The 144,179-nt window shown below is 43.3% G+C and overlaps 4 protein-coding genes across 7 annotated transcripts; all 4 read right to left on the bottom strand.

The window, feature by feature from the left end:
* Positions 1–42,997: 42,997 nt before the first annotated feature.
* Positions 42,998–74,062, bottom strand: LOC129831933 (mediator of RNA polymerase II transcription subunit 13-like). The gene is made up of 30 exons (XM_055895560.1): positions 73,360–74,062; positions 71,718–71,952; positions 70,819–70,987; positions 66,167–66,312; positions 65,707–65,904; positions 65,385–65,570; positions 63,225–63,384; positions 63,015–63,125; positions 57,339–58,037; positions 56,929–57,145; positions 56,514–56,544; positions 56,239–56,360; positions 54,488–54,575; positions 54,165–54,373; positions 51,844–52,043; positions 50,853–51,745; positions 50,518–50,685; positions 49,443–49,666; positions 49,140–49,335; positions 48,567–48,939; positions 48,128–48,338; positions 47,783–47,974; positions 47,281–47,504; positions 47,031–47,173; positions 45,240–45,398; positions 44,919–45,104; positions 44,609–44,754; positions 44,337–44,501; positions 44,028–44,128; positions 42,998–43,894 (listed from the first exon to the last, which is right to left on the bottom strand). Exons 1-30 carry the CDS (start codon positions 73,423–73,425, stop codon positions 43,762–43,764), a joined length of 6,351 nt encoding a protein of 2,116 aa, XP_055751535.1. The 5' UTR covers positions 73,426–74,062; the 3' UTR covers positions 42,998–43,761.
* Positions 74,063–77,672: 3,610 nt separating this feature from the next.
* Positions 77,673–92,214, bottom strand: LOC129831929 (ribosomal protein S6 kinase beta-1-like). The gene is made up of 15 exons (XM_055895555.1): positions 92,023–92,214; positions 90,899–90,942; positions 90,645–90,765; positions 90,436–90,504; positions 89,744–89,891; positions 89,165–89,222; positions 87,574–87,674; positions 87,238–87,328; positions 86,996–87,086; positions 80,065–80,172; positions 79,919–79,981; positions 79,592–79,669; positions 79,389–79,496; positions 78,832–78,944; positions 77,673–78,727 (listed from the first exon to the last, which is right to left on the bottom strand). The coding sequence occupies exons 1-15, from the start codon at positions 92,089–92,091 to the stop codon at positions 78,472–78,474; spliced, it is 1,518 nt and encodes a 505-aa protein (XP_055751530.1). The 5' UTR covers positions 92,092–92,214; the 3' UTR covers positions 77,673–78,471.
* A 6,879-nt stretch (positions 92,215–99,093) lies between these two features.
* LOC129831930 (vacuole membrane protein 1-like) lies at positions 99,094–122,529 on the bottom strand. Of its 4 annotated transcripts, none has more exons than XM_055895556.1 (12): positions 121,700–122,529; positions 121,012–121,095; positions 120,452–120,584; positions 120,219–120,309; positions 118,400–118,510; positions 108,200–108,367; positions 107,713–107,844; positions 104,450–104,530; positions 102,926–103,042; positions 102,321–102,382; positions 100,076–100,178; positions 99,094–99,939 (listed from the first exon to the last, which is right to left on the bottom strand). In XM_055895556.1, exons 1-12 carry the CDS (start codon positions 121,788–121,790, stop codon positions 99,787–99,789), a joined length of 1,326 nt encoding a protein of 441 aa, XP_055751531.1. In that variant the 5' UTR covers positions 121,791–122,529; the 3' UTR covers positions 99,094–99,786. The 4 variants fall into 4 exon arrangements, with proteins under 4 accessions (XP_055751531.1, XP_055751533.1, XP_055751532.1 ...); XM_055895558.1 differs by having other exon boundaries at positions 121,012–121,171; positions 121,700–121,768; XM_055895557.1 differs by lacking the exon at positions 121,700–122,529 and having other exon boundaries at positions 121,012–121,693.
* Positions 122,530–122,618: 89 nt separating this feature from the next.
* LOC129831928 (uncharacterized) lies at positions 122,619–141,410 on the bottom strand. Its single transcript, XM_055895554.1, has 12 exons — positions 140,879–141,410; positions 139,309–139,449; positions 138,816–139,190; positions 138,559–138,696; positions 128,309–128,665; positions 127,877–128,079; positions 124,790–124,894; positions 124,591–124,686; positions 124,389–124,499; positions 124,103–124,223; positions 123,660–123,956; positions 122,619–123,564 (listed from the first exon to the last, which is right to left on the bottom strand). Exons 1-12 carry the CDS (start codon positions 141,282–141,284, stop codon positions 122,705–122,707), a joined length of 3,210 nt encoding a protein of 1,069 aa, XP_055751529.1. The 5' UTR covers positions 141,285–141,410; the 3' UTR covers positions 122,619–122,704.
* Between the last annotated feature and the right edge of the window lie 2,769 nt (positions 141,411–144,179).

Genomic DNA, 144,179 nt, shown 5'->3' with positions numbered 1-144,179 from the left:
CTGAGAAATGGAAGGACGGACAGACAGAAAAATAGCTTCAGGTATAATGTTTGGTTTGGATACAGATAATATGTATTGGGTTTCATACACATTTTAGTGGATGTTCAACACGTTTTCATACCTTCACTCTCAGCTTATGGTGGTGGATCTGCCATGCAATGCGGACATGCATTGTATTCCACCTTCCTGGTCTCTGAGAGAACAACCAATTCAATAGGTCAGAATAGAAACAACTCAAAACACTTTCCAAATGAGAATATTTTTGCAATATATGTAGATATTAAATTGCAAATAATCAAAAGGATATTCACTCTTGGATCCTTCTGTAGCAGCTTGTGTGACCCAGTCCTAGGTCTAGGTGCCATGGCTAGAACGTTTGATGTCTGACAAAGACAAGGAAATGTAGACTGTTGATCACACACTAGTAACTCATGACACAGTGGAGGCTCCTCAGAGGAGGAAGGGGAAGATCGTCCTTAGTGAATATCAGAATAAAACTAATTTAAAAGGTGAAACATTAAAAAAGTTATCCCCTTTAGATTTACAAAATATATTCAAGTCACCAAATAATTGATTAAAACACACTGTTTTGCAATGAAGGTCTACAGTAGCCTCAGCAGCACTCTGTAGGGTAGCACCATGGTGTAGCCGGAGGACAGCTAGCTTCTGTCTTCCTCTGGGTACATTGACTTCAATACCAAACCTAGGAGTCTCATGGTTCTCACCCCCTTCCATACACTTACACCACAGGAGGCTGCTGAGGGGAGAATGGCTCATAATAATGGCTGGAATGGAGCAAATGGAATGACATCAAACACCTGCAAACCATGCATTTGATTTTTTTGATACCATTCCACCTACTCCGCTCCAGTCATTACCACACGCCCGTGCATCCTAATTACGAAGCCATCAACCTGTGACTTACAGTAATTATGACAACTTCCGGAAGACGTCCTCCAACCTATCAGAGCTCTTGCAGCATGAACTGACATGTTGTCCACCCAACAAGCAACAATTTCTATGATTTTACTGAGTTACAGTTCATATAAGGAAATCAGTCAATTTAAATAAATTCATTAGGCCCTAATCTATGCATTTCACATGATCGGGCATGGGAGCAGCCATGGGGGGGCCTAGGAGGGCGGGGGCCTAGGAGGGCATAGGCCAACCCACTTAGGAGCCAGGCCTACCCACTGGGGAGCCAAGCCCAGACAATCCAGAATTAGTTTTTCCCCACCAAAGGGCTTATTACAGACATAAATATTCATCATTTTCATCAGCTGTCATGGTGGCTGGTCTCAAACAATCCTGTAGGTGAAGTAGCTGGATGTGGAGCACCTGGGCTGGCGTGGTTACACGTGGTCTGCGGTTGGGAGGCCAGTTGAAAGTTTTGTCCAATTCCTCTAAAATGACGTTGATGGTGGCTTATGGTAGAGAAACTAACATTAAATTCTCTGGCAACAGCTCTGGTGGACATTCCAGCAGTCATCATGCCAATTGCACTCTGCAGTCAGCATGCCAATTGCACATTTTAGAGTGGCCTTTAACTGTCCCCAGCACAAGATGCACCTGTGTAATGGGCATGCTGTTTAATCAGCTTCTTCATATGCCTCACCAGTCAGGTGGATGGATTATCTTGGCAAAGGAGAAATGCTCACTAACATGGATGAAACAAATTTGTGCACACACTGTTTGAGAAATATGCTTTTTGTGCGTGTAGAACATTTCTGGGATCTTTTATTTCAGCTCATGAAACCCACACTACATGTTGCGTTTATATTTTTGTTAAGTAAACATTTCGTAGTATATATACAGTATCAGTCAAAGGTTTGGGCACACCTGCTCATTCAAGGGTTTTTCTTTATTTTGACTATTTTCTACATTGTAGAATTATAGTGAAGACGTCAACACTATGAATAAAACATGGAATCATGTAGTAACCAAAAAAGTGTGAAACAAATCTAAATATTTTATATTTGAGATTCTTCAAAGTAATCACCCTTTGCCTTGAAGACAGCTTTGCACACTCTTGACATTCTCTCAACCAGCTTCATGAGGTAGTCAGCTGGAATGCATTTCAATTAACCTGTTTGGCGTGCAAGCCCGACGTCGGTACATTTATGACAACAGCCAGCTCAAAGTGCAGGGCGCGAAATTCAAAATATATATTTTTTGAATATTTAACTTTCACACATTAACAAATCCAATACAGCATATGAAAGGTACACATCTTGTGAATCCAGCCAACATGTCCGATTTTTAAAATGTTTTACAGGGAAGACAAAATATGTAAATCTATTAGCTAACCACGTTAGCAAAAGACACCACTTTTTTTTACTATAACAGTTTATTACTCCATCAGTAGCTATCACAAATTCGACCAAATAAAGATATAAATAGCCACTAACCAAGAAACAACTTCATCAGATGACTGTCTGATAACATATTTATTGTATAGCATATGTTTTGTTAGAAAGATTTGCATATTTCAGGTATAAATCATAGTTTACATTTCAGCTACAATCAGAAATTGCACCAAAAGCAGCCATAATATTTACAGACACCAACGTCAAATACCTAATTACTCATCATAAAACATTTCTGAAAAATACATAGTGTACAGCAATTGAAAGACAGGCATCTTGTGATTCCAGACAATATTTCCGATTTATTAAATGTTTTACAGCGAAAACAAAATGTAGCGTTATATTAGCGTAGCCACAATAGCCAGAAACACTTGGGCGCCGACGACCAGTTCACATGCGCGACAGATATTAGAAATAGCATCATAAAATGTTTCTTACTTTTGGTGATCTTCCGTCAGAATGTTGGACAAGGTGTCCTTTGTCCAGAACAGTCGTTGTTGGGATCTGGAACGGCAAATTTCCCTCTTCATTTAGCATGGGCACTTGCCAAGTGGCACGGATCTCTCCAACGTCAACAAAGTCAGAGAACGGAACACGGCAAAACTCCCCCAAAAAATCCAATAATCTGATTAAACTATATTGAAAAAACATACTTTACGATGATATGGTCACATGTATCAAATAAAATCTAAACCGGAGATGTTAGTCGTCCATAACGACAGCTAAACAGAAGGCAAATCCATGTCCCCTTTCGTACGCTCCAGAAACAGGAAATGGACGGTCACGTCATACAAAGAGCTTTAATTCCACCTCAGACCAAGATGAACACAAAATTTCTTCTCTCACAGCCTCTTGACAACCAGGGGAAGGTCTATGAAGTGTACGCAGACTCTTACGTTTTATGCCCATGTATAGGCAGGAAGTTGAACAGAGCATCGATTTCTGACATTCCACTTCCTGGTCAGGAGATGTGCTGCAGAATGAGTTCTGTTTCACTCAGAGAAATAATTCAAACGGTTTTAGAAACTAGAGAGTGTTTTCTATCCAATAGTAATAATAATATGCATATTGTACGAGCAAGAATTGAGTACGAGGCCGTTTGAAATGGGCATCTTTTATCTGGCTACTCAATACTGCCCCTTGCAGCCATAAGAAGTTTTAACAGGTGTTTCTTTCCTTCTTAATGCATTTGAGCCAATCAGTTGTGTTGTGACAAGGTAGGGTTGTATACAGAATATAGCCCTATTTGGTAAAAGACCAAATCCATATTAGGGCAAGAAAGACGCAGATAAGCAAAGAGAAGTGACGGAACATGCGGAACATTTCAAGAACTTTGAAAGTTTCTTCAAGTGCATTTGCAAAAACAATCAAGCACTATGATGAAACTGGCTCTCATGACGACCGCCACAGGAAAGGGAGACCCAGAGTTACCTCTGCTGAGGAAGATAAATTTGTTAGTTACCAGCCTCAGAAATCGACAATTAACTGCACCTCAGATTGCATCCCAAATAAATGTGTCAGAGTTCAAGTAACAGACACATCTCAACATCAACTGTTAAGAGGAGACTACGTGTATCAGGCCTTCATGGTCAAATTGCTGCAAAGAAACCACTACTGAAGGACACCAATAAGAAGAGACTTGCTTGGGCCAAGAAACACGAGCAATGGACATTAGACGGGTGGAAATCTGTCCTTTGGTCTGATGTGTCCAAATTTTTAGATTTTTCGTTCCAACCGCCGTGTCTTTGTGAGACACAGAGTAGGTGAACAGATGACCTCCGCATGTGTGGTTCCCAGCATTTAGCATTGAGGTGGTGTGCTGGTGCTGGTGACACTGTCAGTGATTTCTTTTAGAATTCAAGGCACACTTAACCAGCATGTCTACCACAGCATTCTGCAGCGTTACACCATCCCATCTGGTTTGCGCTTACTGGTACGCGTGTATTTCAACACGAAAAGGACCCAAAACACACCTCCAGGCTGTGTAAGGGATATTTGACCAAGAAGGAGAGTGATGGAGTGCTGCATCAGATGACCTGGCCTCCTCAATCACCCGACCTCAACCCAATTGAGATGGTTGGGGATGAGTTGGACAGCAGAGTGAAGGAAAAGCAGCCAAGTGCTCAGCATATGTAGGAACTCCTTCAAGACTGTTGGAAGAGCATTCCAGGTGACTACCTCATGAAGCTGGTTGAGAGAATGCCAAGAGTGTGCAAAGCTGTCATCAAGGAAAAGGGTGACTACTTTGAAGAATCTCAAATATATTTTGATTTGTTAACTTTTTTGGTTACTACATGATTCCATGTTATTGCATAGTTTTGATGTCTTCACTATTACTCTACAATTTAGAAAAATAGTACTAATAATTATTATGTAACAACCTTATTCTAAATATTTGTATTGTTTTTTCCCATCAATCTATTCACAATACCACATAACGACAAAGCAATTAGGTTTGTAGAAATTGTTGCCAATTTATAAAAAATAAACTGAAATATCACATGTACATAAGTATTCAGACCCAGTACTTTGTGAAGCGCCTTTGGCAGCGATCACAGCCTCGAGTCTTCTTGGGTATGACCCTACAAGCTTGGCACACCTGTATTTAGGGAGTTTCTCCTATTCTTCTCTGCAGATCCTCTCAAGCTCTGTCAGGTTGGATGGGGAGCGTCGCTGCACAGCTATTTTCAGGTCTCTCAAGAGGTGTTCAATCGGGTTCAAGTCGGGCTCTGGTTGGGCCACTCAAGTACATTCAGAGACTTGTCCCAAAGCCACACCTGCATTGTCTTGGCTGTGTAGGGTCGTTGTCCTGCTGGAAGGTGAACCGTTGCCCCGGTCTACAGTCCTAAGAGCTCTGGAGCAGGTTTTCATCAAGGATCTTTGTGCTTTGCTCTGCTCATCTTTCACTCGATCCTGACAAGTCACCCAGTCCCTGTCGCTGAAAAACATCCCCACAGCAGGATGCTGCCACCCCCATGCTTCACCATAGGGATGGTGCCTGGTTTACTCCAGACATGACGCTTGGCATTCAGGCCAAAGAGTTCAATCTTGGTTTCATCAGTCCATAGAATCTTGTTTTTCATTGCCTTTTGGCAAACTCCAAGCGGGCTGTCATGTTTCTTTTACTGAGGAGTGGCTTCCGTCCGGCCAATCTACCACAAGGACCTGATTGGTGGAGTGCTGCAGAGATGGTAGAACTTTCCAGAAGGACAGCAATCTCCACAGAGGAACTCTGGAGCTCTGTCAGAGTGACCAAAGCAGTTCTGCCCCGATTGCTCAGTTTGGCCGGGCAGTGGTTCCAAACTTCTTCCATTTAAGAACGATGGAGGCCACTGTGTTCTTGGGGACCTTCAATGCTGCAGACACTTTTTGGTACCTTTCCTCAGATCTGTGCCTCAACACAATCCTGTCCCTGAGCTCTACGGACAATTCCTTCGACCTCATGCTTGTTTTTTTGATCTGACATGTACTGTCAACTGTGGGACCTTATATAGACAGGTGTATGCCTTTCCAAATCATGTCCAATCAATTGAATTGTTGTAGAAATGTTGTAGAAATGTTTTAAGGATGATCAATGGAAACAGGATGCACCTGAGCTCAATTTCAAGTCCCATTGCAAAGGTTCTGAATATTTATGTAAATAAGGTATGTGTTTTTTATTTTTAGCACATTTGCAAAAAAAAATAAAAACCTGTTTTTGCTTTGTCATGGGGTATTGTGTGTAGATTGATGAAAAAAAAGATTTCAATAATTTTAGAATAAGCCTGTAACGTAACAAAATGTGGAAAAGGAGAAGGGGTCTGAATGCTTTCCGAATGCACTGTATATACGAACGGGCAATCTGACAACGCTTTGAATTTACGAACGCCCGGAGGGCACTCCGAGTGCTAACAATTTACGAATACACCCTATGTGGCTGCTAGTTCTATTTGCCTGTGATCAGGGGTGTATTCATTCCGCCGTTTCTGTTGAAAAACGTTTCTTAAACGGAAGCAAACGGAATGAAGCGAGGATAAACACCTGAATTTATCCAATAGAAACTCTCGTTTGCAAACTAAGGATTGGACTAATGATTAAAACCTAGATCAGTTAGATGCAGGCAAAAGTGTGCAAGGCGGTATTGAATGTGTCACTATCTGTCACCTTGATTACTTTAATTTCTCTCAACCTACATTGCAAACAGGGTTGGGCAGTAACGGATTACATGCAATCATGTTACCAAAAAAACTAACTGTAATCCATTACGTTACTAGCAAAAATATTGTAATCAGATACTTTTGAAAAACTAGATGATTACTTCGAGGATAACTTTTAAATTCAAGGATGTTTGCGGAAACAAATATGACACTTCTCTGTTTTCTCAATGACATTCAAATCAGCATTGAAAAAAGGCACACGTTTGAGTTTGTTCCACCTGAGCAAGTCTGACCACAAGTCAGAGACGACTATGATGACACACCAAATGGGTTTGATGGATCGCGGGAAAAGAGCAGGAATAGGCTTTTGTAGGGTCCAGTCCAAGCTATGTCTTCCAATGGTGCGACTGCTGTCGCCATCCAAAAATGATCAAATTTGAATATATGTCACTCCCTGATCTGTTTCACCTGTCCGTGTGCTTGTCTCCACCCCCTCCAGGTGTCACCCACCTTCCCCACTTATTCCCTGGTATTTATACCTGTGTTTTCTGTCTCTCTGGGCCAGTTCGTCTTGTTTGTTCAAGTCAATCAGCGGCTTGGCTCAGCTCCTGGTTTCCCCCAGTCCCTCTCTGCTCGGCCTCCTGGTTTTTGATCCTTGCCTGTCCTGACCCTGTACCCGCCCGACCACTCTACCTGTCCCTGACCTTGAGTCTGCCTGCCGTCCTGTACCTTTGCTCCACCTCTGGATTACCGACCTCTGCCTGACCTAACTCTGAGCCTGCCTGCCATCCTGTACCTTGGCCCCACAACTCTGGATTATCAACCCCTGCCTGCCTTGACCTGTTGTTAGCCTACCCTTGTTACAATAAACAATGTTATTTCAGCACAGTCTGCACTTGGGTCTTACCTTAATCCATGATAATAAACGCTTGGAGATAAGGTTGACAGCAGTGGTGTAGTCTACGGATATCACTTATGATTGATATCTACATAGCGCATTAGATAGCGTAGCAGTGCATACGTGTTTTGTTCGTCCTCTCGTGTACTTTTGTATTTTTTTGTCCTTTTTTGTATATATTTCAATTTTATTTTCAATCTCTTTTCCATTTTAAATCAATTATACCTTCCGGTAACCTGCCTCACCCAATGTGATACGGAACCGCTATTAGTTTTTATTTTTAGACCTTATAGCCAGAACCACCTAGCCATCAGAAGCTAACCAGCTAATTAGCTTCAAGCTATTTAGTCATTGTTAGCCACTGCTAGCGGCCTTTACCTTCTGCACAGATACCAGCCCTTTTTTAGCCTGGATAATACTCGCCAGCCTACCAGTATCGGACTGTTTCTCCACTACAACGCCGGATTCCTGCCGTAAACCCTGGACCGTTACTCATGATCTTCACAGCTAGCTAGCTGCCACTGAGTGACCCAGTACCGAAGCTATCCCTGAGCCAGGCCAGGCCCACCTCCCGGCCTACTCAGTTGTTTACCCGGACTCCACCCAAACACGGCTAGAATCCACTACTCCACCGGATCCTTGCAGTAAGCTCTGGACCTTGGCACCGGATCACCGCTGCTACCGAGTGGCTATAGTGGCTAATGTCCCCGCCCCGAAGCTAGCACCAGTTAGCTGTGAGCCAGGCGCATCTCCCGGCTAGCAAACTAAATTACTACAACTACAATACCTCTTTCGCCATCTGGCTTGGATCCTTTGTCGACACGGCGCCCCGCCGCACCACCACGACTGGTCTGCCGACGAATACTCCATCCGCTGTGCCTTCAACCGGCCTCTGTTGGACGTCGGAGCAGACGCTTCTACTAGCCCCGGGCTGCTAACTTTAAACGCCGTGTCGCCCGCGTGCTAGCGTAGTAACGACTACTCCGCAGCTTCCCTGTTCTATCTATTGCTGTCCCCTGGACCCTATGATCTCTTGGCTATATAGCTGATGCCTACTGGACTGTCCATTAATCATGGTACTCCATTCTGTTTATTTTTGTTTATCTGTCGGCTGACTGCCCTTGACCAGCACAAAAACATCCTGTGGCGGACTGCAATAGCATCGAATAGTCCCCACGATATGCAACTGTTCAGGGAAGTCAGGAACCAATACACGCAGTCAGTCAGGAAAGCAAAGGCTAGCTTTTTCAAACATAAATTTGCATCCTGTAGCTCAAACTCCAAAAACATTTTGGGGCACTGTAAAGTTCATGGAGAACAAGAGCACCTCCTCCCAGCTGTCCACTGCATTGAGGCTAGATAACACGGTCACCACCGATAAATCCATGATAATCAAAAATGTCAATAAGCATTCCTCTACGGCTGGCCATGACTTCCTCCTGGCTACTCCAAAACCGGCCAACAGCTCCGCCCCCCCCCCCCCCCCTGCAGCAACTCGCCCGAGCCTCCCCAGCTTCTCCTTCACCCAAATCCAGATAGCAGATGTTCTGAAAGAGCTGCAAAACATGGACCCATACAAAACAGCTGGGCTAGACAATCTGGACCCTCTCTTTCCAAAACTATCCGCTGCCATTGTTGCAACCCCTATTACCAGTCTGTTCAACCTCTCTTCCGTATTGTCCGAGATCACTAAAGATTGGAAAGCTGCCACGGTCATCCCCCTCTTGAAAGAGGGTGACACTCTAGACCCAAACTGCTGTAGACCTATATCTATCCTGCCATGCCTCTCTAAAGTCTTCGAAAGCCAAGTTAATAAACAGATCACTGACCATTTCGAATCCCACCGTACCATCTCCGCTGTGCAATCCGGTTTCCCGAGCAGGTCACGGGTGCACCTCAGCCACGCTCATGGTACTAAATGATATCATAACCTCCATCGATAAAAGACAGTACTGCGCAGCCGTCTTCATCAACCTGGCCAAGGCTTTCGACTCTGTCAATCACCGTATTCTTATCGGCAGACTCAACAGCCTTGGTTTCTCTAATGACTGCCTCGCCTGGTTCACCAACTACTTTGCAGACAGAGTTCAGTGTGTCAAATTGGAGGGCCTGTTGTCCGGACCTCTGGCAGTCTCTATGGGGGTACCACAGGGTTCAATTCTCGGGCCGACTCTTTTCTCTGTATATATCAATGATGTCGCAATTGCTGCGGGTGATTCCCTGATCCACCACTACGCAGATGACACCATTCTGTGTACTTCTGGCCCTTTGGACACTGTGCTAACTAACCTCCAAACAATCTTCAATGCCATACAACACTCCTTCCGTGGCCTCCAACTGCTCTTAAACGCTAGTAAAACCAAATGCATGCTTTTCAACCGTTCACCTCCCGCACCCGCCTTCCCGACTAGCATCACCACCCTGGACGGTTCTGACCTAGAATATGTGGACAACTATAAATACCTAGATGTCTGGCTAGACTGTAAACTCTCCTTCCAGACTCACATTAAGCATCTCCAATCCAAAATCAAATCTAGAATTGGCTTTCTATTTTGCAACAAAGCCTCCTTCACTCACGTCGCCAAACTTACCCTAGTAAAACTGACTATCCTACCGATCCTCGACTTCGGCGATGTCATCTACAAAATAGCTTCCAATACTCTACTCAGCAAACTGGATACAGTCTATCACAGTGCCATTCATTTTGTTACCAAATCACCTTATACCACCCACCACTGCAACCTGTATGCTCTAGTCGGCTGGCCCTCGCTACATATTCGTCGCCAGACCCACTGGCTCCAGGTCATCTATAAGTCTATGCTAGGTAAAGCTCTGCCTTATCTCAGTTCACTGGTCACAATAACAACACCCACCCGTAGCACACGTTCCAGCAGGTATATTTCACTGATCATCCCCAAAGCCAACACCTCATTTGGAAGGCCAATCCTTCCAGTTCTCTGCTGCCAGTGACTGGAACGAATTGCAAAAATCGCTGAAGCTGGAGACTTATATTTCCCTGACCAACTTTAAACATCAGTTATCTGAGCAGCTAACCGATCGCTTCAGCTGTACGTAGTCCATCTGTAAATAGCCCATCCAATCTACCTACCTCATCCCCATACTGTTTTTATTTACTTTTCTGCTCTTTTGCACACCAGTATCTCTACTTGCACATCATCATCTGCTCATTTATCACTCCACTGTTAATCTGCTAAATTGTAATTCTTCGCTACTATGGCCTATTTATTGCCTACCTCCTCATGCCATTTGCACACACTGTTTATAGACTTTCTTTTTTTCTACTGTGTTATTGGCTTGTTTATTGTTTTTTCCATGTTATTCCATGTGTAACTCTGTGTTGTTGTCTGTGTCACACTGCTTTGCTTTATCTTGGCCAGGTCGCAGTTGTAAATGAGAACTTGTTCTCAACTAGCCTTCCTGGTTAAATAAAGGTGAAATAAAAAATGTGAATCCCACTACTGCTCTCTCATTTAGCTATTTGCGCCTTACGGATTGTAATTGATGGAGATGGCTTTTCACGAATCTAAATGTGTATTTGAACCCAATAATGGTTGAATTTAAGAAGTTTAAGCTGCCTATCAATCATTGTTTTTGAAACCAGTGGACAGCCAGTGGAAAATGTGCTCTTGCAACAGCTGCATATTGCGGATCTCAGCCTATGGAATAAAACTGGGGCTTTTATTACTCAATCTAATTCATGCTGATGAAAAATTATTTTTTAAATCCATAGGCCTCATGGACACATGCTTAAACTCACACACGTTTGATAGACTTAAAGGCGCAATATGTAGTTGCTACATCCATTTTTGGACTTATAAATTATATATATATATACAGTGAAGTCGGAAGTTTACATACACCTTAGCCAAATACATTTAAACTCACTATTTCACAATTCCTGACATTTAATCCTCGTAAAATTCCCTGTTTTAGGTCACTTAGGATCACCACTTTACTTTAAGAATGTGAAATGTCAGAATAATAGTAGATAGAATGATTTATTTCAGCTTTTATTTCTTTCGTCATATTCCCAGTGGGTCAGAAGTTTACATACACTCAATTAGTATTTGGTAGCATTGCCTTTAAATTGTTTAACTTGGGTCAAACGTTTTGGGTAGCCTTCCACAAGCTTCCCACAATAAGTTGGGAGACTTTTAGCCCATTTCTCCTGACAGAGCTGGTGTAACTGAGTCAGGTTTTTAGGCCTCCTTGTTCACACACGCTTTTTCAGCTCTGCCCACACATTTTCTATGGGATTGAGGTCAGGGCTTTGTGATGGCCACTCAAAATCCTTGGCTTTGTTGTCTTTAAGCCATTTTGCCACAACTTTGGAAGTGTGCTTGGGGTGATTGTCCATTTGGAAGACCCATTTGCGACCAAGTTTAACTTCTTGACTGATGTCTTGAGATGTTGCTTCAATATATCCACATAATCTTCCTGCCTCATGATGCCATCTATTTCATGAAGTGCACCAGTCCCTCCTGCAGCAAAGCACCCCCACAACATGATGCTGCCACCCCCGTGCTTCACGGTTGGGATGGTGTTCTTCGGCTTGCAAGCCTCCCCCTTTTTCCAGCAAACATAACGATGGTCATTATGGCCAAACAGTTCTATTTTTGTTTCATCAGACCAAAAGAGATTTCTCCAAAACGTACAATCTTTATCCCCATGTGCAGTTGCAAACCGTAGTCTGGCTTTTCTATGACGGTTTTGGAGCAGTGGCTTCTTCCTTGCTGAGCGGCCTTTCAGGTTATGTCGATATAGAACTAATTTTACTGTGGATATAGATACTTTTGTACCTGTATCCTGCAGCATCTTCACAAGGTCCTTTGCTGTTGTTCTGGGATTGATTTGCACTTTTCACATCAAAGTACGTTCATCTCTAGGAGACAGAACGGGTCTCCTTCCTGAGTGGTATAATGGCTGTGTGGTCCCATGGTGTTTATACTTGCGTGCTATTGTTTATACAAATGAACGTGGTACCTTCAGGTGTTTGGAAATTGCTCCCAAGGATGAACCAGACTTGTGGAAGTCAACAAAAAATGTTTTAGGTCTTGTTTGATTTCTTTTGATTTTCCCATGATGTCAAGCAAAGAGGCACTGAGTTTGAAGGCACTCCTTGAAATACATCCACAGGTACACCTGCAATTGACTCAAATTATGTCAATTAGCCTATCAGAGAGCTTCTAAAGTCATGACATAATTTTCTGGGATTTTTCCAAGCTGTTTAAAGGCACAGTCAACTTAGTGTATGTAAACTTCTGACCCACTGGGATTGTGAAACAGTGAATTATAAGTGAAATAATCTGTCTGTAAACAATTGTTGGAAAATTACTTGTGTCATGCACAAAGAAAATGTCCTAACCGACTTACCAAAATACCGTTTGTTAACAAGAAATGTGTGGAGTGGTTGAAAAACGAGTTTTAATGACTCCAACCTAAGTGTACGTAAACTTCTGACTTCAACTGTATATTACACAATGCCAGTCTCAACGTCAACATTGAAGAGGCGACTGCAGGATGCTGGCCTTCTAGGCAGAGTTCCTCTGTCCAGTGTCTGTGTTCTTTTGCCCATCTTAATCTTTTCTTTTTATTGGCCAGTCTGAGATATGGCTTTTTCTTTGCAACTCTGTCTAGAAAGCCAGCACCCCGGAGTTGCCTCTTCACTGTTGACGTTGAGACTGGTGTTTTGCGGGTGCTATTTTATGAAGCTGCCAGTTGAGGACTTGTGAGGCGTCTGTTTCTCAAACTAGACATGTACTTGTCCTCTTGCTCAGTTGTGCACCGGGGCCTCCCACTCCTCTTTTTGTTTTGGTTAGAGACAGTTTGCACTGTTCTGTGAAGGGAGTAGTACACAGCGTTGTACGAGATCTTCAGTTTCTTGGCAATTTCTCGCATGGAATAGCCTTCATTTCTCCGAACAAGAATAGACTGACGAGTTTCAGAAGAAAGGTACTTGCTTCTGACCATTTTGAGCCTGTAATTGAACCCACAAATGCTCATGCTCCAGATACACAACTTGTCTAAAGAAGGCCAGTTTTATTGCTTCTTTAATCAGAACTACAGTTTTCAGCTGTGCTAACATAAATGCAAAAGGGTTTTCTAATGATCAATTAGCCTTTTAAAATTATAAACTTGGATTAGCTAACACAACGTGCCATTGGAACACAGGAGTCATGGTTGCTGATAATGGGCCGTTGTACGCATATGTAAATATTCCATTAAAAATCAGCCGTTTCCAGCTACAATAGTCATTTACAACATTAACAATGTTTACACTGTATTTCTGATCAATTTTATGTTATTTTAATGGACGAAAAATTTGCTTTTCTTTCAAGGACATTTCTAAGTGACCCCCAACTTTTGAACGGTAGTGTGTATATATATTTATATATCCATTGATTCTTGAAGAATATATAAATGCCTCATGAGCTTAGTTCAACTGTCAAACTTCATGAGAACCCAAAATATGAGCTTGTTTTTCTCCAATGTTTGTAAACATTGTAAATGTAAACAAACGCTGTATAGCCTCATAACATGGTTAAAACAGTCATTTTGATATCATAGATGGTCAGTCCTTGCATCCATAGATGTCTATTAATCTGAGTGGTTACATTTCTCCATGTCACACCCTGATCTGTTTCACCTGTCTTTGTGCTTGTCTCCACCCCCCACCAGGTGTCTCATCTACCCCCATTATCCCCTGTGTATTTATACCTGCATTTTCTGTTTGTCTGTTGCCAGTTCGTCTCATCAAGCGTACCAGTGTGCTTTTCCGTACTACTGTTTTCTCTAGTCCCTGTTTTCTAGTCCTCCCGGTTCTGAACTTTTCTGCCTGCCCTGACCCTGCCTGCCATTCTGCCTGCCCTGACCCCAAGCTGCCTGCCGTCCTGTACCTTTCTGACTCTGGCCTGGTTATGAACCTCTGCCTGTCCTCGACCTACCAATTACCTGCCATCCTGTACCTGCCTGACTCAGATTTGGATTGCGACTCTTTGCCTGCTTTGACTTACCTTTCGCCTGCCCCTTGTACTTGAATAAATTCTGAGACTCGTACTATCCACCTCCTTTGTCTTCATCTGGGTCTTAGCCTGAGCCTTGATAGTATGAACTGGCCCTGACTGACACAGCAGACTTGGACCAGCTCCGCAACGCTGTCTCCTCACCAAGGAGCCACCATTGGAAGACACAAGGAGTTACTTCAAAACCTCATGGAAGTACTCCAGAACTTGGCAGAACACTACGGCCGCGCTTTCAATGCATTGCTGGAGCAATTCCGCGGATATTCTACTAGGCAGCAAGCCTCTATGGTAACCCCCAGACTTTTAGTAACCCCGCTACCAGAGGCGCTTCTCCCCAGCCTATCCCAGCTTCCCGAGAACCCTGCTTTACCTCCTCCGGAGCGATAAGCTGGAGATCCAGGAACCTGCTGAGCATTTCTCTACCAGTGCTCCCTCATCTTCGAGCTGCAGCCCTCTTCGTTTCCCTCGGATCACTCGAAGATAGAGTATCTTATAACGCTGAAGACCGGGAGGGTTCTCGCCTCTGCGACAGCAGTGTGTGAGCAACAGCCCACCATTAGCTTCAGTCTGGAGGAGTTCGTGGCGGAGAGTAGGAAGGTGTTTAATTCTCTGTCCGGGAAAGAGTCTGCTCTGAAGCTACTCCAACTGTGTCAACTCCCGTAGTGTGGTATATTTTCGCACATTGGCCGCTGAAAGTGCCTGGAACCCGGAATCTCTTTTCGACACGTTCATTCACTAAGTATTGTCGGAGGTTAAAGACTAGCTTGCAGCCCGGGAGCTTCCTCGAACTCCCTCATCGCCTTGACTTTATGGATCGATGGGCGGCTATGGGAACATAGGAGGGAGAAGTCTGTTCCCGGTCACACTCGCCCACTGCTCCCACCTTGCAACCGAGGAATCCCGGAAGTTCCCAACATCCACCTTACTGAGAGAATCCAATGTCAACCGAGTTCCCACGAGAATCACCAAGGGCGGTCGACTCACCTCCTCCAGAGCCCAAGCTACTAGGAAGTGCTAGATTGCCTCCGGATGAACATTCACGCAGATTGTGCACCAGGAGCTGTCTGTATTGCAGGACTACAGGACATTATATTTCTACCTGTCCAATAAAAAGACCAGGCTCATTAGTAGATACGAGAACTCTGAGCCGTACGGGATTTTCCAATCTTCCATTACTCGTACCCCTCTTCATGTCACCCTCTTGTGGGGTGACCAGGGCAAAACTCTCCGGGTGCTCATTGACTCTGGGGCCGACGAGAGCTTTATCGACGCTACCTTGGTGTCGGAGCTCGTTATCTCCACTCAACCCTTCTCCATTCCCATTGACGTCAGAGCGCTGGATGGGCGCTCTATTGGCCGAGTCACCCGCAATACGGTTCCTATCAACTACACCACCCCGGGGGTGGCTTTTTTTTCATCTTCTCAAAGTTGGACCTTTGGAACGCCTACTATATGCTTCGGATATGGGAAGGAGACGAGTGGAAGACAGCCTTTAACTCGGCTAGTGGGCACTATGAGTATTTGGTTATGCCATTCGGACTGACTAACTGTGTTCCAGGCCCAGGTCAACGATGTGCTCCGGGACATGCTGAATTGGTTCATCTTTGTTTACCTTTCCCGTTCAGCTCAAGAGCATGTCCTACACATCCGATAGGTCCTTCAGCATCTTCTGGAGAACCAGCTTTTCGTTAAAGCGGAGAAGTATGAATTCCATCGCTCCACCATCTCCTTCCTAGGATACATCATCGATGCAGGACATATACAGACAGATCCAGACAAGGTGAGAGCGATGGTGGATTGGCCTCAACTCTCAAATCCAATGTTTCCTGGGATTTGCTAGCTTTTACCGCTGCTTCATCCAGGGTTACAGCACCCTGGCTTTCCCCTCTCAGCACTCACCTCTAACAAAGTTCCATTCATGTGGTCTCCAGCAGCTGACCAGGTGTTCTCAGATCTCAAACATCTATTCACTACAGCCCCCATCTTAATCTATCTGACCCGTCCCGTCAGTTTGTGGTGGAGGTCAACACCTCGGATGTCAGTGGGGGCCGCCCTGTCCCAGCATTCTGCCCAGGACAAAAAGCTTCACCCCTGCACTTCTCTCCCATCGTCTTACCCCTGCTGAGAGGAACTATGATGTGGGAAATTGAGAACTCCTCGCCATCAAGATGGCATTGGAAGAGTGGAGGCACTGGTTGGAGGAGGTGGAACACTCACTCTTTGTGTGCACTGACCATAAGAACCTGGAATATCTCTGCACCGCCAAGCGCCTCAACTCTAGGCAGGCTCGTCGGGCCCTGTTATTCACCCATTTCACCTTTACCTGCTCGGCCACTGGTCTCTAGCCCTTTGAGTGTTCCTTGGGATATCAGTCCGTGCTCTTCCCTGAGCAAGAGGAAGAAGTCAGCATACCCTCTGCCAGATGTTCGTCCGCTGCTGTCGCCGTAGCTGGAAGAGAGGCTGGGCCGCTCATCTGAAGACCACATCAAGGTATCAGTGACCGGCGGATTGCCCCGGTATCGGCTCGGGCAGAGGGTATGGCTTTCCACTCAGGACCTGCCCCTCCGGGTGGAGTCCCGTAACTTTCCCCCGTTTCATCGTCCCTTTCCCCATCTAAAAAATCCTTAGCCTCTCTGCTGTTCGTCTTCTGTTGCCCCACACGCTTTGTGTACATCGCACTTTTCATGTATCAGGCATTTAACCTGTCTCACAGCTCTTTGTCTCCTGTTTCTCCTGTAATCATATTATTATACGTAGTAGAAAGCGATGGGTAAGAAGAAGCCTACATAACCAACCCATAAAATAACATTTAACATCCATTTACAGTGGGGAGAACAAGTATTTGATACACTGCCGAATTTGCAGGTTTTCCTACTTACAAAGCATGTAGAGGTCTGTAATTTTTATCCATTATAGTTGTTACTATGTATTGTTACTATGTATTTTTCCTCAGCCCCAACTTCCTAGTCCCATCACTCCCTTTTTCCCCTGGTACCTGGGGAGGGCATGTCTTTGGCTGGAAGGCCCCATGGAGGGAGCCGAAGGGTCCTAGGAGGGGGACAACGGTGGCTGCCATAGGGGACAACCTCAGCATCACATGGGGATGGGGCAGCTGTAGAGTAAAAAACAAAGGTGTTCATTAAATTTGTATCTTGGCCTCCTGGGTGGCGCAGTGGTCTAAGGCCATCAGAGACTCTGGGTTCGAGCCCAGGCTCTGTCCTCCGGCTGCGACTGGGAGGTCCACAATTGGCCTAGCGTTGTCCGAGTTAGGGAGGGTTTGGCCGGTAGGGATATCCTTGTCTCATCGCGCACTAGCGACTCCTGTGGCGGGCCGGGCGCAGTGCGTGCTAACCGAGGGGGGCGGGTGCACGGTGTTTCCTCCGACACATTGGTGCGGCTGGCTTCCGGGTTGGATGCGCGCTGTGTTAAGAAGCAGTGCGGCTTGGTTGAGTTGTGTTTCGGAAGACGCATGGCTCTCGACCTTCGTCTCTCCCGAGCCCGTACGGGAGTTGTAGCGATGAGACAAGACAGTAACTACTAACAATTGGATACCACGAAATTGGGGAGAAAAATAAATGAATAAAATAATAATTGTATCTTGGCTTAAACAGGCATCATCGATATAATTGATATAAAACACTGATAAAACAGTAGTACTTCTCCATACATTTCTGTCTGGTGTCGCCAGCATTGGTAGAACAGGTATGGGTAGTATGCCAGGGGGCTGATGTTGGAAGAGGGTAGAGGTGTGCTGGTGTTGGTGGACCTCCGTGGACAGGTAGAGGGCGGCCGGCCAGAAGCCTGAACTCACCTCTTGATGCAGCACACAGGGCTCTGAAGAGGAAGAGCAGAGCAGACATAACAAACACATTCCATGTAACTGTAATAATTTCTGCTATATTGTGTCTGAAGATATTACCTTATATATGTAAACAGAACCACATCAAAAGGCTCTATAAGGAGAATAGCAGTTAAGCAGGTGAAGATGTACCTGAGTAGGAACTACTCGCCGGTTGCTGGGCAGCAGATGGCAAAGCGCTTACTGAGAGCAGTGGGGTAGGAGCAGAAGTGTAATAGGTTTATTTATACACTCTTATAAAAAATGGTTCCAAAAGGTTTCTTTGGCAGTCCTCATACATTTTAAACTGTTTTAGTTCCCGGTAGAAATCTTCATTTAGAACCCTCTGTGGAAAGGGTTCTTCAACGGATTCTCCTATGGCAACAGCTGAAGAACCCTTTTAGGTTCTAGATAGCACCATTTATTTTCTAAGAGTGTAGACAAATAAACAGACTCATGACATTGAAGTTATAATGGATAATCTCTGCCCAATGATGTCAGACAATGTGACATTTACACTTACACAATGTGTCACCTCCCTCTAGGAAAAGCCCCAGTCATTTAGGAAATCCCAACAGTTACATAGCCAACTTGCCTGATATTTGCACAAGCGCAAAGTTTTACTATGGAGCTATATATCAAATCAAAGTTTATTGGTCGTGTACACAGATATGCAGATGTTATTGTAGGTGCAGCGAAAAGCTTGTTTCTAGCAACAATGCAGAAACATAAGCATTTCGCTGCACCTGCAAATCTGTGTACGCGACCAATAAACTTTAATTTGATATATAGCTCCATAGTAACATATCAAATCATCCGAAAGGGAACTTGATGACAGCTTGAAAACCAGGGGCTCTATTCAGTCACATCGGCTTGAACCGACATCCGCATAGCAGTTGTTTTGGTTGCGTCGGAGGTGGAACTATGCGCTCTCAAATATACCAGTGGCTCCTGGCATTGTACCACCTGCTCCTCATTAGTATAGTGGTGAGTATCCCCGCTTGTCACGTGGGAGACGGGTTCAATTCCCCGACCAGGAGGAAGGACTGCTTTGGAGCGGCAGGTAGCCGAGTGGTTAGAGAGTTGGTCCAGTAACCGAAAGGTTGCTAGATCAAATCCCCGAGCTGACAAGGTAAAAATCTGTCGTCCTGCCCCTGAACAAGGCATTTAACCCACTGTTCCTAGATTGTCATTGTAAATAAGAATGTGTTCTTAACTGGCATGCCTAGTTAAATAAAGGTAAAAAAATATTATAATAATGTAATATATGGAGCTATACACCTTTAATGATAGTCCATAACTCCCTTGTTTTTAACAGCCAATCAGTATTTTTTATTTATTTATTTTATTTTACCAGGTAAGTTGACTGAGAACTTGACTGAGTATCACTCGAGGTTGAAGGTTAAGGGGATATGTAAATGAGCTGTTTGAAGTGTGCCTATGTAACAGTGTAATTAAATTGTTAAAATGGGTTTGCATAAAATGGGTATTATGCCACCTCCTGGTAGATTAGTGTGTTTACATTGTCTAATACACTCAGTGATATAAGTATGGGATTCTGGGTAATCCACAGCAGATTTATGTAGAATTGCTGTGGGTGAGTTGAAAATTGAATGGTCCCAGGATATAAATGTATAAAATCCACCTTTTGCATCGTACATTAGCAATTATGCTATAAGTAACTATTGTTATTGGTTTGGCGTCAAATAAGCCACTCTTTATATGTTATTTGCCGAATCTCAGTTTTCCATGTGGGTTTTATGCTACTAGCTAAAGTTCCCTCTTTGAAGTTAGTAGCGTAACACCCCGTATTATCGGCATATTCAACTGCATTTAAGAAATATATTACCTTCAACAGTGTTACTTGTGATCAAACATCAATATTTTGTGATTATTGGTGTCGTAAAAATATTAGATAACGAATTAGCAATTAGCATGTTTGACATTTCAGTGGAAATATTACTACTGTCAGCTTTTTGATAAACGGTTTAGCAAAAAGAAGATGTCCGTATTATCTGCTTACGGTCCCCAGTTACTGGCCACCTTACTATTTTGTTTAATTACAAGATATATATCTGTTTAATTTTGTTCAAAAAAGAGACATCAACCTCGTATCTGAAGTGTTTACTAGATAGTTGACTAGTTGGCTAGCTTTCCAGTAAAAAAAAAAAAAAATGACTTGCCTGTCAACTTTTCATTGCATAGGCCAATGCGCCCTCCTGTAGACTCTTAAAAATGGTTCTTCAACAATATCTTCTTCAGTGTTGTAACCAAATATTGTCTAATTGTTTGTTTTACAGATTAATCTTGTGTTTTGAGAAAGTAGATAACGGTTTAATACTAACATATAAATGAGTATGAATAATTTAGGTCAAAAGTTGTGTGGTCTGTTGCGCAGTTGAATTTTACAATATACTGCGTGTCACCCAAAGTGTGTGTCAATGTGTGTGTGTATATATAAACTCAGAAAAAAAAGAAACGTCCTCTCACTGTCAACTGCGTTTATTTTCAAACTTAACGTGTAAATATTTGTATGAACATGATTCAACAACTGAGACATAAACTGAACAAGTTCCACAGACATGTGACTAACATAAATGGAATAATGTGTCCCTGAACAAAGGGGGGGTCAAAATCAAAAGTAACAGTCAGTATCTGGTATGGCCACCAGCTGCATTACACTGACATTCCTGTCTTGCAGCAAATCACGCACAGAATGAGCAGTATGGCTGCTGGCATTGTCATGCTGGAGGGTCATGTCAGGATGAGCCTGCAGGAAGGGGACCACATGAGGGAGGAGGAAGTCTTCCCTGTAAAGCACAGCTTTGAGATTTCCTGCAATGACAACAAGCTCATACCGATGATGCTGTGACACACTGCCCCAGAACATGACGGACCCTCCACCTCCAAATCGATACCGCTCCAGAGTACAGGCCTCGGTGTAACGCTCATTCCTTAGACGATTAACGCAAATCTGACCATCACCCCTGGTGAGAAAAAAACCGCGGCTCGTCAGTGAAGAGCACTTTCTGCCAGCCCATTCTGGTCCAGCGACGGTGGGTTTGTGCCCATAGGCGACGTTGTTGATGGTGATGTCTGGTGAAGACCTGACTTACAACAGGCCTGCAAGCCCTCAGTCCAGCCGTTCTCAGCCTATTGTGGACAGTCTGAGCACTGATGGAGGGTTTGTTTGTTCCTGGTGTAACTCAGGCAGTTGTTGTTGCCATCCTGTACCCGTCCCGCAGGTGTGATGTTCGGATGTACCGATCCTGTGCAGGTGTTGTTACACGTGGTCTGCCACTGTGAGGATGATCAGCTGTCCGTTCTGTCTCCCTGTAGCGCTGTCTTAGACGTCTCACAGTACGGACATTGCAATTTATTGCCCTGGCCACATCTGCAGTCCTCATGCCTCCTTGCAGCATGCCTAAGGCACGTTCACGCAGATGAGCAGGGACCCTGGGTATCTTTCTTTTGGTGTTTTTCAGAGTCAGTAGAAAGGCCTCTTTAGTGTCCTAAGTTTTCATAACTATGACCTTAATTGCCTCTGTCTGTAAGCTGTTAGTATCTTTACAACCGTTCCACAGGTGCATGTTCATTAATTATTCATGGTTCATTGAACATGCATGGGAAACAGTGTTTAAACCCTTTACAATGAAGATCTGTGAAGTTATTTGGATTTTTACTAATTATCTTTGAAAGACAGGGTCCTGAAAAAGGTACGTTTCTTTTTTTGCTGAGTTTATATACAGTGGGGAGAACAAGTATTTGATACACTGCCGATTTTGCAGGTTTTCCTACTTACAAAGCATGTAGAGGTCTGTTTATTTATTTATTTTTTTTATTTTTTTTATTTCACCTTTATTTAACCAGGTAGGCAAATTGAGAACACGTTCTCATTTACAATTGCGACCTGGCCAAGATAAAGCAAAGCAGTTCGACACATACAACAACACATGTCATTTGTATCATAGGTACACTTCAACTGTGAGAGACGGAATCTAAAACCAAAATGCAGAAAATCACATTGTATGATTTTCAAGTAATTAATTTGCATTTTATTGCATGACATAAGTATTTGATCACCTACAAACCAGTAAGAACTCCGGCTCCCACAGACCTGTTAGTTTTTCTTTAAGAAGCCCTCCTGTTCTCCACTCATTACCTGTATTAACTGCACCTGTTTGAACTCGTTACCTGTATAAAAGACACCTGTCCACACACTCAATCAAACAGACTCCAACCTCTCCACAATGGCCAAGACCAGAGAGCTGTGTAAGGACATCAGGGATAAAATTGTAGACCTGCACAAGGCTGGGATGGGCTACAGGACAATAGGCAAGCAGTTGTTGCCTTGGTGAGAAGGCAACAACTGTTGGTGCAATTATTTGAAAATGGAAGAAGTTCAAGATGACGGTCAATCACCCTCGGTCTGGGGCTCCATGCAAGATCTCACCTCGTGGGGTATCAATGAAGGTGAGGGATCAGCCCAGAACTACACGGCAGGACCTGGTCAATGACCTGAAGAGAGCTGGGACCACAGTCTCAAAGAAAACCATTAGTAAAACACTATGCCGTCATGGATTAAAATCCTGCAGCGCACGCAATTTCCCTCTGCTCAAGCCAGCGCATGTCCAGGCCCGTCTGAAGTTTGCCAATGACCATCTGGATGATCCAGAGGAGGAATGGGATAAGGTCATGTGGTCTGATGAGACAAAAATATAGCTTTTTGGTCTAAACTCCACTCGCCGTGTTTGGAGGAAGAAGAAGGATGAGTACAACACCAAGAACAACAGTGAAGCATGGAGGTGGAAACATCATTCTTTGGCGATGCTTTTCTGCAAAGGGGACAGGACGACTGCACCGTATTGAGGGGAGGATGGATGGGGCCATGTATCGTGAGATCTTGGCCAACAACCTCCTTCCCTCAGTAAGAGCATTGGAGATGGGTCGTGGCTGGGTCTTCCAGCATGACAACGATCCGAAACACTCAGCCAGGGCAACTAAGGAGTGGCTCCGTAAGAAGCATCTCAAGGTCCTGGAGTGGCCTAGCCAGTCTCCAGACCTGAACCCAATAGAAAATCTTGGAGGGAGCTGAAAGTCCGTATTGCCCAGCGACAGCCCCGAAACCTGAAGGATCTGGAGAAGATCTGTATGGAGGAGTGGGCCAAAATCCCTGCTGCAATGTGTGCAAACCTGGTCAAGAACTACAGGAAACGTATGATCTCTGTAATTGCAAACAAAGGATTCTGTACCAAATATTAAGTTCTGCTTTTCTGATGTATCAAATACTTATGTCATGCAATAAAATGCAAATTAATTACTTAAAAATCATACAATGTGATTTTCTGGATTTTTGTTTTAGATTCCGTCTCTCACAATTGAAGTGTACCTATGATAAAAATTACAAACCTGCAAAATCGGCAGTGTATCCAATACTTGTTCTCCCCGCTGTGTGTATATATATATATATATATATATATATACACAGCTGAAGTTTAAATACACCTTAGCCAAAAAGATTTAATCTGTTTTTCACAATTCCTGACATTTAATCCTAGTAAAATGTCCCTGTTTTAGGTCAGTTAGGATCACCACTTTTATTTTAAGAACGTAAAATGTCAGAATAATAGTAGAGAGAATGATTTACTTCAGCTTTTATTTCTTTCATCACATTCCCAGTGGGTCAGAAGTTTACATACACTCAATTAGTATTTGGTAGCATTGCCTTTTAAATTGTTTATCTTGGGTCAAACTTTACAGGTAGCAATCCACAAGCTTCAAATCAAATAATCAAATCAAATTTTATTTGTCACATACACATGGTTAGCAGATGTTAATGCAAGTGTAGCGAAATGCTTGTGCTTCTAGTTCGGACAATGCAGTAATAACCAACAAGTAATCTAACCTAAATTCCACAACTACTACCGTATACACACAAGTGTAAAGGGATAAAGAATATGTACATAAAGATATATGAATGAGTGATGGTACAGAACGGCATAGGCAAGATGCAGTAGATGGTATAGAGTACAGTATATACATATGAGATGAGTAATGTAGGGTATATAAACATTATATTAGGTGGCATTGTTTAAAGTGGCTAGTGATACATGTATTACATAAAGATGGCAAGATGCAGTAGATGATATAGAGTACAGTATATACATATGAGATGAGTAATATAGGGTATGTAAACATTATATTAAGTGGCATTGTTTAAAGTGGCTAGTGATACATTTTTACATAATTTCCATCAATTCCCATTATTAAAGTGGCTGGAGTTGAGTCAGTATGTTGGCAGCGGCCACTAAATGTTAGTGGGGGCTGTTTAACAGTCTGATGGCCTTGAGATAGAAGCTGTTTTTCAGTCTCTCGGTCCCTGCTTTGATGCACCTGTACTGACCTCGCCTTCTGGATGATAGTGGGGTGAACAGGCAGTGGCTCGGGTGGTTGTTGTCCTTAATGATCTTTATGGCCTTCCTGTGACATCGGGTGGTGTAGGTGTCCTGGAGGGCAGGTAGTTTGCACCCGGTGATGCGTTGTGCAGACCGCACTACCCTCTGGAGAGCCTTACGGTTGTGGGCGGAGCAGTTGCCGTACCAGGCGGTGATACAGCCCGACAGGATGCTGTCGATTGTGCATCTGTAGAAGTTTGTGAGTGCTTTTGGTGACAAGCCGAATTTCTTCAGCCTCCTGAGGTTGAAGAGGCGCTGCTGCGCCTTCTTCACAACGCTGTCTGTGTGGGTGGACCAATTCAGTTTGTCCGTGATGTGTACACCGAGGAACTTAAAACTTTCCACCTTCTCCACTACTGTCCCGTCGATGTGGATAGGGGGGTGCTCCCTCTGCTGTTTCCTGAAGTCCACAATCATCTCCTTTGTTTTGTTGACGTTGAGTGTGAGGTTATTTTCCTGACACCACACTCCGAGGGCCCTCACCTCCTCCCTGTAGGCTGTCTCGTCGTTGTTGGTAATCAATCCTACCACTTTAGTGTCGTCCGCAAACTTGATGATTGAGTTGGAGGCCTGCATGGCCACGCAGTCGTGGGTGAACACGGAGTACAGGAGAGGGCTCAGAAAACACCCTTGTGGGGCCTCAGTGTTGAGGATCAGCGGGAAGGAGATGTTGTTACCTACCCTCACCACCTGGGGGCGGCCCGTCAGGAAGTCCAGGACCCAGTTGCACAGGGCGGGGTCGAGACCCAGGGTCTCGAGCTTGATGACGAGTTTGGAGAGTACTATGGTGTTAAATGCTGAGCTGTAGTCGATGAACAGCATTCTCACATAGGTATTCCTCTTGTCCAGATGGGTTAGGGCAGTGTGCAGTGTGGTTGCGATTGCGTCGTCTGTGGACCTATTGGGTCGGTAAGCAAATTGGAGTGGGTCTAGAGTGTCAGGTAGGGTGGAGGTGATATGGTCCTTAACTAGTCTCTCAAAGCACTTCATGATGACGGAAGTGAGTGCTACGAGGCGGTAGTCGTTTAGCTCAGTTACCTTAGCATTCTTGGGAACAGAAACAATGGTGGCCCTCTTGAAGCATGTGGGAACAGCAGACTGGGATAAGTCTGCTGTTCCCGTGCTTCTACACCTGCATTACTAGCTGTTTGGGGTTTTAGGCTGGGTTTCTGTACAGCACTTCGAGATATTAGCTGATGTACGAAGGGCTATATAAAATAAACTTGATTGATTGATTGATTGAATATGTCCTTAAACACACCAGCCAGCTGGTCTGCACATGCTCTGAGGACGCGGCTTCCCACAATAAGTTGGGTGAATTTTGGCCCATTCCTCCTGACAGAGCTGATGTAACGGAGTCAGGATTGTAGGCCTCCTTGCTCGCACACGCTTTTTCAGTTCTGTCCACAAATGTTCTATAGGATTGAGGTCAGGGCTTTGTGATGGCCACTCCAATACCTTGACTGTGTCCTTAAGCCATTTTGCCACAACTTTGGAAGTATGCTTGGGGTCATTGTCCATTTGGAAGACCCCTTTGCGACCAAGCTCTAACTTCCTGAATGATGTCTTGAGATGTTGCTTACAATTTTTTGTGCTTCTACACCTGCATTGCTTGCTGTTTGGGGTTTTAGGCTGGGTTTCAGAACAGCACTTTGAGATATCAGCTGATGTAAGAATGGCTATGTAAATACATTTGATTTGATTTGCTTCACTATATCCACATAATTTTCCAACCTCATGATGCCATCTATTTTGTGAAGTGCACCAGGCCGTCCCGCAGCAAAGCACCCCCACAACATGATGCCCGTGCTTCACAGTTGGGATGGTGTTCTTCAGCTTGCAAGCATCCCCCGTTTTCCTCCAAACATAACGATGGTCGTTATGGCCAAACAGTTCTATTTTTGTTTCATCAGACCAGCGGACATTTCTCCAAAAAGTACGACCTTTGTCCTCATGTGCAGTTGCAGATTAACGTGGTACCTTCAGGCATTTGGAAATTGCTCCCAAGGATGAACCAGACTTGTGGAGGTCTACAATTTTTTTTCTGAGGTCTTGGTTGATTTCTTTTGATTTTCCCATGATGTCAAGCAAAGAGGCACTGAGTTTGAAGGTAGGCCTTGAAATACATCCACAGGTACACCTCCAATTGACTCAAATAATGTTAGTTTGCCTATCAAAAGCTTCTAAAGCCATGACATCATTTTCTGGAATTTTCCAAGCTGTGTAAAGGCACAGTCAACTTAGTGTATGTAAAATTCTGACCCACTGGAATTGTGATACAGTGAATTATAAGTGAAATAATCTGTCTGTAAACAATCTTTTTAAATTACTTGTCATGCACAAAGTAGATATCCTAACCGACTTGCGAAAACTATAGTTTGTTATCAATAAATTTGTGGAGTGGTGGAAAAACTAGTTTTAATGACTCCAACCTAAGTGTATATAAACTTCCGACTTCAACTGTATATATATGTGTGTGTGTATATACACTGCTCAAAAAAATAAAGGGAACACTAAAATAACACATCCTAGATCTGAACGAATGAAATATTCTTATTAAATACTTTTTTCTTTACATAGTTGAATGTGCTGACAACAAAATCACACAAATTATCAATGGAAATCAAATTTATCAAACCATGGAGGTCTGGATTTGGAGTCACACTCAAAATTAAAGTGGAAAACCACACTACAGGCTGATCCAACGTTGATGTAATGTCCTTAAAACAAGTCAAAATGAGGCTCTGTAGTGTGTGTGGCCTCCACGTGCCTGTATGACCTCCCTACAACTCCTGGGCATGCTCCTGATGAGGTGGCGGATGGTCTCCTGAGGGATCTCCTTCCAGACCTGGACTAAAGCATCCGCCAACTCCTGGACAGTCTGTGGTGCAACGTGGCATTGGTGGATGGAGCGAGACATGATGTCCCAGATGTGCTCAATTGGATTCAGGTCTGGGGAACGGGCGGGCCAGTCCATAGCATCAATGCCTTCCTCTTGCAGGAACAGCTGACACACTCCAGCCACATGAGGTCTAGCATTGTCTTGCATTAGGAGGAACCCAGGGCCAACCGCACCAGCATATGGTCTCACAAGGGGTCTGAGGATCTCATCTCGGTACCTAATGGCAGTCAGGCTACCTCTGGCGAGCACATGGAGAGCTGTGCGGCACCCCAAAGAAATGCCACCCCACACCATGACTGACCCACCGCCAAACCGGTCATGCTGGAGGATGTTGCAGGCAGCAGAACGTTCTCCACGGCGTCTCCAGACTCTGTCACGTGCTCAGTGTGAACCTGCTTTCATCTGTGAAGAGCACAGGGCGCCAGTGGCGAATTTGCCAATCTTTGTGTTCTCTGGCAAATGCCAAACGTCCTGCACGGTGTTGGGCTGTAAGCACAACCCCCACCTGTGGACGTCGGGCCCTCATACCACCCTCATGGAGTCTGTTTCTGACCATTTGAGCAGACACATGCACATTTGTGGCCTGCTGGAGGTCATTTTGCAGGGCTTTTGCAGTGCTCCCCTCCTGCTCCTCCTTGCACAAAGGCGGAGGTAGCGGTCCTGCTGCTGGGTTGTTGCCCTCCTACGGCCTCCACCACGTCTGCTGATGTACTGGCCTGTCTCCTGGTAGCGCCTCCATGCTCTGGACACTACGCTGACAGACACAGCAAACCTTCTTGCCACAGCTCGCATTGATGTGCCATCCTGGCTGAGCTGCACTACCTGAGCCACTTGTGTGGGTTGTAGAATCCGTCTCATGCTACCACTAGAGTGAAAGCACTGCCAGCATTCAAAATTGATCAAAACATCAGCCAGGAAGCATAGGAACTGAGAAGTGGTCTGTGGTCACCACCTGCAGAACCACTCCTTTATTGGGGGTGTCTTGCTAATTGCCTATAATTTCCACCTGTTGTCTATTCCATTTGCACAACAGCATGTGAAATGTATTGTCAATCAGTGTTGTTTCCTAAGTGGACAGTTTGATTTCACAGAAGTGTGATTGACTTGGAGTTACATTGTGTTGTTTAAGTGTTCCCTTTATTTTTTTGAGCAGTGTATATATATATGCAGTGCATTGCAAAAGTGATTGTCCCCCTTGGCGTTTTTCCTATTTTGCATTACAACCTGTAATTTACTTTTATTTGGATTTCATGTAATGGACATACAAAAAATAGTCCAAACAGCTTTGGAAATAAATGAACTATCCATCCATTGCTCTTTCCTGTGTTGACTTACTGACTTGAGGGACGGGAACAGGAAGGTCACACCTGTGTGCACAGTGTTAATCGTTACCATGCTTCAGATATAAAGTACTTCAGTCTCCATTGTCAAGTTAATTATATTGTGCCATCTAGAGCACGACATGGCAGAAGATTAAACAAAAAAACAGAGGAAAATTTCCAGTGCTAGTTGAATGAGTGAGAATGCGGACTTCACCAGCAGACTACTAAAACTAGTGGCTAGTTAGCAGGCTAACGCTAACTTGGGTGAAACAACGGTATTGTTGGCTATCAAGCTTGGGATTAGCAGCAATGCAGTCGTTTACAACACCATCTCCGTTGTCATTGACTGGAAACCACTCAGAAAATTGGCGGAAATGGTAACAAAGTCAGAGGCTAGGAAAAGAGCAGTTTTGCTACACTGCACTGGAGATATACAACACAATGGAGATCACATACGCCACCCGGAAAACAAGAAACTGGGAAAACAAAAAACTGTCCGAGGTGATGAAAGCATTTGAAAATTACTGCTCACCACGCAGGAATCCTGTGTTCAAGAGACATCAGTTTTGGGCACACAAGTTCAATGAACAGGCAGGTATTGACTAAGAGCACGCAGCTGTGAGTTCAAAGACACAGAGGATAGGGATGTACCGATATTACATTTTGGGCCAATACCGATATCAAATATTTTCCTTGACAAAAAAAACTATACCGATAACCGATATTTACAATTTTAGCAGCCTTTTAAGCATTATAGTACAGTTAAATAGTTAACACACACACACTGACCAAAATGTTATTTTGTTGGCATTTACGTATGTCCCCATTACCAGTAAAACATAATCAAAACCTATATCTTTCACTTACTTGCTGTGCTGTTTCATTGTTCATTTGTTCAGTCTCAACCAGGATTTCATCATACATGTCAAGCAGTGAAGTTTCAGCTCTGTCTGTCCGTGGCCTCTCTTCCTCGGTGCGCACTGTCACTGTGTCCGTTTTCATCTTGTTCAGCTGTGTCTGTAACATTTCAGGTAAACCCTGTTTCTTGTCTGCATCGAAGTAGCAGTCCTTGTACCTAGCATTGAGCATGGTGGCGACACAGTAATGGCTCAGAGAGAAAAAGCCACCAAATCGCTTGTTCACAGCCTCTAGTAGAGTACTTTTCCAATTTGCCCAACGGTCTGTGTTGGCATTTATGTTGAGCAGGTGTTTCAATGCCATGACAGTGTATCACGTTTGCTGCAGATGCAGTTGAGCTTATTTCTCAAGTCAGTTGTTCGAATGAAGCTTACTAGTGTGTTCATGTTTCCAAGTTTCAAACATGTTCTCAAATGCCATTGAAATGGCAGCAGCGATATGAGAACCAGCACATTCTTGAGCATGCAATACGGCTTTCCTCAATACGAAATCCTCATTGACCTACTGTGCTGTCAGACTCGTAATGCTCATGGGGCTGATATCGCTGGTCCAATTGTCTATCGTGACGCCACGCCCATAGCAAGTAGCTCATGGATGTGAGTTTCAACAATGCTGTGTTACTCCGGTAGGGCAACATCTGAAAAATAGCGCCTACTTGGTAGTGTGTACCGGTGCTCGATCAGTCTGCGAAAGCCAACATCATCCACGATGGAGAACGGTTGATTGTCAAGGGCCATGAATTCTTTGAGTTCTCTCTCTGAAATTTTCTTACTTTTTCAAATGACTGCTCGACTTGTTGACTGCTCGATCCACACAGCAGACATTGTGGGCTAGGTTAGGAATGCTATGTTGCACGTGTGCGCTATATTTTTTGTGGCGTCATTACGTCATGTACCTACGTTATATAGGTATGCACGGTAGCTTTGACATCGGTTTTGCACATCGCCGTTAAACTAGACATCGGGCCGATGTTGGCATTTGTAGCTAATATCGTCCGATTCCAATATGCACACCGATATATCGTGCATCCCTAACAGAGGATCTAATGCTAAATGACAAAATTGTGTTTAGCATCACAGATAGTGGACTAAGAGAGAAACTACTCTCCATTTCAGATTTAACCCTAGCTAAGGCCATAGATGTTTGCCGTGGAAAATTGGTTGCATCAGCTCAGGCTAAAGCTATGTCAGCTAGCAATAACATAGAACAGTTTGTGCATGCTATGGGAAAAAAGGGCCTCCGTGTTAAGCAATCACGAGCACAGTCAGAACAAAGACAGGCCGCTCGCTCGCTCAACCAGCGAGCAGCAGACAAAGACTTGTGGAAAAACACACAAACCATAGAGGTGCCCTGCATTTAATGTTGAGTGTAAAAAGTGTGGCAAGAGAAATCACTTTGCAGCTGTGTGTAGGTCAGGGACAGATGTAGCTCCTGTTGAAACAGAGGTTAGGGAAGTGGACATGTTGTTCATAGGTGCAGTGACACAAGCACACAAAAAAAGATGCTGGCTGGCTGGCACACAAACTTGCGTATAGGGGAACAGACGGTCAACTTTAAGTTAGACACAGGAGCTGAAGCTAATGTCCTCACAAGCAATAGCAGACAAATTGTCCAAGCAATTCAAAGTGAAAGAGACTGACACTGTACTCGTAGCCTATGAAGGCACCCGCATCAAACCAAAGGGCATCATGACATTGCAAGTGCACATGCGGCACAAACAAGCCCATCTACAGTTCTATGTTACAGATGCATCTGACACACCACTGCTAGGCAGAGAGGCATGTGTGCAGCTTGACCATATATGAAAAGTTGCAACAGTTGCATGCCATGCTCCAAGGAAGAGCTGCTCAAGCTCTATGCATCTGTGTTTAAAGGACTATGTGAGTTTCCATGCCAACACCACATCTACATTGATCCAAAAGTCCATCCTGTTGTTCATGGATGTAGGAAAATTGGACATTCAAGAGCAGATGGGTGTGGTCAGCAAAGTAACCAAACCATCAGTGTGGGGCAGCAGCCTATTCCTAACAGAAAATAAAAATGTCTCTCTTAGGGTGTGTCTGGATCCTAAGGACCGGAACAAGGCCATACAGCACCAACACTTCTCCATTCCCACCTCAGAGGATGTGCAATGCAAGAAGGTCTTCACTATCACATATGAAAAGGAGGGGTATTGGCAAATAAAGCTGGATGAGGAATCAGATGATCTCTGCACATTCAATACCACATGGGGTAGGTACCGGTTTAATCGCTTACCTTTTTTGCATAAAAAGGTATTTCAGCAGATTAACTCAGAGTTTTGGTGACATTGATGGTGTCTATGTAATTGCAGATGACACGATAATTGCAGCAGCCGCCAAAGAAGAGCATGGCCGCATTCTACAGCAGGTGATGGACAGAGCTATCCATCTGAATTTGAAGTTAAATGCTGAGAAGATATAATACATGATGAGTGAAGAGAAGTACATGGGGCCCATCATCAGCGCAGAAAGGGTTAAAGCAGACATCTCCAAGGTGACAGCAATCACACAGATTCCCCTACCAAAAGACCGAAAAGATCTACAGAGGTTACTGGATATGAAACGTTTCCTAACCCAGTAATAACCAAGATAATAACCAAGATGAAGCAACGCTCACTGCACTACTCAGAATGCTCCTCAGGAAGGACATGGCATGGCAGTGGCACCCAGAACTACAAGCAGTACTGGAGAGACTGAAAAAAGCCATCTCCACTACGGCGCTGCTGAAATTCTTCCAATTCACAGGAAGATATTGAAATACAAGCTGATGCATCCAAAGATGGAGTTGGAGCTGTTCTGATGCAAAGTAAACAGCCTTTGCATCCAGAGCTCTGTCTGGGGCAGAACAAAATTATGCCCAGATAAAAAAAGAACTCCTGGCAATTGTGTTCGCACTGAAGAGGTTTCACCAGTATGTCTATAGTGTCCCGGTCAGTTCAATCTGACCACAAACCACTTGAGGCTATAACCACCAGGCCTATTGGAAAGGCGCCTGCCTGTCTTCAAAGGATGCTCCTTCAAATACAGAAATATGATATTCACATCGTCTACACCCCAGGTAAAGACATGTTAATAGCAGACACGCTATCCAGGGATGGACCCCAGACTGCCACACATGAAGTGTGACCTCAGTGACGAGAGGTAACACTTCTCCACACATCAGCCACTGGAGGGTGCTGTTATGCAACAGCTGAGAGCAGTCACAGATGCAGACAGTGAGATGTAGCTGCTGAGGAACCTACACAGAGATGGATGGCCACACAAGAAGAAAAGTGCACCACTGAAAGTGGAAACCTATTGGCACATCAGACTCTCTTTACATTGAAGATGGACTGCTCATGGTAAACAAACGTATTATCATTCCCAAAGACTTTTTAGAACTGAGGTACTTAAGAGGCTCCACATTGCACATCAGGGCAGTGTCACAACCTGACCTTAGAGAGCCTTTTTGTTTCTCTATTTGGTTAGGTCAGGGTGTGATTAGGGTGGGCATTTTAGTTTTTCGTTTTCTATGTTGGCCTGGTATGGTTCCCAATCAGAGGAAACTCTATCGTTGTCTCTGATTGGGGATCATATTTAGGCAGCCTTTTTCCCACCTGTTGTTTGTGGGATCTTGTTTTTGTGTAACTTCCTGTGAGCAGCCCAGAACGTCACGTTTAGTTTTTCTTCTGTTTTGTTTGGTGAGTTTATTATTTATTAAACATGTGGAATTCTACGCACGCTGCGCCTTGGTCCAATCATTATAACGATCGTGACAGGCAGTCAACGCTTCTTAGCGCATGCCAGAGCTCTCATGTATTGGCCAGGCCTCACTGAAGATGTCCGAATGACGGTTGAATCGTGCACTTCCTGTCAAAAAAAGCAACCGAAAGGAACCACTCCTACCCCACACAGTGCCTGACATGGCAAAAAATCGCTGTTGATATCTTTGAGTTCCAAGGGCGCTCATTCCTTCTGATAGTGTACTACTACTCCAAACATCCAGAGGTGCTGTCGGACAAGACGTCAGGTACTGTCATAGCAAAGTTTAAAGCTGTGTTTACTAGACATGGTATTGCAGCTGAACTGATTGCAGATCATGTACCCTTTTCAAGTGCTGAGATGGATCATGTTTGCAAAAGAGTGGGGTTTCAAAATCATTCATTCTAGTCCAGGGTTTCCCCAGTCAAAGAGAATGGCTGAGAGGACCATTAAGTCAGTGAAAAACATGCTCACGTCGACAGCACAGACAGGTGTTGACCCTCACGCAGCTCTACTGAACCTGAGAAACACACCTGTCATGGGTCTGCAGTACTCTTCTGCTCAGCTACTCATGGGGCATGTCCTACGCTCCAACCTACCTACAAGTAAAGCAGCCCTTCAGCCAGTGACTCCCAAAAATGTCCAGCATGGCTTGAAACGCAGATAGCTGCAGCAGAAGACAATCTATGACAAAACGGCATCACCACTTCCTTCATTTCGGGAGGGAGAGAGCGTGCATGGAGAGGTACAAAAGGATGTCAGCCAGGAACAGCGGTGAGAATCAGAGATAAACCGTGATCATATGATATCATCACACCCGCAGGAGCTCGCTACCGCTGAAACAGGAAGCATCTCAGACCTGACAGAACAGCCAGGTTAACAAAGAAGTCACAATCACTGACTCTGATTCAGACCAGGAGGTCGAAGAGGAAACACAAAGACACAAACTAACACAGATAGAACATGACAAATGACAGAGCACCAGAACCCTCTAATAGAGAATCACACCAGTCAATGCACCAGAGTAGGCAGGTGCTCTAAATGATCAGTGAGGCTACATGACTATGTGCTTGAGTGAGTCAGGGGTAAAACCTGGTATTGTAAGTCAAACTAGACCACCACCTACCTTTGACTCTACAGTAGTATTAAAAATACTATATTCTTCTTAAAAGCTTATGTTTACTTGCAAGCTCTAGCTAAGGGGGGGATGTAATATTTTTTTAACCTTCATTTAACTAAGTAAGTCGGTAAGAACTAATTCTTATTTACAATGACAGCCTAGGAACATTGGGTTAATTGCCTTGTTCAGGGGCAGAACAACAGATTTTTACCCTGTCAGCTCAGGGATTCGATCTAGCAACCTTTCAGCTACTGGCCCCACGCTCTAACCACTAGGCTACCTGCCATCCCTGCATCTTTAATGATAGTCCATAACTCCCTTGCGTTTAACAGACAATCAGTATCAGTTGAAGGTCAAGGAGATATGTATATTAGCTGTCTTGCAGTTTGATGTTTGTCTGCGTGAACAGTGTTAGTCGTTACCATGCTTCAGATATAAAGCTAAAAGTAACAGTACTTCAGTCTCCATTGTCAAGTTCATTCGACTGTGCCATCTAGAGCACGACAAGCTCTACTTAGGCTGATTAGAAATCCTCGTGATTTTGTTGAATGATTTTCAATTTGAGCGTCATTTCTATATAGTCTACACTTTCTCGTTCTGAACTTGTAACTTGTTGTGGCTTTGTGACAATGATCAAGAGCAGCTGCTCACCGATTTGACAGCTCCAACACAGTTACACCTCCTGAGTCATGACACTGCTAAAACGTTAGCTATGCAGGTGTCGGCTATTGTCGGTTAATGCTTGATCTGATTGAATCTAGGCCAAGGTGTGTTTCACAGGACAGACTAGTTCCAATGACTACACAGTCTAAAAAACACAAATGATGCATGTTATGGGTTACATCATTAGAATAATCCAATTGAGGACTTTGGCTTTACAAATCCATTTAATTCATTTGGGAGGCATTCTTCCCAAGGACGCATGACCGGTAATGCTGTTAGTGAATGCTGATACACTAAACAGTTACATACATCAGGTTAGGTGCTCACCTTTACTGCAAGGTAGAGGACAGACTACTCATGTATTCTACTACATTAAATGTGTACTGTCTGTGGGTGTGTGCCAGTGGGACAGATTTCTGTCCACATTATGAGACAAAAGTCCATAGAGAATCACCAGCGCATATAACCTGCCGTTAACTCACTTTGCTGAAAACCTCCTGTGAACATAAAAAGCAACAAATCCCCCTTGGATTATGCTTCTTCCCCATGCATGGTGTTTCTATAGTGAAAGAAGCTTTGGGAGTCTCATAATGGATTGTTAGAATCTCTTTAGGGTGATGCCCTCCCTATGGGATGAATGGAGGACAGATGAGAGAGAACTGATCCCTCCCTCTGCATGGTGTAAATCCCTTGGTGAAAGATGGGGTTTGTATGGGGCAGAGTTGATGCAATACTATGGGGAGGTGGCAGTATCGAGCCTGAGGCAGTAGAGAGAGAAAACATTAGCCCTCCGGGACTACACCCCTTGATGACCACTGATGAAAGTCCTTCACTGTTGTGTAGCGTGTTTACACTGAGACAAATCCATGTCACATATCCTTGAATATAGCCCATTACAGGTTGTGAGTCACATATACCACAAAACAAATTGTGGTTGTTGAATGACATAATCCAGCTCTGAGACACTGTGTATTTTGTTTACCTTTAATTAACCAGGCAAGTCGGCTGAGAACAAATTCTTTTTTATTTTTTTATTTTATTTTAAATTTTATCCCCCTTTCTCCCCAATTTTCGTGGTATCCAATCGCTAGTAATTACTATCTTGTCTCATCGCTACAATTCCCGTACGGGCTCGGGAGAGAGGAAGGTCGAAAGCTATGCGTCCTCCGAAGCACAACCCAACCAAGCTGCACTGCTTCTTTTAACACAGTGCGCCTCCAACCCGGAAGCCAGCCGCACCAATGTGTCGGAGGAAACACCGTGCACAAGGAAATCCCTACCGGCCAAACCCTCCCTAACCCGGACGACGCTGGCCCAATTGTGCGTCGCCCCACGGACCTCCCGGTCGCGGCCGGCTGCGACAGAGCCTGGGGGCGAACCCAGAGACTCTGGTGGCGCAGTTAGCACTGCGATGCAGTGCCCTAGACCACTGCGCCACCCGGGAGGCGCTAAGAACAAGTTCTTATTTACAATGACGGCCTACCCCAGGCCAACCCAGACAAAGCTGGGCCCTTTGTGCACCGCCCTATGGGACTCTCAATCACAGCCAGTTGTGATACAGCCTGGAATTTAACCAGGGTCTGTTGTGATGCCTCCAGCACTGAGATGCAGTACCGTAGACCACTGCGCCACTCAGGAGCTAGTCTACTTGGACAAGACCTTACATGCTGGCTGCTGTTTATGTTCCTTCCCTCACAGAGCAGTGGTGGTATATTTGGAATGGGGTCTTGGGTCAATGATGTATATAAACCCTGGATTGCTGATGCTATGTATTGGCCACTAAGAGGCTTTGAAGCCCCAGGTCGGCCATATTGGCACTCCCCAGTAGGCGCAGTCCTCGATAGGAACGGATGGAATTCCACAGTATTTCAATTAAATGTTTCAAGGACAAAATAACATGTATTTCATCAAAGGTAAGTGATTATCATCAAAGGTAAGTGAATATTTATAATGCTATTTCTGAGTTTTGTGACACCTCTGCTTGGTTGAAAAATGGCTATGTTTTTCTGTTGCTAGGCGCTGACCTAACATAATTGCATGGTGTGCGTTTACCGTAAAGTATTTTTGAAATCTGACACAGCGGATGCATTAAGGAGAAGTTTATCTATAATCGTATGTATACTACTTGTATCTTAGATCAATGTTAATGAGTATTTCTGTAATTTGATGTGGCTCTCTGCACTTTCACCGGATGTTTGTTTGAGACAATGCATTTCTGAACATAACGCACCAATTTCAAATGAGGTTTTTGGACATAAAGATGATCTTTATTGAACAAAACACACATATATTGTCTAGCATGGAGTACCATCCGGTGAAGATCATCAAAGGTTAGTGATTCATTTTAACTCTATTTCTATCTTTTGTGACACCTCTCCTTCTTTGGAAAATGGCTGTATGGTTTTCTGTGACTAGGCGCTGACCTAACATAATCGCAAAGTGTCCTTTCGCCGTAAAGCCTTTTTTGAAATCAGACACTGTGGCTGGATTAACAAGAAGTTTATCTTTAAAATGGTGTATACTACTTGTATGTTTGAGGAATTTCAATTGAGATTTCTGTTGTTTGAATTTGGCGCCCTGCAATTTCACTGGCTGTTGGCGAGGTGGAACGCTAGCGTCCCACATATCCCAGAGAGGTTAAGAAAATATTGTGACTAAACTAAATAGAAAGAAAAAGAAACTACACTATGAAACAAAGATACATTATAAAAAGAATGATAGTAAAAAGCTTTGGGGCACCTTAAATTACATTTAAAAAAAAGCCCACTCGGCTCCTTCATTTATTGAATCAGATGGCTTATTCATCACAAAGCCCACTGATATTGCAAAGCACTTTAATGACTTTTTCATTGGCAAGATAAGCAAACTTAGGGATGACATGCCAGAAACAAACGTTGACACTACACATCCAAGTATATCGGACCAAATTATAAAAGACAAGAATTGTACTTTTGATTTGCGTAAAGTCAGTGTGGAAGAGGTGAAAAAATGATTGTTGTCTATCAACAATGACAAGCCACCGGGGTCTGACAATCTGGATGGAAAATTACTGAGGATAATAGCAGACAATATTGCGACTCCTTTTTGCCACGTCTTCAATTTAAGCCTACTAGAGAGTGTGTGCCCTCAGGCCTGGAGGGAAGCTAAAGTCATTCCGCTACCCAAGAATAGTCCCCTTACCTGGCTCAAATAGCCGACCAATCAGCCTGTTACCAACCCTTAGTAAACTTCTGGGAAAAATTGCGTTTAACCAGATGCAATGCTATTTCACAGTAAACAAATTGACAACAGAATTTCAGCATGCTTATAGGGAAGGACACTCAACAAGCACAGCACTTACACAAATGACTGATGATTGGCTGAGAGAAATTGATGATAAAATGATTGTGGCGGCTGTCTTGTTAAACTTCAGTGCAGCTTTTTACATTATCGATCATAGTCTGCTGCTGGAAAAACTTGTGTTATGGCTTTACACCCCCTGCTATAATGTGGATAAAGAGTTACTTGTCTAACAGAACACAAAGGGTGTTCTTTAATGGAAGCCTTTCAAATAGAATCCAGTTAGAATCAGGAATTCTCCAGGGTAGCTGTTTAGGCCCCTTGCTTTTTTTCAATTTTTACTAACGACATGCCACTGACTTTGAGTAAAGCCAGAGTGTCTATGTATGTGGATGACTCAACACTATACACGTCAGCTACTACAGCGACTGAAATGACTGCAACACTCAACAAAGAGCTGCAGTTAGTTTCAGAGTGGGTGGCAAGGAATGTTAGCCCTAAATATTTCTAAAACTAAAGAATTGTATTTGGAACTAAACATTCACTAAACCCTAAACCTCAACTAAATCTTGTAATAAATAATGTGGAAACTGAGCACGTTGAGATGACTAAACTGCTTGGACTAACCCTAGACTGTAAACTGTCATGGTCAAAACATATTGATGCAGTAGTAGCTAAGATGGGGAGAAGTCTGTCTATAATAAATGGGTACTCTGCCTTCTTAACAACACTATCAATAAGGCAGGTCCTACAGGCCCTAGTTTTGTCGCACCTTGACTACTTTTCAGTCGTCACAAAAAAGGACTTAGGAATATTGCAATTGGCTCAGAACAGGGCAGCACGGCTGGCCCTTGGATGTACACAGAGAGCTAATATTAATAATATGCATGCCAATCGCTCTGAACTGAAAGTGGAGGAGAGATTGACTTCATCACTACTTTTATTTATGAGAGGCATGTTGAGTGCACCGAGCTATCTGTCTAAACTACTGGTACACAGCTCGGACACGCATGCATACCCAACAAGACATGCCACAAGAGGTCTCTTCACAGTCCTCAGTCCTCACAGTCCTTCACAGTCATAGTAAAGAACTGGTTGAGCTGATAACTCAAACACACTCACACAGTTGTCTTTACTTGCTGACAGATTCCAACATGGTTCTCAGCTCTCTGACTGAAACAGTCTCCAAACATCTTCTCCATTCAAAATAGTGTCAATGACACAACTGATAAAATCAGCTAATAAATACATTGTGCAGAAGCTCATACCATATTATGGATACCAGATCATGTTTATTTGTACCTATGTTACAAATCATTAACAATGAGTAAATCTGGACAAACATTTTTTACATTTTGAAACTTTCAAAGATCATGCTTTTTAAACAGGCAGACATAAAGACAAACACACATATACATACCTATCTATTGCTCCATCTGCCAATGCATGTCAACCAACCTTAGCAGCAAATCAAAAAGGCAGGCAAGTGGCTTACTCCAAGGAAAACACCCTTATCAGACTTTGGAAGTGATTCAATATCCACCCTCTCCAGCATGAAAGACTCCTTTGGCTCTGAGACAACCTGCTGTGTCTGTCTGTGGGGTCTGTAGTGCCAGGTAACACTCAGCTTATGCAAATACTTCCTCTACCTCGCTCTGTCTCACTCACCCTCCCTCTCTCACTTTCTAGCACTCTCCTCCTCACCTACTCTCTATCATGCACACTGTCACTCATACAGCCCAAGAAATGGTCATTGGGAATACATGGGGATGTCGATTCTCTAAAGGGGGATTTTAGAGAACATTTAACCCATTTTATAACCCAAATAATCACAACTACTATGCGTTAGACCAGAAACCTGTGCTGCCCTAGGAATGCCCAACTTAATACCCATTACACATGATACATTATGACTGCTATGTATGAATACTGGCTATAGGGGTTTAAAACATTAGGGAATTATTGGAAGAGGACATACTACATTGCATATACTATGACCTGCCATACAGGTCAATTAAATGGCCAAGCTTAACTTTCCATTTAGAATACAGAGAATTCATTAAGCACTGTCTAATCTTCCACTACTTAAGTGAGTAACCTTTATCTAAATTCCATTAAACCAGCTTAAGGTTTTATCAGCTCTTCTTGGCATTGGTTGCTCTGTGCTGTACACAAACATTCGATTCTGAGCATGTACAGTACAGAGAAGTGACATGAATTGGCTGAACCTCTCTTTTCATTGGTCTGAACACAGTCACCTTACTGTGTTTACATCCTTTTTAAAGCTGCTTTATTAGGCTGACCAACATAGTGGACAGCTGCTTCTCTACTGAATGACAAACAGGCAATTTAATATTTGTATATCTTTGTCTTCCTATTAGAGCTCATTGTACAATTTAATTGTAGGCTTCTAGAAAACAAAGATACACTGTCTTCAGACCTACTGCCCTCGAGTTTATGTCCTCTGGCTCCAGTCATCACTGTTACTTACCAACAGAGGAAAATACCATTAACTATCACTAGTGACTAATGGTAATCTCATTAGGACTCCTAAGCTCCTGATTTGATCTTTCACTTAACGGGCACACCGGAGTGTGAACAACAGGTGGAATTATAGGTTGTAGTGTAGCCAGAGTTTCTCATTCAGCTGTTATATAGAGTGACATAAGTCAGAGGGATAAACCACTATTAAAATCATCTCACTGTGATGGAGCAGCAGTGAGCAGGAAAAGAGACTCCAGGGCTTTTCTGTTTCAAGAAGCTCAAGTAATATATTAAACCCAACCATACACATGTCCTCAAAGCTAGGGACTGCAAACACAGTTGCACGTCTACAATAATGGCATCTCTCCGCTCCTGGAGGACTTGTGTTCATAAGTGGGAAAATCGGAAAATAGTACTACTTGTAAAGTGGGAGCAATGAGTGTGCATTTACATGCCTTCAACTCATTGAGAACACCAATTGGCTGATGGCAAACAAGCTGTTAGCTGTACTTTCAGTTTATGGTTATCATGCGTGTAAACAAAATTAGTTAACATGTTAGATGGCTTTTTCTAAATGTTTCCTTGCCTTTTTCTAAATGTTTCGTTGCCTTTAACTGCAGAAAATGCTGTTATCGAGGTAATTTCCTTAGTACTGTATGTGACGTCAGCATGTGGGAGAAGTCGGAGCTCAGATGGTAGACAGGTTTTCCACTAGTAATTAGCAGTTGGAGGGGTGTCCAAGTGGACTTTTCCCAGTCGTATGCTGGTATTTGAGAACTCTATTTGAAAAGTCGCCTAAAGCGTGAGAGGAAGACTGATGCTGAGGGTTCATAATGAGGATGACTGGCTACTATTCTGAACTGTGTGGTGAGCTTTCTGGCACCCAGAGCTGCCGAGGCATCACCCAAGTGGTGTTCCAGAGTGGAAGAGAAGTCCAGTGGTTAGAAGAATCAGGCTGGTACCCAGACTTGCCCTCTACAAGCAGACTCCATCTACCATCCTCTGACCAGCTCTTTCCGCTCAAGCCATGAACTGACCCCCTCCATCTTCAGAGGATACAGTTTTTAAAGACTTGGCCTCTATTGGCTGACCTGTCATGATTGCTTGTTTGTTTAAAGCGCTTTGAGATTCTATGAAAAGCGATTAACTAGATGTTACGAACACAGAATTATATTTGAGAGTCCTGGAGAACATGCTCACACTGTCACAGATCAGCTCTCTGATCTCGCATCCCCTCAGCCTTGCGTTTACCCATATTGGCCCAAACTCTAAATACACACTTAATTTGTCCATACTGTACGTTGCTTGGTCCGCAGATGATTTCAGTGTGACTGGAATAGTTGTGTTGCACTATAATTGCCCTCAAATGACAGCTTTGGCACACTGTCCCTAATGCCCACTAACGAATAAGGCAACTAGCTACCCTTCCAATGGGATCCCATTAGACTGAACATAAGGCGGTTATTGGATGAGGCTTTGGGATGAGCTGTTCTCCTCAGTTAGCCAATTCCACTCTTACCAACCTGCCAAATCCATTTAGCTGGGGTAGGGGTTAAATGGGGGTAACCCTAAACCCGTGGTCCATTAAGGACCCATCTGGACCCCAGCCATGGCCCTGTCAACCCCTAAAACAACATCTCATTAATGTGCCAATCCAACCCTCACCCAGCAGTGAGGTTGTGGCTAACAAGGACAGAGGTAACATTTGCATTCTGAGTTAGATTTTAACAAGCAAGGGCTAGAACTTCGTACCGGAAGAAATTGCTCCATTCCTCAACACTGCAATGTTTCCATAAGAGACAAAACAATTGGGTAGGTAGACGCACTTTATTCCTAAAACAGAAGCTGCACCATCTGTAGCGGCACACATTTATATGTACACACATATACACACAATTCTCTAAATCTGTCATATAAAATATATAATCTGACAACCTGTACCTCATATCCCATTTATCTGAATGCATTGAATTACTGTGCAACAGACTCCGCCACTTTGGCTGAGCTGTAAATCATGTCCACTCAAAAGGAGAGGATATAAATGCCCAGCCTACTTAAATCTGTACATCAGGGCAATACCCTTTGAAAAAATAATACTCTAAAAGCGGCCTACAGCAAATTCACTTGAGCGGGTTTTGGTTTTGTAATTGAGAAAATTACTTTACATTTTAAACCAATTCCCTTTAAAGTGAAATGGCAATACACAACCTTTAGATGTTTTATATATAAAAGATAAAGAAATACAAATGACACATTTAAAAACGTACAATAAATAATATATATATATATATATATATGCAGGCATTTCATTAAGATAAAATTATCAGAAGATTGAAATCTAAGATTATTAAAAAGACTATTCTCCTTTATGAAAAGTCCCTCATCATCCAAAATGGACACTTGGCATTTGATTGATAGGCTAGGACACCTCCAGTGCTGCCATGGAGCAGCTGGCTGGGGGCGAGATTCCTTATGGCCATGCCCCCAACCTGCAGTCTTGAGGGTCCATCCACTTAAGGGAATCCCCTACCATTTGTTTCATGATGAGGTCCATAGATCCCCCTTGATATCCTTGTTCAGAGCATGTTCATGATAAAGTTGTACATCTGGTTGAGCACCACAAAGTGAACAGGCAGACAGGAGCGCCGGTCCTGAGTGGCAGGGTCACACGTCAGCCAGGAGAGGGCGTTGTACTGCTCCAGCACAAACCTTTCAGGGGAAGAGAGCACATCACTAGGTATAACTAAATATACATTAAATTCACCCCTTTTTTCTGCCTATCAAATCAATGTATTGTCCATTTGTTATTTCATTTGGCTTCCATTCCATTTGAGCAGTGTACCTGAGCACATCTGAGGTGTGGTTGGAGTCCAGAGGGTGGGAGTGTTTGCTGTGGAGGAGCTCGTCTGATTGGACCGAGGACACGTGGAGGTGCAGGGAGGCCTGGGGAGGGACGACAGACAAGAGGTCAGCTAGAAGAACACCTGAACATCGCACCAGTTACATTAGAAAAGGGAAACATTCAAATGACAGGACTCCTGATCAAGTACACATTTAAGTAACGCATAAATGTGCTGCTGAGTTTTAGGACCCGAGAAGAACAAAAGCCATTGCGAGCAGTTTAACTGTCAGAGGAGCGGTAGATAGATACCTTGAGGAACAGTGGGCACTGGTTCTGTGCCTGGGGGCAGGCTGACCAGAACCAGTCAGGCAGGGGGCCAGCCTTGGCTGTGGAGATGAAGTAGCCCAGAGCCATAGGCTGCTGTAGGATGTTCAGGGCCTCTTCATGGGACTCCATACGGTCTGTGCTTTGGCCCTGGAACACACAGGGACACCACCAATCCTTATTCAACCTTCATTTACCAGTAGTCAGGTAAGCATACTCCTGCTGGTAGTGTTGTGTAGGGGCAGAGAGGGGCTTACCTTGCTGCCATCTCCCCCCTGGTGATAGTGTCCACCCGGGGAGTGAACAGGGGAGGTGGTGGGGGAGTTAGGCAGGATGTTGATGAGGTCAGGGTCCACCATGTCGTTATCAAACAGGTCAAAGATGCCCATCCCATCTGAACCATCTATGGAGAGCGATAAACACAAAGGGTCATTCAAGACTATATCCCAGTAGCTTAGACAGAGCTGCTCTGTCTCCCTGTTTCGGGTAACGTCGCCCTGTGTAGAGCCAGACTACAGCCAGAGCCTAGAAATGCATCAACATCTACAGTGTGTGTGTGTTACTGACCAGGGTTTATGGGGTTGAAGGCGATGTCTAGGTTCTGTTCGGTGGTGCCGTTGTTCACCTGCACCATGGCCGAGGTGGGGAACACCAGGATGTGGGTGCAGGACGTATCCTGAGGAGTGCTCAGCTGGGACGTCTGCATGTTCAGAGTGGTGCTGCGGCCGAACACTGAGCCTGTCGACACAGAGTCTACACAGCAGAGAGAGGGGTTAACACGATACAGACATTACAAAAACATTTCAGGAAACTCAGTGGACTCAGACGGGGGAAGCATGGCCGCATTGTGCTGCCATCACTCAAGGTTCAACTTTTGTTAGTTTTTACCTGGCATGATGACAAAGGAGCCTTGAGGCTCCATGGCGACCAGGCAGGCGCTGAGGATGCTGGGAGTGTCTGCGGCAGAGATGCCACACATCCTGCAGGTCTCCTTGAGGCGCTTGCTGAGAGACTGCAGGTTCCTTCTGCTCAGCAGAATACTCCAATCTGGAAAACAGAGGGAGATAGGTGTCGTCAGTCAGGGCACAACAATATATATATATTGAACAAAAATATAAATGCAACACGTGACAATTTCAAAGATTTTGAGTCACAGTTCATATGAGGAAATCAGTCAATTGGATTACACATGACTGGGGATACAGATATGAATCTGTTGGTCACAGATACCTTGAGAAAACCACTTCAATGGCTGTGCGAAGTTGCTGGATATTGGCGGGAACTCGAACTCGTTTTACACGTCGATACAGAGCATACCAAACATGCTCAAAGGGTGACATGTCTGGTGATTATGCAGGGAATGGAAGAACTGGGCCATTTTCTGCTTCAAGGAAGTGTGTACAGATACTTGCGAACATGGGGCCGTGCATTATCACACTGAACAATGAGGTGATGGTGGAGGATGAATGACACGACAAATGGGCCTCACGATCTTGTCCCTGTATATCTGTGCATTGAAATTGCAATCGATAAAATGCAATTGTGCTCGTTGTCCACAGCTTATGCCTGCCCATACCATAACCCCACCATGGGGCACTCTGTTCACAAAGTTGACATCAGCAAACCACTCGCCCACACAACGCTGTCATCTGTCATCTGCCAGGTACGGTTGAAACAGAATCATCTGTGAAGAGCACACTTCTTCTCAAGCGTGCCAGTGGCCATCGAAGGTGAGCATTTGCCCACTAAAGTCGGTTACAACGCAGTCCGGTCAAGACCCTGGTGAGGACTAAGAGCAATCAGATGAGCTTCCCTGAAATGTTTTCTGAGTTTGTGCAGAAATTCTTTGGTTGTGCAGACCCAGTTTTATCAGCTGTCCGGATGGCTGGTCTCAGATGATGTCGCAGGTGAAAAAGTAGGATGTAGAGGTCCTTGGCTGGCGTGTTACATGTGGTCTGCGGTTCTGAGGCTGGCTGAAAGTACTGCCAATTCTCGAAAATGACGAGGCGGCTTATGGTAGAAAAATTAACATTCAATTCTTTGGCAACAACTCTGGAGGACATTCCTACAGTCAACATGCCAATTGCAGACTCCCTCAACTTGAGACATCTGTGGCATTGTGTTGTGTGACAAGCTGAACATTTTAGAGTGGCCTTTTATTGTCCCCAGCAGGGGTCTCTTGGATCATCAAGATATAAGCAAGGACTAGCCAAATCTTACCTCATTTGCACACACTGTATATAGACTTTTCTATTGTGTTATTGACTGTACGTTTGCTTATCCCATGTGTAACTGTGTTTGTGCTGTACTGCTTTGCTTTATCTTGGCACGGTCGCAGCTGTAAATGAGAACTTGTTCTCAACTGGCCTACCTGGTTAAATAAAGGTGAAATAAAATAAGTGCACCTGTGTAATTATTATGCTGTTTAAATCAGTTCTTGATTTGCCACACCTGTCAGGTGGATGGATTATCATGGCAAAGGAGAAATGCTCACTAACAGGTGAGACAAACTTGTGTAATTTCTTTTAGAGAAATAAGCTTTTTGTGCATGTGAATTTTTTTGGAGATCTTTTATTTCAACTCATGAAACATGGGACCAACACTTTACATGTTGCGCTTATATTTTTTGTTCAGTGTATATCTCCCCTGTCTGGTGGAGTTTGGACTAGTGTGGCATACCTCGTAACTCTCCGTGGCCCATTCTGCCCAGGCGGCCAATCACCACCCTCCAGGGCAGTGATGTCACTTGCACCAAGCCTAGACACCACTCCCACAGCTTCTGCAGGCCCAGTCGTCTGGCTGAACCCTTTTTCCTCCGAGCCCTGGACAGAGGACACAACAGTCACGAAAGAGAAAGATTCCTGAATTTAATTTGTTTGCATGTCAAGTGTCTACCATTTGGCAGGTTGTGTGTGTGTGTGTCACTGACCTGTTAGGCACGTCGATGCTGATGATGCATGTCTCCAGAAGCTCTCCTGATTGGTCAGTACAGGAGGCTAGGAGCCAGCGTTGGTCATGCGACAGGCAGTAGCCCACAAACAGCACATTGTACTTCTGAGAGGCCTCACCGAACGTCTCCCCTAGCTCTGTCTGCTTGTCCTTGATGGGTGCCAGGATGAACGGTGGTGTGTACAGACGCAGACATTCTGGCCTCTGCACAGGTGTAAAAGTCAAAAGGTCATGGGTCAGACCAATGGTTCCTTATGTTTCACTTAGCAAGCTGTATTTAGTAAGCCATTGTCTTTATTCAACAGAGCAGTGGTCTCTTGGATCATCAAGGTATATGCAAGGACTAGCCAAAGACCAGGATGTTATATTAAACAGACCATTCACATTGTGACAGTTTCTAAAACCGATCAGCAGTCTAAATCAATCCAGGGATAATATTTGTGAGATTTTGTGCAGTTTCCTATGTGTGGTGTGTTGTTTACCTCTGTGCTCCTCAGTGCCATGTCGATGGCCAGGCCTGGGCCGAAGCCCGTCAGAGCCTTGATGTTGGTGTTGCCGGGGAGGGGTCGTCTGCACTGGGTGAACACCGAGAAGGCCAGGGACTTGAGGTGCTGACCGTACAGATGGCGCTCCTCAATGCGCACAGGCTGCAACAGGTACTGACAGGGAATGATCTGACCAACACAACATAGCATATTGTTAGAAACAGCCTTTTTAAACACACCAACCCCCACAGGAGTTTGAGATAACTTGTCTGTAGAGCCAATGTGCTGAACATAAATGTGAATGGTCTGCAGTCTGGCTACATGTATCAAGTCCTCCATTACCTGCACAGACACAGAGTTTCTGATGTGAGGCGGCAGGAACTGGAGCATCTCCACATAGCAGCGCAGCAGACCCAGCGTCCACACACTGGAGTGGGTGTCCATCTCCCCGTAGCTGAAGGGGTCCACAATGTAAACCACAATGGACGGGGGAAACGTCACAGCGTGGGACTCTCCGTCTGTAGGGACGCCCACCTTGTCTCTCTCTAATGTGCTGTAGAGAGAGCAGCAGTTGCGTCAAAGGTCCAACAGCCAACTAGCTTTAAGTATTAAAGACATTTAGCAGGCCAAATGTTATTTTCCAGACAAGTCTGGTGCATAAAAATGGGAGAGATGGGTAAGGTTATGCAGTCGTAATTCAGACTATTCCAAGTGCGAGTCAATTACAAATTTAGGGCTACAAGTGGTGCTACAGAAAATAATTTAAACTCAGTGTACATACGTCTCTACGGGCTCAGTGCTGGCCTGGGGCTGGTTGGCAGTGGGGCCATTCTCCCCTGCAGTCTGAGCACCCGACTGGGGCCCATTCTGGGAGACGCTGCCCTGCAGGCCTGATGTCCCATATGGTGTGTAGGAGCTGGGCTTGGCCGACGGCATTCCTACCCCCCCTATCCCTCCCATTGCCTGGGGGCCTGTGGAGGAGGGTGGGGTGCTGTTGGTGTTGGCAGGCTGGGCAGTGCTGCTGCTGGTGGCGCTCTGGGGACCTGAGAAGGGGGTCGTGGGGGACTGGGAGGAGGAGAACTGGGGGGAGGCCACAGTGGGGCCACGCTGGTTCAACAGAGAGCTATCCAGAGACTGTCCAGCCAGGTATGGAGCTGAGGAGAGTAACAAATAAGTAAAGAAAAAGATAGCCAATGTCAAATATTAAACTTAACTCAGAAAATAACCAATAAAATACATCTGAATATTTGCTTCTTTTACAAGCCACATCAAAAATTATAAACCCAAAAGAGATCCCATCTCTTATTCAGTACAATCTCCTGAAATAGAAGACGGCAATCTAATGAAGACGTACCCAGGTCATGCCGGCACACTTGAGCGTACAGTTTGAGTTTGCTGAAGGCTTCGCTGTTCCCGTTACTGCTGGCCATCTTGAGGAACCAGTCACTGAGAGGCTGCTCTGCCCGGTTCCTGCCCTCTGCTGTACCAACCCGCAATATTCCATCTGCATGAGTCTTACAGATTGGTCTGTGCTGACCCAGTCGACAGGCCTGCAAAGAGGAAAAACATGGGTAAATGTACCAATTTTCTCAAACATTTATGTTTTATTAGACTATCGAGGTTGTCTATGTGCGTGAGAGTGTGTGTGTCTCCTTACCTCGTACGTGGCCGTAAGGTCCTTGAAGAAGCTCTTAGCCCCACGGAGCAGAGCCTCATTCTCAGGACAGATGACAACATATCCCACGTCCCTGTGGGAGCCGAAGGGGTCCAGCAGCAACTTTTCCCAGTAAGGCAGGCCGAAGGGCGACAGCACCACAAAGTCATACTCATAGCCCACCAGGAAGGTAGGGATGGGGAGGGGCTCTGGAGACTCGTCAGTGCCTAATGGTTCAGAGAGCAGGGACAGTCAGACTCTTTGTAGAAGGAGTTGATGGCGGCAGGTAACCTAGCGGATAGTACCACTGGGCCAGTAACTGAAAAGTTGGCTGTTTGGAATCGACTAGGTGAAAAAAATATATTGATGTGCCCTTGAGCAAGGTACTTAGACCTATTTGCTCCTGTAAGTCGCTCTGGATTAGAGCGTCTGCTAAATTACAACAACAAAAAAGTTAAACAATTATAATAAATGTAGGTTGTCACATTACAAACACTTGTTTCTGACCAAAAAAATCCTGATAAATCTATATGATCTTTACATATTTAGAGCGCATGTTATACCAGGGATGGAAAATGCTTTGTGTAAACTTAAACCAGATATAAAGTATGTAGAAAAGATAATGGACCTATATATTTTTATATATTATATTTGAGAACTACAATCACCAAAATAAAAGCTAGACAATCAGGGTGAACTAAATTTAGTAGTATGGATTCTGTCATTATGTTTAAGCAAAAGAACACAGCATTAGCAAAGTCAAAATTCATGGATGGCAGGAAATTATATTTCAAATGGCAAAGTTTTGTCAGCTCCATGACAAAATGTAAAATTTAAGGAAATTTGTATTAAACTGCAAAATTCTCTCAGCTCCACGACAAAACGGAGTGGAATAGCACGACATCTGCATTTCTTTTTCAGTTCTCAGCTCCATGGAGACATTTATAGAATTGCAAGAATTCTATTCAATTCAGCCGCACCGACAGGCCACCACCTAAGCCTGTTATTGATCCAGAAAAAACCCTGGATCTTTATGTATTATTATTATTGCTTCATTTTTTTAAGTCCTTGTGTTTACCGTAGGATCCCCTGCCGGCCATCTTGTGAAACTGCTGCCAGGTGAGAGGTCCCTGAACGCCCCAGGAACGTACGCTTCTCTTCTTCTGGATGGCATCTTGGAGTACAGGCTGGAGGGAGAGCAGCACCCGCAGTATATCCTGAGAGAACAGCCTGCTCACTTCTGCAGCTGGAGGGAGAAACAAGAGGGTGGGAAGGCTCGGCATCATACAAACATACATCTAACCAAGAAGACTGTGTTTCACATAAGAGGAGTAGGAAGAGAGAGGAAAATAAGTAAAAAGTAGGAGGGGAAACAAGTTTGTGCATTATCAATGAGTGAAGGAGCAGACTCACTTTTGCGTTTAGGCCAGTTGTGTAGACACGTGCTCTTAACCAGCGCCTCGTCCACCTTGCCTCCTGACATGTTGTCCATGAACTGCCGGCCATGCTCCAGAGCCATGTAGCAGTCGTTATAGCAGTCCCTCTCCTCTACCCGTAGAGAAGAGTGAGAGGGACCGGAGGACAACGCTTTGGGGTACTCCACCCCAGCCATGCGGGAGAATGGGTTGGTGCACTGGTCCTGCAGCAACAGGATGAGCTCGTCTGGGGGCCTCTCTGTGGGGTTGCCGATCCTGTGAAGGGAGGCAGCGCGCAGCTCCTGGAAACGCCTCTCAGAGTCCCGGCCGGCGTCCGAGCCACGCCCCACCACGTCCAGCTCATCCTCCAGGAAGAGACCGGCCGAGCTGCCGTAGCGACGGTTGACCACGGCGCTGAAACCACAAGTGCAGGGGTACTGGGCCTCGCCGTTGTCGTTAAGATACACGCCCACATCAGCGCCACGAATGTTCATGTTGCACACACACACGCAGCAGCTGTCAAAGTTACAGTCCTTGAAGAGGTTCATGACGGACTCAGAGAGGATGAGGGTGACGTAGAGGCTGTGGGCCTCAGGGATGGAGGGCACAGTGGCTGGCTCCACTGAGCTGAGAGGTCGGCAAGTGGAAGGGGTGGAGGCGGGCGAGTAGAGGTCAGAGTTGTCGTATTTGAGCGATCCCTGGACACTGGCAGGACCTCTTGGGGTGCGCGGGGTACGGGGAGTGCGTGGGGTGGGGGCGGAGAAGCGGGGTGTGGCCGGGGAGGGCAGGATGCCCGTGCCGCTGTTGCTGGGTGGGGCACTGTTGGACATGAAGGGAGTGTGGGTCTGCGGTGTGTAACTCTGGTAGTCTGGCTCCACACTGGGGATGTTACTGAAATAAGGAGACAACACCACACACATTAAAACCCCTGACACACATTTGGGTGCATGAGACTTGCATAATTCAAGTGGACCAGTCTGATTGGTTACCCGTCTTTGGTGAGGAGGCCCATGGTTGGCACAGGGGGTATGAGCTCCAGTTTGCCCATGTTCCAGCTGGGTGTGTAAACACAGTCCTCTGGCAGCTTGATGGGCATCATACACTGACTGGGCAGCATCTTCAGCGGAGCAAACATGGAGCAGCCCGTGAATGCCTTGCACGCCTCTGACTTATAAACAAATGAGAAGTCCTGGAGGTATATGTGGGAAGAGAAGGAAAATAAGCCACTAACACTTCAGCAAGTCTTAGCTAAGAAAAACTATTGAAGCAGAGACCAGCATGAATAGACAGTGCGTCAGTCTTATCCCCCCCCTAAAAAAAACCTTGCACTTGTATTTTCCTACAAGCACCGGCTTGGATAACCTCGGAGGGAAAAATGTACTTAACTGCAAGTCATCCTGGATAAGGGTACCTGCTAAATGACTAAAATGTAGAACTTCCACGCTAGGCTGAAGTGTTCAAAGGCCAGTTAAAGGCCCAGTGCAGTTAAAAATGAGATTTTACTGTGCTTAAATATTTCCACACGAGGTTAAAATAATACTGTGAAAATGATAATGTAAGAGCTGTTTGAAAAGACCACCTGGAAATTCTGCCCGTTTTGGTGGGATGAAGTTTTGGCATGCCTGGCGACATCAAGTTAATAGACCGATAACAAAGAGCATTTCAAACCTCTGCTAATAAAGGCTATTTTTCAGGTTACATATCCCTCCCATTATGCTCATCCAATTAGGCCCCACACACCAACCACTCCCAGACAGTCCTAACAAAATTCTTGCTTGAGAAATTGCTCTTTGCTTAGAAGCCATGAAGTGCTTTGAAAGGCTGGTCATGGCTCACAACACCATTATCCCAGAAATATTAGACCCACTCCAATTTGCATACCGCCCTAACAGATCCACAGATGATGCAATCTCTATTGCACTCCACACTGCCCTTTCCCACCTGGACAAAAGGAACACCTATGTGAGAATGCTATTCATTGACTACAACTCAGTGTTCAACACCATAGTGCCCTTAAAGCTCATCAATAAGCTAAGGACCTTGGGACTAAACACCTCCCTCTGCAACTGGATCCTGGACTTCCATGACGGGCCACCCCCGGGTGGTAAGGATACATATCTGCCGCCCTGATCCTCAACACAGGGGCCCCTCAAGGGTGCGTGCTCAGTCCCCTTCTGTTCTCCCTGTTCACTCATGACTGCACGGCCAGGCACGACTCCAACACCAACATTAAGTTGGCCAATGACAAGTGGCCTGATCACCGACAATGATGAGACAGCCTATAGGGAGGTCAGAGACCTGACCGTGTGGTGCAAGGACAACAACCTCTCCCTCAACGTGATCAAGACAAAAGGAGACGATTGTGGACTACAGGAAAAGGAAGAAAGAGCACACCCCCATTCACATTGACAGGGCTGTAGTGGAGCAGGTTGAGAGCTTCAAGTTCTCAACTTGTTCTCACATCAACAAACTAACAAGGTCCAAACACACCAAGACAGTCGTGAAGAGGGCACAACAAAACCTATTCCCCCTCAGGAGACTGAAAAGATTTGGCATGGGTCCTCAGATCCTCAAAAGGTTTTACAGCTGCACCATCGAGAACATCCTGACTGGTTGCATCACTGCCTGGGTATGGCAACTGCTCAGCTTCCGACCGCAAGGCACTACAGAGGATAGTGCATACGGCCCAGTACACCACTGGGGCCAAGCTTCCTGCCATCCAGGACCTCTATACCAGGCAGTGTCAGAGGAAGGACCTAAAAATTGTCAGACTCCAGCCACCTTAGCCATAGACTGTTCTCTCTGCTACCGCACAGCAAGCAGTACCGGAGCACCAAGTCTAGGTCCAAAGGTCTTCTAAACAGATTCTACCCCCAAGCCATAAGACTCCTGAACATCTAATCAAATGGATACCAAGACTATTTGCATTGCTCCCCCCTCTTCTACACTGCAGCTACTCTGTTATTATCTATGCATAGTCACTTTAATAACTCTACATGTACATATTACCTCGCCACTGGTGCCCCTGCACATTGACCTTGTACCGGTACCCACTGTATATAGCGCCGCTATTGTTCATTTACTGCTGCTCTTCATACATGTTATTTTTAATCTTACTTTTTAAAGTTATTTTCTTAAAACTGCATTTCACTGTCATGTCTACAGCTGTTGTATTCGGCACGTGACAAACAAAAATTTGATTAGATTTTTGACCATTTTAATTGAAAACAATAACAGTAAGGTACTTAATTATCACCCTGAAATGATTTGATATCGAGATGAAAATGGCTGCATTGGGCCTTTAAGTTACCTTGATCTCAGAAGGCTTGGGGCTGCAAAAGCCTTCCTCCACCTCCATCTTGTAGTGGCTGCTAAACTGGCTCCCATCCAGCAGAGTGAGGCCCACCCCAGCCTCCAGGCCACCGTAGTCCTTCCCCCCAGTGTTCATGGGGGAGTAGCCCATGATGTGCTGCTCCAGGGAGGGAGGGGTGGGGAACATCTTGTGCAGGTCAGCTGAGCCTGGGGACAGGAAGGTGAACGGAATAATCACCCCATTGTTTGGTAAATTAATGTAGGATACAGTGATGACCTAAAGAGGAACTTTAAGGAAGGAATTGGAGAAAGGGAACATACTTATGCAGGACAGAGGGTCCAGATTTGATGTTTTGTGTTCCTTACTGCCAAACTTGTCTCCATTAACTCCTGCTCTCCTGGATCCAGGCTGTTGGGGACAGAACATTTAGAATGTTTTAAACAGGCTTTGATCAAAACATGTAGAGATATTTTTTAAGACTTTACACAATGTTCTGTTAGCAAAGTATCAACGGGGGATATGGAAACAGACAAAAGGATATGTAATCCAAACGATGTCCCCCCCCGTGTAGATGATAACTACAATGCCTTCAGTAAGTATTCATACCTCTTAACTTATTTCAAATTGTTTTTACAGCCCGAATTCAAAGATTGATAAAATATTTTTTCCCCCACCCATCTACATACAATTTCCCATGATAAAGTGAATAAATGTTGAGGAATTTTTGTAAATCTCATTTAAATAAGTATTCACACCCCAGAGTCAATACTTTGTAGAAGCACCTTTGGCGGCGATTACAGATTTGAGTCGTCATGGGTATGTCTGTATCCTCTTTGCACACCTGGATTGGGGGATTTTCTCAAGCTCTGTTAAGTTAGATGGGGAGCAGCAGTGGACAGCAATCTTCAAGTCATTCCACAGATTTTCAATGAGATTCAAGTCTGGGCTTTGGCTGGGCAACTCAAGGACTTTCACATTCTTGTTCTGAAGCCAATCCAGCCTTACTTTGGCTGTATGCTTGGAGTTGTTGTCCCATTGGAAGGTAAATCTTTGCCACAGTCTGTTGTTTGCACAATAAAGCGGGTTCTTATCAAGGATTTACCTGTATTTGGCTCCATTCATTTCCCCCATCTATCCTTAGTCTTGCAGTCCCTGCCGCTGAAAAGCATCCCCATAGCATGATGCTGACACCACCATGCTTCACAGTAGGGATGGTGTTAGATGTGCGATGAGCTGTGCTTGGTTCTCCAGACATAGCGCTTTGCATTCAGGCAAAATAGTAAATGTTTTACTTCATCGGACCACATTATATTTTGCCTTATGCTCAGTCTTTCACCTGCCTTTTTACAAATTCCAGTTGTGCTGTGATGTGCCTTTTTCCTCAGGAGTGGCTTCTGTCTGGCCACTCTTCCATAAAGCCCAGATTGCTGAAAGGCTGTATAGACTGTAGAGACCGATGTCCTTCTGGCAGGTTCTCCCATCTCAGCCAAGGAACTCCGTAGTTCTGTCAGAGTGTTCATTGGGTTCTTGGCCACCTCCCTGACCAAGGTACTTCTTGCCAGGTTGCTCAGTTTGGTCAGACAGCCAACTCTATCCAGAGTCTGGGTAGTTCCAATTTTTCAACACTCTAGAAATGATTTTATACCTTGCCTAATCACAATTCTGTCTCCGACATCTACTGACAGTTGGTTCAACTTAATTGTGTAGTATCGGTTCTTACATGCACTGTCAACTGTGGGACCTTATATAGACAGGTGTGTTTCTTTCTAAAATCAACTGAATTGGCCATTGGTGGACTCCAATCAAGTTGTAGTAACATCAAGGATGATCAAAGGAAATTTGATGCGCCTGAGCTCAATTTGGACTGTCATAGCAAAGGAGTGCATTTCATTATCAATAAATTTGCTAAAATCTCTAAAAACATGTTTTAACTTTGTCAGTATGGGGTAGTGTGTGTAGATGGGCGAGAATTTGTATTGCATCTATTTTGAATTCCGGCTGTAGCACAACAAAATGTGGATTACATCAAAGGGAATGAATACTTTCTAGAGGCACTGTATACTCTACTGACCGCTAGCTCATCTTCGTCTGAGTTGAAGAGGTTGTCCAGGTCGTTGATGGACACAGCCAGGTCTGTCTCATGGATGAGGCTGGTGGAGGGTACAGGCTTTCCACCAGCTGCACCCTGACCATCTGCACGCACACACACACAGGGAGAGAGAAGACAGACAACAAAGGAAGCCCCCTCAGTAACCACTCTGGATGACCATTTTATTGACATTCCAATCTTTTATAGTTTTACAAAAGTGATTGAAACAAAGTCTTCAACAAGAAGGAAATGCTCACCATCTGCTGAGGTCCCACTGCCATCGTCACCCTAAGAGAAACAAACACCAGCATAAAACGTGTTATTCTCTTGGCATCTGCTACATCAGTGGTTCCCAACCAGGGGTACTAAGACCCCTGGGGGGTACTTGTCTATCCACAAGGGGTACTTTGAGAAGACTCATGAGGCCATAAGCTTACTGGTAAAATGCACGAGGGAGTACTTCAGGGGTACTACGGGCAAAGCAAAATTCAGTTGGTGGTACAGTAAGCAAAAAAGGTTGGGAACCACTGTGCTACATCATCCCATAAGCAAAGGCGTAGTATACACATCAGTCAACTGAACTAACAAATCCTACCACATTAGGTAAGATTAGGAAAAGTGTATAGGGATAACTATGGAATTAATTATTAGAAACTCATGTTTGATACTCACCTTGTGTCTCTTGCTGGTCTCTCTGTCTGAACCAGGTTTGTCCTTCTTGTCAGTGAAAGTGAACTCCTCGTCTCCCTCCACGAAGGCGTAGGGGTCTGGTTCCTCCTCCTGGTCCTCGTCAGCCATGGCAGCCGCCAGGTGGCTGTTCCTCCTCTGGGTGTAGGTCCTCACCAGGTCTTCAGACACCTTCAGAGGCCTGCCAGAGCCAGACATCAATCTGAGAGGAGACAATGTTACATAGATGATCAGAGAATCATGTGAAAGGAGGGGAAACTGCATATATAATGCTCCAAGTGGATGTACACAGAGAGTGGGAGAAACCAAATATCTATCATAGCCACTCATCACCTTAGTGCTTATAGTAAGGTTTAACATTACATGTTGAAAGAGAGGAGGGGTAGTGTACTCACTCTGTGACAGAGACAATGTTCTCCTGCCCTCCTCCTTCCCCGGAGTCATCCTGTAGTTTGTCCACAGGCAACAGTGGTGTGAAGAAGTCTGAGGTCTTCTTCCGTGGCAGGTTGAAGTACTTCCAGGGGTTGTGGGCCGAGTCTTCGTTGGGGTTGATGGCTGATCCCACATAGACAGTGGGTTCCAGGGAATCAGGGTAGGCAGGGGGGAAAGGCAGAGGCAGGGGCTCCAGGTGGGGCTCGTCAGACGAGGTCTTTTGGGGCAGCAGGCAGGGCTCGGAGGAGGGGGGGTAAAAGTGTTGGTGGATGGGTGTGGAGGAGCTCTTCATGGCCCCAGGGTCTTCCTCCCCGCGCTCGCAGGGGTGGGGGCTGAGAGGAGGGGGCTGGGGGGAGCCGGCCAGGTCTTGGAGGGGCCTGTGGGGGTGCAACATGGGGGCTTTGGAAGGGGCCGTGTCCACGTGGTGCAGGCTGGGGTAGGGGCCCTCATCCTGGGTTCTCATACACAGCCTCTGGGGCTCCATGGCCTGCTCCTCAAACACATAGCTGCGGTGGTGGAAGGGTGTCTGGGGCCTCTTCTGCTGCTTCTCCCCCTTCTCCAGCTTCTCGCCCAGCTTGTGTTTGGGCAGCGGCTGTGAGGGCTGGCCCACCGACGGGGGGTTTCCTGAGGTGCTGCCTGATCGTTGCTTCTGGTTTTTATGCCTGGGGTAAAGAGAGACAAATTATTTGAATAGCAATTTACTGAATGTTCACTTCCAAGGTGTCTGTGATTAAATCAGATCCCCTAAAGCATGCATTCCCAAACTGGGGTATGCCAAATAAAAGTGATATTTTTTTTTTTACATTTTCAAACATATTTTCCAACGGGGCTATACATTTGGGTGAGTTTTTTTCCTTGCTTGAGTAGCCTCGTTTTACTGCCAAAAATAAAATTAAACCATCTAGTGTTCAGCGAAATAACACCACAATGTCAAATACAGGTAGCCTAGTCAAATAATTAACATCCAAACACATTAAACATTACTCTCTCGCGGGAATTCTACTAACGGTCCGTATGTAGCCAAACGTAGCTGCTGCTCATTCCGTTTGCTCGAAAGTGAGTGAATGGTAAAAAAGAAAAAACAAGGCCCGCATCCATAGGCACACATACCAGCTCTACTGGTAGTACTGCTACTACCAGCAGTACGACACCTGCACCTGTCGATGACAAGTTGTTCTGCTTCCACGAGCACATCAGCTAGCATTAGTAATTCTACATTTGTTGTTAGCCCAGCTAGCATGGACACTGACAGTTGTGATCTGATGCAGCCGAAGAGCTACTGCCCCCTTACCCGGGAAAGCACCTTACAGACAGGGACGTTGGACCATCGGAGAGGCGCAAATACGATGAGAACTACATCGATTTGGGGTTCACTTATATTGGGAGTAGTGCCTTTCCTCAGTCAGTGTGTTATAGGTGCAAAGGTACTATCTCACAACTCGATGAAACCTTCACTCTTGCGCAGACATTTAGAAACAAAAACATGCCCATTTAAAATAATAAGCCACGGGAGTTTGAGAGAATTAAGATGACTTTCAAGTAGTAAGACATGTATAAAAGCAACAGATACTATTAATAAGGAGCTTGCAGCGTCTTATATGGTGAGCTACCGAGTGGCTAGGACAGGCAAGCCCCATACTAATGTGAGGGACTTAATTCTTCCTGCTGCCGCAGATATGGCTGGGGGAAAAAGCCCTAAAACTATACTAACAATGCCTTCATCAAACACTGTTTCACAATGCATCAGCGACATGGCAGGAGATGTTTTGAAACAATTACTGCGCCGCATACAAGCCAGTGAATTCTATGCTTTACAGCTGGATGAGTCAACAAACGTGGCTGGATGAGTCAACAAACGTGGCAGGCCTGGCACAGCTCCTGGTATATGGCCGTTACGTTTATGGGTGGGTCAATTAAGGAAGACCTCTTCTGCAAACCACTGGAAATTATTTTTTAAAGTACTGGAGAGCTTTGTGACATCAAATGGACTTTGTTGGTCAAGATGAGTTGGTATCTGTACTACTGATGGCGCAAAAGCCATAACAGGGAGACATAGTGGAGTGGTAACGTGCGTGTAAGCAGTTGCTACTGACGCCACTTGGGTACACTACAGCATCCACCGAGAGGCTCTTACTGCCAAAGGAATGCATGACAGCTTAAGATATGTTTAGTGAAAATTGAGGCTATGATTCAGAAGTTGGAGTTCGTCTCTATCCGCATAAACAAGGACAACAGACAGGTCTTTCCATCATTTTATGATTTGTGTAAATGAACTCAAGCTTACGGGCAATGTCAAATGTGATATACAGTGGCTTGCAAAAATATTCACCCCCGTTGGCATTTTTCCTATTTTGTTGCCTTACAACCTGGAATTAAAATATATTTTTTGGGGGGGAGGGTTGTATCATTTGATTTACACAACATGCCTACCAATTTTTTTAAATTGTGAAACAAGAAATAAGACAGAAAATAGAACTTGAGCATGCATAACTATTCACCCCCCCAAAGTCAATACTTTGTAGAGCCACCTTTGCAGCAATTATGTCCATTTTTGTGGTCCCGTGTGGCTCAGTTGGTAGAGCATGGCACTTGCAACGCCAGGGTTGTGGGTTCAATTCCCACGGGGGGGCCAGGATGAATATGTATGAACTTTCCAATTTGTAAGTCGCTCTGGATAAGAGCGTCTGCTAAATGACTTAAATGTAAATGTAATTACAGCTGCAAGTCTCTTGGGGTATGTGTCTCTATAAGCTTGGTACATCTAGCCACTGGGATTTTTGCCCATTCTTCAAGGTAAAACTGCTCCAGCGCCTTCAAGTTGGTGGGTTCCGCTGGTGTACAGCAATCTTTAAGTCATACCACAGATTCTCAATTGGATTGAGGTCTGGGCTTTGACTAGGCCATTCCAAGACATTTAAATGTTTTCCCTTATACCACTCAAGTGTTGCTTTAGCAGTATGCTTAGGGTTATTGTCCTGCTGGAAGGTGAATCTCCATCCCAGTCTCAAATCTCTGGAAGACTGAAACAGGTTTCCCTAAAGAATTTCCCTGTATTTAGCGCCATCCATCATTCCTTCAAAATCTGACCAGTTTCCCAGTCCCTGCCGATTGAAAAACATCCCCAGCATGATGCTGCCACCATAATGTTCTCGGGGTGATGAGGTGTTGGGTTTGCGCCAGACATAGTGTTTTCCTTGATGGCCAAAAAGCTCAATTTTTTTTTATGGAAGAGTACCTTCTTCCATATGTTTGGGGAGTCTCCCACATGCCTTTTGGCAAACACCAAAATGTGTTTGCTCATTTTTGTCTTTAAGCAATGGCTTTTTCTGGCCACTCCTCCGTAAAGCCCAGCTCCGTGGATTGTACGGCTTAAAGTGGTCCTATGGATAGATACTCCAATCTCCACTGTGGAGCTTTGCAGCTCCTTCATGGTTATTTTTCATCTCTTTGTTGCCCCTCTGATTAATGCCCTCCTTGCCTGGTCCGTGAGTTTTGGTGGGCGGCCCTCTTGGCATGTTTGTTGTGGTGTCATATTCTTTCCATATTTTAATATTTTAATGGATTTAATGGTGCTCCATGGGATGTTCAAAGTTTATTCTGATATTTTTTTATAACCCAACCCTGATCTGTACTTCTTCACAACTTCGTCCCTGCCCTGTTTGTAGAGCTCCTTGGTGTTCATAGTGCCGCTTGCTTGGTGGTGCCCCTTGCTTAGTGGTGTTGCAGACTCTGGGGCCTTTCAGAACAGGTGTATTTTTACTCAGATCATGTGACACTCAAAGTCAACCTGTGTGCAATCTAACTAATTGTGTGACTTCTGAAGGTAATTGGTTGCACCAGATCTTATTTAGGGTCTTCATAGCAAAGGGGGCGAATACATATGCATGCACCACTTTTCCGTTTTTTAAAACTTTTTTAAATAAGTAACTTCTTTCATTTCCCTTACCAATTTTGACTAGTTTGTTTATGTTCATTACATGAAATCAAAATCATTTAAAATTACAGCTTGTAATGCAACAAAATTGGAAAAACACCAAGGGGGATGAATACTTTCGCATGGTACTGTAGCGACGCACCTGAGTGAGTTGGGTGTGCAATTACACGGGTACTTTCCCGAAAAAGATGACACAAACAACTGGATTCGTTATCCTTTTCATGCCCTGCCTTCAGTCCACTTACCGATATCTGAACAAGAAAGCCTCGTCGAAATTGCAACAAGCGGTTCTGTGAAAATTTAATTTAAATCAGAAGCTACTACCAGATTTCTGGATAGGGCTGCGCTCAGAGTAACTTGCCTTGGCAAAACGCACTGTTAAGACACTGATTCCCTTTGCAACCACGTACCTATATGTGTGGATTCCCGGCCCTCACTAGTATGAAAACTAAATACAGGCACAGACTGTGTGTGGAAAATGATTTAAGACTGAGACTCTCTCTAATAACCCAACATTGCAGAGTTATGTGCATCCTTTCAAGCACACCCTTCTCATTAACCTGTGTTGAGTTATTCACAATTTTTGATGAACAAATAAAGTTTTATATGTAAGATGGCTAAATAAAGAGCAAAATTATATTTAAAATATTATTATTTGTGCCCTGGTCCTAATAAGAGCTCTTTGTCACTTCGCACAAGCCAGGTTGTGAAAAACTCACACTCATTCTTATGTTTAATAAATGTATCGTATAGTGTGTGTGTGTGTGGCAGGCTTACAATGATGGCAAAAAAAACAGCATTTGAGAGTGCGCTGACCCTGGTGCTAGAGGGGGTACGCAGCTGCAGGTTGAATGTTTGAAGGGGTACGGGACTATAAAAGATTTGGGAACCACTGCCCTAAAGGACTCTGGTGAGTTATGGCCCATGACACAATTTAATCCGGCTTTCACAATGATTAGGGTTGCCAATTCATTTTGGCCCGCTTCCATACCGCACACGACGCGCTGCACTACAAGTCCCAGCAAGCACTGCCAACTTGTTGAGCGTCAAAGGCAGTGCATTGCCACACACACCTCCTCCCAGACTCAGGAGCCAGCCAGACATCTTCGTGTCAAAAATCTATTAGATAAAGGATTCACACAGAGTATAAATTACTACTAAAGGACACACACGCAAGTATAAATTAGTTAACAGTTGAGTCATCTACTTGATGAAATTACAGCCCGATGTGCTTGCACATCAACTCAACATCAATTGCGCTGTCCCGTTTTGAGCACGTAGCAGAGGGAAAGTACACAGGCAGTCCTCCCAGGCTACTAAAATGTTGCAGTCTGGCTTCGGTTTTTAAAGCTTGACAATGAATAACCCACCCAAAAAACAAAACTTAAATGTTTTACTAGGGTCGCAGCATATTAGCCAACGCACATCCGCAAGCATAGGATGGACAAATATTATTTATCTTGTTTCATGTTAAATTGCTATATAAAGCACCCCATGGTCAATTTCAACATTTTTAAAGGCGCATATTTTTTCAATAAAACAAATGCCAATGTGGGTCGCAGTTGTATGCACGTTATATTCTAAAAAACAAACATACTATTTCTGGCCTGTAAATTATTTTTATTCAATATGGCCCGTGTGGTGATTGAGTTAGACAATCCTGGCCTACAACAACCCCCACCGTTATAAACATGATCCACAGTACCTTGAGCAGTTGCAGTGTGCCCTATGCGAGAACTCCACAAAATCCCACACTCCTGTTTTGTCCCCCTCCTCCTCCTCACAGGTACCGTTGGTCAATGTAGCAAACTTCCTCCTGACAAAGAACCAGACAAACAGAGCTCAGCAGACAGACTCCTTCAATAGACCAGTAGTATACGAATCAGTAGGGTGAGGTGACGGGTAGTGTACGTACTTGTTCTGGGCCCGGTTGGTAGTACACTCCTGCCACACGCTCTCCACCACCTGGGCAGCCAGCCTGCGGGGGATCTTGCTGCCGTGGATACCGCTGCTGTTGGAGCTGAAACCATCCACTGTCGAGCAGAGCTTCAACCACCTCTGTGCTGCCTGAGAATCTACAGGGGAAAAGAAAGTAACTTACGTGATAATGCCCGAGAAGCCGGTGTTTGGAAGATATATAGGCACAGGTGTTAGTACCGCGAAGAAGTCGAGGGCCGGCAAACCGTGAGAATATAGTCACCAAACACTGGCTTCGAGGGCATTATCACTTATTCAACGGGTTACCAACATATTTAAATAACGATTGACATTTTCCTTCATAAACATTCTGGGGCCTCCCGAGTGGTGCAGCGGTCTAAGGCACTGATCAGTGCACAAGGCGTCACTACAGATCCGGGTTCGATCCAGGGCTGTGTCGCAGCCAGCCGCGATCATGAGACAGCTTCGTCCAGGTTAGGGGAGGGTTTGGCCAACCCCTCACCCGAAGCCATGCACACTGTACGGTGTTTCCTCCGACACAAATGCTGCGGGTGGCTTCCAGGTTAAGCGAGCAGTGTCAAGAAGCAGTGCAGCTTGGCTGGGTCATTTTTTTGTAGGACGCATGGCTCTCAACCTTCGCCTCTCTTGAGTTCACACGGGAGTTGCAACAACAGGACAAGACTAACTACCAATTGGATATAACGAAATTGGGGAGGAGTAGCAAAAAAACAAACAAAAAAAGCCCCTTTGTTTTGATGTATTTAGTCATACTATTTCATCTTTCCACAAGATGTAGTCCTGACACAAATCTAGGCTTGCTACCCAAGCCGGCGGGTCATTCGTTCTATCGGTTCGGTTGCCAGAGACATAACCCAGTCGTTAAGTATTTTTGTTCTAAATCTATGGACGCGACTCGGGCGTTCGTTCTAAATGTTCCGTTGCTATTATAACAGTATAGCTTCCGTCCCTCTCTTCGCCCCAACCTGCGCTCAAACCAAGGACCCTCCGCACACATCAACTGCCTCCTACGAAGCATCGTTACCCATTGCTCCACAAAAGCCGCAGCCCTTGTAGAGCAAGGGGAACAACTACTTCAAGGTCTCAGAGCGAGTGACGTCACCGATTGAAACGCTATTAGCGCGCACCCCGCTAACTAGCTAGCCATCTCACATCGGTTACACCATGATGGCTGGCAACGTTCTTATCCCTTGCTTGCTAGCCAGCCAACTTCAACTAACAGTCACATCAAACAGTTTTTTGGGGGATACATTCATAACAATGAGCTAATGATGCACGATTTCACCTGGCATTGGCTCTCTCGCCAGGCCACTGTTGAGAAGAGATAGCCAACTACACAGCGAACACAATCACTTCAAACTGAAGCAGGAATGACAACAAACTAGCTGCATTATGTATTTTTCGATTGACATATCTTTGTGTGTATATAACACATATACATAAACACACAAATTATGCTGATTCATGATTTCGACTGACTGAGAAAAGCTGCCAATATGTCTGTCTAGTCCCAACTCCAGAAACGCTCATTACTATGGGACAGCAGGTGTTCGAATTTCAATATTGAAACAATGTTGCAAATGTCAGAGATAGACAGCAAGGTTAATACAAATCTCCGCAGTTGAAAACCAAATGTTAGTCTAAAAGAAATGGGAGATAATGTCTAGATGGTTTTTAGTGTAGATCTAGTATATAAATTGTCTGGCTGGGCTGATGAGACTGGATTGCACAGTCAGATGGAACAGAGTAAATAGGCATTTCAACGTCAGATTTAGACAGCGGTAACTTGTGGAATAGACACCGGCTGAAAAGCTGTTTTAACCAAATCAGCATCCAGGATTAGGCCTAACCGTAGTATAAATTAATATAATACTCAGTATTAGTGTACACTACTCACTTATCAAAATAATCAGTTAGCCATTGTGCTTCTACATCTGCATTGCTTGCTCTTGGGGGTTTTAGGTGGAGTATCTGTATAAGCACTTTGTGACACGTGTTGAAATATGATTGATTGAACGCATCAGTGTTAAATAATTCAAAAGATGGACACTGAACCCAGACAGCTACACTTGCAGAGTTTGTGGTCCTAATAGACTAATTAGTAAAATGTTAAGGCTACCTGTTTGGGCCTCCTCCGGTGATGTGGGAGGGGTAAGGGTGACAGAGGACATGGCAGGGTCTCTGTGGGCCCCCTGGCCCTCACACAGGACGGGTGAGGGGTTGGCTGATCCCTGTGGGGCCAGGGCAGGTAGGTCTGACTGGGGAACCAGTACTAGACAGGCAGGGTACACCATCCTCACTCCAGCTGGAACAGATCAGCATAACACATTTAGTCAGCGAGTCTCCATCAGAAAAACACACAACTGCAATACCACATACTAACCATTAGAATAACATCCACACTGGACAACACACAACTGTAGCAACAACCCCCATCTTACCAACAAGGACCTCCACGGCTGCTAGTGAGTCGTCCTCCCAGTCTGCATCCTCCATCTTGTCCTCGGGGCGGTCCTTGGCGCTGGGGCTAATGGGATAGAACTGCCTCCACTCCTCAATAAGTTTCTGGGTGGGGTGGTCAGACATTTTGAAGGACTGGCCCGTGACCGTCCCGTTCAGACCGTATGGACTCAAGATGACTGTGGAAGGGAGAGAGGGGACATGAAGTGTGAGGTCAGCACAGGTCAGAATAGAGTCTTGACTAAAGATAAATTAATTATGACAGCAGAGAGCAAGACTATGCTTTAATTATAAATACTACTGCATTGCCTTTGACATAAAAAAACCTATGGACATTCTAGTATCTAACCAATGGCAGGTAGATCAACTGTTGTCTCAATAGGATATGACTGGGTGACCAGGATATAGCTGGGTGACCAGGCCATGACTGGTTAGACCCACCTTGCAGGGGGCTGGCATTTTGTTGTGCCAGGCTCAGATGTTCTTCACCTAGCCTCTGAACAGGCTGGTGCTGGGCAATCTCCACGCTGGTGCACACGTTACTGTCCCCATGCAGGAAAAAGGTGAACGCACACGACAAGTGCTCACTGCAGAGGGGATGGAGAAACAGTAATTCTCAGATCAATCTGGAAATATAATGGTTGGTACGATATTCCTTATAGAAGCAATCAGAGTGAAACATCAAAAGATTCAATGTCTTATGAGATACAGAAAAATAACAGAAAGCTAAATAATTTATTGTCAATTGGATTAACTGGTACCAGGACAAATGACAGGTTACATAAATGCAAAAGAATGTGCAATTAAACAGGGTTAAACAGTGAGGTGACAGGATACTACAGCCAAATTAAAACTACATCAAACAAATCTACAGTCCTATGAGGATGTTAGCAGGGCTGGGGCTTGAAATTAAAAGGTAAACAAAGCTCTGCTGCTGTATGCCGAGTAAAGTCCCATATTCATGATTTCTTGACAGACCAAGCAAGTCAAGATAGACTGGTTTATTACAAATCCGTGCATTCTTCCCTTCTCCCTGAGGCTCACTCATGTTATACGTGCACTGAACAGCTAACAGTAAACGTAGTGATAAAAAACAAAAACTATTCCCATTTGTTTTTCCTCAATCGAAAAGGAGCTTAGGTGGTGGGTGTGGCAGGGGGTATGGCAATGGGCTTGGTCGGCGCTGAAATTCTCTACACAATTTCCTGCAATTCTACCATTTTGTCCATGGAGCAATGATCATTTTTTGAAGTTTAAAAGCTAATTTCGTGCTATTCTACATATTCTGCAATGGAGCGAAGAGAAAATGTTATAGTTTTAAAGCTAATTTACTGCAGTTATATGCATTTTGCTATGGCTAATGCGATGTTCTTATGCTCAAAACAAAATCAATACTGCTAATTTCATTGTTTTTGGAATGATCAATTTTCCCTGATTGACAAGCTTTTATTTTGGTGATTGTAGTACTCAAAGCTTATTATAAAAAATATATATATACACAGCGCTTTGTAAAGTATTCTGACCCTTGAAGGTCCCCAAGAACACAGTGGCCTCCATTCTTAAATGGAAGACGTTTGGAACCAACAAGACTCTTCGAAGAGCTGGCCGCCCAGCCAAACTGAGCAATCGGGTGAGAATGGCCTTGGTCGGTGAGGTGACCAACAACCCGATGTTCACTCTGACAGAGCTCCAGAGTTCCTCTGTGGAGATGGGAGAAACTTCCAGAAAGACAAACATCTCTGCAGCACCCCACCAATCCGGCCTTTATGGTAAAGTGACCAGGCGGAAGCCACTCCTCAGTAAAAGGCACATGACAGCCCACTTGGAGTTTGCCACAAGGCACCTAAAAACTCTCAGACCATGAGAACCAAGATTGAACTCCTTGGCCTGAATGCCAAGCGTCACGTCTGGAGGAAAACTGGCACCATCCCTATGGTGAAGCATGGCGGCAGCATCATGCTGTGGGAATGTTTTTCAGCGGCAGGGACTGGAATACTAGTCAGGATCGAGTGAAAGATGAACGGATCCAAGTTCAGAGAGATCCTCAATGTAAACCTGCTCCAGAGCGCTCAGGACCTCAGACTATTGTGAAGGTTCACCTTCCAACAGGACAACAACCCTGAGCACATAGCCAAGACAACGCAGGAGTGGCTTCGGGACAAGTCTCAATGTCCTTGAGTGGGCCTGCCAGAGCCTGGACTTGAACCCGATCGAACATCTCTGGAGAGACCTGAAAATAGCTGTGCAGCAACGCTCCCCATCCAACCAGACAGAGCTTGAGAGGATCTGCAGAGAAGAATGGAAGAAACTCCCCAAATACAGGTGTGCCAAGCTTGTAGTGTCATACTCAAGAAGATTCTAGGCTGTAATCGTTGCCAACGGTGCTTCAACAAAGTACTGAGTAAAGGGTCTGAATACTTTTGTAAATGTTTTTTATTATTGTTATTAAATTAGCGAAAATGTCTAAAAACCTGTTTTTAATTTGTCATTATGGGGTAGTGTGTAGATTGAAGAGGAATGGCTTTTATTTAATCAATTTTAGAATAAGGCTGTAACCAAACAAAATGTTGAACAAGTCAAGGAGTCCTTTCCGAAGGCACTGTAGGTCTATTATCTTTCTACATACCTTCTCTCTGTTTTTAGTTGCTGAAGTATACACAAAGCGGTTTTCATCTAAACATTTAGTTAATCTACTTTGGACATAGGCAGCAAGGATTATAACGGTAGAAATCTTTCCAGTCAAGTCATTAAACAAACTTTGATTTGCTATAAGGTTGAATCAAAGATGGGAATGTTGGCACGAGAAGGCACCTGACAGGGTTACCATTTTCAAACAAATCTTTACAATCAAAACTTTTACAGTCTGTGTCACATAGATAGCAGCTACATTACTTTGCTGAAAGGATAATAGTCTCAACATACCAGAAATACACAAGTCACATATAAACTGAAACACAAATAAAATATGACAGGGTATTGGTCTGTTCCTAGAGCGACAGGACCATGTCTGCACCACAGAAAAAGCTCATTGTCCATGAATGGGTCAGAGGATGGGTGTGAGGGTTGAGAGAAAAGGAGAGCAGGGAAGGGAGTGAGGACCAGAGTGGCAACAACATTCCTCACATATTTGTTGTGCACTTCTATGTCATTAAAATCCACCTCCAGGTGCCAATGCCTGCTCACTGTGAGGAAAATTATCAGTGAGGCCTGAGCCCTGGCCTTCAACCAGCATGGACAAGACAAAAGATTATTTTAGTTTCAGTTAAAAGTGATCCTCCAAAACACCAACATTCCTTAAATAGGCCTAGTTAAAAATAGACTATTATGGAATTTAAATGTTAAACAACAAGGCTTTATTTCCTCACGAGTGCTGCACAGCCAAGCGGCTAAACATACCAAAACAGTTCCTGTTGACATGGTTAGTGTAAAACCACAGTGCAAACTCAGCATGTTCCAAAGACAGCCCTGTTTACCAGACAGAGAGTACAGGCGACAGTGAGACCACTGGATCTCACTCACACCCCCACCCACTCTCATTTTCACCAAGTCCAAGCAGGCACTGCTTCAACACCCACTTGTAGACGTCTTCATCCAGAACATTGGAGGCCAAGGGGCCAATTCTCAAACACTTCACACCCGTAAACACATCGTGACACCTTAACCCCCCAGTGAACATGCATTGCAATCACCTCAATTCTATCTCATTCTACCGTGTGTGTGGGGTGGGGGCTCTGAAATTAACAGAGCAAAACGGAAATGCTTGAATTACTTGGACAGGCAAAACAGACAGGGCTCAAATTAGCTCCTCAAGACACTCCAGGATTCCCCCAGGCCCCATTCAAGTGCAGGGGGAAGCCAAAACTGTGATGTCATTCCCCTTAAAGAACCATTCGGGCACACATTTTTTTCTCGAGGCAAGCCTAAGTCAGTAGCCGAAGTCTATGCCCCTTCATCTGTGATTAGTCAAGAGTAGCGATTCTTCAATAATTTATGTTGCCATTCAATGAGAGACTACTCATTTTTATGCACATTTTTACATTGACAAATACTGCACCAAACATCTTTGATGTAAAATTGGGTGACCAAAATTATCTCTGCAAAATCGTCAAAATTAATGACGGATTTATTGAGTTCTTAGATTAATTCGGACAATTTTGAATAAGTGTATACTGGCTACGTCGTCTCAAAATGGACAAACAGTACCATTGACGTTTTTCCCCCCTAGATTTTCAAGCGAAGGTCTTTAAGGGAGTGTGCGAGCACACCTGTTAGGTTGGCCTAGCCGAACTGAAGCATGCTCACGCATAACAGGGCAAGAATTAATACAGTATGCATGTCTACTCTCAGCAGCAGAACAAAACAATCTGCTGCTTGTTCAGCCTGAGACAGGCATAGATTCCCTAATCTTTCCAAATTAATTTAATGGCAGTATAGTAGTTATTTTGGAAATCAGTCAGATAATCTGTGCAGGCTGACTCACGTGAACAAGTATACATTCACTTGTACTGACAAATACTCTACGGACAACAAGAACAGGAAACTCTAGACATCCAAGTAATCCAGCTGGGCTATTAACAGAAAAGAATACCGAAGCGGACATGAACTAAACATATGCTACCTTTGAAGAGCAAAGTGTCCTAGGTCGATTTCAATGAATCCATCTATACAATTTACCCCAGGGTTTGTTTCAAGAATAAATCATAAGGGACAAAAGTGTCAGATAGGGAGTAAATGACAAAGTGTCTACATTTCTATGGCCTGTGTTAGAAAGCATATGCCCAAACATCAAGAGGAAAACTATCACACTAAGAAACGGCTGAATTTCACACTAGACACCAATGCATGTCATTAACAACTTTGATTGGCATCCACTCAATTTACTGAATGCCTACATTTGTATCCAACCAATTTACTTGGCAGACATTTTAATCCAGCGCAATGCATTTCTAAAATCAATAAGGAAGTACAATGATCAGGATGACTAGTTGACCTGCTGTATACATTTACTAGAAACAGTCAACAGAGCACTCTGCAATACTGATGAAGACATCAATGCACTGGTTACAGAAGAGGGTTATTAAGGGGACTCTTACCTCTTATTGATGGGCTTCTCATCCTTCTCGTAGGGCTTGACAAACCACTTGCCAATACGGACAAAGCTGCGATTCATGAGGCAACGCTCCAACAGGTTATGGACAGCTTTGAACAGGAGTGTGCGGCACTCATAGGACAAGCCACTCTCCCACTCGCCGTCCTCCTCACCTGAGCCAGGAAGAGAGAAAAGACAGTCAGATTCCTGCTGAATGTTCCATCAACATCACAACTGTAAACAAGAACTCAAGAATTGGTGGTGTCACTTTTTACCATGGGTTCAAACACTTCAGATAAAGATAGGATGGGAATGTTTGACCATCTGCCAATGTTTACAATAAAACTCAACACATTATGCAACCATGTACATAATATGTTAAAGGGAACTCCACTCAAAAACAAGTCAAGCGGTCTCGCCTTCAAGATTTGACATTCAAGAACCAAAGTGTCACCACCCACATCATGAAGATATATATATTTTTTGCTTTGTCAGTGGCAAGGCCTATAAGATCTAGCCACCAGGCAGCCCCTTAGCTCCCTACAGGGTAAAGCTAACTACTTTAAAAGGAGCTGCGACCCCAATGAAAAAGCTGATGGGAGATATAATTTATGCGTTCATATGATTGGTATCGTGATGTGCAAACCCACTCCCAACAACAGGCAGAACTCAAAACTGTAGGCCCAACATGTAAACTACTTGCATCTTTTGTTAATGAAAGATGCAGGCAGTCATTGAAGTGTGTCAGCCTGTGGACTACTGTGGGTCCTCAACTGAGCAGTGTCTCTCCCCATTTGCATGACACTTGCAGCCCCTCTCCCAAATGTCAACTGAGAGTTCATCCTAACTCCAATGCCATGTGAGCAACAAGCAACCCTTCCTGTGGCAGAGGCTAGCCCTTACTTGACAGCTCGTGGTGGATGAGCTCGGCGAAGCTGGGGTCATCCCCCCACCAGAAGAGCCAGAGCTCGCGGCGACCCGGGGTGTGGTGCCTTCGCCACACGCTTAGCACATCGGCCGCCAGGCACCGACTGAAGCTGCACAGGATGGGGTCCTCCTCCGTCACGGGGAACAGGATGGGCGAGGAAGTGGGCCCCTGCCACACAAAACGTCGCCATTTTATCCCAGTCAGGTCAGCCTGGGGGACAGGGTGAGAAAAGAGAGCTGAGACAGAGGCCCAATCCAAAAAATGAACACTACACCATGTGCACTTGTAGAGATTTGGGAGGATTTGACAGGTGCAAAGAATATGGTACTAGCTCCACCTTGCCATCTGATAGGCTAGGTGGAAGTTTCACCATATTGCTTATACCAACCAAATCCTTTCAGATCTCCAAAAGTGCATAGGGTCCATTTGGGATTGGCCCAGAGAGAGGCTTCAAGCCCGCTGAATGCAAAGCAGTGCAGTAGTAGCCTGACAACTTTAACAGCTGCACTATCCAATCAATGTGAAGCACCTCCAAATACAAAATGTAAAGGAATGCACCTGTTCCTTCTGTGCAACCTAACCTTCCAACTCATTAGTCTTCAAAGGGTGGGAAATCCCTTTCTATCAAAGTATTTAGTGCCAATGGATATTACCTGGAATACCTTTGAATGCTATGCAACACATTTGCCAGAAAAAATAATATAGTACCAATTCAAAATATGACAAGATATTTCTTATATCCTAGTTTCAATAAAATATACAGTTTCAGAATTACTAAAACTATTTGTTGTTTTTGTCACAATGCGTTGCTTATCTTGGCCAGGCTGCAGTTGTAAATGAGAACTTGTTCTCAACTGTCCTACCTGGTAAAATAAAGGTGAAATAAAAAAATAAAAAATAACTAGTAGCCTATAGTTCATATTATGTACACTTATCTGGGTACCCTGCTTAAAGTTCTATCCATAGGGGAGTACCACATAATACTACAATGAGGAAGTGTGCAACTCAGTAGATTCTTGAGTTGTAGTTGACAGCATTGGCAATAGGAATGCTCACTGAAGAAAACAATACTGTAGACATAATCATAGGCTGACTCATGATATTGTTGGCCTAAAAAGTTAGCCATAACTAGCTAGCTACCTAGCCAAGCATCAAGTTGTAAACAAACAAGGAACACCATGACTAGTTGCTAACTAGTTGGATATATGCAATTGCAGTCAAAATACATTGCTAATGGTGCTGATGTGAAGAATAATAAACAAATCTCACAATGACAGACATCACAAAACAAACTGAACCTAGCAAGCCAGTTAGCCAACATTAGCTAAATTAGCTAGCTAGTGAGCGACATGATATAGGTAACTAAGTATTTTTGTAGTTGAATCTGGTGAACTTCAATTGCTATAAACTAACATGTCAACCAATACTAATGTTAGCTAGCTAACGTTAGCGCACTTGCAAAATTGTATTAGCCAGCAATCTAGAACAGGCCTTGACGCCTCCACAGTCAGCTGTAGTCAAGCGGTTTAGCTTGCTGACTGGCTAGCCAAAATGGCTTTCTGGCCTCAGTTTGAGCTAGCTAACGTTAGCATGCTAATAGCGAGTTTAATCACTTACCAGGCAAAATAGGTTGGAGTGGCAGTCCTCCAAACTGGCCCCGTTTGGTACAAAACATGAACTCATCCTCACAGAGTGGTTGAACAATCCATCGTCTCAGTTACGGAGAAGAGCAATATTCAGCTAAGTTTTAAGCTATTTAATCTGGATAGAGTATTTCGTCAAATACCCCATAAAACTAAGATGCTAACTGGCTAGTTATTTATACAACCGGTTGATGATGGCTAGCCACTACGCTAGCTAAACAATATCGCTGTCTTGATAGCCAGCTAACACAACTAGTTAGCTTTCTACGCTAACAAATTCATCAACCCCACTTCGAGTCCGTTTTCTTACTTTACTACACAATACGTTTAATAAAATATATACACGAACCATACCACAACCTCACCATAAAGTAATCTACTAGTAATCTTAAACAATTTCAGAGCAAAGAAACTCTCCCCTCCTCTTGAGTTTCGCTAGCTAACATAGCCAAGTCAGACTAAATAAAACAGTTAGCTAACACCACCCTTCTATTCCCCATAGTCGCCGGAATCCGATGAAACTATAAAAACTTTCACTCAAATACTGAAATCATGATGTAAATGTCCAGTATGGTTAAGCATTTGCGTTCACTGATTCTCGGGTCCTGCAGGTTTCCATTTGAATTCATGGATTGAATTCTTTAATGGCGGCCAGGAGGACAACTCTGCCTCCCAACTCCCATTGGCCAATATGTGGTAACGGGAAAGGGGGGGGGGGGGGGGGGGGGGGGTCAAACTATAACTGATGGCTCGTAGCTGAGTTTACTGATCAAACCAGTGAGATCAAACCTTTGTATCAGGCAAATCTCAGCCTATAATGATCAACACGCTTTCAGGCTCCAGTCAGCTATAATCTATAACAACTGCATTGTATTATTAGCTGCTATTATAGCAAGCCTTTTTTTAAATATATATATATTATATGAAACATTTCTAGGTGTACCCTTGTACTGTATACCTAGAAGGGATAGATATATAGATACAATATAAATCTGTTTTTATAAATAACACCTACTACTATCAATAACATACAGTGGCTATTTCTATATCACTTTTGTGTGCATCCTAGATATGGGTGCTGTTGCCTACTAGAATATATGGGAAATATATGGGAAGGTGAGATAAGGAATACCTGGGAGAATGCGATGAGAATGCTGACCTTGAGTTTGTCTGTCCATCAGGGAAACACTAATGCTCTGTGCTTAATGGAAATAGTAAAAACATAACCTCTCATCCTGGCCCAAGGCAGTCCTGAGGCTGCACCTGAACATCGCAGGTAACCCTCAAGACACATAGGTCTCCTGCAAAAAAGCCCAACATGTCACCAAAACTGGGCACATATGTACTAAATGTTTGAATTTGTGAAAGGTTTCTCATGTTATTTTTCAGAAGGTAACATGACATAAGGTAGATTCAAAAGGTAAATAGAGCTTAATGAAGGGGAATCATACCTCAAACATACACATAACTGCATGGGGGAGCTCTGACAGAATTTTGCCTTGATGCGTGAAAAACACTAAAATCGTTCCTATGACTTGAATGGGATTTATGCCACAAATGCTAAAACGTTATCATGGAATCAAGCCAGGGAAACAAAAAAAAAAAAAAATGAATTGCTCTCATATCTTGTCCATAGACTACTTACAGGGTAAGAACACCAATGTGCCATTTTGTAGTTTGGATGAACTATCCCTTTACATTTAAGTCATTTATCAGATGCTCTTATCCAGTGGTGTAAAGTACTTTAAAGTGCTACTTAAGTAGTTTTTTTGGTATCTGTACTTTACTATTTATATTTTGACAACTTTTACTTTTACTTCACTACATTCCTAAAAAGAATATTGTACTTTTTACTCCATACATTTTCCCTGACAACCCAAAGTACTCATTACATTTTGAATGCTTAGCAGGACAGGGAAATTGTGAAATTGACACACTTATCAAGAGAACACGTGGTCATCGCTACTGCCTATTGTCTGGCGGACTCACTAAACACAAATGCATCTTTTGTAAATAATGTCTGAGTGTTGGAGTGTGACCCTGTCTATCTGTACATTTTCTAAACAAGAAAATGGTACTGTCTGCTTTGCTTAATTTGAGGAATTTGAAATGATTTATACTTTTGACACAAGTATATTTGAGAAATTACATTTACTTTTGATACCTAAGTATATTTGAGCAATTACATTTACTTTTGATACTTAAGTGTATTTAAAACCAAATAAATACTATTTTAAAGTACTATTTTACTGGGTGACTTTCACTTTTACTTGAGTAACTTTCTATTAGGGTATCTATATTTTTACTCAAGTATGACAATTGGGTACTTTTTCCACTACTGCTCTTATCCAGAGCGACTTACCGCTGTAATTAGGGTTGCTCAAGTGCTCAGACAATAGTTTTTCACCTAGTCGGCATGGGAATTCAAATTCCAACCAGAATATCAATACATCCACTTTTCATCTAATAAAATCTCATAAAATCTTAAATAGGTTTGAAAAAGCAAAAGATACAATTGATTAATTTCACAAAATATATGGTTCATTATGAGTCTCAAATAAAAAGTGTCTATCACTGTTTTTATCTGGCAAAATCCAAACAAGTGCACCGTGTCATGCAGTACCACTTATCACCATGTGGCAGTAGCACCAGTAAGATACATTTATTTTTACGGAAATTGTCAGCAGCCACCCCGTCTGACTCTCAGACTGGCTACTGCTGGTTTAGAGGGGATAGTAGCATAGAAGACATCCTCTTCCATAGCGAAGAGGACGTCAAATAATTCATACATGAGGTTGTTGACACTGGCAAATATTATTCAAGGAGAGCTGGTACAACAGTCTGGAATGCTGAGTTACTTGAACTGGCCATATTTACTTTATGCCAAGGTTGGCCACGCAGCAAAATTTAATCTAGGCAGTATACAAACCAGATGAGGTTTAACACTTTTTAAAGTCTACACTACCGGTCAAAAGTTTTAGAACACCTACTCATTCAAGTAAAAAAAAAAGGGTATACTGAAGATAGCCCTATTTTGTAAAAGACCAAGTCCATATTATGGCAAGAACAGCTCAAATAAGCAAAGAGAAATGACAGTCCATTACTTTAAGACATGAAGGTCAGTCAATATGGAGCATTACAAGAACTGTAAGTTTCTTTAAGTACAGTCTCAAAAACCATCAAGCGTTATGATGAAACTTGCTCTCATGTGGGCCGCCACAGGAATGGAAGACCCAGAGTTACCTCTGCTCCAGAGGATAAGTTCATTAGAGTTACCAGCCTCAGAAATTGCAGCCTAAATAAATGCTTCAGAGTTCAAGTACCAGACGTCTCAACATCAACTGTTCAGAGAAGACTGTGTGAATCAGGCCTTCATGGTCAAATTGCTGCAAAGAAACCACTACTAAAGGACACCAATAACAAGAAGAGACTTACTTGGGCCAAGAAACACGAGCAATGGACATTAAACTGGTGGAAATTTGTCCTTTGGTCTGGAGTCCAAACATTTTTGGTTCCAGCCGCCATGTCTGTGAGACAAGGTGTGGGTGAACAGATGACCTCTGCATGTGTATTTCCCACCGTAAAGCATGGAGGTGGTGGTGTTACAGTGTGGGGGAGATTTGTTGGTGACACTGTCAATGATTTCTTTAGAATTCAAGGCACACTTAACCAGCATGGCTACCAGAGCATTCTGCAGCGATTACGCCATCCCATCTGGTTCGGGCTTAGTGGGACGATCATTTGTTTTTCAACAGGACAATGACCCAACACACCCCCAGGCTGTGTAAGGGCTATTTTACCAAGGAGAGTGATGGAGTGCTTCATCAGATGACCTGGCCTCCACAATCACCCGACCTCAACCAAATTTAGATGGTTTGGGATGTGTCGGACCACAGAGTGAAGGAAAAGCAGCCAACAAGTGCTCAGCATGTGGGAATTCATTCAAGACAGTTGGAAAAGCATTCCAGGTGAAGCTGGTTAACAGAATGCCAAGAGTGTGCAAAGCTATCAAGGTAAAGGGTGGCTACTTTGAAGAATCTAAATAGTTAGATTTGTTTAACACTTTCTTGGTTACATGATTCCATGTGTTATTTCATAGTTTATGTCTTCACTATTATTCTACAAAGTAGAAAATAGTAAAAATAAAGAATAACCCTTGAATGAGTAGGTCCTAAAACTTTTGACCGGTAGTGTAGGTCATAGTCCTTGGACTTTGTCACAGTAATTCTAGTCCCACTAAGCAAATGGTACCTTCCCAACAATTAAAAATACACTCTGACAGAGCTATTCATTTTAGTGTGGTGCATATTGTTTAATATTAGAGAATGTGCATGTACTCATTTAGTTCTTACCCAACAACATTCTCCTCTCTATCAGTACAATATTACAAATGTAATAACCAAAAGTCCACATTTAGCTAGTAATTCAAAATGTAAAAAGTAAACATGTATTTTTATTGAGGCCCTCATGAATTGATCCATCATTGATATAGCACAGTAGATGCATCCCTTTTGTAAAATACTTAAGACATAAAGCTATGTTCAGAACCTCAGCTTATTGATAACCCTCCCAATCATTTGTTTTCAATTAACAATAATTTGTATGATTTCATCCTGAGCCAGGAAGCAACCTTCAAGAAATACTGTCAAATCTCCCAAGTGTTCAGTGGAAGCAATTCATTCATCATCAGCAGTCAATCATCTAACATGAAGGACTTTGGATGATGTTTTATATACTGCACGTTGGTGTGAATTGTGATGGGTCACATTTGATACGTTTTATCTCATTCCTTTTTTTGTGGTAGGATGGAGTAATAAAATGAGTTAAATATCCATAGTGATGCCCCGTCCCGCTGGTCCAGTCCTGTTAGGGGTCAGGCTGCAGAGGTCAAGGGGACCTGAGGGAGTGGCCTCGTCTGCCGAGCTCAGCTACAGCACACTGGAGGTTACAGCCTTGGGGAGACTTCAGGTAGTGATTGTGTGTGTAGAAGTGAAATTTATATTTTCATTGTCTCTAGTGTCCTTATCTTAAAAAATAAAGAATAATTATAAACAAAGAAAAAAAGTCCTCTAAGATGAGCTGCTGGTCATAGGTTCATGCGTAAATGCTCGGGCCTCTTGGCCATGACGGGGTAGGCCTGTTGTTTGAACTGGGACAGGTTGGCCCCCGTAGGCTGGCGGATGGGTAGGGGGGCTGAGGCCTCAGAGCTGGACTGCACATCCATCTGTTCTGGGGTTGACACATACATGACCTGCTCCTGTGGCGACTGGAGACATAGAGAGGATCCGCCGGGCATCAATGGGCCCCGGGGCCACACGTCACCGGCAGAGAACTTGAGAGGGCTGAAAAGGAATAGGGGACATACCTTGACTATGTGGTGATGTGGCATACTCAATGTTGTACAAGATATTTAGGAACAGCTGAAGAGGCTGAAACGACAGAATACCTGACTGGTGTTCTTGGGCTCCCCAAATACCGTCGGGGTGAGCGGATTTTTGGCTCGAATGAGAACTTTTCCTTTACATTTTCCAGTACTGATGGAGCAACATACGTAAAGCCCTGCAGGAGCAATAACAGAGGGGTTACTGTCACCAGTACTGCCTACCAAGGTATAAGGAGAAATGAAGGTGAATTCTGTCATATCATGCTTTTGTCTTATGAGCAAAATTAACACAAACACATGTACTACGCGATTTAGACAGGTTCCGAATTTATGTTAAACAGCACAGCTGAAAAATATATGGCATATGGAAATCATAAGAGGGTGGTTTACGGAGACAGGTGGGATGGACAGAGTAGCCGAGGGGTGGGTTTAAAAGCTCATGTTCTATAATAGTTATGACTGAAAACATGATGTATAAGTACTGTCTAGATGTAATGTATATCAAATTACTTTATTCTTGCTATGTAAAAAAAAAAAAAAGTGTAATGTGTATGTTACAAAATAAAAAGCTGTAAAAAATAAAAACATGTAATCTCTAACAAGATATGTAGCAGTCTTACCAGAAAGGCTTGGTTGGCGCTTTCACTAAGCGTAGAGTCGTCTGGGCTGTCTACTGGTGTCTGGCTGGTGAACTTGGAGTCAAACTGGCTCACATCTTCAGCAGATTGCTATGGATACAAGAGATCAGGTATGTTACAGAGTCTAATGCCTTTGAGAGCTGGAAAGGTTGTCTAATACAAACGGAAGCTCTTCTTCTGCTTACCAGGAAAGGCTTGAATGGAGCCTCCACTTTCCTGGCCAGGAGCTCTTCCCAGTTAATGTGTCGGAAGAAGGCATGAGCCTAAGGGAAGATTAGCAAGCAAAATATTATAATAATAGCATTTTAATTTTAATACTTCCCTGTCCCCTCTCACTTTTGAACACTTCTATTTAGGGTCATCTTTTTTGTTGTATTGTGATCAGAGGCTTGAGACAAAGTGTTGCTTGTCAGAATGGGGTAGAATGTCAAACTCAAGGTTGAGGTTACATTTGTCTTGTCAGCATCAAGTCACTCCATCAAAAAATGTTCCACTCCTTCTCTTGTTCTCACCTGCACCTCTGTAGCATCTCCAGACCCTGCTCCAAGTCTTGACGAGGCATTTCTCTTCAGAAGCTGAAAAACAAGAACAAGTAATAATACATATGCGATAACCAAAATGAAAATAAAAAGGTCAAATATGTTAAACAAATAGTCACCCTTTTCAGGAGATCTCTGGCTTCTTGTGTGAGGTAGGGTGGGAGGTTCAGCTTGCATTTTAAGATTTTGTCAATGGTCTTCTTCCTGTTTTCACCAGTGAAGGGTGGCTACATTTGAAAAATAAAATAACCTTGGGTCAGCACTAGTCTAATAATACCATGTAATACCTTCACAAAAAAAAACATCTATTTTAAACAACTCTAAAACAGCATGACATGAAGAAAATGTCTATTTCAGAAAAGAATAACATACTCTGAGTTGTTCTCCGGCGCCATCTTGTCAACGTATGGACAACGCTGACATTTTACATATTCCTAACCAAGTGTGTTTTTTTGATAGTTTCTTTGCGTTGTTTAACTTATTTGTACACAATGTTGCTGCTACCGTCTCTTATGACCGAAAAAAAACTTCTGGACATCAGAACTGCGATTACTCACCACGGACTGGCACAATCCTTTTTTCCTTTAACAATTCCGACGTGAATGACAGATTGCTTTCCTGGGAACAGGCCCACTTTCAAGGAGCGGGACTCTAACTCAGAAGCTTAGAAAAAAATCCTTTCTATGCCCTCAAGCATCAATACAGGACTAAGATCGAATTGTATTACGCCGGCTCTGACGCTCGTCGGATGTGGCAGGGCTTGCCAACCATTAGACTACAAAGGGAAGCACAGCCGAGAGCTTCCTAGTGACACGAGCCTACCAGACGAGCTGAACTACTTCTTTGCTTGCTTCGAGGTAAATAACACTGAAACATGCATGAGAGCACCAGCTGTTCAGGAAAACTGATCACGCTCTCCGCAGCCCATGTGAGTAAGACCTTTAAACAGGTCAACATTCACAAGGCCACATGGCCAGACGGATTACCAGGACGTGTACTTTTAGCATGTGCTGACCAACTGGCAAGTGTCTTCACTGACATTTTCAACTTCCCCCTGTCCAAGTCTGTAATACCAACATATTTTAAGCAGACCACTATAGTCCCTATGCCCAAGAACACTAAGGTAACCTGCCAAAATGATAACCGACCCGTAGCACTCACATCTGTAGCCATGAAGAGTTTGAAAGGCTGGTCATGTCTCACAACAACACCATCATCCCAGAAACCCTAGACCCACTCCAATTTGGATACTGCCCCAACAGATCCACAGATGATGCAATCTCTATTGCACTTCCCACCTGGACAAAAGGAACACCTATGTGAGAATGCTATTCGTTGACTACAGCTAAGCGTTCAACATAATAGTGCCCTCAAAGCTCATCAATAAGCTAAGGACCCTGGGACAAAACACATCCCTATGCAACTGGATCCTAGACTTTCTGATGGGCCACCCCCAGGTGGTAAGGGTAGGTAACAACACATCCGCCATGCTGATCCTCAACACAGGGGCCCCTCAGGGGTGCGTGCTCAGTCCCCTGCTGTACTCCCTGTTCACTCATGACTGCAGGGCCAGACATGGCTCCAACCTCATCATTAAGGCACAGAGGTAGGCCTGATCACCCACAACGACGAGACAGCCTATAGGGAGGTGGTCAGAGACCTGGCCTCCCTCAACGTGATCAAGACAAAGGAGATGATTGTGGAATACAGGAAAAGGAGGACCGAGCACGCCCCCATTCTCTTTGACTGGGCTGTAGTGGAGCAGGTTCAGAGCGTCAAGTTCCTTGGTGTCCACATCACCAACAAACATGGTCCAAGCACACCAAGACAGTCGTGAAGAGGGCACGACAAAACCTATTACTCCCCAGGAGACAAAAGATTTGGCTTGGGTCCTCAGATCCTCAAAAAGATTCTACAGCTGCACCATCGAGAGCATCCTGACTGGTTGCATCACTGCCTGGTATGGCAACTCCTCGGCCTCCGACCGCAAGGCACGACAGAGGGCAGTGCGTACGGCCCAGTACATCACTGGCTTCCTGCCATCCAGGACCTCTATATCAGGCGGTGTCAGAGGAATGCCCTAGAAATTGTCAAAGACTCCAGCCACCCTCGTCATAGACCGTTCCCTCTTCTACTGCACGGCGGTAGAAAAGGTCCAAGAGGCTTCTAAACAGCTTCTACCCCCAAGACATAAGACTCCTGAACATGTAATCAAATGGCTACCCAAACAATTTACATTGCACCCCCCCCCCCCCCCTTTACGCCGCTGCAACTCTCTGTTATCTATAGACAGTCACTTTAATAACTCTACCTACAGCGCCTTGAAAAAGTATTCATCCCCCTTGACGTTTTTCCTATTTTGTTGCATTACAACCTGTCATTTAAACAGATTTTTATTTGGACTTTATGTAATGGACATACACAAAATAGTCCAAATCGGTGAAGTGAATTGAAAAAAATTAAATAATTAAAAGCAAAAGTGGTGCGTGCATATGTATTCACCCCCTTTGCTATGAAGCCCCTAAATAAGATCTGGTGCAACCAATTACCTTCAGAAGTCACATGATTAGTTAAATAAAGTCCACTTGTATGCAATCTAAGTGTCACATGATCCATCACATGATCTCAGTACATATACACCCATTCTGAAATGCCCCAGTCTTCAACACCACTAAGCAAGGGGCACCACCAAGCAAGTGGCACCATGAAAACCAAGGAGCTCTCCAAACAAGTCAGGGACAAAGTTGTGGAAAAGTTCAGATCAGGGTTGGGTTATAAAAAAATATCAGAAACTTTGAACATCCCACGGAGCACCATTAAATCCATTACTAAAAAATGGAAAGAATACGGCACCACAACAAACCTGCCAAGAGAGGACCCCCCCCCCACCAAAACTCACGGACCAGGCAAGGAGGGCATTAATCAGAGAGGCAACAAAGAGACCAAAGATAACGCTGAAGGAGCTGCAAAGCTCCACAGCGGAGATTGGAGTATCTGTCCATAGGACCACTTTAAGCCATACACTCCCCTGAGCTGGGCTCTACGGAAAAGTGTAGCCAGAAAAAAAGCCATTGCTTAATGAAAAAAAATGTGGAAGCCTCCCCAAACATATGAAAGTAGGTACTCTGGTCAGATGACAGAAATTTTGCTTTTTGGCCATCAAGGAAAATGCTATGTCTGGTGCAAACCCAACACCTCTCATCACCCGAGAACATTATGGTGGCAGCATCATGCTGTGGGGATGTTTTTCCATCGGCAGGTACTGGGAAACTGGTCAGAATTGAAGGAATGGAGGATGGCACTAAATACAGGGAAATTCTTGAGGGAAACCTGTTTCAGTCTTCCAGAGATTTGAGACTGGGACCTTCCAGCAGGACAATAACCCTAAGCATACTGCTAAAGCAACACTTGAGTGGTTTAAAGGGAAACATTTAAATGTCATGGAATGGCCTTGTCAAAGCCCAGACCTCAATCCAATTGAGAATCTGTGGTATGACTTAACTTCTCTAGGGTAGGGGGCAGCATTCTGAATTTTGGATGAAATGCATGCCCAAATTAAACTGCCTGCTTCTCGGGCCCAGAAGATAAGATATGCATTTAACTGGTAGATTTGGATAGAAAACACTCTAAAGTTTCCAAAACTGTTAAAATACTGTCTGAGTATAACATAACTGATTTGGCAGGTGAAAACCTGAGAAATTTATTCAGGAAGTAGTTTTCTATTCAATGCCATTACAGTATCCATTGACTTAGGACTCAAATTGCAGTTTCTATGCCTTCCACTAGATGTCAACAGTCTTTAGAAATTGTTTCAGGCTTGTACCCTGAAAAACTAGGAAGTAAGAGCAGTCTGAATGAGTGGACCCTAAAGTGTCACGGAGCTTTTTCATGCGCAAAACCGAGAGTGCCTTTCTTGTTTACATTTTATATTGACAACGTTATTGTCCGGTTGAAATATTATCGATTATTTAGGCTAAAAACAACCTGAGGATTGAATATAAACATCGTTTGACATGTTTCTATGAACTTTACGGATGTAATTTGGATTTTTTGTCTTCATGTTTTGACTGCGTTTGAGCCTGTGGATTACTGAAGAAAATGCGAACAAAACAGAGGTTTTTGGGTATAAAGAGACTTTATCGAACAAAAGGAACATTTATTGAGTAAATGAATGTCTGCTGAGTGCAACCATATGAAGATCATCAAAGGTAAGGGATTAATTTTATCTCTATTTCTAAATTGTGTAACTGTTCTACCTGGCTGGTTACTGTTTGTAATGATTTGTCGAGTGGGCTATGTTCTCAAATAATCGTACGGTATGCTTTCGCCGTAAAGCATTTTCTAAATCTGACACCATGGTTGGATTCACAAGACGTTAATCTTTAAATCTATGTAAAATATGTTTTGTTTTCTGAATTTTTACAGTGAGTATTTCTGTATTTGAATTTGGCACCCAGCAGTTTCACTGGCTGTTGAAGGTGGGACGCTAACGTCTCACGTGCCCAAGAGAGGTTAAAGATTGCTGTACACCAGCGGAACCCATCCAAATTGACAGAGCTGGAGCAGTTTTGCCTTCAAGAATGGGCAAAAATCCCAGTGGCTAGATGTGCCAAGCTTATTGAGACATACCCCAGGAGACTTGCAGCTATAATTGCTGCAAAGGTGGCTCTACAAAGTATTGACTTTGTGAATAGTTATGGGGTGAATAGTTATGCATGCTCAAGTTCTGTTTATTTGTCTTATTTCTTGTTTGTTTCACCAAAAAAAATTATTTTGCATCTTCAAAGTGGTAGGCATGTTGTGTAAATCAAATGATACAAACCCCCCCAAAATCCATTTTAATTCCAGGTTGTAAGGCAACAAAATAGGAAAAATGCCAACGGGGGTGAATACTTTTGCAAGCCACTGTACATATTACCTCAACTAACCGATGTGCCCCTGCACATTGACTCTGTACCGTACACCCCTGAATATAGTCTCGCTATTGTTATTTTACTGCTGCTCTTTAATTACTTGTTACTTTTATTTCAAATTTTTTTTTTTTACTGCATTGTTGGTTATGGGCTCGTAAGTAAGCATTTCACTGTAAGGTTGTTTTCAGTAAAACCTGTTGTTTTCAGCGCATGTGACAAATAAAATTTGATTTGATGTTAGGTCCTGATGTGGCTATGGGCTACACTTGTTCATTCAGTAAACAAGATTTGCTTAGAATTCTGTGGCATTATTTTATAGTATGAACAAAGCTGAATAAAATAAATATTTTATCCAAAAGATTTGCACATGCAGCTATTCTGTGTTGAGCAGTTAACAAATAAATATGTACTCCTATTTGCTTAATTTAGAGTTATTAATGTAACTTTAGTTGTTCTACAAACATTGGGCTATAAGTTTTGATTTTTAATATATTGTAAGGCTGCATGATGAGACTAGTAATGATGATTTTTTTAAAGAAAGGCATGAGCTCAGCTTTGTTTTTTGCACAGGCTGTACACACTCCAATAGTCTCTCATTCACAATTTGACAAGCACTTGATAATGACTCGAATTTCACGGCGGCATCCCCTTTGTGGCTGTAATGCACCCCCAACAATTCCATGCCTTTTGCGGCCCGGAGCGCTGCCTTGTTCCCTTCTACCTTAGTGCTGCGCAATCGGAAGCGCCTCTCACTCACATGGCTCTCCATCACGTGATTGGGTCGTTCTCACAGGCTACAAGGGAAGACAGACACCAGGGACGCAACTGCACGCGTCCTTATCCAATTCAGAAATGTATATTGAAGACAATGGAAGAACTTTATACATTTACTTTGTCAGCTAACAAGATGAGTAGGCCTAACAAACAGCAAAAGCACTAGCCTATGTCAATCTACTATCCCCCATAGTACAAAAATGTACCTATGCTATTGGTCAACTTGACCTTCTGCATAAGAAAGAAATATTCCAAACAGTCTGGGACAGTTGTGGGATGGGATAGATCCCAAATTTATACAACCACTAGCATAAAAAAAAAACTTTTTTCACATTGTGACTGACTAACAGAACATTTAGCTTAAAATGTTGATAATCTATAAGGCTATTTCTTCACATTATAAGCGCAGCAATGCGCACATGGCAGTAGGATATAAGCGCGAATGTTCCATTAGCGGGAAAACACCATTATCAAAAACTGACCACAAATGCGATTATACATGTAATGCTTTTATTAAAAAGGACCATTTATATGGTGAAAATGATCTTCCCCAAACTTGAAACTCACGTGCTGCTTATGTATGTCAGTTAGGCTCTAAACGCCTTGTAAAACTGATTAATGTGCTTCATTTTAAGAAGTTATTTGGCCACTTCAGTTGTGATACACACCTTATCAAAACATATAGGCCTTTGGGGTAGGCTACATGAGGTATGCGACTATGATTAGAAAAAGTTGCAAAAATATATATATATATATATCATTCACAAGTGACATGCTAATATTATCACCCATCAGACTATTCTGATTTCAACTTGTCTTTACATATTCTAAATAGTATATGTGACATTTGTTTTGATTTAGAATGGACCATTATCATGCACCTGTCTCAAAACTTAGGCAGCAGGAAAAAATACATGTCATCTATGCACTTAAATAGCCAGGTAGACTATACTCCTGTGGTAAAGATAAACAAAGTGCTTAATATTAGGAAAGTTGAGAAATAAATATAGTAGGACTAGTCTATAGAAAGCTGATGTGATCCTCCTCTTTTTGATAGAGGCCATCACTCTGTTTCCTCAAGCAATCAAGAGTGATTAGAGGGACAATAGAGTGCTGAGTACCAGGCAGTTAGCAAGTTTGGTAAGCTACTAATGACCATCAGCAGCATCAGAGCTTGGAGAAGCCTAATTATCTTGACTAAACGATCACGTGGAATTTGACTGCCTTCATGACTCTGGACCGCCATTGTGGCAGTAATACAGTCACTGCAACACCCCTAGTCAACACCGATTGATTGTAACAGAAGTTGTTGTATTACTACGTCATTATAAACAGAAGTCTATGAAAGAAGATTTGCACTAACCGCTCCAGTCAGCATGTCGTACATAAGCGCTCCAAGACTCCACCAGTCCACTGCTCTGTTGTGTCCACTTCTCATCAGGATCTCTGGAGCCCTGACACAACAAGTTTTTTTTTTTTTTTTTTTTTTTTTTTTTAACACATCTTTTCATGATAAACCGAGGCAGTAAATAGATAAAAATGGCACAGCTTTCAACAGATTTACATGAACAACAGGTGGTGTGTATTTTACAAAGTATGACTTACATGTACTCTATGGTGCCACAGAAAGTATGGGTGACTGTGCCGCCGTGAATGGACTCTTTACACAGCCCAAAGTCAGTCAGTTTCACATGGCCTGGAAAAATACATTAATCAACGTTTCAGTAAAAGTGCCGGTTTTAGCCAGCCGGCAAATTTTCAACCACAGTCCCTGGGCAGGTTATGTCTGCTCAGGGACTAGCTCTAATGTCTAACATTTGTGCATATGCATGCACGAATGTGGATGCGTTTACAGCTAATGTAGCATCAAACATTGTCTGACTTGCAGTGCACATGATTGCAACTCAGGACATCTGTTGTGACATCCTTGCCCAGCATTACCTTGGTTGTTAAGCATGATGTTTTCAGGCTTCAGGTCTCTATAGATGATGCCTTTCTGGTGCAGATGGCCCAGAGCCATGGAAATTTCTGCCAGGTAAAAGCTGCAGATAAGAAACCACATTTACATTGTATGTATACACCAGTGGTGGGCCGTCAGGGCCAGCAAGGCCTTCTCTGCTGGCCTAAACATCATCAGAATATATATATATATATTTTTTAAAATATATTTTCCCACAAATATGTATTAAATTATTCCCCAGAGTAAGAGTTATACTCTTCATTTCATAGCTTTCCTCTTGGTTGCACTGCTTCCAGCCCCAGGTTGAGATTTGGAGGGCTGGTTTTTATGTTAGATCTTTTATCCAATCATATTCAGCCATCATGTGTTGCCAGGGGTCTAAAATCTGCCCTCAGGCCTTCAGAATCAACAGTGCGGGCGCTTGTAGCTTAAAGTGAATGGAAATGAAAATTTAGTGTCAACCAATCAGCTTTAGAGTTGGCTATTGTACGCCTGCTGGCTGGCTCCAGTGTTACACAGGAGCCAGCTAGCAGGCGTAGTGCGTGCACGTCTTTTGATTCGATTACCAATATTGAGAGGCAGGTCCTATGGGCAGGTCTATGCAGAACCTCAGAACTAGGAAACTGAATTTGATAAATTAATTCGCGTACTACTAAGCTGTTTTTTCAACCCACAATGGCGGAAGGAGGAGAAGATATCGATTTGGTCGAGGATATAATTATAACGCCATTCTCAAGACGAACTTTTCAAGAAAAGTTAGACATTGTAAGGAGGTCGCCCGACGCCACAAAGCCTGTCACAGGCGGGAAAGGGGTTCGTTCGCCACTTTCAAAGTTCCAACTACGAGCGCTATCAATGGCTCACAGGCTCCGAGAAGCACTGCAAACTGTACTGCCGGGAATGCCTATCATTTGCAAGTGATTGATTTGGTGTTTGGAGCCACACTGGCTTTGCAAACTTGAGTTGTCTAACCAAGGCAGCAACGAGACACCAAAGTACGGCTGGGCACTTACAAGCAATGGTGCTTTTGAAAACTTTTGGGGACACCCGAGTGGATCTACAGCTCAACGAACAAGCGCGCAGGGAAACGGAGCTGCACAATGAAAAGGTGAAGAAAAATAGGGAAATATTGAAAAGACTCATTGATTGTGTCATGTTTTTGGGTAAACACTGTTTACCCCAAAATGTCAATTTTTGTCACTTTCAAGGTGACGCAACGCCTGGTTATACTGCGTTTCTGTCTAAATGTATAGTGTCTAGAGCCATGGCATCATAATGATGGTAATAAAAGGTCGATTAATTCGGGTGGGACTGTGTAGGACCTCACTGAAGGCCCCGGCCCACGGCACGCCACTGGTATACACACACACACTGATTTTTACAAAATTATTTTCTGTGCCAGACACAGCCAACACCTGGTAACCTCTTAAGTTTACTGCTTTTGTAAATAGCTTTTTCCCTTTCACCAACTAACATACTGGTGTAGGTTATTCCAAATAGATGTCTTAGTACAGTGGATGTAAGAAAACTTAGACTGGTATGACTACATTGCCATTTGTCATCTCTACTCACCAGGCTGTGTCTTCCATAAAAATCCCTTCTCTTTCCAGTTGCATAAACAGCTCTCCACCTGAAAAGTACAACAAAATGAATTAAAACTGAAACAGACATAAAAAATAATAATAATAATTGTAGTGTTGCACAAAATAGTTGTGGGGAGACTACACCAACTTAACTCTTTCACCCATTTCATTTTGAATTCTGACTCTCACATACCATAGTGTGCATTCTTCTCTGTAACTCTAGAGCACAGACAGGAAGGGATAGTGGACAGGATGTAGGCACTATTACATACATTATGGTTAGATGCAATGAGCAGAGGAGGCCCATTAAGTGTTCATGTAAATCATGCAAAGGCCAACGTCCTGTGTGAAACAACACATTCAGATGATTTGAATCATATTTTTTGTGAAACCATCCCTTGGTCTCAGAATAAGAGAAACCATCTGCATGACTGGGACTGCTAATGTGTAAAGAGATTCAGTCGGACTCCCCAGCAACAGGAAGAGTGTGGAGAGAATGGATGGTTGATTATCTTTGGGTGAATAGGATGTTTGATGTAACTGCCTGTGTGACCCCTGATTTACTGACCACTGAGGTACTCCAGGATGAGGTACAGCTTGCCCCCTGTCTGGAAGGCGTAGATGAGATCCACGATGAAAGGATGCTTCACTTCCTCCAGGATGTTCCTCTCTGCCTTGGTGTGGGCCGTGTCCTTAGCATTGCGTACAATCATAGCCTGCAAGGCCCCAAAACATTTATGACCATTAGTCATGCTAATACCGCTAGTATGCCATTTAAATAGCCACATGATAAAATACATTTCATTATCAGTTCTAGACAAGCCACCACTGTCAAGAATGTGCTAACATTGAATTCAGTGTTGCTTAGAACATTGGAACAACATTGGCTTTTCTGGGATTTTTTGCAGCATAGCTTAGGGGACAAATCTTGATGAAGTGGTATGTGACTGCATCTGTCACGCAGTCACATCTGTCAAGTCCATTTCACTGATCAAGCAAAAGCACGATCTATTGTGCAACATCGAATGGACTGAAACAGCTTCTGAAATGCCAAGACTGCAGCAGCGAAGATGGCAAACTACCAAAAATACCAACAGGCTTCAAGGAAAGCCAATATTTTCACAGAAGCAACATAAAACTATGTTTATTTGTCATATTTACTAAGTTTGAGACAAAAATTGAGAGACCTGATGAATATGCCTGCTGCCAATTATGAACTAATTGTAAATAAATGTGTCTTTGAATATTATTTTTAGGTACCTTCTTTAAAACCTTCATGGCAAATATCTTCCCCGATGCCGCTCCAGCAACTTTTCGAACTTGAAAAACCTAAAAAAGAAGAAGGGAAGAACCAGTTCAACACAATGGGCCAGGACAAATAATGACAAGTTTGACATGGAATTTGAATAAAACTTAATAAAAGCCAGTGGAAAAGCATTTTAATGGCTCTCACGGGAACAGCACCATACCTTTCCATAACCGCCCTTTCCCAGCACCCGCAGCAGCTCAAAACACTCTGGCCTGATGTTCTCTTTTCCTTGGTTGACGTTGTCCTCAGATATCTCAATCTTCTCACAGTCGTCCATATTGCTGGGGAAATTAGCAATGTAAAACTAAATTCTCACTTACAATACACTGACCGAAGCACGCTACAATTACTGTGACTACTCAACATAATTATTTAATCTACCAGGTATTCAAAATGCTAAGGGTCAACACTTACAATTCAAAGCCACTGCACTGGTCCATGAAATCGTTGATCTGAGCCTATGACAGAAAATGTAAATTAGAACATTGTAAAAATAAATCTGCTTTATAACTGAAATCACTGCAGAGCCATAGAACAGCAGTAGCACCTCATTAGATTCAACAGGAATGTTGATTATATTACTTTTTTAAAGTGTTAAATCTTAGACGCAAGGACATCAACTGAAATCAATGCAATGTTAGCTAAAGCATTAACTCAACATAGACCAACATGAGAGAGTATAACATCGTGTGACAGAACGTTAAATTCAAATCTGTTTAGTTCGCATTTATTTCAGAACCATGGATAGAGTATCTTGAGCTGTAGACTGCTTTTTTTGTTTCTCGACAGCCTTGGAATTGACCCCAAACTTATATTTATTTTGTTATGTTTACAAATCTTTATGGAGGTAAACATTTTACACCCCAAAAACATGTAACGTGATATTTAGTGTAGCCCAAAATCCTTGCCAATGGGCACTGAACATGAGATGTTCAATAGAGTACGAACTGTTTATGATAAAATTGTAATTCTTGGTAGCTAACTGTCAGAGGATGAATACAGTTCGTTCATACCATGTAAACTGTAAACATGGCCATATTTGGCCAATTTACTAGCTATCACAAATAGTTCATAGATAGGTCTATCAGAACGGCGCATGTCCACTATAACCCATCATTAAATCTTGTCCAAATTGGGATTTCCAAGTGTCCACATAAGGACCTCCAGTCCATATTGTTCCAAACTGCAGAAGTACCAAAATAAACTGTTGCACGACAGCAACCAAAGCACGCTTGCCTTTGCTGCACATTGACTGTCTAGCAAGCTTGAAAATATTACATTCAATATTCGTATAAAGTATGCAAATATATGAATTGTATAACAACTATCTCCCAATAGCTGAGAACAAGTGACAGCTCATGAGTGTTAACTGGCTGATCTGTGGCTAGCTAATGTTAGAAGGCTAGCTTGGAGCGTTGTCAAAATTGGGCCTAAAGCATTGGAAACAATCCAAGACGACAGGCCTATAGCTAGCTAGCATGGCTATCAGCAATTACATCGAACACTCGTGCAACACCCGACAGAATCGACTAAATTACCTCCTCGAGCTCATCGTCGGAGACATTTTCCTCTGGCTGATCCAAATCGATGTCGAATACACCCGCCATCAATGCTTTCGTTCAAGTTCAGTCGGTGAGAATAGCTCGCGCTCATCCGCCTCATGGACAAACACACATCGCCGCCGCCATAACCGGCTACTAAACAGAGCATGCGCACCACACAACCAACCAAGTGAAGCGCGGATATGACAACACTGTGTTTTAATTTCTTTGCGTGGAGATACTGTGTCCATGGACCACGTCATGAGGAGGTGGTGGTGGACATCGTGAGGAGAGAGGTGGAGCGCTATGACCGTATGGCAGGAATCATGACCATGATGAGTGTGGCCGGGCACAGGGTCAGGGGTGGGCACATACGCCACTCGGTGTCTCCGGGACACCTACCCAAACTCCTTCATCCTCAACCACCTGACATGGCCCTGTGGCACTGGAAAGGCAAGAGGCTTGCTTCAGCACCTGGAAAACATCACAGATCTGGCAGATAAAGGCCTACTATTTACGTTTTACAATAGAGACATATTTCCTATTGTCTAAGAAAGTAATATTTCAAAGCATTTTATTTTTTACATTTTAGTCATTTAACGTTTAGCAGACATTCTTATCCAGAGCGACTTACAATTAGTGCATTCCTCTTAAGATAGCTAGGTGACAAAGAAATGACACGGTTACAGTAATATAATTTCTGAAGCCAGAAACAACATCATCATCAGTACTCTTTGGATGACCAGTTTTCACTAACTGCTGTTTTGGGTTTTCCTTTGAAGGTGATTGTCCAGAACTACAACTCTGTGCTCACGCTGTCACACCTCTGATGCCATCCTCGTTCACGAAAATGACACAGTGCACAATATCTGTACCCAAGTCATGATCAAACACATATCATTCAGTGACGTCAACAAAGTAATCGCCCACCAGCTAGGGAGTGTTCTGCAGCCTGCACTCACTGATGACTTCCACGGTGTCTACAATAGAAACCCCATAGGTGAGCACTGAGCATCAACACTACTGCAACAAATAAACCAGTGTCAAAGTATTGAAGTTGCATATCACACACTGTGCACTGTGTTTCCATTTGAACTGATGAGCGGCCTGGTGTTTCACCCAGAGTACAAGCTGCTCAGCTTCTGCAACATTCCCCAGGTGTCCAGCTCCTCCATGGCTTACAGTGTGTTCACCTGGCCAGGCTTGCGCCAACACCTACATCAGATGCTTACTGCGTTTTGCATGTTACTGTTTAATAAAAATAAAATGTGCTGTGTAGCCATAGTGCATTGGTCAGAAGTGAGTGCTGTACTAGTTTTGAACACCATGGGGAAGCATTGGAATGAAATTCATAAGTGTGAAATTACAAAACAATTGATGTCACCATGCAACTCAAAATGGGTCTATTTACAGTACCAGTCAAAAGTTTGGACACATCTACTCATTCAAGGGTTTTTCTTTATTTTTACTATTTTCTATGTTGTAGAATAGTGAATACATTCAAACTATGAAATAACACATGGAATCATGTAGTAACCAAAAAAGTGTTAAACAAATGAAAATATATTTTATATTTGAGATTCTTCAAAGTAGCCACCCTTTGCACACTTGGCATTCTCTCTGCCAGCTTCATGAGGTAGTCACCTGGAATGTATTTCAATGTACAGGAGTGCCTTGTTAAAAGTTACAGTGGCTTACGAAAGTATTCACCCCCTTGGCATTTTTCCTATTTTGTTGCCTTACAACCTGGAATTAAAATGGATTTTGGGGGGGTTTGTATCATTTGATTTACACAACATGCCTACCACTTTGAAGATGCAAAATCATTTTTATTGTGAAACAAACAACAAATAAGACAAAAAACAGAACTTGAGCATGCATAACTATTCACCCCATAACTATTCACAAAGTCAATACTTTGTAGAGCCACCTTTGCAGCAATTACAGCTGCAAGTCTCCTGGGGTATGTCTCTATAAGCTTGGCACATCTAGCCACTGGGATTTTTGCCCATTCTTGAAGGCAAAACTGCTCCAGCTCCTTCAAGTTGGATGGGTTCCGCTGGTGTACAGCAATCTTTAAGTCATACCACAGATTCTCAATTGGATTGAGGTCTGGGCTTTGACTAGGCCATTCCAAGACATTTAGATGTTTCCCCTTAAACCACTTGAGTGTTGCTTTAGCAATATGCTTAGGGTCATTGTACTGCTGGAAGGTGAACCTCTGTCCCAGTCTCAAAACTCTGGAAGACTGCAACAGGTTTCCCTCAAGAATTTCCCTGTATTTAGCGCCATCCATCATTCCTTCAATTCTGACCAGTTTCCCAGTCCCTGACAATAAAAAACATCCCTACAGCAAAGTGGAAGACACGCTAGAGCCAAAGTGTTATAGACCTAAAGTTGAAGTCGGAAGTTTACATACACCTTAGCCAAATACATTTCAACTCAGTTTTTCACAATTCCTGACATTTAATCCTAGTAAACATTCACTGTCTTAGGTCAGTTAAGATCACCACTTTATTTTAAGAATGTGAAATGTCAGAATAATAGTAGAGAGAATGATTTATTTCAGCTTTCCTTTCTTTCATCACATTCCCAGTGGGTCAGAAGTTTACATCCACTCATTTCCTATTTGATAGCATTGCCTTTAAATTGTTTAACTTGGTTCAAACGTTTCAGGTAGCCTTCCACAAGATTCCCACAATAAGTTGGGTGAATTTTGGCCCATTCGCCTGACAGAGCTGGTGTAACTGAGTCAGGGTTGTAGGCCTCCTTGCTCGCACACACTTTTTCAGTTCTGCACACACATTTTCTATAGGATTGAGGTCAGGGCTTTGTGATGGCCACTCCAATACGTTGACTTTGTTGTCCTGAAGCCATTTTTCCACAACTTTGGAAGTATGTTTGGGGTCATTGTCGATTTGGAAGACCCATTTCTTAAAGTTATTTCACCATTATTTAACCAGGTAGGCTAGTTGAGAACAAGTTCTCATTTACAACTGCAACCTGGCCAAGATAAAGCAAAGCAGTGTGACACAAACAACAACACAGAGTTACACATGGAATAAACAAACATACAGTCAATAACACAAGAGAAAAAAGTATATATACAGTGTGTGCAAATGAGGTAAGATTAGGGAGGTAAGGCAATAAATAGGCCATAGTGGCGAAATAATTACAATTTAGCAATCAAACACTGGAGTGATAGATGTGCAGAAGATGAATGTGCAAGTAGAGATACTGGGGTGCAAAGGAGCAAAAAATAATAACAGTATGGGGATGAGGTAGTTGGATGGGCTATGTACAGGTACAGTGATCTGTGAGCTGCTCTGACAGCTGGTGCTTAAAGTTAGTGAGGGCGATATGGGTCTCCAGCTTCAGTGATTTTTGCCAATTCGTTCCAGTCATTGGCAGCAGAGAACTTGAAGTAAAGGCGGCCAAAGGAGGAATTGGCTTTGGGGGTGACCAGTGAAATATACCTGCTGGGGCGCATGCTACGGGTGTGTGCTGCTATGGTGACCAGAAATATACTGAGATCATGTGACAGATCATGTGACACTTAAATAAAGTCCACCTGTGTGTAATCTAACTCATGTTGTGACTTCTGAAGGTAATTGGTTGCACCAGATCTGATTTAGGGGCTTCATAGCAAAGGGGGTAAACACATATGAATGCACCACTTTTCCATTGTTTTTTTTAATTTTTTTAATTATTTTTTTTAAACACGTCCTTTTTAAAATTTCACTTCACCAATTTGGACTTTTTTGTGTATGTCAATTACATGAAATCCAAATAAAAATCAATTTAAATTACAGGTTGTAATGCAACAAAAAAGGAAAAACGCCAGGGGGATGAATACTTTTGCAAGGCACTGTAATTTGTGGAATTTCTTTCCTTCATGCATTTGAGCCAATCAGTTGTGTCGTGACAAGGTAGGGGTGGTGTACAGAAGATAGCTCTATTTGGGTTTGGGCTATCTGCGTGAATCAAGCCTTCATGGTCAAATTGCTGCAAAGAAATCACCACTAAAGGACATCAATAAGTAGAAGATACTTTCTTGGGCCAAGAAACACAAGCAATGGACATTAGACCAGTGGAAATCTGTGCTTTGGTCTGATGAGTCCTAATTTGAGATTTATGGGTCCACCCGCCGTGTCTTTGTGAGACGCAGAGTAAGTGAACGGATGATCTCCGCATGTGTGGTTCCCACTGTGACGCATAGAGGTGTGATGGTGCTTTGCTGCTGAGACTGTCAGTGATTTATATCGAATTCAAGGCACACTTAACCAGCATGGCTACCACAGCATTCTTCAGCAATACGCCATCCCATCTGATTTGCGTTTAGTGGCACTATCATTTGTTTTTCAACAGGAGAATGACCCAAAGCACACCTCCAGGCTGTGTGGGGGCTATTTGACCAAGGAGAGTGATGGTACTGCATCATAACCTGGCCTCCACAATCACCCGACCTCAACCCAGTTGAGTTGGTTTGGGATGAATTGGACAGCAGAGTGAAGGAAAAGCAGCCAACAAGTGCTCAGCATATGTGGGAACTCCTTCAAGACTGTTGGAAAAGCATTCTTCGTGAAGCTGGTTGAGAGAATGCCAAGAGTTTGCAAAGCTGTCATCAATGCAAAGGGTGGCTACTTTGAAGAATTTCAAATATAAAATATATTTTGATTTGTTTTACACTTTTTTGGTTACTACATGGTTCCATGTGTTTTTTCATAGTTTTGATGTCTTCACTATTATTCGACAACGTAGAAAATAGTAAAAATAAAAAACCCTTGAATGAGTAGGTGTCCAAACTTTTGACTGGTACTGTATATTGATTCTGTTTAAACATAAATACACTGTATTCTGTTTTTTTGTGTGTAGCCATGTTTGTACAATATAGTTAGTATAAGCTAGCTTCTCCATCGTGTTTACTGTTCCATGTCCAGATATTCATGTTAATGCTCTGAGGATTGTTATTTTTCAGGCATCGACTGGCAGGTGCGAGCACCCTCTCTCCAGCCTGAAGGGGTAGAGAGGACCAGGAGTCACAGACAACCTGGCTTCAAGACGTCCCCAACCTGCTCATACTGCGGGGGAAGGATGTGAACAGAGCAGAGATAGGTAAGAGACCAGTACATAGGTGTCTAACTATTAAGGGACAATAGACATTAATACAGATACTGGTTTATTCATTCTAGAATCCAACACTCCATTCGAATGTTTTTATATCTATAGGTGGATTTCATGATCCAACCCTATATACCCCCTGGCTTTCAGCGTGTGGAAAACCCCAGTTCCCTTAAACAAGTATCAATCAATCAATCAAGTTTATTTTATATAGCCCTTCGTACATCAGCTAATATCTCAAAGTGCTGTACAGAGACCCAGCCTAAAACCCCAAACAGCTAGAATGCAGGTGTAGAAGCACGGTGGCTAGGAAAAACTCCCTAGAAAGGCCAAAACCTAGGAAGAAACCTAGAGAGGAACCAGGCTATGAGGGGTGGCCAGTCCTCTTCTGGCTGTGCCGGGTGGAGATTATAACAGAACTATGCCAAGATGTTCAAAAATGTTCATAAGTGACAAGCATGGTCAAATAATAATCATGAATAATTTTCAGTTGGCTTTTCATAGCCGATCATTAAGAGTTGAAAAACAACAGGTATAAGTATAAGTATCCTACACTGGTCAGCAACAGCCAGGCTCTGCTGAGGCCTCTGGACAACATGGGGTGGAAAGCCTAGAATATGTTTGCTTCCAGGTAAGGTTAGGCACATCATGTACAAATAATTTTTAAAAAGGCATGCATGCTCACTTATATTGATGTTTTCCAACAGCATGAGTCATTGTCAATCATTGCAAAAAGATTGGTAATGGCATTTTAATGTTCTAAACTGCCTCATTCCCAGGTTATTGAGTTTCCACATATTGATGTGGTGTCTCTGCTTCCACAGGGCCTACATTCATCTGTACACTAAGTTTGGGAACTCAGAGGAAGATTTCCTGAACAGGTAATCCCTAGCTACAGTCAACTTTGGACAAGTAAGATACTGTTTGGGATTCAATACGACCGCAGATTTGGACAATGCACTTTGAAAGTAATTTCCGAGAGCCATCATATGCAGCGTTTACTGCGAATGTGTTCTCTGAATATTGCCTTTAAACCATGCATTGCAGACAAAGTGCAATCATATTGTATTCCTGCCTAAGCCAATTAACTTGCACAGAGGTAATACTATATTGGCATTTTAAGAACAGGAGATTGGTACAAGTAGAGTATGTGTGTCTGATGGTCAAAGGAGTCATGTTGAATGAATGACATGTACATTTGAGGGGTATAAAAAAACATTTTATATGAACAAGGCGATTTATTGAAGACAGCATGATTTCTCAGATAAGACAACCGATTACCTACAAATGCACACAACAGCCATGACGCCCTACAAATGTCTGTTGGGAAGTTGTTTGGTAGCTAACGGACCAAATCAAATGTACTGAAATTAACACATGCTTGAAAGTTTGACTATGGTAAAAAGACTGCACTCTTCAGATGGTTAATACCCAGAACTTCAGACAGCTTACAGACCGTTGTCGCCATGTGATTCAAACAGTCAACACCAGTCTGATAAGCTATCTGACAGGATGGGAGATGGAGTACAATACCTGCAACAACCAGGACCAAGTCTATACAAACCAGCTTCAGGAAACTCATTGCCACAGGACAATAAGCATTGCTTTCTTTAAAATAATAAGCCATGATATATATCTAGTTTCTAATTACAACTTATCAACTCCATATTTTCCATAAGATTGTTTTAAATACATTTTACCAAATTTCAAAAAGCATCCGGATTGCTATTGGAGATTCTTGACACTTACCTTTTGGATGTTAGTTCTCTGAGAGGTTCAAACATTTTTTCTATCCTGGTGGTCTGATTGCCTAAGCATCCTTAACTCAACAGCAGAAGATGCTTTATACAATAACATGGGGCAAGCTTACAATGGGAGCAATTGTTTACATAGTTAGACCTACAAAGAGTAAAATAGATGGAAAAACTCAGACTTGGAAACAAGAAAAATGATTTAGGCATTTTATATATTCTGATCAAAGACTCAGTAAATGTACAGAATAAAAATGACACCAAGTTAGCCGAGTGTAATGTAAGTTCTGTTTTGGTTCAAGTTAGTTTGTCCAGATCATTCTAAATGCTTGTTCATACATACCGCGCAAAAAAATATTTCCAAGATGTGCAAACTATCAATAACATGTTGAGACGACTTGATATTGCTATTTCCAATTGCAAACTTAAATTTCAAACAAATCCAAGAAACGCGAATGACAGGTGGCCTATTTCTGATCAACGGGACAAAAACGCAAGAAAAAGGTAACCCTGAAAACATCCTTAGCATCATATCAGCACAGAGTCCATCCGTACAGTGAGAAATTTACAAATCAAGTCATGATTAAGAACTGTGTTCAATGGAAGTAGGACCCTCCACCTTGCATTAGGCATCGCAGCTGGTATAGCTGCCAGCAAAACAGTTAACATCCAACTGCTGCTTCACTGCTCATATCCTATCATTATATTATTAAATCACACACTAAACACAAATGAGGGGAAACTATAAAACCATAAGAGGGACAAACAAACAGCACATACATCCGTAAGGAAACACAGGAAAGTGCCAGTTCAGCCTCTTAAGAATGGAAGGGCGAGGTTAGTTTGAAACAGAGCTGAGGGACTCAGCACGGTCTGTTGGTGAGTCTCGTCACTTGGTTTTCTCCTCAGAGTATCGCTGCTGCCGACTCTGTTGTCGTCGCTTGGCGTAGCTCTGAGCCATGGAGTTGATGATAGAGAAGATAAAGTAACAGACCATGACCAGAACCACCTTCTCAAAGACCCACGACAGCCAATTCTCACTCTGCAGAGAGACATGCATACAGAGGAATATTACTCTTGACATTAACACATTACAATTTGTATTATCTTGCCAATCAATAAAATCACATGCTTTGTCTCGACATAGAAAGGATGGATGATGGTAGTAGTGCTCTTACCGCCGGGGTGCCTTCTCCAGTGTGGTGGTGGAGTTTACTCCTCTGGGCCTCCAGGTACTCACTGAAGGGCTTCTGTATGGAGGGACCTACCCTCGGCAGAGACCTGACACAGTGGCAGGGCAAGGACATCCACAGGCAGGGGAGATACGAGGAGGGGAAAAGAGAGGCAAAGACGGAGACATGATTATATCCCAGAGTACTTACCATACCAGCAGTATCCCTTCACATGGTAAAATAATTAGGCTGTGTAGAGGGAACCCTTGGTCCATAGGACCAGGGTTTAAAGAGAACAGTCAATTGCTCAGGATGTTGAGAGTTCCATTTCCTATGTGTTTCTAGTTAGGCCTCAAGCTGGGAGTTCACACTGAAAGTGTAGTTGCTGGGAGCACGCAGCAGAGTGAAGTGAGGCAGTCCTCCCCATCGCTCTTATTTATCCCGGAGGTTCCTATAGGAAACCAGTCTGAGCCCAATAACCAGGAAGTGACTCGATATGCTGTCATCACAGCCTTATGGGTGGAAACAGAACAAACTAGGCGTGTTCATCAATTTGACTGTCCATATATGGGAGATAGCGCAAAGGATTAGATCACTGTGGGTCACCCAGTTCATAGGGGCTCTTAAGATTATAGTTAGAGAATGCAGACAATTTAATTGGAAGAGAACCCTCAGACCGTGAGGTACTGTACCTTAATAAATCCACAATCATTTGTAGTTGACAGCACTATACCAACAATAATTGGAATAGTCTAATCAATGTATCACAACCATAATTAAATAGAATATAAATATGGATACAATCAGAGTTTAGTTTTAATTCAGGTGTTAATATAAACTTCCACATTTAAAAAACTTGACTAAACCATTTCAATACTATTTACTATCAGGGTTAGAAAAGTTACAGGTAACTGTAATCGCTGATATTAAGGGATATGGCAAGCCCATTCCCAGGCTAACTGACTGACAAACTGCTGCAATTACAAAAAGTCCCAATTCAGCATTCAAGCACCAGTGTAACACATCATAGCGAGTCAGACCAGTCAACCAATTGCAATGGTAGCAAGCAAGGGTTCTTTCTCATGCAACTAATTTGAACTGTGAATAAGACGGCACTATAAACTAATAGGGCGGCTCACAATTGGCCCAGCATCGTCCGGGTTAGGCCGTCATTGTAAATAAGAATTTGTTCTTACCCGACTTGCCCAGTTAAATAAAATCATTAGTTGTGAGTACGACTTTAAATTTGATTTGTTAATTCTTTTAAAAAATGGTGAGAAGAAAAAGCCAAGGAAGTTGTTAGATGTGTAATATGGAAGTGATTTATTGTTCTTAAATAAACCCTGCAGTTATTTTGTTTCCCTGCTGCTGTGGAGAAGATTCTGGTGCAGTCAAAGCTAAACTGCTATGAGTAAAAACAGAACAGAAGACATTCCATCTGAGAAGACCCCACAAGGCTGGCTGACCACCTATGTGGGGGATTAGTTTCTGTGTAAGGGAAATAACCATAATGGAGGGGGCAAAACACACACACATCTGACTGAGGTTATGCTTTTGATGCCATTTGTTCAGAATGGGAATGATCAATCCATCAGCAAAACTGGTTTCAAACGTATAATCCTAAATTCATACAACCGCTGCACATATACAGTATCAGTCAAATGTTAGGACACCTACTCATTCCAGGGTTTTTCTATATATAGATTTTTAAATATTCTACGTTGTCGAATAATAGTGAAGACATCAACTATGAAATAACACATGGAATCATGTAGTAACCCAAAGTGTTAAACAAATCCAAATATTTTATATTTGAGATTCTTCAAAGTTGCCACCCTTTGCCTTGATGACAGCTTTGCAAACTATTAGCATTCTCTCAAGCAGCTTCACCTGGAATGCTTTTCCAACAGTCTTGAAGGAGTTCCCACATATGCTGAGCACTTGTTGGCTGCTTTTCCTTCTCTCTGTGGTCCAACTCATCCCAACATGCATATCACCTACACTTTGACATGTAGCCTTTAACATATGTTTAATGTACATTAAAAACAGATTAGAATATTAATCCAACTTTGGCCTCTGATCCAATTCTGATCAGAGTAATTGTTTGATATTTTGATGTGATTATTACGTAACAAGAGGACAAACAAAAAATGTGGAGCCCTGCTCCCATTAAAGCACAGAGGAAGGATGCTAACCGGGCAAAGCACCTCTCTTCATCTATACACATACATTAACAAAGACACATACTCACCCGATCAGAGACACCATCTGTTCCACTATGTGCTTGCTGAACGTTATGATAACAAACAGTTTCTGTGGGGAGACAAATTAATCAACTGGGTGATTAGTGATCAGTCTCAGACAGAGTGAAAACCTGACTCATCATCTCCCCCGAGGTGGGGGATATATCCTGTGTCTGCTTTGAACACAGTGACACATGCCGTCCCAGCCAAGTCTGGACAGTAAAAGACCCTTGAGGTCTTAGGAGAAAGCACAAAGCATCCCCCGGACCCTGGTCCTCAACCCTGGAGGGCTTTGTCAGAACTGGTGAGATCACTGGCTGGTACCACAGGATCAGCTCTCACCACCACAACTCAGAGACACACAGTCAGTCTCGCACCGTCTGGGAGTAGATTAGTCACCGTGGCAGACTCAACAATACAGCCGACAACTAAGAGTTTGATCTGGTTTACAAAAAGCAATGGTTCTCGTTAAAGTGCTCTCCATACTCATTTAATCTGGAATGGTCTTCAATAGCAGCACAAAAAGTACTTCAAAAACACAGAATTACAGCCAACGGAAAATATTCGGACAATGTCCATGTGTCTAATTGTTAAGTACAACTAAAATATTTACTTGTATGTGCATCTTGATGATGGCTTTCCCAATAAGAGTCGCTCCAAAGAAGGTCCAAAATGGTACCAGGAAGTGGCCACATGTTATACCAGCAAGGTCAAACAGAGGATTAGGGATCTGAAAGACAGGTCGTAACACATCAAAATATATTCTGTAATAGAGTGCATTCGAATTCTACCTTCATTGTCATAACTTCATTGTAACAAACATACACTACATGGCCAAAAGTATGTGGACACCTGCTCGTCAAACAACTCATTCCAAAATCATGGGCATTAATATGGAGTTGGTCCCCCCTTTGCTGCTATAACTGCCTCCACTTCTGGGACGGCTTCCCACTAGATGTTCGAACATTTCTGCGGGGACTTGCTTCTATTCACACAAGAGCATTAGTGAGGTCGGGCACTGATGTTGGGCGATTAGACCTGGCTCGCACTCAGCGTTCCAATACATCCCAAAGGTGTTTGATGGGGTTGAGGTCAGGGCTCTGTGGAGGCCAGTCAAGTTCTTCCACACCGATCTCGACAAACCATTTCTGTATGGAACTCGCTTTGTGCATGGTGGCATTCTCATGCTGAAACAGGAAAGGGCCTTCCCCAAACTGTTGCCACATGTTGGAAGCACAGAATCGTCTAGAATGTCATTGTATGCTGTAACGTTAAGATTTCCCTTTACTGGGACTAAGGGGCCTAGCCTGAACCATGAAAAACAGCCAGAGACCATTATTCCTCCTCCAAACTTTACAGTTAGCACTATGCATTGGGGCAAGTAGCGTTCTCCTGGCATCCGCCAAACCCAGATTCGTCCGTCGGGACTGCCAGATGGTGAAGCGTGATTCATCACTCCAGAGAGCATTTCCACTGCTCCAGATTCCATAGGCGGCGAGCTTTACACCACTCAAGCCGATGCTTGTCATTGCGTATTGTGATCTTTGGCTTGTGTGCACGGCTGCTCGGCAATGGAAACCAAATTCCTGAATCTCCCGATGGACAGTTATTGCTGCGGATGTTGCTTCCAGAGGCAGTTTGGAATACATTAGTGAGTGTTGCAACCGAGGACAGGCAATTTTTACTAGCTACACACTTCAGCAGTCCCGTTCTGTGGCCTACCACTTCACAGCTGAGTCGTTGTTGCTCCTAGACGTTTCCACTTCACAATAACAGCACTTACAGTTGATTGGGGCAGCCATAGCAGGCCAAAAAATTGACAACAGACTTGTTGGAAAAGTGGCATCAAATGACGGTGCCATGTTTAAAGTCACAGCTCTTCAGTACGGGTCATTATACTGCCAAGGTTTGACTACGGAGATTGCATGGTTGTGTGTCTTATGTACAACTGTTAGCAACGGTTTGGCTGAAATAGCTGAATCCACTAATTGGACGAGGTGTCCACATACTTTCGGCCACGAGTGTACAATATTCAGCGATGCGCTTTAATAATAAAGGCCTACATTTTAAAACAGTATTAGATAAGAGTGCAAGTCAAGTCATCAAAAGGTTGCCTGCGATGTAGTTTTGGATTTACCGAGGCACAGGCTAGAATCCCAAAGAATCCCACTTTCTGCACCATGTTCTGAACGCCCAGTTTTGCTCTAGTAACAAAATCCTGAAAACATAATTCAGTTTACAATCAAATATTAATTTATGCTTCACACATTAAACAACTTCTACAATAATATATCAATAATGATACAGTACAACCAAAATAAAAAGCAAAAGTCTAATGTAATTCTGAAAAAGCAGTTACTTGATAAAGAGTTCATGTGGTATAACAAATGCTATCAGATGGGCTATTATCCTTTCCTTTGATCTATTTTAGCACCTCTGGTAAAAATCCAAGTCAAGAGTTGTTGGCAGAGAGCTATTGAACTCATTTGATCTGATTGATACACACTACAAAAGGGAGGTATAATATAGTGGGTTTCATGTTAAGGGTGCAAAAAAAAACACAAAAAACATTTGGTTATGTTACAGCCTTATTCTAAAATTTTGTAAATTGTCTTCATCCCCTCAATCTACACACAATACCCCATAATGACAAAGCAAAAACAGGTTTAGATTTGCAAATGTATATTTAAAAAAAATCTAATTTACATAAGTATTCAGACCCTTCACTCAGTACTTGAAGCCCCTTTCACAACAATAACATCCTCAACTCTTCTTGGGTATGACTCTACAAGCTTGGCACACCTTTATTTGGAGAGTTTCCTCCATTCTTCTCTGCAGATCCTCTCAAGCTCTGTCAGATTGGATAGGGAGCATTGCTGCACAGCTATTTTCAGGTCTCTACAGAAATACCTTATTTACATAATAATTCAGACCCTTTGCCATGACTCGAAATTGAGCTCAGGTGCATCCTGTTTCCATTGATCATCCTTGAGATGTTTCTACAACTTGATTGGAGTCCACCTGTGGTACATTCAATTGGTTGGACATGATTTGGAAAGGCACACAACTGTCTATATAAGGTCTCACAGTGCGTGTCAGAGCAAAAACCAAGCCACGAGGGGAAAGGAATTGCCCGTAAAGCTCAGAAACAGGATTGTGCCGAGGCACAGATCTGGGGAAGGGTACCAAAACATTTCTGCAGCATTGAAGGTTTAAGAACACAGTGGCCTCCATCATTCTTAAATGGAAGTTTAGAGCCATCAAGACTCTTCCTAGAGCTGAGCAATCAGGGGAGAAGGGCCTTGGTCAGCTCTAGAGTTCCTCTGTGGAGATAGGAGAACCTTCCAGATGGACAACCATCTCTGCAGCACTCCACCAAATCAGGCCTTTATGGTAGAGTGGCCAGGTGGAAGCCACTCCTCAGTAAAAGGCACATGACAGCCCGCTTGGTGTTTGCCAAAAAGGCACCTAAAAGACTCTCACACCATGAGAAATAAGATTCTCTGGTCTGATGAAACCAAGATTGAACTCTGTGGCCTGAATGCCAAGTGTCACGTCTGGAGAAACCTGGCACCACCCCTACGGTGAAGCATGGTGGTGGCAGCATCATGCTGTGGGTATGTTTTTCAGCGGCAAGGACTGGGAGACAAGTCAGGATCGAGGGAAAGATGAACCGAGCAAAGTACAGAGATCCCTGCTCCAGAGCGCTCAGGACCTCAGACTGGAGCGAAGGTTACCTTCCAACAGGACAACGACCTTAAGCACACAGGCAAGACAATGCAGGAGTGGCTTCGGGCCAAGTCTCTCAAAGTCCTTCTGGCCCAGCCAGAGCCCAGACTTGAACCTGACCGAGCATCTCTGAAGAGACCTGTAAATAGCTGGGCAGCGACGCTCCCCATCCAACCTGGCAGAACTTGAGAGGATCTGCAGAGAAGAAATGGGAGAAACTCCCCAAATACAGGTGTGCCAAGCTTGTAGTGTCATACCCAAGACGACTCGATGCTGTAATCGCTGCCAAAAGTGCTTCAACAAAGTACTGAGTAAAGGGGCTGAATACTTATGTAAATATATTATCTTTTATTATTTGTAATGACTGTCATGTGAGGATCACAATGGGTCAGAGCAGCTTGACAATGACTGACAATAACCAAACCCTATCCCACCCGCAAGCGGTGACAGCTAAATTAAGTCCGAGTGGGCTCTCTTGCTCTTTAGTATCAACCAAAGGAATGTCTGATCAGACACTTTTGCCCACCCAAAACTCTAACATCCAGAAAGTGAACAACGGAACACTATTTCTAACGTAATGATGTGGGAAATGGTCAGTGGGGAACTATGGAAAACGAATGTAATATTGCTTTTCATTTTGTGATATTAAAAACTGGACGGACCAAATAATTACTTTTTTAGGAAATCTGAAACCTCGACAATAAGTGTGCCTTTTTCTCTTCCCCCCCTCTCCATTATGGTGTAACAAGCCGTCATTTCTTTCAGTCCACTAGGGACCTTTGTCTCATAAGTGTGTGTATTCTGTGTTATTATATAGTTAGCTAGTAAATAAAATGATTAAACCAATTTGTGTAGTACTGAATAATGCGCAAAGTTGTTTTTTTTGCAGATCCAAGGTCACGATCGTTCAGAATGAGTATTTGATAAGAGGTAATGATTAATAAGATGACTGTTTATCGATGTTATAGTTAAAGACCTTTACAGTTTAATTCAGAAGATGGTAATGCTAAACAACTTGTTCCATGGTGCCCCAAATCCTAATGAGTTAATTGTTACATGATTAAAAAAAGACTATTTAAATCTAGCAACAATTAAACAGTTGATTAAATGACAGTCATCAGATTAATGAAAGTACAACATATTTGCAAACAATTCTAAAAAACAATTTTTGCTTTGTCATTGTGTAGATTGATGAGGGGAAAAAATGATTGAATGAATGTTAGAATAAGGCTGAAACGTAACAATGTGGAAAAAGTCAAGGGGTCTGAATAGTTTCCGAATGCACTGTGTGTACACTACACCCCCCCACACCGTAAGGGGCAGTCATGTTGTCAGTAGCCTGTCCACATTGCCTGTCCCACAAATGAAAGGATCATGAAAAGAAATGCCTCCGGGATGATTACTGGGGAGCTTGTTTCACCGTGACTCACTCCACTAGCAATGCCCTTACTGGAAGTGGTGGGAGGGGCTTTCAGAGAAGTCATGTGATAACTGGAGGCCAATCACAGGCCAGATAGAGAAGTCAGTAGATAGTGATGGACAGTTAAGTAGAGTCAAATCCTAAAATCAAAGACTGAAGGAGAGAATATAGGACTCCACAGATTTGGGTGGAATGGGGCATTCAAGAGGCAGGCTACTACACTCAGAGGGGAAAACAGAGTCCCCACTCACCTGAGCAGTCTCTGCCTGCCCCAGCATCTCCTCAAACTCCTCATAGTCTTCGTCATCTGGGTCTGCTCCAGATAGCCTGGCCGCTCGAGCCATGAAGTAGGGCGGCAACTCCCCAATGGCTGTGCCTGCACCCTGGAGAGACAGTCACACACTGGGTTAGCTTAGCACTGATTCATACTCTGGCTCATACCAGAGTCAGGCATAGCTCTATGGTAGATGTCATAGTTGAGAATACGTGATGTCAACCAATGTTGAGCACTAAAGATGCCTTTATTGTTCTAAACCTAAAAGGAGCGGTTTCCCAAGGAACAGATTGAGTCCTGAACAATTTAAAAATCAAAATAAAACTTTTTAATGGACATTATCCATTAAGCGTGTGTTTTTTTTTGTCCAGGACTAGGCTTAATCTGTGTCCAGGAAACCGCCCCATAGAGTTCACTAGAACGATGAACCTAGACTTTAGTTGAATAAAGACACGTTTCCTCACCCACATACAGGCCTCCAGCCGGACCTTTGAGATGATGGACCAGAGTGAGATGCTGCCCTCCATTCCTCCTGCCTCTGGGCAGATGATCTGGTCTGGGTAGGGGGGCTCGGGGAAGTCTGTAGACCCACACTCGTACGCAGCCAGGGTGACTGATGCTATGTGTGGACCCTGAGAGCCAGAGGATGGATGGGCATTCCATAATTCAACTGAACCTGGACAGTTAAGACACACTAGAGTTGGGATGATAAACCGAAAATTACAGACATCGCCTTCTTACCAAAGCATTTTGCTTACATTGGTAAGTCTGTGACGTTGCTACACAACGTTCCTAAAGATTGTTCTAAAACTATTATTTGGTCAACAGTAATAGCCTACACATTGTTGGTCCCTGCCGGCTGCCGACTCACTCCTGTTGGAAGGTGAATCTTCATCCCAGTCTGAGGTCCTGTACGCTCTGGAGCAGTTTTTCCATCAAGGATCTCTGTACTTTGCTCTGTTCAGCTTTCCCTCGATCCTGACTAGTCTCCCAGTCCCTGCCACTGAAAAACATCACACAGCATGCTGCCACCACCATGCTCACTGTAGGGATCTTGCCAGGTTTCCTCCAGACGTGACACTTGGCATTCAGGCCAAAGAGTTCAATCTTGGTTTCATCAGACCAGAGAAGCTTGTTTTTCATGGTCTGAGTACTTTAAGTGCCTTTTAGCAAAACTTCAAGCGGGCTGTCATGTGGCATTTACTGAGTGGCTTCTGTCTGGCCACTACCATAAATACCTGATTTGGTGGAGTGCTGCAGAGATGATTGTCCTTCTGGAAGGTTCTCCCATCTCCACAGAAGAACTCTTGAGCTCTGTCAGAGGGACATTCGGGTTCTTGGTTACCTCCCTGGCCAAGACTCTACTCCCCTGATTTCTCAGTTTGTCTGGCCATCCAGCTTTAGTTAGAGTCTTGGTGGTTCCAAACTTCTTCCATTTAAGAATGATGGAGGCCACTGTTCTTGGGGACCTTCAATGCTGCAGAATTTTTTTGGATCTGTGCCTTGCCAATCCTGTCTCGGAGCTCTACGGACAATTCTTTCGACCTCATGGCTTGGTTCTTGCTCTGACATGCACTGCCTAATGTGAGACCTTATATAGACCTTCTGAAATCATGTCCAATCAATTTACCACAGTTGGACTCCAATCAAGATATAAAAACATCAAGGATGATCAATGGAAACAGGATGCACTGGCACTCAATTTCGAGTCTCATAGCTAAGGGTCTAAATACTTATCACATTTACATAGTTTATTTTATTCATAAATTAGCAAAAATGTTAAAATAACCTGTTTTCACTTTGTCATTATGGGGTAGTGTGTGTGTAGATGATGAGGAAATGTTTTTATTAAATCCATTTTAGAATAAGACTGTAACATAACAAAATGTGGAAAAAGGGAAGGGGTCTGAATACTTTCCAAATGCAATGTATGCCCGTTGCTCAAAATATTGCAGAGTTCAATGCAACTGGTTCTACACTGTACAAAAACATTAAAAACGCAAAAAGTAAAGTGTTGGTCCCATGTTTCATGAGCTGAAATAAAAGATCCCCAAAATGCTCCTTACGCACAAATAACTTCACATTTGGGCACAAATTTGTTTACATCCCTGTTAGTGAGCATTTCTCTTTTGCCAAAATAATCCACATACACACACCTCACAGGTGGGGCATCTCAAGAAGCTGATTAAAACAGCATGATCATTCATGTTGAGGAAGCATGCAACTGGCATGCTGACTGCAGGATTGTCAACCAGAGCTGTTGCCAGATATTTAATGGTAATTTCTCTTACCATAAGCTGCCTCCAACGTAGTTTTAGAGAATTTGGCAGTTCGTCCAACCGAACTTACAACCGCAGACCATGTGTATGGTGTTGTGTGGGCGAGCAGTTTGCTGTTGTCAATGTTGTGAACAAAGTGCCCCATGGTGGTGGTGGGGTTATGGTACCGGCAGGCATAAGCTACACACAATGAATACAATTGCATTTTATTGATGGCAATTTGAATGCACAGAGATACCATGATGAGATCCTGATTGTCGTGCCATTGTCGTGCCATTCATCTGCCACCATCACCTCATGTTTCAGCATGATATTGCACAGCATGTCACAAGGATCTGTACACAATTCCTAGAAGCTGAAAATGTCCCAGTTCTTCCATGGCCTGCATACTCAGACATATCACCCATTGAGCATGTTTGGGATGCTCTGGATCAACAGCGTGTTCCAGTTCCCGCCAATATCCAGCAACTTCGCACAGCCATTGAAGAGGAGTGGGCCAACATTCCACAATCAACAGCCTGATCCACTCTGCGAAGGAGATATGTCACACTGCATAAGGCAAATGGTGGTAAACCAAATATTGACTGGTTTTCTGATCCACTCCCCTACCTTTTTGTTTTTATAAAGGTATCTGTAACCAACAGAAGCATATCTGTATTCCCAGTCATGTGAAATCCATAGATTAGGGCCTAATTAATTAATTTCAATTGACTGATTTCCTAATGGGAACTAACTCAGTAACATTTTTGAAATTGTTGCATGTTGCGTTTATATATTTGTTCAGTATAGTTATAGAGAGGAGAGTCACAACATTCTTTAAGTATGTCAACATATTTCTCGCCTCTTAATATTGAGTTCATGGCACCACTTTACAACCGGAGTAGGCTGTAGTATAGTTGATGTGCCCGCGGAGCAGAGCACTCCATTTGCCTACAAGTAGCCTAGGCCTAGCGCTGGAAAGTTTTTGAAGGACATTGATTAATTTATCAGAAAATGTAGGCTAATCAGTCTACATTGCTATATAGTGTTACGCACGCCTCTTGGAGGGAACGCAACACCCTGCTACACTCAACTCCCCGTGGAGTGAAAGAGGTATGTGACTGCAGGTGCGGGTAAGGATGACAAAGGCAGAATATATTACCGTTTACAGGGAATTTATTTCCTTCACACGGTAATTTGGGGAAAAGGGGCTGGATGGAACCAAAGCAAAAAAAATACATCTGATAATTCCAGATCCTATTTTGACAGGCTGTACATCAAAATATAAAATCATGCATTTGCTGGATGTGCTCAATGAAAACCTCTTTTTTTTCTCCTTTAAAAATAAATAAATCATAGACTACCTCAATTGTCTTACCTGGCACTGGAAAAAAATGCTAGAGCCGTGGTGCTAATGTTAAGTAACTGTCCATAAAATAAAATTGTTTGTTGTTAGAGCAAAACTGTAACATTAATCGCAATATGACTTTTTGTACATGTCGCCCAGGTCTAGCACCCTCCCAAAAAGAATAGTCGTCATCACAAAAAAGAAAAAAGGGTCAATTTATCACAATATGGATTTGTCCATATTGCTCTCGCACACACACAGCCCGGTATGCAGCTCCATTAAATCAGAGCCCAGGCTTAGCCACCTGGCTTCATTGGCAGTCAGGGCACCTGAAAACACAGCACAGAAGGTCTATTATGCCTCCTGTTGAGATACCACGGTGACAGGAGATAGAAGACAATTAGTCAGTGCTCATCTCCATAGCTCTCCTCGAGAGAACGAGCAAACATGCTGAGGAGTCTTCTTTTCACAATACGTGTTCACAAAGGTCTCAATCACTGCCTTTCATTCCGTTACAAATCTATACTTGTTTCACCATGATGGTGAATCAATGATAAGACAACACCTTTCCATTATTTAGAAATAATCCTAGAAACATAGCAAATTAAACTCACAGTGGCTATTGCCTTGTTTGATTTCCTTTGTTTAGCAAAATTCAAAAACACAGTCCCTACATTTCCATCTGAATCCAGCATGACCAGACTCATGAACCATACAATTATGCTTGTAATGCCCAGCAAAATATCTCCGCTCCTAACTATGGGGTATCTAATTCTTTAGGTCTTAGGTAAATCCACAGCAGCTCTTCAGAGGGCAGATGTTTCTGGCACCCTTCAACTAGGGACTTTTCAATATGTTGACCTCACCTCTGAATTATGTGTCTGGTAAAGTGTGCACAAAGACTATTTTAGCAGGGAGCACAACCTCACTCTTCTCTAGATATTAGGAGACATTGTTTCCAAAAAACAGTCTCATATATAGCACTCTCATATACCAGCACATATTTACACAAGTGGTTGATATTTTAGTGATGCCTTGATTCAAATAACACTGGTAATTTCCACATTTACATTTATATAATAAAAAGTAGGCCTACTGCTATAGAAATCATGACACTGCATTAATTCATATAGGATCATTTGAGTGTTTGTAAGTTGCATTAAACAGCTACATTCTCATTTTGGAGAATACGACTGAAAGCTGATGGAAATAGCCTCCCTCACATCGAGTGGAGAGATGTGGGAAAGGGAATGAGGTCATACACACATCTATGGAAGATGACACATCGTGAGGTCAACACCACCAACACTACCATAGGCTGTGGTTCACAGGCCCGTCTCTACTAGTGGGTTTGGGTAGTGTGTGTAGTGAGGAAAATGGGTAGTTAGGCATATAATTGGAAAGGCTACAAAAGTAAAATTGTATTTTCAAAGCAGCTATTTCAAAAGTTTAGTAGAAACCTTTCAATTTCCTATTTGTAAATGTGGAGCTGTTGACTCAAGGGTACATCATAAGATCTAGTGAACAATGGCCATGTCACTGAAAAAGTGGGGACCTCGGTAGAATCACTTGTCTTCATCACAGTTGAATGCTTCATTTCCCCACAGCCAAGATGGATGTCACAAACAAACCACAGAGAAGAAGGAGCTTGACTCAACCAGTCACACTGTTCACTTTCACTCATCAGAAACTAGGGCTGTGGCATCATGAAATTGTCAGCTGGTAATTGTCATGCAAATAACTGCCGGTCTCAAGGTAATTGACTGTTAATTAACACTTAACATCTCTGGGCTTCCACACAGACAAGCCACTTACACAGACCTTTGGAACATTACATTTTAAAAATGTCTAATAAATCCATTTAATATAGCCAACACCATCACAATAAATCCATTGTTAAGTTTCGGCTGAACTCACTGTCATGTTCCATGCAATGTTTTTCCACTCAATTGTCTAGTTTTGTTGATTGTGTGCCCACTGGAGCCGCTTCTTGTTTTTAGCTGATAGTAATCTTTCAGCTTGCCCATTCACTCTCAATGTCTAACATACTGTGCATTGGGAAATTATTCAGACCCCTTGACTTTCACTTTGTTATGTTAAAGCCTTTTTCTGAAATAGATCACCCCCCCCCCCCCAATCTACACACAAAGCAAAAAAGTTGACATTTTTACAAATGAATACATAAAATAACTCAAATTTACATAAGTATTCAGACCCTTCACTCAGTACTTTAAGTACCTCTGACAGCGATTACCGCCTAGAGTTTTAAGTTCCTCGGCGTACACATCACAGACAAACTGAATTGGGCCACCCACACAGACAGCGTTGTGAAGAAGGCGCAGCAGCGCCTCTTCAACCTCAGGAGGCTGAAGAAATTCGGCTTGTCACCAAAAGCACTCACAAACTTCTACAGATGCACAATCGACAGCATCCTGTCGGGCTGTATCACCGCCTGGTACGGCAACTGCTCCGCCCACAACCGTAAGGCTCTCCAGAGGGTAGTGCGGTCTGCACAACGCATCACCGGGTGCAAACTACCTGCCCTCCAGGACACCTACACCACCCGATGTCACAGGAAGGCCATAAAGATCATTAAGGACAACAACCACCCGAGCCACTGCCTGTTCACCCCGCTATCATCCAGAAGGCGAGGTCAGTACAGGTGCATCAAAGCAGGGACCGAGAGACTGAAAAACAGCTTCTATCTCAAGGCCATCAGACTGTTAAACAGCCACCACTAACATTTAGTGGCCGCTGCCAACATACTGACTCAACTCCAGCCACTTTTATAATGGGAATTGATGGAAATTATGTATCACTAGCCACTTTAAACTATGTACTTTTATGTTTACATACCCTACATTACTCATCTCATATGTATATACTGTACTCTATACCATCTACTGCATCTTGCCTATGCCGTTCTGTACCATCACTCATTCATATATCTTTATGTACATATTCTTTATCCCTTTACACTTGTGTGTATAAGGTAGTAGTTGTGGAATTGTTAGGTTAGATTACTCGTTGGTTATTACTGCATTGTCGGAACTAGAAGCACAAGCATTTCGCTACACTCGCATTAACATCTGCTAACCATGTGTATGTGACAAATAAAATTTGATTTGAGTATTCTTTGGTATGACGCTACAATCATGGCACACCTGTACTTGGAGAGTTTCTCCCAGTCTTCTTTGCAGATCCTCTCAAGCTGGAGCAGGTTTTCATTAAGGATCTCTGTACTTTGCTCCGTTCATCTTTCCCTCGATCCTGACTAGTTTCCCAGTCCCTGCCGCTGAAAAACATCACACAGCATGATGCTGCCACCACCATGCTTCACCATAAGAATGGTGCCACGTTTCACCAGACTTGACTCTTGGCATTCAGGCCAAAGAGTTAAATCTCAATTTCATCACACCAGATAATCTTGTTTCTAATGGTCAGAGTACTTTAGGTGCCCTTTGGCAAACTCCAAGCGGGCTTTCGCCAAAGACGTGGATGTCGATTAAGGCAGCCCACCGCACCGCTCTGATTGAGGGGCTGGGTTAAATGCAGAAGACATTTCAGTTGTACAACTGACTAGGTATCCCCCTTTCATGTGCCTTTTACTGACGAGTGGTTTCCATCTGGACACTAACATAAAGGCCTGATTGGTGGAGTGCTGCATAGATGGGAGAACCTTCCAGAAGGACAACCATCTCCACAGAGGAACCCTAGAGCTCTGTCAGAGTGACCATCAGGTTCTTGGTCACATCCCTGACCAAGGCCCTTCTCCCCCAAATGCTCAGCTCTAGGAAGAGTTTTGGTGGTTCCAAACTTCTTCATTTTAAAAATTATGGATGCCACTGTGTTCTTGGGGATCTTCAATGCTGCAACATAATCGATACAATCCTGTCTCGGAACACTACAGACAATTCCTTCGACCTCAGGGCTTGGCTTTTGCTCTGACATGCACTGTCAACTGTGAGACCTTATATAGACAGGTGTGTGCTTTCCAAATCATGTCCAATCAATTGAATGTACCTCAGGTGGACTCCAATCAAGTTGTACAAACATCTCAAGGATCATCAATGGAAACAGGATGCACCCGAGCTCAATTTGAGTCTAATAACAAAGGGTCTGAATGAATTTTTTTAAGTTGTCAATTTTAGAATTAGGCTGTAACATAAAATGTGGAAAAAGCTAAGGGGTCTGGACACACTGTACATACCCAATCCAAGTCTCAATTGTCTCAAGGCTTAGAAATCCTTCTTTAACCAGCCTCCTACCCTTCATCTACACTGATTGAAGTGGACTTAACAAGTGACATCAATAAGAGGTCATAGCTTTCACCTGGTCAGTCTCATGGAAAGAGGTGTTTGTAATGTTTTGTACACTCCGTGCATGTGTGAAAAAAAAAGCAGCCTGCACTTGAATAGCGAATGGAGGAAGCGCTTCCCTCGGTTCCGTTTTTAATATGCCAGGTAAGCTACGCCAGTTATAAAAGAGGTTTAATGTGATTACATTTTAAGAGTTGAGCAATAAATATAGCAGCACGAGAAAGCTGGGATCCTCTTAAAAATTGGCCAGTCAAAACTGTTTTCAAACTCGATTGTGCAATGACTGCAATGATAAGTACATGTTTCACAACTCTGTAGGCTAAAGGCTATGCTTAGACATTTGGCTATTTTAGTTGTGATACAAACCTTATCAAAACATATAGGCCTATGGACTAGGCTACATGATGCATGTGACTATGATTTGCCTTAGACTGCACACGCTGGGCATCATTCACAAGTGATAATCATAATATTCTCACCCATTACACTGTCAATTTAATCTCGTCTTTACGTATACCAAACAATGTCTGTGAAATTAGTTGATTTAGAATGGGCCATTATCAAGCACCTGTCGGAACAGACGCAGAAAAAAAAAGACATGTCATCCATATGCACTTGGATAGCGAATGGAGGACACTTTCCCGCGTTTAATTTTCATGCCAGCCAGGTAGGCTACTCCGGTTGTAAAGCGAAGCAATGTGATTAATATTAGGAAAGTTGAGAAATAAAGTCAGCCTAGTCTAGAGAAAGCTGATTGGATCCTCTTTTTAAATGGAGACCATCAAAACTCTGCGTGAGAAAACAATTGCATAGCCTATAGAAATGTTGCAAAACATAGGCTTACAGGAACACATTTAATTCCATGCATCACCCAACTATAAGGAGCTGGTTCTCGCTGCCCAACAGGTGATCATATTCCCCTCAAACTGAATGCCAGGGCTCTCATGAAGTGTTTGATTTTCGATTGCATTTGCAGCAATGTCAGAGCGATAAAAAAAATAAAAAAATTACCCAGCACATCATCGGAGCCAAGCCATGACATCCAGGACCTCTAAACCATGCGGTGTCAGAGGAAGGCCCTAAAAATTGTGAAAGACTCCCGACACCCTAGTCAGATGGTTCTCCCTGCTACCAAACAGCAAGCAGTACTGGAGCGCCAAGTATAGGTCCAAGAGCTAAACAGCTTCCACCCCCAAACCATAAGACTCCTGAACAGCTAATCAAATGGCTACCCAGACTTTCGCACCCAGTTCATCAAAAGTTATCTGGACTTAGTCCAAATAGAAAAACTTGGCCACAGAGGTGAATGGCAGTTCTATTTGGACCAGATCTATGAAGAACTGAACACACTGAAAGAATGAGATAGGATGTATGAGGCCACCCACTGGACAAACTGGATATGTATTAAGTTTCTGGCAGTGGTGACTCAAATGGAAATACCCTGTGCACAAAATGTGTCCCTCTAGGTCAAAGAAGACAAGCACAAGCCTGTAAACTAATTCACCGCAACTACAATTTTTTTGTTGGTCTATCGTGCTAGTTATGGAACAACAAGCAGCGCTAACAGGCTCACAAAAACATCCAGTCACATACTGTACCAGCGTTCTCAGAAAAAAAAAGTTAATACTATTGTGGACTACAGGAAAAGGAGGACCGAGCACGCCTCCATTCTCATCGATGGGGCTGTAGTGGAGCAGGTTGAGAGCGTCAAGTTCCTTGGTGTCCACATCAACAACAAACTAGAATGGTCCAAACACACCAAGACAGCTGTGAAGAAAGCACGACAAAGCCTATTGCCCCTCAGGAAACTAAAAAGATTTGGCATGGGTCCTGAGATCCTAAAAAGGTTCTACAGCGGCAACATCGAGAGCATCCTGACTGGTTACATTACTGCCTGGTACGGTAACTGCTCGGCCTCTGACCGCAAGGCACTACAGAGGGTAGTGCGTACGGCCCAGTACATCACTGGGGCTAAGCTGCCTGCCACCCAGGACTTCTACACCAGGCAGTGTCAGAGGAAGGCCCTAAAAATTGTAAAAGACCCCAGCCATAGACTGTTCTCTCTACTACCGCATGGCAAGCAGTACCAGAGTGCCAAGTGTAGGACAAAAAGGCTTCTCAGCAGTTTACTCCCACGCCATGAGACTCCTGAACAGGTAATCAAATGGCTACCCGGACTATTTGCATTGTGTGTGTCCCCAACCCCCTTTTTTACGCTGCTGCTACTCTCCGTTTATCATATATGCTTAGTCACTTTAACTATACATTCATGTACATACTACCTCAATTGGGCCGACCAACCAGTGCTCCCGCACATTGGCTAACCGGGCTACCTGCATTGTGTCCCACCCACCAACCCCTCTTTTACTGCTATTCTCTGTTCATCATATATGCAGTCACTTTAACCATATCTATATACTACCTCAATCAGCCTGACTAACTGGTGTCTGTATGTAGCCTCACTACTTTTATAGCCTCGCTACTGTATATAGCCTGTCTTTTTACTGTTGTTTTATTTCTTTACCTACCTATTGTTCACCTAATACCTTTTTTGCACTATTGGTTAGAGCCTGTAAGTAAGCATTTCACTTTAAGGTTGTATTCAGCGCACGTGACAAATATACTTTGATTTGATTTACATAGATACAGCAGGCTTTTCCAATGTCTGAGCACGATAAGTTAGCTTACATTTTTGATGGCACAGCTGACAGGCAAGGGAAGGGTGGCTCTCTTACTTACCAGGTATAGCAGGAAGGTATGCAGGCCAGTCCCAAGGCCTACTGAGGACAGGATGCCCAAACCTACCCAGTAGGCACACCACAGGAACCTCTTCTCCAGGTACTGCACATACTGCAGATGAGAACAGACAGGAGGGTGGAGAGAGTAAAGAGAGTTTTAGGCTTTTGCATGGACAAAGAGCAATAACACACAACATTTATCCTTAGGAGAAAACATTGGAGACCTACAGTTGAAGTCAGAAGTTTACATACACCTTAGCCAAGTACATTTAAACTCTGTTTTTCACAATTCGTGACATTTAATCCTAGTAAAAAATCCTTGTCTTAGGTCAGTTAGGATCACCACTATTTTAAGAACGTACAATGTCAGAATAAGAGTAGAGAGAATGATTTATTTTATCACATTCCCAGTGGGTCAGAAGTTTACATACACTCAATTAGTATTTGGTAGCATTGCCTTTAAATTGTTTATCTTGGGTCAAACGTTTTGGGTAGCCTTCCACAAGCTTTCCACAATAAGTTGGGTGGATTTTGGCCCATTCCTTCTGACAGAGCTGGTGTAACCGAGGCAGGTTTGTAGGCCTCCTTGCTCGCACACGCTTTTTCAGTTCTGCCCACAAATTTTCTATATGATTGAGGTCAGTGCTTTATGGCAACTCCAATACCTTTACTTTGTTGTCCTTAAGCCATTTTGCCACAACTTTGGAAGAAGTGTGCTTGGGGTCCATGTCCATTTGGAAGACCTATTTGCGACCAAGCTTTAACTTCCTGACTGATGTCTTGTGATGTTGCTTCAATATATCCACATAATTTGGAAAGTGCACCAGTCCCTCCTGCAGCAAAGCACCCCTAAAACATGATGCTGCCACCCCCGTGCTTCATGGTTGGGATGGTGTTCTTCGGCTTGCAAGCCTCCCCCCTTTTCCTCCAAACATAACGATGGTCATTATGGCCAAACAGTTCTATTTTTCTTTCATCAGACCAAAAGACATTTCTCCAAAAAGTACGATCTTTGTCCCCATGTGCAGTTGCAAACCGTAGTCTGGCTATTTCATGGCGGTTTTGGAGCACTGGCTTCTTCCTTGCTGAGCGGCGTTTCAGGTTATGTTGATATAGGACTCATTTTACTGTGGATATAGATACTTTTGTACCTGTTTCCTCCAGCATCTTCACAAGGTCCTTCGCTGTTGTTCTGGGATTGATTTGCACTTCTCGCACCAAAGTACGTTCATCTCTAGGAGAATGCGTCTCCTTCCTGAGCGGTATGACGGCTGCGTGGTCCCATGGTGTTTATACTTGCGTGCTATTGTTTGTACGGATGAACGTGGTACCTTCAGGCATTTGGAAATTGCTCCCAAGGATGAACCAGACTTGTGGAGGTCTACAATGATTTCTTTTGATTTTCCCATGATGTCAAACAAAGAGGCACTGAGTTTGAAGGTAGGCACAAAGTAGATGTCCTAACCGACTTGCCAAAACTATAGTTTGTTAACAAGAAATTTGTGGGGTGCTTGAAAAACAAGTTGATGACTCCAACCTAAGTGTATGTAAACTTCCGACTTCAACTGTATGTTATGCCAAGGATAGTGATGGAAAATTAGGAAATGTGAACAATTTACACAATAGTATCAACACATTGGCTAAGATACATCCAATGTACTGGCCTGAGCATCAAGTAAAAAAAATATTGCGCAACATATCTCAGGTGACCTTTCCTCCAGGAATGCCGTGCATCTGAATAAACAGTTACATATCTTTAACCATCCCAAATAAATATATTACAGAGGAGATGATAGGAGTTTGTTTCTCTCCTTCCTTACCTTCTGGTGTGCTCCCTCAATGGAGTAGGCAAGGGAGAAGAGTGAACACAACACCAGGAACAAGAACACTGTACCCCTTCGTCGCCATAACCTGCAGAGGGGAAGAAGTGGAACAGTTTGATATAACTACCAAATGGCTAGACTGGTAGTGTTACTTTAAACACAACAGAACTGAGACAACTTTCAACTAATCAGTTGGTTTATAGTTTTACAGTCAAGTAGTGGTGGTTTACTTTAATGTCCACTCCTTTAGTGTGATGAAGGTTTCCAGGAGGAAGTAGTGTAGTGTGATGAAAGGCCGCCTCCACAACACCAGAGCGAGACGCTCCTCCCGATCTTTCTGCCTCCTCTCATTGACCGCAGAGTCTGTAGATACAGGAGCACACTCGTGAGGTCAGATTCATCTATAAAAGTAGCCTAGTATCAAAAAAGCCATAGCAATATCCCCTTATATTGATGGACATAGGCTAGAATAAGCCTTTGATAAAGTCATGTCACTTTGTCTAGGCCTAAGTAGGAACATAACACTAGCAAATGGTGGAGATCACTAGTCTAGACCTTCGAATCAAGTATAATTATTTTGTTTTTTCTAAACTATGGAATTAATAAGTACACAACGGTTTGGGACCATTCTGACAATACTGTAGCGTTGTAAGAATTCTCAAGATAACAATTTGTGCATTGCTGCATACCTTTAGCAACACAACCCTTCTCCTTCCTTGGTAAAATTGTTAATCCATTTTCCATAAACACAGGCTAATGCTGGTTCACTTGGAGAAGTTTCACAACCAACCTGCAAAATATCCATTCGGTTTGTCTTTGGTTCCTCGCTTCTGTGGTTGTTCACAGCTTGCCCCATTCGTCGCCATCTCATTCACTTTTGAATCGACCAGACAACACAACACGAGGACATGACCAGCAAATATGTTTTAATGGGTTTTGGTCTATATCAACTGTAGGAACAGCATTCGTTAGTTATTACTTGTCACTGACTGACAATTAGTGGCAACATCTCCCACACGCTAACGTTAGTTAACTAACCGGCATGCATGCTAACAAAACAGCTGATAACAAGTAACCATTATTCACGACTCCAACTCCATTGGATTACATTGACCGGCTGTGTAAACCACCGTGGGTTCTCGTTAACTAGCTAGCAAGTAAAGTGTGTAATAGTTAGCTAGCTTGCGTTAATACAAACATAACTAGTTAACTACAATTAATTGTTCGATGTTTATAATTATGAATTATAAACTACAGTAACCTATTGCATGTACACGTCCCTAGTTAACAAGGTAACGTTAGTTATGTAGTATTGACACTGGGAAAATATAGGCTACAACCATGGAAATATGTTTGGATCGGTTGTTGCTGAGACGTAAAATACTATAATGCCAAAACGTTTCACAGTCGAAAATGTTACATACTATAAACAAAGATTAATTTGTTAGTCACACAAATTGAATGAAACGAGCTCATACCCCAGAGCGTCTTCTTCCTGAAGCCGTGGCAATCACTTCCGGGCAAAATATTTCCTGCCAAGTAAAGGTTCCCTTTACAATATATATTCATTAATATTGAATTGGTTTCTGCATATTCATAAGTGATAATTGCATTAGTTACTTTAAAAAAAATGTTGTGCCCATTAAAGTAGAGTTGAATCTAGCCTTTGATCATAACTAACTTCCCATTACACATAAGAGTAATTTCGTCAAAGGTCTCTTCTGTAAGGTGATGTATTGTTAAGCGCACGGAGGCTCGGTCTTAACGTCATCCTGCGTCACTTGCGGTACGGGTTTGGAAGCACAAGAGCTAATCTTTCATGTCAGCGAGAAATAGTTTTCAAAAAACAAAAGGTTAAATCGATACACACCCTTATAGGGTTAGGGTTCCCACACGGCCATATCTCCATGTTACATATCCTGTTTATGTTAGACATTGGTACCACCTGTGCTAATTAGCCATCTAGCATGCGCTGTACACCTGTGTGTAACAAAAGGCCGCCAGAAACGTGTTGTGAATGAAAAATACTGTTTGCTGCAACTGTGATAAAGCTGTTTAAAACAGTGTACAGTAAGTGTAATATTTGCATTTGTGAAATTATTTTGATATGAACGTAAAGGACTTTATGTTTCTAGGACCGTATCACAATTGAGAATCGATCCACGTTTGGACGGAGTATTTGGCTGCCAGAACCAGTCTACTTATGCAAATAACATATTTGGACCTTAAGGAGTAAGGGTAGATTCCTTAATAGTACATCTTAGGCTAGTTTGAATCTAGAGGCATGGACTCACCATATTAATAGTATAGTGTGATTATGGGAAGGATATTGATAAACCCCTCACATTGTTCACAGGTTGTAGGTAGTTCAAAACAAAATGCACAGGGAATCGTTAATCACAATACTTGTTCAGTATTTAATAAAATTGTAATTTTATTTCATTAAAGTCAATTCTACAAGACTGCTCCTGTAGAATCCCATCCTAAAATCTATGACTTTTAAGATGTGTATTCAGATTTCCCCTTACAGAAAATCTCTTACCACACTTGTAGCACTGGTGAGGTTTTTCACCTGTGTGAGTAAGCGTGTGTCTTTTAAGGCCTCTAGCCGTAGTAAAACGTTTTGTGCACAGGGTGCAGGGGTATGGACGCTCTCCTGTGTGAGATCGCATATGAAGTGTTAGATGGCATGATGCTTTGAAGCCCTTTCCACAATGTTTACAGGTATAGGGACATTCTCCGGTGTGCGATCTTGTATGCAGCCTCAGTTCTCCTGAGCTAAGGAATGCCTTACCACAGATGCTACATAAATAGTTTTTCTCCCCTGCATGCATCCGCATGTGTCTTGCTAGATGTTGGACAGATGTTTTCCCACAAATAGTGCAACAGTAGGGATGCTCTCCAGTGTGTGTGCGCACATGCCATTTGAGTGAACCTGCACACATGAATTTTCGGTCACAGTGAGAGCATTTGAATGGTCTTTCCCCTGTGTGAACTCGCTGATGTTTTTTCAGACCACACCTGGAAGAAAATCTTTTCTCGCACTGGTTACAATGGAATGGCAATGTGTGAATTCCTATATGTACTTTCAGGGTTTTGGAGCATTTGAAAACTTTACCACAATGAGTGCATTTGTGAGTCTTGATTATTGGTACATAGGGGTTTCTTTTAGTGCTGCTTGAGGGAAAGGGGTGATCAGTCCCAGATTCCTTAGAACATAAAAGCTTCCGGTCCTCTGCTCGATGCCTAATCCTGATGTGCTGGTGGAGTTTTTCAATTTCAATGTGATTGAATGGGCATAGGGAGCAGGCAAGGATGCGGGATGACATGTCATCATTAAATCCTGCAATGACAAGATCAGGAATGTAGATTGTATGACAGATGTTATCAATAATTTGTTAACATGAGATCAGTGTTTAAATTCCTGAATCCCCTTACCGTTACTGGGCACTGGGATACACAGAGCAGACGTTTCTGCCGTTGAAATGCCCATCTGCTCCTGTTGCTCCAAATCCTGCCTTATATAACTTATTTCATTGCAGTCTTCATCTTCCCAGTCCTCTTCACTCCGTCTCTCTTCCATTTCCTCCTCTCTGTCCACATTAGGTTGTCCTCTCTCTTCTCCATCTCTCGTTTTGTCAGAGCTGGGCTGCTCAGAGCCAATGACAACTCTTATTGTTGGAGGGAGGGACAGTGTGGATAGGATGCTATCTGCAGTGTAGTAAGAGAAATAACCTACGAAAGACAGCACACGTTACTCTTGTTATATTTTTCAGCAGCGTTTTCCTTTCTCTTACCATTACAGCTAAGATGATTGCCACTGACACCTGCATTATCAAGTTCAAATGACAGGAGTTTGGTTTGACTGGATGGAGACTTACTCTTTTTCAGGTTTCCATGATGCTGATGGTGCTGCAGAAGTGTCTTGAGCTCTTCAGTGTCAAATATGGCGTGTCCACATTCCTCCAAGACAGAGGGGCCTGCACCGAGCCATGCTGCCGTCTGAGGAGCAGTGAAATATAGTGTTAAAATACAGTATGCCAGACAACTGATATTTTATACACATGGAGTATATTCCATTCAGTTGTACTCCGGCTTTCTTTGTAAGCTTAAAACCTAGTGTAGACTAAAAGAATCAAACTTATACTGTGATGCTTTATTCTGTACCTGTGTGAAGTCTGGTACAGGTAGCAGCTCCTCCAGCCTGGAGAGGAACTCCCACACCAGTACCCGCAGTGCTGTGTCATACCGAGGGCCGTAGTGTACTGGGAACACCACCTGAAAAATAGATAATTTATGACAAAGTCCTGTGCCAATGCTGATACAAGCAATAGGCACCTGCAAGTCACAAACCAGAAAGATCTCTTACCTGAAAGAAGTGCTCCCTCACGGAAGGGTCTTCCAGCAGGGTTTGGACCAATTCCACAAAGTTAGACTCTGTAGCCTCCAACTCATCATCATTACTCTGTCAGTAAGCATAAAACAAACGACATCAGACATGAACTCAACATGTGGGCTGAAAAAAATACGAAATGTTTCTAAATATGCTTCAAAATAAGTTCACTTACCTCTTTGTGTACAGAGAATTCTGTCAAAGAATGGATTTTATCCAGGTGAGGCTGGATGGTCACGAGGTCAGCTGTGCATTCATTACGACATAAATCTAGAACCAGCTGAAAAAGAGGTCTTAGTGAGGTAGCACCAGGGGAAAACATACTACAGTCGTAGCCAAAAGTTTTGAGAATGACATTCATTTCCACAAAGTTTGCTGCTTCAGTGTCTTTAGATATTTTTGTCAGATGTTACTATGGAATATTGAAGTATAATTACAAGCATTTCATAAGTGTCAAAGGCTTTTATTGACAATTACATATAGTTGATGCAAAGAGTCAATATTTGCAGTGTTGACCCTTCTTTTTCAAGACCTCTGCAATCTGTCCTGGCATACTGTCAATTAACTTCTGGGCCACATCCTGACTGATGGCAGCCCATTCTTGCATAGTCAATGCTTGGAGTTTGTCAGAATTTGTGGGTTTTGTTTGTCCACCACTTCTTGAGGATTGACCTCAAATTCAATGGGATTAAGGTGGGGAGTTTCCTGGCCATGGACCCAAAATATCGATGTCTTGTTCCCCGAGCCACTTAGTTATCACTTTTGCCTTATGGCAAGGGGCTCCATCATGCTGGAAAAGGCATTGTTCGTCACCAAACTGTTCCTGGATGGTTGGGAGAAGTTGCTCTCGGAGGATGTGTTGGTACCATTCTTTATTCATGGCTGTGTTCTTAGGCAAAATTGTGAGTGAGCCCACTCCCTTGGCTGAGAAGCAACCCCACACGAAGGGTCTCAGGATGCTTTACTGTTGGCATGACACAGGACTGATGGTAGCGCTCATCTCGTCTTCTGCGAACCATATTTTTTCCCGGCTGCCCCAAACAATCGGAAAAGGGATTCATCAGAGAAAATGACTTTACCCCAGTCCTCAGCAGTTCAATCCCTGTACCTTTTGCAGAATATCAGTCTGTCCCTGATGTTTTTCCTGGAGAGAAATGGCTTCTTTGCTGCCCTTCTTGACACCAGGCCATCCTCCAAAAGTCTTCGCCTCACTGTGCGTGCAGATGCACTCACCCCTGCCTGCTGCCATTCCTGAGCAAGCTCTGTACTGGTGGTGCCCCGATCCTGCAGCCGAATCAAATCAAGTTTATTTTATATAGCCCTTCGTACATCAGCTAATATCTCGAAGTGCTGTACAGAAACCCAGCCTAAAACCCCAAACAGCAAGCAATGCAGGTGTAGAAGCACGAATCAACTTTAGGAGACGGTCCTGGCGCTTTCTGGACTTTCTTGGGTGCTCTGAAGCCTTCTTCACAACAATTGAACCACTCTCCTTGAAGTTCTTTTTGATCCGATAAATGGTTGATTTATGTCCAATATCCTTGCCTGTGAAGCACTTTTTGTGCAAAGTAATGATGACGGCACGTGTTTCCTTGAAGGTAAGCATGGTTGACAGAGGAAGAACACTGATTCCAAGCACCAGCCTCCTTTTGAAGCTTCCAGTCTGTTATTCGAACTCAATCAGCATGACAGAGTGATCTCCAGCTTTGTCCTCGTCAACACTCATACCTATGTTAACGAGAGAATCACTGACATGTCAGCTGGTCCTTTTGTGGTAGGGCTGAAATGCAGTAAATGTTTTTTGGGGATTCAGTTCATTTGCATGGCAAAGAGGGACTTTGCAATTCATCTGATCACTCTTAATAACATTCTGGAGTAAATGCAAATTGCCATCATACAAACTGAGTCAGCAGACTTTGAAAATTAATATTAGTGTCATTCTCAACTTTTGGCCACGACTGTACACTGAACAAAAATATAAACGTAAAGTTTTGGTCCCATTTTGCATGAGCTGAAATAAAAGATCCCAGAAATGTTCCATATGCACAAAAAGTTTGTTTCTCTCAAATGTTGTGCACGAATGTTACATCCCTGTTAGTGAGCATTTCTCCTTTGCCAAAATAACCCCTTCACCTGACAGGTGTGGCATATCAAGAAGCTGATTAAACAGCATGATCGTTACACAGGTGCACCTTGTGCTGGGGACAATAAAATGCACCATTTTGTCACAACACAATGCCACAGATGTCTCAAGTTGAGGGAGTGTGCAATTGGCATGCTGAATGTGGCTGGTCATTTTAGAGACAGCTGATAAATGTGTTTGCACAACCAGGGAAATTCTGCACAAACTGTCAGAATCTGTCTCAGGGAAGCTCATCTGCTTCCTCACCAGTCTTGACGTGACTGCAGATCGTCGTCGTATCCGACTTCAGTGGGCAAATGCTCACCTTCAATGGCCACTGGCATGCTGGAGAAGTGTGCTCTTCACAGATGAATCCCAGTTTCTACTATATCGGGCAGATGGCAGACAGTGTGTATGGCGTTCTGTGGGTGAGCTGTTTACTGATGTCAATGTTGTGAACAGAGTGCAGCCATGGTGGCGGTGGGTTTATGGTATGGGCAGGCATAAGCTACGGACAACGAACACAATTGTATTTTATCGATGGCAATTTGAATGCACTGAGATCCGTGACAAGATCCTGAGGCCCATTGTCGTGCCATTTATCTGCTGCCATCACCTCATGTGTCAGCATGATAAGCATGCAAGGATCTGTACACAATTCCTGGAAGCTGAAAATGTCCCATTTCTTCCATGGCCTGTATACTCAACAGACATGTCACCCATTGAGCATGTTTGGGATGCCCGTGTACCACAGCGTGTTCTAGTTCCCGCCAATGGCTGTGCGAAGTTGCTGGATACTGAAGAGGAGTGAGCCAACGTTCCACAATCAACAGCCTGATCCACTCTGCGAAGGAGATGTCACGCTGAATGAGGCAAATGGTGGTCACACCAGATACTGACTGGTTTTCTGATCCACGCCCCTACCTTTTTCTAAAGGTACCTGTGACCAACAAACGCATATCTGTATTCTTAGTCATGTGAAATCCATAGATTAGAGCCTAATTTATTTCAATTGATTGATTTCCTTATATGAACTGTAACTCAGTAAAATCTTTGAAACTGTTGCATGTTGCGTTTATATTTGCAAATAGTTGCTGCCCATAGTTTTATCGGAATCCTCTGCATTTGCACCTCTCTCACCGTTGCTCTCAGACCCAGGAGGAGTTGGGTCCTCTGCCTGGAACTCAGCAGCTCTGGAACCACCTCTGTCACCAAAGTCACAAACTCCTCCAGTTTCACAAAATGCTTTACAGTATGCTGCTGAGCCACTTGCCACAAGAATGCTGACATCAGGCGTAATGGTGGAGCAAGGAGACGTAGGGAGGAGAGAGTTAAACGGGGACCTACAGTGGGAAACACAAACAAGAATATGTATTACATAATAAAATCCTAGGACAGTTTAAACCCAAAATATTGTATAGGTTAGATATAAAAAAGTCTTTAGCTATGGTTTGGGATACTAGCCAGCTTCAGTGAATATCTATGAAGCTAGGCACCATTTTAAAAGCACTCACACAAACAACATAGGGGCCAAGTTAACATTTTGAGAATGTAGAGTACAACTTAATTTACCAGAGTCTTCTGCCTCTGGCAAGGACTTAAGCTGAGTCGACTCCAAAAGCATTGAAGTTCTTGTTCGCTGACTGAGGACAGCATCCATGATGGCAAACCATCTTGTTCCACGAATATTATAACTATTTTTGCTAGTGTCGTTCTTGATTTTTTTGTATTCCTGTTTCAGCTTTTTTATTTTCTCTCTGCACTGCTTAGACGTCTTCGTAGATCCGAGGGCAGCGAGCTCGGAACTAAGTTTGGTAAAGACTCTCTTGTTTCTCACTGTGGAGAGAAGCTGCTCCTGAACACTCCCATCTGCCCAGAGTGTTAACAACGCATGGACCTCCTCAGGTGACCAGCTGGCTCGAGATTCATCTGTGAATGCACCAGATCTGTTAAAAGCACTTAAACTGGCAAACAATGTTACCTAGCAAGTTTAAACAGTTTCCCAAAAATGTGTACTATACTTTACAAAAATAAACAAAACTTTCAACGATTTTACTGAGTTACAGGTCATATGAGGAAATCAGTCAATTGAAATACATTCATTAGGCCCTAATCTATATACAGTTGAAGTCAGAAATTTACATACACTTAGGTTGGAGCCATTAAAACTCGTTTTTCAACCACTCCACAAATTTCTTGTTAAAAAACTATAGTTCTGGTAAGTCAGTTAGCACATCTACTTTGTGCATGACAAGTATTTTTCCAACAATTGTTTACAGACAGATTATTTCACTATCACAATTCCAGTGGGTCAGAAGTTTACATACACTAAGTTGACTGTGCCTTTAAACAGCTTGGAAAATTCCAGAAAATTATGTCATGGCCTTAGAAGCTTCTGATAGGCTAATTGACATCATGTGAGTCAATTGGAGGTGTACCTGTGGATGTATTTCAAGGTCTACCTTCAAACCCAGTGCCTCTTTGCTTAACATCATGGAAAATCAAAATGAATCAGCCAAGACCCCAGAAAATAAGTTGTAGACCTCCACAAGTCTTGTTCATCCTTGGGAGAAACTTACAAACGTCTGAAGGTACCACGTTCATCTGTACAAACAATTGTACACGAAAAAAACAGCATGGAACCACGCAGCTGTCATACTGCTCAGGAAGGAGGCGCGTTCTGTCTTCTAGAGGTGAACGTACTTTGGTGCGATAAGTGCAAATCAATCCCAGAACAACAGCAAAGGACCTTGTGAAGATGCTGCAGGATACAGGTACAAAAGTATCTACACTGCTCAAAAAAATAAAGGGAACACTTAAACAACACAATGTAACTCCAAGTCAATCACACTTCTGTGAAATCAAACTGTCCACTTAGGAAGCAACACTGATTGACAATACATTTCACATGCTGTTCTGCAAATGGAATAGACAAAAGGTGGAAATTATAGGCAATTAGCAAGACACCCCCAATAAAGGAGTGATTCTGCAGGTGGTGACCACAGACCACTTCTCAGTTCCTATGCTTCCTGGCTGATGTTTTGGTCACTTTTGAATGCTGGCGGTGCTCTCACTCTAGTGGTAGCATGAGACGGAGTCTACAACCCACACAAGTGGCTCAGGTAGTGCAGCTCATCCAGGATGGCACATCAATGCGAGCTGTGGCAAGAAGGTTTGCTGTGTCTGTCAGCGTAGTGTCCAGAGCATGGAGGCGCTACCAGGAGACAGGCCAGTACATCAGGAGACGTGGAGGAGGCCGTAGGAGGGCAACAACCCAGCAGCAGGACCGCTACCTCCGCCTTTGAGCAGGAGGAGCACTGCCAGAGCCCTGCAAAATGACCTCCAGCAGGCCACAAAGGCCACGAACCTCCAGCAGGCCACAACTAGTCGCCGGCGCCCAACTTTGGGGTACTCTAGCTATACCGAAGCTGGATGTCGTAATGAAGTTATTTTTTTGAATTCTAACACTGCGATTTCATTAAGAACTAATGGATCTATCATTTCCTATACAACATGTATTTTTTAGTTATGTTTATGAATAGCTATTTGGTCAGAATGTGTGTCAGAAAAAGTGTCCGAAAAATATCGTTGCTGTTTAGACGTTGTGGAAAAAGTAGCTAAGTTAGCACAATGTGTAACCACTGATTTCAGCTCTAAATATGCACATTTTCGAACAAAACATAAGTATGTATAACCTGATGTTATAGGACTGTCATCTGATGAAGAATATCAAGGTTAGTCAAAAAATATATATCTTTTACTGGTTTGTTACGATCGCTAACTTTTGCTACTGGGAAATGGCTTGTCTTTCTGGCTATTGTGGTAAGCTAATATAACGCTATATTGTGTTTTCGCTGTAAAACACGTAATAAATCGGAAATATTGGCTGGAATCACAAGATGCCTGTCTTTCATTTGCTGTACACTATGTATTTTTCAGAAATGTTTTATGATGAGTAATTAGGTATTTGACGTTGGTGTCTGTAATTATTCTGTCTGCTTTTGGTGCAATTTATGATTGTAGCTGCAATGTAAACTATGATTTATACCTGAAATATGCACATTTTTCGAACAAAACATAGATTTAATGAATAACATGTTATAAGACTGTCATCTGATGAAGTTGTTTGTTGGTTAGTTTGGTTGGTTCTTGGTTAGTTAGGTTGGCTTTGTGCATGCTACCTGTGCTGTGAAAAATGTCTGTCCTTTTTTGTATTTGGTGGTGAGCTAACATAAATATACGTGCTGTTTTCGCTGTAACACATTTTAAAAATCGGACATGTTGGCTGGATTCACAAGATGTGTACCTTTCATTTGCTGTATTGGACTTGTTAATGTGTGAAAGTTAAATATTTAAAATATATATATATTGAATTTCGCGCCCTGCACTTGAGCTCGCTGTTGTCATAAGTGTACCGACGTTGGGCATGCAGTCAGAAGAAGTTAAGGACAACAAAGTATTGGAGTGGCCATCAAAGCCCTGACCTCAATCCCATAGAATATTTGTGGGCAGAACTGATAAAGCGTGTGCGAGTAAGGAGATCTACAAACCTGACTCGGTTACACCAGCTCTGTCAGAAGGAATGAGCCAACATTCACCCAACTTATTGTGGGAAGCTTGTAGAAGGCTAGCTGAAACATTTGACCCAAGTTAAACAATTTAAAGGCAATGCTATCAAATACTAATTGAGTGTATGTAAACTTCTGACCCACTGGGAATGTGATGAAAGAAATAAAAGCTGAAATAAATCACTCTACTATTATTCTGACATTTCACATTCTTAATAAAGTGGTGGTCCTAACTGACCTAAGACAGTGAATCTTCACTAGGATTAAATGTCAGGAATTGTGAAACTGAGTTTAAATGTATTTGGCTAAGGTATATGTAAACTTCCGACTTCAACTGTATTTCACATGAATGGGAATACAGATATGGATCTGTTGGTCACAGATAAAAACATATATTTTTTTAAACTACCCTCAGGATCTCATTGCGGTATTTTTGTGCATTCAAATTGCTATCGATAAAATGCAATTGGATTTGTTGTCCGCCACCATGGAACACTCTGTTCACAACATTGACATCAACAAACCGCTCACACACACACACAACGCCATACACATGGGCTGCGGTTGTGAGGCCGGTTGGATGTACAGCCAAATTCTCTAAAGCTACGTTGGAGGCGGCTTATGGTAGAGAAATTAACATTAAACGCTCTGGTGGACATTCCTGCAGTCAGCATGCCAATTGTGTGCTCCCTCAAAACTTGAGATGTCTGTGGCATTGTGTTGTGTGACAAAAAAAGGCACCAACAGATATGGCAGCTCTGCTTCTAGCTCCTAAGCAACTTTGCAGTATTTTGTTTTTGTGATTTATTTCCTACATTATTAGCCCAGACATTTTTTGGTGTTATTACATTCAACTAGAAATAACATTTGGATATCAGAGCAGCGGTAAATTACCAGAATTCCAACCAGGAATACGACTTTCCCCAGGGCAATTGAACTTATTCCCAGAGGCTGCTTCAAAACACCGCCGGCCAAGAAGAGATATTTGGAGTGGACTTCTAGTCCGACTCAGTAGGCGTGCACATCATCCACCGCTTCCGAGTATATTACTCACTAAAGTTCCGTCTCTGGACAATAAAGCAGACAACCTTAGGGCGAGGATCTCCTTCCAGAGAGACATCAGGGATTGTAACATACTCTGTTTCACAGAAACATGGCTCTCTCGAGATATACTGTCCCCATCCATACAGCCAGCTGGGTACTCAGTACATCGCTCAGACAGGAATAAAGAACTCTCCGGGACAAAGAAAGGCAGGGGTGTATGTTTTATGATTAACTACTCATTGTGCGATTGTGATAACATACAGACATTCCTTTTGTTCACCCGACCTAGAATACCTCAATCAAATGCCGTATTACCTGCCAAGAGAATTCTCTTCGGTTAATCTCGGCCGCGTATATCCCCCCTCAAGCCGATACCACGACGGCCCTCAAAGAACTTCACTGGACTTTATGCAAACTGGAAACCACATATCTTGAGGCCACATTTATTGTAGCTGGGGATTTTAACAAAGCAAATTTGAGGAAAACACTACCGAAGTTCTACCAACACATTGACTTAAGGACTTGCTCTGGAAAAACATCGGACCACTGCTACTCAACTTTAAAAATGCCTACAAGGCCCTCCCCCGTCCTCCCTTCGGCAAATCTGATCACGACTCCATTTTGCTCCTCCCTTCTTATAGGCAGAAACTCAAACAGGATGTACCCGTGCTAAGGTCTATTCAACACTGGTCTGAACAATCGGAATCTATGCTTCAAGATTGTTTTGATCATCGGACTGGGATATGTTCGGGTAGCCTCTGAGAATAACATTGACGTATACACGGACATGGTGACTGAGTTCATCAGGAAGTGTATAGGGGGTGTTGTGCCCACTGTGACTATTAAAACCTACCCAAACCAGAAACCGTGGATAGATAGCAGCATTCATGCAAAACTGAAAGCGTGAACCACCACATTTAACCATGGCAAGGTGACTGGGAATATGGCAGAATACAAACAGTGTTGTTATTCCCTCCAGAAGGCAATCAAACAGGCAAAATGTCAGTACAGAAACAAACTGGAGTCGCAATTCAACGGCTCAGACACAAGACGTATGTGGCAGGGTCTACAGACAAGCACGGACTGCAAAGGGAAAACTAGCCTTGCCGCGGACACCGACGTCTTGCTTCTGGACAAGGTAAGCACCTTCGACCGCTTTGATGAGAACACAGTGGCACCGACGCGGCCCGCTACCAAGGACTGTGGGCTCTCCTTCTCAAAGCTAGCGCAGACCAGCTGGCTGGTGTGTTTATGGACATATTCAATCTCTCCCTAACCCAGTCTGCTGTCCCCACTTGCTTCAAGATGTTCACCATTGTTCCTGTACCCAAGAAAGCAAACTGAACTAAATGACTATCGCCCTGTAACACTCACTTCTGTCATGAAGTGCTTTGAGAGGCTAGTTAAGGATCATATCACCACTACCTTACACCCTAAATCCACTTCAATTTGCTTACCGCCCCAATAGATCCACGGACAATGCGATTACCATTGCCCTATCCCCTATGTTAGAAAGCTGTTCTTTGACTATAGCTCAGCATTCAACACCATAGTACCGTCCAAGCTCATCATTAAGCTCGGAGCCCTGGGTCTGAACCCCGCCCTGTGCAACTGGGTCCTGGATTTCCTGATGGGCCGCCCCCAGGTGGTGAAAGAAGGAAACACCTCCACTTCGCTGATCCTCAACACAGGTGCCCCACAGGGGTGCGTGCTCAGCCCCCTCCTGTACTCCCTGTTCACCCATGACTGCGTGTCCACGCATGCCTCCAACTCAATCATCAAGTTTGCAGACAACAGTCGTAGGCCTAATTACCAACAGTGACGAGACAACCTACAGGGAGGAGGTGAGGGCTTTAGGAGAGTGATGCCAGGAAAATAACCTCTCACTCAACGTCAACAAAACAAAGGAGCTGATCGTGGACTTCAGGAAACAGCAGAGGGAACACGCCCCTATCTACATCGACGGGACCGCAGTGGAGAAGGTGGAAAGCTTCAAGTTCCTCGGCCTACACATCACTGTCATGGTCCACCCATATAGACAATGAGGTGAAGAAGGCGCAACAGCGCCTCTTCAATCTCAGGAGGCTGAAGAAGTTCCCACAAACTTTTATTGATGCACAATTGAGCCTGTCTGGCTGTATCACAGCGTGGCGTGGTATGGCAACTGCACCACCCGGAACCGCAGAGCTCTCCAGAGGGTGGTACGGTCTGCCCACCGCATCACCGGGGGCAAACTACCTGCCCTCCAGAACACCTACAGCACCCAATGTCACAGGAAGGCCAAAAAGATCGTCAAGGACATCAACCACCCGGACCACGGCCTGTTCACCCCACTATCATCCAGAAAGCCAGGTAAGTACAGGTGCATCAAAGCTGGGAATGAGACAGAAGCTGTTTTTCAATCCCGAGGCCATCCCTGTTAAATAGCCATCACTAGCCAGCTACCACCCGGTTACTCAACCCTGCACCTTAGAGGCTGCTGCCCTATATACATAAAATCACTGGTCACTTTAGTAATGTTAACATACTGCTTTACAAATCTCATATGTATATACTGTATTCTATTACACTGTATTTTAGTCAATGCCACTCCGACATTGAGCAATCTAATATTTACAGTACCAGTCAAGTTTGGGCATACATACTCATTCAAGGGTTTTTCTTTATTTTTACTATTTTCTACATTGTAGAATAGTGAAGACATCAAAACTATGAAATAACACATATGGAATCATGTAGTAACCAAAGAAGTGTTAAACAAATACTTTATTGTTTTTGATTCTTCAAAGTAGCCACCCTTTACCTTGATGACAGCTTTGCATTCCTTCAACCAGCTTCATGAGGTAGTCACCTGGAATGCATTTCAATTAACAGCCTTATTAATTTGTGGAATTTCTTTACTTAATGAGTTTGAGCCAATCAGTTGTGTTGTGACAAGATAGGGGTGGTATACAGAAGACAGCACTATTTGGTAAAAGACCAAGTCCATATTATGGCAAGAACAGCTCAAATAAGCAAAGAGAAATGACAGTCCATCATTACTTTAGGTCAGTCGATCTGGAGAATTTTAACAACTTTGAAAGTTTCTTCAAGTGAAGTCGCAAAAACCATCAAGCGCTATGATGAAACTGTCTCTCATGAGGACTGCCACAGTAAAGGAAGACCCAGAGTTACCTCTCCTGCAGAGGACACGTTCATTCGATTTACCCGCCTCAGAAATTGCAGCCCAAATAAGTTAAAATAACAGACATCTTAACATCAACTGTTCAGAGGAGACTGCGTGAATCAGGCCTTCATGGTCAAATTGCTGCAAAGAAACCCCTACTGAAGGACACCAATAAGAAGAAGACACTTGCTTGGGCCAAGAAACATGAGCAATGGGCATTAGACCGGTGAAAATCTGTCCTTTGGTCTGATGAGTTCAAATTTGAGATTCTTAGTTCCAACCGCCGTGTCTTTGTGAGACGCAGAGTAGGTGAACGGATGATCTCCGCATGTGTGGTTCCCACCGTGTAGCATGGAGGTGGTGTGATGGTGCTTTGCTTGTGACATTGTGATTTATTTATAGTTCAAAGCACACTTAACCAGCATGGCTACCACAGCATTCCGCAGCGATATGCCATCCCATCTGGTTTGGGCTTAGTGGGACTATCATTTGTTTTTCAACCGGACAATGACCCAACACACCTCCAGGCTGTGTAAGGGCTATTTGACCAAGGAGGAGTGTGATGGAGGGCTGCATCAGATGACTTGGCCTCCGCAATCACCCGACCTCAGCCCAACTGAGATGGTTTGGGATGAGTTGGACCGCAGAGTGAAGGAAAAGCAGCCAACAAGTGTTCAGCATATGTGGGAACTCCTTCAAGACTGTTGGAAAAGCATTCCAGGTGAAGCTGGTTGAGAGAATGCCAAGAGTGCGCAAAGCTGTCAAGGCAAAGGGTGGTTACTTTGAAGAACTCAAATATATTTTGATTTGTTTAACACCTTTTTGGTTACTACATGATTCCATAACTGATATTTCATAGTTTGTATCTAAACTATTATTCTACAATGTAGAAAATAGTAAAAATATAGAAACACCCTTGAATGAGTAGGTGTGTCCAAACTTTTGACTGGTACTGTATATTTCCTAATTCCATCCTTTTACTTGTGTGTATTGTTGTGAATTGTTAGATACTACTGCACTGTCGGAGCTAGGAACACAAGCATTTCGCTACACCTGCAATAACATTTGCTTAATATGTGTATGTGACATCATAACATTTTACACTGCCTCAAAAAAATAAAGGGAACACTTAAACAACACAATGTAACTCCAAGTCAATCACACTTCTGTGAAATCAAACTGTCCACTTAGGAAGCAACACTGATTGACAATACATTTCACATGTTGTTGTGCAAATGGAATAGACAAAAGGTGGAAATTATAGGCAATTAGCAAGACACCCTCAATAAAGGAGTGATTCTGCAGTTGGTGACCACAGACCACTTCTCAGTTCCTATGCTTCCTGGCTGATGTTTTGGTCACTTTTGAATGCTGGCAGTGCTCTCACTCTAGTGGTAGCATGAGACGGAGTCTACGACCCACACAAGTGGCTCAGGTAGTGCAGCTCATCCAGGATGGCACATCAATGCGAACTATGGCAAAAAGGTTTGCTGTGTCTGTCAGCGTAGTGTCCAGAGTATGGAGGCGCTACCAGGAGACAGGCCAGTACATCAGGAGACGTGGAGGAGGCCGTAGGAGGGCAACAACCCAGCAGCAGGACCGCTACCTCCGCCTTTGAGCAGGAGGAGCACTGCCAGAGCCCTGCAAAATGACCTCCAGCAGGCCACAAATGTGCATGTGTCTGCTCAAACGGTCAGAAACAGACTCCATGAGGGTGGTATGAGGGCCCGACGTCCACAGGTGGGGGTTGTGCTTACAGCCCAACACCATGCAGGACGTTTGGCATTTGCCAGAGAACACCAAGATTGGCAAATTCGCCACTGGCGCCCTGTGCTCTTCACAGATGAAAGCAGGTTCACACTGAGCACATGAGCACATGTGACAGACGTGACAGAGTCTGGAGACGCCGTGGAGAACGTTCTGCTGCCTGCAACATCCTCCAGCATGACCGGTTTGGCGGTGGGTCAGTCATGGTGTGGGGTGGCATTTCTTTGTGGGGCCGCACAGCCCTCCATGTGCTCGCCAGAGGTAGCCTGACTGCCATTAGGCACCGAGATGAGATCCTCAGAGCCCTTGAGACCATATGCTGACACATGAACATTTGTGGCCTGCTGGAGGTCATTTTGCAGGGCTCTGGCAGTGCTCCTCCTGCTCAAAGGCGGAGGTAGCGGTCCTGCTGCTGGGTTGTTGCCCTCCTACGGCCTCCTCCACGTCTCCTGATGTACTGGCCTGTCTCCTGGTAGCGCCTCCATACTCTGGACACTACGCTGACAGACACAGCAAACCTTCTTGCCACAGGTCGCATTGATGTGCCATCCTGGATGAGCTGCACTACCTGAGCCACTTGTGTCGGTCGTAGACTCCGTCTCATGCTACCACTAGAGTCAGAGCAGTGCCAGCATTCAAAAGTGACCAAAACATCAGCCAGGAAGCATAGGAACTGAGAAGTGGTCTGTGGTCACCACCTGCAGAATCACTCCTTTATTGAGGGTGTCTTGCTAATTGCCAATAATTTCCACCTTTTGTCTATTCCATTTGCACAACAGCATGTGAAATGTATTGTCAATCAGTGTTGCTTCCTAAGTGGACAGTTTGATTTCACAGAAGTGTGATTGACTTGGAGTTACATTGTGTTGTTTAAGTGTTCCCTTTATTTTTTTGAGCAGTGTATTTGAAAACGGCACATTTTAGAGTGGCCATTGTCCCCAGCACAAAACGGTGCATTTTATTGTCCCCAGCACAAGTTGCACCTGTGTAACGACCATGCTGTTTAATCAGCTTATTGATATGACACACCTCTCAGGTGTGTGGAAAATCTTGGCAAACAAGTTTGTTGATCAAATTTGAGAGAAATAAGCTTTTTGTGCATATGGAAAATTACTGGGATCTATTATTTCAGCACATGGGACCAACACTTTACATGTTGCGTTTATGTTTTTGTTGTTTGTGTTTCTCATTGACTATTTTACGGTCTGGTCCCTCAGATGGTTAGCAGACATTGAGTCCGTAAAAAAGGTTCAGAAAGACATCACTAGATGACTTACCATAATGTTCTGCTTCTAGAGGGGAATCAGTCGACTCCAACAGCATAGTAGGTGAATTCATCATAGTAGCTGAGGTTCCTAGTCGGTGACCAAGGAAACCATGGACCTCGTCAGGTGTCCAACTGGATGGAGATTTGTCTGGGGAAGCAACAGATAAGTTGACAAACAATATTAACTTCCGAGCTTTCAGTCGCAGGCCAATTTAGTGTTTTAAAAATGTCACTGGTGTTGATGCTGTACTAGGCAGCTTAACTTACCAGAATCTTTGACTTCTTGTGGGGAATCAGGTTGAGTTGACTCCAAAATATTTCCATCTGAATCTATTACCAAAGTACTTGGTTGGTGACGGAGGACACTATCCATGATGGCAAACCATCTTTCTCTACGGCGGTTGTAGCTCCTCTTCTTATTGTTGTCTTTGATTTTATGATACTCTTGTTTCAGCTTTTTTATTTTCTCTCTGCACCTCTTTGACGACCTGTTAAATCCCAGGGCAGCGAGCTCTGAACTAAGTTTGGTAAAGACTCTCTCGTTTCTCACTGATGAGAGAAGCTGCTCCTGAACACTCCTGTCTGCCCAGAGTGTTAACAATGCATGGACCTCCTCAGGCGTCCAGCGGAATGGAGATTCATCTGTGAATGCACCAGATCAGTTGAAGGACACAAGAAAAGGCAGATAATAATGTTATCCAGTAAGGTCATAGGCCATTTAGGCCTACTAAAAATGTAATGGATCAGTGTTTGAGCTTACCATAATCTTCCGCTTTTTGTGGGGAATCAGCCGACTCCAACAGCCTAGAAGCTGAATTTATCCCGCCAGACCCTGAAGTTCCTGAATGGTGACTAAAGAGACTGTGGACCTCATCAGGCATCCAACTGGATGGTGACTTGTCTGTGGAAGCACCAGATAACATGAGTACTCACACAAACAGGGACATAATAACTAGCAAAGATTGTGTAACACGGTACGTGAGAGCTTTGTACTGTACTGCCTCTGCCCAGAGGCCTGGGCTTAGCCTGTGGCACAAGCCGTTTCTTTCCCACCGCTGCTGTCAATGTAGCGGGAAAGAAGAGAGCTGCATCATGGCTTTTACAGTGCAGATGCGAGCACCTAACAGACTGCACCACAAAAGCCTGGGCCTCTGGGCAGAGCTGTATATTGCTAACATACGCAGTGTTAACCTACACTTGCAACTAGATTTAGCTATGGAAACACCATTCACCATTATCTAATGTTACTTAGTTTATGACACTTGGAAACCAGTGGAGGCTGGTGGGAGGAGTAATGGCTGGAATGGTATCAAACATATGGAAATCACAGACTCCAATCCACCCATTCCAATCAGCCCGTTCTCCTATAGCTCGTCCCACCAGCCTCTACTGTGGGAAACGCATGGAAAGTCACATTGGTGTTGGCATGATGAAAAATAGGCCATGGCCCAATACTTTTTTTGCCTGGCCTCCAGAGGTGGAAATACAGGCCAAGTGACAGTGTAAACCAATGGTTTATATATATACACACACTAGACCAGTTATAGTGGGCGCTGTGTTGAAGCCACCGTGCCTCCATCTTGGCACTCCTCCACATTGTAAAAAAATATTTTGGAAGCTATAAAAATGCATTTGTTGTCTACATTCGTTTTTTCCACATGGATTTAATTAGAGACACCTTAATGCATACTTTTAAATTAGATTGTGCGCTAAGCATGCAAATAATAATCAAATGGCAACCCAGACTATTTGCATAGCCCCCTCACCCTCTTCTACGCTGCTGCTACTCTGTTATTATCTATGCATAGTCACTTTAATAACTCTACCTACACGTACATATTACCTCAATTACCTTGACACCGGTGCCCCCGCACATTGTACCAGTACCCCCTGTATATAGCCCCGCTATTGTTATTTACTGCTTACTCTTTAATCATTTGTTATTCTTCACTTTTTTTTGTATTTTCTTAACTGCATTGTTAGTTGTAAGTAAGCATTTCACTGTTGTATTCAACGCATGTGACAAATACAATTTGATTTAATAAATTAAATTAAAACATTTTCCTTCAAGTATATATTACTAATGTTACTGTCCACTAGAACAAAAAAAATACTTAAATACATGTAATTCTGTCCTTGAAACATTTCATTGAAATACTGTAGAATTCCATTAAATCCTATAGAGGTCTGCTCCTACTGGGGAGTGCCAATATGGCCGACCGGTGGCTTCAAAGCTTCTCAATGGCCAATACATAGTATTAGCAATCCAGAGTTTATATACAGCCTGGTGTAAAACCCTACTTTGGAAAAGGGACATCAGTCTAAATTACCTGGATCTTCCTCCTCTGGTGGGGCATCAGGCGTGGACTCCAAAATATTTTGAGAATTCATTACCAAGCCAGACTCCAATAAGGTACCACTTGGTTGGTGACCGAGGACACTATCCATGATGGCAAACCATCTTCTTCTAAGACAGGTGGAGGCGTTCTTGTTTTTGTCGTCCTTGATTTTTTTGTATTCCTGTTTCAGCTTCTTTATTTTCCACCTGCATTGTGTCGATGTTTTGATGAAGCCTAAGGCATCAAGCTCTGAACTAAGTTTGATAAAGACTCTCTCGTTTCTCACTGCGGAGAGAAGCTGCTCTTGAACACTCTCGTCTGCCCAGCGTGTTAACAATGCCACTACCTCCTCAGGTGTCCATTGACATGCACAGGACAGGGATTTTTTGTTTTCCATGGTTATTTATTTTCTATTTGTAGAAGTTTATAGAATACCCTTTTCACAATAGTCTGCCTAGCACGGTTCGGATAATGCAAAGATGTGTATAACTAAACCAAGATAGACCACAGGCTGTCGTTTCAAATGGGAACAAATAAGCAATAGTGGGCAGAACAAGCAATGAGGTAGGCAGAAGCAAGCGTGATCCTATTGGCAGGTCATTTGCATATCTCCGTTTAGGGAACGCCTACTCTGAAGTGCGCGTGAGCAATAACTCAATACGCCTTCTAAACAACGCAATTTTTAAAAACTTTGGCCATGGGTCAAGTTTACCAAACTTAGTCCACTCTGTTCGTAACATATTGTACTTTTGGGAACAGAAAACTGTATTGAGATCAAATGTTTAATTGATGAGTAAATTAGCAGAATGTCGGCCAAAATCCATCTCGTTCCATCTTCTCCCACTGCCGGCCACTGGGCTTCCTCTCACTACCATATGTGGTGGTGAGTGGAAACTCCAAACGGATGCTCCACATTCATACATCCGGTGAAATAGCGGTCTCATTGTTTCATCTGTGATAAAAGTGGGCCGAGATAGCCCACCTATTGAAGCCTCCAGGTCAGAAACAAGAATCACAAATCACTTCCGGCTCACGTTGTTTTTCCCAAATCCTTCAAAATAAGAGTTTTCCCAAAAAATGAAAGGGATTAGGTCTCAATCTCTTTGGTATTCCCAATGGCTCTTGGTTACAGCAAAAAAGTTAAAAGTCCAATGAAGCCTTTTTTATCTCAATATCAAAACATTTTGATATTGAGCTCCTGAGTGGCGCAGCTGTCTAAAGCACTACAGACCCCGGTTTGATTCCAGGCTGTGTCACAACTGCCGTGATTGGGAGTCCCACAGGGCGGCGAACAATTGGCCCAGCGTCGTCCGGGTTAGGCCGTCATGGTAAATAAGAATTTTTCTTAACTGACTTGCCTAGTTAAATAAAACCTTTCTGGGTAACAATTAAGTACCTCACTGTGATAGTTGAATTAAAATGGTCAAAAATAAACAAAAATACCTTCTTAGCAAAAAACTATTTCTCAAGCAAGAATTTTGATCTGAGTGGGTAGGGGAAAACTAGCTGTTATTGGCATAGAGGTTTGGAACCCTTTTTATTGGTCTATTAACAAATTTAGCACCTGATGGTGTCACCAGGCAGGCCAAAACGCCATCCCACCAAAACAAGCTGAAAGTTCATGCAGCCTTTTCAAACCGGTCTTAAACATTTCTGACAAGTTATACATATCTCTCAAAGGTATGCCTTGACTGACATAACAAGAGGAAAAGTGATGATGGATTACCCAATTTTGAAATTGCAGCTTGTGCATTTTACTATTACAACTTTCAAGAGTCAGTTGAAAGCCGGACTGAGTAAAAATGGGGGGGATCCTGCACCCCACAGTTTGGGAACCACTGATATAGACCACGTAGAACCTTGCACAAGACTGACTGAAATTAAAAGGATGTGTGCTGGCACACTTATTTTTTGTTCATGAATAATCACAAAAAAATACTCTGATCATAATCGTATCCAGAAAATTGCCCATATCCGTTTTGATACTCATTTTGTCCGAATACTCGGCACAGCTCAAATTCTCAGTTTCAACTACTTCAGGAAGTAATGTTGCAGGCTAGCTCAGTGCTGCCTCCTCTCATTGAGTAACTCGAGTTGAAGGCAGACTGGGGTACTGCAGGCTGCAATCAGCAGCTAAATTATAACTTCTTCTGTGTGCAATTTTAAAAGAATTGTTTCAAAGACATACATACATCTGGTGTAATAGAAGCAATTATTGGTACCATGATTGTCTTTGATTTTGTTCTATTTTTATTCACAAATAGACCACGAAGATTGCCATTTTCCTATTCGCTATAAGGGGGATCCTTTTTTCTGCAAACAATGCCTGCAGTTCCGCGGTCGGCCTTGAACTTCAATGAAAGGGGGGAGTCTTTCTCCCCTGTTTAAAGCAGTGTGTGGAAGGGGTGGGGCTTTGTCTGAGAGTTTCCTTTTGCAAGGGTGGAGACTACTTCCTCTTTGGCACAACACAACTCTCAATTGTTAACACGTTTGGACCCAGAATTAAATAAGGAAGCTGACCAAATTTCACAATAATTTACCTCTGGGAAACCCGAGATCACCAAAAGGTGCAAGTTGCTCCAAAACAGTCCCCACCCAAGCGCATACAGGCACATTAAACAACAAAGGGAACTGTTAACCATGAATACACATATTGTAAATGTTAAACATGATTGCCTACATAACAAAGGATATAGAGAACTTTATTATGACAAGGTTGTTGGCAATGCACCTTAACAGCACACTGGTCAGAAATAGCCGGCGGTTGTTTGTTTGTTTGTGTGAGTGCTTTTATCTGATCTGGTGCTTTTCCAGACAAATCATCATCCAGTTGGACACCTGATGAACTTCCACAAACTTCAGGGTCTGGGGTGAGAACTTCAGCTTCTAAGCTGTTGGAGTTGACTGTTTCCTCTGAAGATTATGGTACATCATCTAGTACAAAGTAAAAAAATATATATATTGTACCAGGGACAGGCAAGATTTGGCGCTCCCCTTTGTGGAATGGATTAGAACGGATTTTGTAAGTTCTAATCATCTGAGGGATCGGCCAGTAATGGCCAGAAGTTGAGAAACACTTATCTAGTTCACATTTTTCATAAACTGTACCGTTAGCTTGCTAGCTAATATTGATTACAAGTTTCTGACTGCTTCAACTTATGCTGTTCTTTCACAGAGGAATATGCCACTGGTTGTCTTAGGAGGTTAACTCTGGGCAGCTGGTAGTGTCCAGAAGCAGCTTTTCTCCTATAAAAACGAGCATGTCTATGCCAAATTGGGTTCAGAGCTCGCC

Source organism: Salvelinus fontinalis, chromosome 33 (genome assembly GCF_029448725.1).
Source record: "Salvelinus fontinalis isolate EN_2023a chromosome 33, ASM2944872v1, whole genome shotgun sequence".
Taxonomy (NCBI): domain Eukaryota; kingdom Metazoa; phylum Chordata; class Actinopteri; order Salmoniformes; family Salmonidae; genus Salvelinus; species Salvelinus fontinalis.
The sequence above is the reverse complement of the archived record's forward strand: the minus strand, read 5'-3'. Positions and strand labels throughout refer to the sequence as shown.

Bases quoted from the DNA above. Each gene is read 5' to 3' on its own strand.
- LOC129831933 (XM_055895560.1), bottom strand. From the start codon at position 73,425: ATGAGTTCATGTTTTGTACCAAACGGGGCCAGTTTGGAGGACTGCCAC. The intron at 66,313-70,818 runs GTAAGAGTCCCC...TCCCCTCTGCAG, and splicing joins GAGAAGCCCATCAATAAGAG to TGAGCACTTGTCGTGTGCGT. The intron at 43,895-44,027 runs GTACACTGCTCA...TTCCCCTGAAAG, and splicing joins CACACCTCAGATGTGCTCAG to GTTTGTGCTGGAGCAGTACA.
- LOC129831929 (XM_055895555.1), bottom strand. From the start codon at position 92,091: ATGGCGGGTGTATTCGACATCGATTTGGATCAGCCAGAGGAAAATGTC. The intron at 89,892-90,435 runs GTACCTAAAAAT...GGGGCCTTGCAG, and splicing joins CCATGAAGGTTTTAAAGAAG to GCTATGATTGTACGCAATGC. The intron at 79,670-79,918 runs GTGAGAACAAGA...ATCTTCCCTTAG, and splicing joins GAGATGCTACAGAGGTGCAG to GCTCATGCCTTCTTCCGACA.
- LOC129831930 (XM_055895556.1), bottom strand. From the start codon at position 121,790: ATGAATATATATTGTAAAGGGAACCTTTACTTGGCAGGAAATATTTTG. The intron at 120,310-120,451 runs GTAAACCACCAC...TCCCCTCTGCAG, and splicing joins CTAAAGGAGTGGACATTAAA to GTTATGGCGACGAAGGGGTA. The intron at 108,368-118,399 runs GTAAGTAAGAGA...TCTGGCTCTCAG, and splicing joins ATACCTTCCTGCTATACCTG to GGTCCACACATAGCATCAGT.
- LOC129831928 (XM_055895554.1), bottom strand. From the start codon at position 141,284: ATGGAAAACAAAAAATCCCTGTCCTGTGCATGTCAATGGACACCTGAG. The intron at 139,191-139,308 runs GTAAGCTCAAAC...GTGCATTCACAG, and splicing joins ACAAAAAGCGGAAGATTATG to ATGAATCTCCATTCCGCTGG. The intron at 128,080-128,308 runs GTAAATTAAGTT...TTCCCACTGTAG, and splicing joins GCCAGAGGCAGAAGACTCTG to GTCCCCGTTTAACTCTCTCC.